Below are 144,179 nucleotides of genomic sequence, written 5' to 3'. Positions count from 1 at the left end.
TTTACTTCAACCTTGGTAAATTGATACAGTCGTTAGATTAAATAGTTTCCCATTTGTCCACTGTTGGAATAACTGTGTTTTTAGCTCCATGGAATAACATACAGTCACGTAGGCACGCCAGGAATCTGGAAAAGAATGTCAACATAAATTAGGTATTCATTTATTTTACTGAATGAAACGAAAATGAACATTAGATAAGTATACTTTATATTGTTATTTTAGTACTAAGACATTTAATCAACACTACAATAACACATACATGTTTGTGAAGGTCTTCGCCTCCGTTGTTTTTGTTTGTACGTGCATGGAGCTGAAAAAAAGGAGTTACATGGTATGTATAAGCATGGAGATATAAGCTATTGGGCCACCGGGAAGTCATATTTTTAGATGTTTAGTAATGTAGTAATGAAGCCCTGCGCGATGCGAGAATTTTTGACCCTGTCATGCTCGTGGGTTATCTGAATTCTAAGGAGAACGATAGAATAATATGACGTCATGAATGATGAAGGTTACAATGGCATTGTTTTTACAGAACAGGGTGTTTATGGTGCATTGTGGGAATGAATTTACAGCCTTCTTGTATATGTGAGCTTTAGTAAAAACATATTAGTAACTCAATAAGTGGATGTACAGACCAAAATGATAAATGGCAATGCTCACCTTTTGCAAGCTTGGTAGAAATTACCCCCTCTACAGTTCAGTTCCAGACATAGATTTTGAAATTCTACCCAAGGTTTGTTCATTTCTGTATTAGAAGCATTATATCGCCATCAATATGTCAGTATACTTAATACTTCCTCTTCATACATTCGAATCCATTGTAGCGTCCCACAATAATCGATTCTCGGATCAATTTTGCTTCTGGTACATGTATATAAATTATATTATAAACCACAATCCCTCTATAGATGTGTATAAACAAATGCTTTTGATTTACGTTTTTTTGCCGATGACACAAAAGACAGAATTATTAACGCAATATTTATGAAGAGAGAATTATAAAGAGTCTGTCAACGGTTCAGTTCTAACAAGTTTGTTATATATATACAAACAAATTATATGATCAATACAACTTCACAACGATAACGATAAAGAAAGGCAGCCTCGGTATACGTGGTTTGCCGATGGAGGGCGTTATTTCTACCAAATATTTAGGTATTACTATAGATCAATACATCAACTGGAAATCACATTCAGAAAAAATAAAGAATGTAATAACTAATCTAAAATGGGAATTATTTTCCAAAGATACTTTTAAACTGTTTAATGATAGCTTGTCCTATCAAAAGTACAAATGCCCGATATCGCGATATTAAAGCGGGGGAGTCGTCACCTACGATACGCATGCGTCAGATGGCCATAGCGTGTCATTGTTTACAAATAAGCGTCTACCCAAGAACTTTGTGTTTTTAGCACGTGTTGTGATCGTCGCTTGGAACTCGATTCCCGCGCGTGCGCAGGTGACGACCCTCCCGCTTTAATTGTTATTCGATATAAAGCAAGGGGCGATGCACCAGGTCACGTCACCTGTATTTATCGTAAAAGCATGGCACTAACTAGAAATGAGTTGTTACATACACACCAGCTGAAGTAAATATTGTGTATGTGTGTATATATTCATAAGCCTGTAAATCTTTAAATGTTTCGTTTGGCCCAGCATTGCTCAGAATAATACAACCAAAAAATGGAAATAGACGGCAGTACTTACGTAACGTGATTAATTATTCAAAAAGACGTTCAATTCAGACAAAAAAAAAAGTAAACAAATTCTAAAATAACGACAGACGTTGTGGCGTTGAAATTATTTCGATGTGGCTTTGGTAATAGTACCTTCCATGATAAGAAGAAAACAACTTAGTTTATAACAGTAATTTACCATAACAAATCACCAAAAAGCTTCAGCAAGGCAACGCACTAGTTGAAGTTGAAATTACCGTTATCATCAATGCACGTCAAGCTGACCACATTATGTCACTTTTTTTAAATTTCAGAATAAGATTTTAGATTTTAAAATAAGTCTAGGTGTTTTTACAATTAACTGCACGACTCTCTGGTAAATGAACTTGTCACGGTGGTTTATTCTCCCGCATTCCACTACCACCACAAGTGCTGCAATGATTTAGATAAATCGCAAATATATATCCGCTGGTAGTGATTCGAGGTCGAACATGCTATTTATCATCATTTCTCCTCCTATTTGTAACAGATATATATATTCTCTATTATAAAACGATATATGTTTTAAATTTAAAATGTTCTAAATATCCGTATAATATAATAATATTATTTCACAGCAATTTTCGACAGCGATATGGACGAAAACATATAATCTCCACTATTGCTGTTCGATGCTCCATACTCATGTAACAAACCGGATTTCGATTCATCATAAACTACAAATATTGCCTTTGATGGGAACACAACAGTATTTGTTACATGAAAACAATTCTACGTATATGCAATGAACGTACCTTGACCAAACCAGTGCGCATGCGTATTAGAAAATTGCATCTAATCAGATGTGTACTACAACACAGGGTGTTCAGGTCGTGATAAACCAAAGCGCATGTCACAGTCCCTCTATATAGAAGTAAGAGGAACTATGACCCAATGTATTTAAATAAACACAATACTAAACAACAATATCACAGAATACATGTTTTCGTCTATATTGTATCTTTAATTACCACAGTATTCCAGGTGATCCGCGGACTAGTGGAGACACTGCTCGCCACCACGTTGACAGAACGACGTATCTAATATCTTTTCGGCGGCCAGCTAGCTATACATCTTGACAGCACTTTACATCTTTCATTCTGAGTGGTTTTGCGCATTTGACAAGAGCGTCATTGTGACATTATAGTTCGAAGGCTGCCTCAAAGAGTAAAATCGCGTGGGTAAGCTTACGTCAAAAGAAAATCAACCCTTGTCATGTCGGCAAATAATTCACAAAAGTGCGAACGATTATCAAGAGAGAAGTAGTGTTCTGTGACGTCAAATCCCATTCGATACATGACTACGGCACGCTATTGAAAATTTAGAAGAAGCTCATCGCCGGTTAATTATTCGAAGTCGAGAGGGGCTTCATGATGAATTTTGTATTTCGCTAATATTCACATATTCCCGTTTGACGACAGTTTTTATATTTTCCAATCCTTTTACTTGGCAATTATTCCTTTCATGTTTGTTTTTCAAATCGGCAGCGGGTACTATTAGTTTATAGTTTGTGAGCTTGTCCTTTCTGTTATGTGTGTCATCGGATTTCAGTTTTTTTTTTTAATTTTGTGCCAGTATTTCGACTTATATTTAGTCTCCATATTCAATGTAATCATAGTATTTCAATGGATATTATGTTCTTTTTACATTCACCCTCCCCCGTGTTCAAATGTGATAATTTGAACACTTTACTAGATTTACCACGTGTACGCGGCGGGGTTCACTGGGCAAGTAAAATCACAGTCCTTCACAGATCGAGATACCTGGATGGAATTTTGAACTATACAATTAGCAAGTTACGAATGCTGTCTCCGACAACAACGGTTGTAAAACAATAGAGCTTGTAACAGCTGTACCTTAATTAGTATGGTTTTGTGCACTTGAATTTGAATGCGAGAAGAAAGCCCACCATCCAATACAATACAATACCCGTATGCAACACAATACCAAATCGTATAATAATACATGTATTGTATACGCAAAGTTGGAAATATACATGGGAAGAAATAAATGTGATTGTTTCCTTTAATAAAGCACCTTTACTAACGCGGGAAAGCTTTACCAACTGACGCTTTGTGAGCGATAGCGTGTTATAACAAGAAAACATTTGAACAAACACTTTTCTGTCTTTCACTTCTTTGTCGGTCTTTCTCACTATCGTGTGTTGAAATGCCTGACGAGTAGACTGAGAACTGTAATCATATACTGGGCACAAAAAAATAAGGGACATCGTTAGGAAATGGAATATGGGCGTATAGTAGTGTTATTATACTTGTTTGTACTGTTGGTGGACAACCATAGTGCCAAGTTTGCTACCAGAGGCGGTGCACAGATAGGACACAGTATACTAAAATCCGATCTTGGAGACACTATGTCCACATTAGCATGAAACATCAAATTAAAAAGCGAAAATTGTAATTTGTAATTGACATTGTATTTCACCCATGCTAAACAGAATATTACTTGCATATGCTATAGTACTCTTGTGTTTTTTTTTTTTTTTTTTTTTTTTTTTTTTTTTTTTTTTTTTTTATTAACACTTACACATTCCCCGGAGGGATTGGCAATGGTTACAAAAGTTTAAAAAGGAATAAAAGGTTACAAAACAGAAAATAGATAAGAAAAAAAAAAAAAAAAAAAAAATCTAAGCTAATACATTACAGATAATAGCTAGTATAAAATAATGATACTACGATAGATAGAAAACAAAATGCAAAACTCAAATAGTGAGAGAAGGTTGTCACTGGGGTTGCTGTCTTATTTCAAAACACTTTTTTAGGTACCTTGCTACGGGGAGTGTTAGGCCACTGTTGTTTAGCAAGGCTATGAATTGAGTCTTTAGCGGCAAATTTTTAAAGTTTTGGATTATAGTTTTTGCTATTTCGAATAGGACATTTCTTTCGGGGGTATATCTTTTACATGACATCATGAGGTGATACTCATCTTCTACTTCATTTTTATCACAAAGGTTGCATAATCTATTAGCAAGGGGTATTCCTTTGTGTCTGCCAGTCTCAATTTTCAAGTTATGGTCACTGAGGCGGAATTTAGTTAAATTTTCGCGCATATCAATGTTTTTCAGGGTAACAAGGTATGTTTCGAAAGCAAAATTGTTTTTTAATTCTCTGTATGTTCTTAATTTATTTTTTTCATTTTGTTTTGATCGATTGTCATTATGTAATTCACTTTTCCAAGTTGATATGAATGATGTTTGTATATTTTTGTTGATTTGTCCTAATTCCCTTGCAGTTAGAGTTTCATCGCTGTCGATCAGGTAAGAATGGTTGATGTTATTTAAAAGGGAATCAATATTGGTGTACCATTTACTGTTAATTTCTTTATTTTCTTGGAAAGCTAGTTTTAGTAATGGATTTGACGAGTTCTTTATACGATTAAAATATTTTATCATTTGTTTTTCGATAAAAGTCTCCAATGGGTAACGTCCAAGTTCGCCGTATAAACCCATTGTTGTAGTGTTTTTGGATGTACCCAAAAGAAAACGAAGATAATTTATATGTACATCTTCAATTGGTGATTTTAGTGAAATTTCATCTCCCCATACATCACTACCATATGTGAGAATTGGTCTGATTAGTTTATCAAACAGAGAGAGTGACAGTGGTATACTTAGATTTTTGCCTGTTTTTCCCTTTAAGGAAAATAAGGCCTTTAAAGCTTTTCTTTTTATGCTTTTTAGGCCTTCCTTGAATTTTCCATTAGCGCTTACTATTAATCCTAGGTAATTGGTTGATTTTACAGTAATTAACTCACAACCTTCAAAGAAGAAAATATCATTCTCTAGAAGTCTGTTTGATCTGTTAAAGATCATAGTTTTTGTCTTTTCCGTGTTAACAGTTAGATGCCATTTTTTAGTGTATATCGATAAATTATCAAGGCAAGTTTGTAATCCTGTTTTTGATTCAGAAAGTATTACAAGATCGTCAGCATACATTATACAGTTAATAGGTGTGTTTTGTAGTTTGGGTGGGTCACATCTAGGTTTATTAAGGACATCTGGTAAATCGTTTATGAAAATGTTGAATAGGGTTGGGCTTAAGTTACAGCCCTGTTTTACTCCCACCCTTGAAGTGAAGTGTTCAGTTAATCCTTCTTTGCTCTTAACTTTATATTTTACCTTACTATACATATTTTTTATAATTTTATAGATTTTACCCGATATTCCAAGTTTTAACAATTTAATATACAACCCCTGATGCCAGACACTGTCGAAGGCCTTTTTTAGGTCAACAAAGCACGCATATATTTTATTTGTATTTTTACTATTATTTTTTTGTATTTTAATATTTTCTTTGTTATTGGCAGTGCTGCTATTATAAAGATATTTGTTAATTATTGTCTTAAGAATGAAGATATTGTCTGTTGTGCGTCGATCTTTTCGGAATCCGAATTGCTTGTTTGAAAGTATGTTCTTTTTTTCTAAGAATGTGGTTAGTCTAATGTTTAGAATGCTTGTAAATAATTTGCCAAGGCAACTAGAAATGGCGATGCCTCTATAGTTAGATGGGTTGGATTTGGAGCCGGATTTGTGGATTGGTATCAAAAAACTGGGGTTCCAAGAATCTGGAAAGTGGTTTGAATTAAAAATTATATTAAAAAGCTTATGTATGGCTTTCAGTAAGTTGGCTTGGCTGTGTTTTAGCATTTCATTGCAAATTTTATCTTGACTCGAAGCTTTATTATTTTTCAATAGGTTAATTCCTTTTAAAATTTCATCTTTTAGAATTGGACCGTTCAAGTCAGAATTAAGAGCCATGTGTTCTTCTTTGTTCTTTAATTCAGTAGTTAAATCGTCACTGTGGGATGTGGAATTTGCATTAAATAACTTTTTAAAATATGATAGCCATTCAACTGGTTTTATATTGTTATTACACTCGTTGTGCGATTCTTCATTATTCATTTCACGCAATGTTTTCCAGAATTCAGAAGGGTTTTCTTTTGAGGTTTCAAGTTGGTTTAGTAGTAGAGCTTTTTTTTGTTTTTTCTTCTCTTTGATGGTTTTTTTGAACAGTTTTCTTGTTTGGAAGAAACGACCACGTATATTTGGGTTTTGGGGAAATTTTTCCAGCAAATTTGAAAGGCTTCTCAGCTCTTTTCTGATGGACCAACAATCTTGATCAAACCAATTTTTCTTTTTTTTCTTCTTTTTTTTCTTTATTTTGGGGGTGATTTTTTTTAGACTTCTGTCTGCAATGGAGGTGATTAAATTTTCAAAGTCAATAATTGCCTTGTCTGTATCATTGTCACTATAGGATCTGTTAAGATAATATTCGATATCACTGTTATGTAATAGCTGTGATGTTTCAAAATGATGTTTTGCTTGGTTATCCCATATATATTTAGATGGCAGGGGGTCTAATATATTTGTTTTTGGTGTTTTATTTATTTTGAAAAGACTATCTTTTATTGCGTGTATGGACAATGTTATTAAACAATGGTCTGAGATTAATGAGAGACCATGTACTTTAAAGTAATTAATTTTATCAAATAATGGTTTAGAAGTAATAGCAAAGTCAATGGTACTGCTACCTCTTGGTGTGTGGCATGTGTATTTACCCATTGAATCACCCATACTTCTACCGTTTAAAATGATTAGGTTGCAGTCAATGCATAATTGAATCAGTTTCCTGCCGAATTTGTTTACACTGTATGATGAGTGGACATCCATGTTATTTCGTTTCCGAAAATTGTCATTGATATAATGAGTTGGTAAGGGGAGATGCTGGTTTTTACTGTCATCGACTACATCATCTAAGTTGCCAATTCTACTATTAAAATCACCTAATAGGATGATGTGTTAGTAGTATATCCCGGTATGCAAATTACCCGTATATGTAGCCGGCAACATCTTGGTCTGTGCACAATGGGATCCATTTCACAGCTAACAACGCGCTCCGGTACCGTGCAATTCCGACACGTGACATTTTCAGCGACGTTTGTTTTCTACGCCAAAATAATGGTACAACACTTTCCATTTTTCCTGTTTCTGCTTCAATTTTCGTGTTATTTTATTTATATTTTTTTTGCTCCGAAGCTAAATATTTCGGCAATTTTTAAATATTTATTTATATAGAATGCGAACTAGTAGGTCGCCACGACCTGTGAAAACTATCATAAAGCGAGGGTCAACACCATGTTGCGAGGTAAAACGCAACATAATCGACTGAAAAGGGAACAGTTTTCACACCAGTGCAAAGGGAACACAATGGAATTACAGTGAAAGAGAACACACCCAACTAAAGCCCATCCCTCGATATAATTAATATCGAAATACATGGCAGCAATTACTATTTTCCTGACCCCGCAGCGAAAGCATTAATTCTGGAGGGCAATTGTTAAGTTACAATCTAATTCACACACTTCTACGACAATATGATTAGTTTTTGAACACCGAAAGGTTAAAGTTCTCCAACGAGGCTCGTCTATAATTTTCCCTAGAAATGAAACCCCGAAGTCACTTCTTCACTAAATGCAGCTTTGTTTCGACCTTTGACCCCATGCTATAAATGGCGCGAACAATGACATATTGTTGGTAGACGGATGTTTTTAGAAGCAATGATAGCTCATATCACGTACAACTAACTTCTTTTTAGCTGTGTGAGCTTGTAGTGAGACGCGACAACAAAGATGCTTACTTCAAATATGTGATTACTACAGGACGCTTTGTGCTTATATTTAAAAAAAAAGATGAGCTGAGAGCTATTCAACCCCCGTTTTTACGCGATATATACTTGCCAGCAAGTGACGAACTAAATACAGATTTTCATGTGGAAATGTTATTGGCCTAAATTGAATACGCTGGTTAGAATGGTGCTCTGTACATCTTGAAATGCACATTGTAGCAATTCCAGACAATGGGGTTCTCACCACGATCCGTTCCTAGCTGACACATCATGCTAGTTGAATTGGATTATGGTTGATTTCCTAATATCGACAAGCCAATGAGAGAAGCTGTATTAACAGCCCCCATCTAGCATTCATACACAAGCCATACGTCTATTATAATATTGCATAACACAATATACATTCGCATCGCGTGGAGTATGTACAGCGAATTAATATGCGACCCCTTCTTGAAAAGAAAACATGGCAGTATTAGTCAAAGAAACGGAAATTAAATATAAAATATTCACGGAAATCTAATCCCACCTCTGAGCTAAAATGGCGACAACAGGAAGTTAAATTCAGCAAGTATTATCATACAGAGTTCACGCAATAACATACATATTACACACAAATAATATACCAGGTTTTAGGAATCAAATAAATCAGACATTTAATATTTTCATTGCGGTATTATTTTTTTCAACAAGATTCCTACCTAAATAATTTTAAAAACTTACGAGAAGCGATATGGATAATCTTTAGTACGTTTTACTCAATGTTGATATTCACAATGGATCATAATCGCTCGTTTGTTGGTCGAACACAAACTCACAGTATCCGCATAAAGAAATACGCATGCGCATTCAATAACAGATATGTACTGCGCATGCGCATTCAATAACAGATATGTACTGCGCATGAGCATTCAATAACAGATATTTAATGCGCATGAGCATTCAATAGCAGATACGTACGTGAAACTAGCATTACTTCAACGGTACAATATTTCATCGAACGAAATGCGATATTGGACGCTATAAAAATAATGTTTACAATACAATCAAAAATACTCAATTCATCGATATTGCATATTTAATTGTTCAAACAAATCTGCATATTCATTACATTTTAAATAGGCAATGTGGATAACTTTTAGTATTTGTTAACAAGTTTAAATAATTATGTTTGAATTTATATCTTGATAAAAACATATGATTTATCGTAAAAAAATGTTATGACTGCAAACCACAGTATTCGTTCGATGAAATACTGAAAACACTAGTTTTTACCGCTAAATCCATGATGAATGCGCATTTTCAATAATTCATCGAACGCATACTGTTATATTTTTCTCACAAGATACAATATCAAACACAATTATTTAATTACAGCACAGTTGTTATCCCTGGATGTTAGAGAGAAAACACCTGTTTGGTCTTTCCAAATCGAACATCCAATTAAAACCCGTTTGAGCCAATCGTCATCTCCGTTATATTCTTCATCTATTTTCAAAATAGTTGACTTAGAATCCTTTACACAACACACTGACCCTAATCATGATTGGTTTAACAATATTTAGATTCTGTCTCGAAACCGTTTATGAAAACACAATTGCAATATAAATCCATGATAATATTAGTTTCCCCCCCCCCCCAAATAATTGCTCAAGCACTCAAAGTCTGAGTAACTTATTATACATACAATTTCAGAAGTAAAAATTGTTTTGTTTTATTATCGCCTGGCTATGCAGAAGTAATCGAATTCCATGACTCCAGGGGAAACTTTCAGTAATATATATTTGCAAAACATAATATATTATCGTTTTTTTTTAATATTAAAGAATATCTATCTAATTAGGGCATTCAAGGCACTACTATGCATAGTAAACATTAATAATTAAATATGTATTAATTTATCATAATTAATATCAAGAATAATTGCAATATTTATATTTATTTAAAAAATAACATATCAAATATTTTAAATATGACGGTTTACCACTCAGCCATTATCGTTTAACTACTGCATATAATTTCAAGGTAATATGTAAATAGGTTAGCCGGCGTACACACTGTTGCCTAGTTTATTGTATTCTGAGGCGGGTAAGCGACTCATGGCTGTAACGGTTTGTTACTTTACTGTATATATGTATGCACGTAGGCGTTAGGGCATTGATATATCACTGCGATGAGGGCAGATAGGTGCAGTTAATATGAAAAGATAGATTTATTTGTAGGTATTAAATATAAGTGGCTTATCCCAGTATGATTAAAATGCATCCGAAACCTGATATTTAAAATGATAATAAAATTCATAATAATGGAAGAATAATTTGGTAAAATTAAAGAAACATGAAACTGCCTCGTTTCCACTTCCCAATATACATAAAAAATATGAATAACAAAGGATTAATTTCATATATGATATGATTGACTTAATTTTAGTTATGAAAACATTGGCATTATGTACTGTAAAATACTTAATTTTAGCTGGAATTAATTTTCGCTAAATATACTTTTTGGGCGTTTTGTATGGAATATATTTTCACTGATTTTTGACGAGTTGATTGTAAAATATGGGAAAAACGTACTAGTATATTCACTGGATTTCATTTTCACTGAATCACCCCTTCAGCGAAAATAGCGACACTTAATTCCAAGCGAAAATAAAGTATTCCACAGTATATGAAAACATTCACTTGATTAGAATTTAAAAACTATTGAATTTAATTGAATTTGTTTACTTTTGTGTATATCGACACAAACAATGTTTTAATATATGGAAGAATTATTTTAAAATAGAAAATAGAAAATAAAATATGTTCATATGGATATTAATTAAAGCTGTGTTATACTCTTCGCAAACGTTTTATGGCTAATAAAAATATAATAGTCTAATGACCTCGTCAACAGACACCTGGATGCAGCACTGTGGAAGTATTGAATTAAGGTACTTCGCCACCATTACATAAGCATACAGCAATAGGGGCTGGGTTACTGGAATGTATTTCTGAAATAAAAAAAAACTACATCGGAAAATTGAAAATAATGCGTTTTGTGAATAGTCAGAATCATTCCATCGTGTTACACGAATTTGTTCAGTGACATATGCCTAAAAAAAATGATATGTAGTGTCATGACAACTACATTAAGGCTGTCACGAATCATTGGAGATATTTTGAATATTAGTACAGGCTTTCCATACAATAAATGTATTTACATGAAATGCAATGGAAAGTGTTCCAAAATGGCCGTTTCTTAGATTATTTTGCATCTGCTTTCTTGAAAGCACGTCCTTCTTTCTCCATAAAAACGTTAAATATGAACGACTTGTGTGTATGTTAATTAGTATCACACAAAATTGTTTACTGTGATCATTTTTTTTCATGTTTTAATGGTAGAGAACTACCTTAATCATATGCAAATGATATGCAAATATTATGGAAGTCGTCAAGTTGACAGCGTTAGTGCTCCCACTTGCGAGGTCGCCGGTAATGCATGACTGTATTTAGTTTTAGGAAGTTTTAGATACTAGTATTTAAAAAAAAAATATGCAACCCCCAAGTCAAGCTAAATTACATTTTCTTTAAAATGTCATGTGTATACATGACTCCCCCAAAATGCCAGGATGTCTGCATGATTCTGACCATTAGAGGCCATGAACGAATGTCACGGTTGAATCCAAAACGACTCAAGCAGTTCGTGGAATGTCAATAGTAGTCCAACAAAAAACAAAACAATGGAATCGTTTACGTTGAAAAAACGTTCATTTTACAGTTTACGAATTCAAAGTATAATTTAACCATGTTGAAATATTGTCGCTATCGTTTAGTATCCATGCACCTTTATTTTCCATTGCCACCATTCGCAGCCACATAGCTAATAACACCTGTATTGCACTGGTGGGTTTTGGATAGGCGGGATGCATTTTCCGTTGAAATAATGCGCGAAACTAAAACCATAACATGAAATTAGTAAACACAGTTCAAGCAAGTTCTGAATTGCGACAATCTGCAAAGTTGTACACGGTTAGTACAGCACGTGTCCTCTTGGTGCTGATTGGTTATTGGAGTTGTTAGACTCTACGTCGTCAGCAAAAGTATTATCTTCATTGCTAGCACGTGATCGGAGAGATCCCTTTTTATTGGGCGTTGCGTAAGTGACGTCTGGTACATACCCCGTGTTATCATTACCATGATCATCATCATCTTTATTATCATTATCACTATGGTCTGTATCATCTTTATTTTGAATCTTCTTCTTGCTTGAACCTCTCTTCTTTTTACTGGACCCCTTTTTCTTTTTCGAGGACTCCTTCTCGTCTTTGAAAGTTGTCTTTTTCGACGAATTCCTGCTCACTTCGGTTCTCACTGGGTCATTTCGAATCGAGTTGATTTCTGCACCGCCTTGAAACTGAGCGTAGTCTATTCCGTCATTCCTTTTATTCACATTGGCTGCGTATGCATCTTCCTCCATTTCTTCGCGAGTTGGACGTTGTCTTGTTCCGGTATCAGGCTCTGTTAAGTTGTACCCGTCCTGGCGATTTGGGTTATCCCTTTTCTTTCTTCTTTTCGGGCAACAGCAAACTATTACTACTATCACTATAGTAACGATGAAGATGATGAACATTATGACGCCGATGATGGTAACCATGGTGGATAATTCAAGTTTGAGAGGAGTAAACAAGACAACTTCCGGTCCCATGATCTTAGCAGTACGGTTACCCATACCCATATCATTATTAACTTCACAAACCACAGATTTACCAAAGTCATATTCAGTAATGCCATCAATGCTCAAGGCGGACCAACCCTCGCTGCTTATAGAGCTAAATCGTTCAAACACGTCTGTTATTTCCTCCCCGTCAAAGTACCAACGGAACGCCATGTAAGGCGGATCAGCGTCTGCGGTGCAATTAAAAGTTCCGCTGTCCCCTTCTTCGAATCGTTTCCAAGATGGCGTAATCGTTACGACGGGTCTATGCGACAACCACAATGACTGTCCAAACGAGCACACTTTATGGTCCACTACCCACGCAGGGTGACTAGCAGCACAAGTAAAATGGGCGTTCTTATCTTCGTAGGTGAGCTCCCAAGTGACGGAGGTATAAACAATTTGAGTGTGTCCTGTTTCATCATACCCAGTCGTACGATTTTGTCCAGGCATCGCCTCTCCGTTTCTTTGCAATTCCAACGTAGCCAGGGGTTCACCGCCCCTTGATTGACAGGTTAGTCCCACGGTACTACCTTCTTGGTTGGGTTCCTGGTTGTCGAGTCTAATATTAAAATACTCATCGCAGTTAACCTCAACTATAGGGGCAATGATATGACCGAATGCTAAATTCGCGTTAGCCTGGAGATGTTTCCCGGGGTCGTTGTCCGGTGCCGCTACAAGGCAGGCGTAAGATCCGGCATCGTCGGGCACGGTGGCCTGAATTCTCAGGTTGTACTCACCTTCCTCTCGGTCCCCACTGAATAAAAATCGTGGGTATGCCTTGTTGAGAGACACCCCCAGCAACACACTGTGCATATGTCGATTATTGATTTGCCAATAAACCGTGTAGTCAGATTTATTCGCTATTTGGCATATAATTTCGACCGTCGAGCCTACATCGGCGATTACATCAGCTGGTCTTTCAATAAAACTCGGCGTAGATGATACGAGACAGAGAGCCACAAGTAGAAGTGCACATACAATGGAAGTCCGCCTGTTTACCGATATCGCCGTCATTGTGAATATCCCACTTTCAGACAAACTGCAAAATCAAACAAGAATTTCGTTAAACGAATGACACGCAGTATAACTGCTTTGCGTATTCACCACGGGCACCACTAGTGCATCGCGCCAGTATTGTTGATCAGAGAAGCCGATCGACTGCAACAACGGGGAGCATCATGGCGATGTACATGTACGGTGTATATTATACTTTCAGAATCAACATCCGGGAATGTTTGACCTATGAAAGTGAGAAGTATCATGAAGCGAACGCTATATAAATAATTACGACTACAACTCACACACTAGTTCAGTTCAGAAATGCGGAATGAAACTACAATGCACTGCAATATTCTTGCATTTTTTCGCAACATATTTTTCAAAGCAGGGCGTTGTCTATAAAACTGTCAGAAATAGGCGGATTGATTAACCATGCGTACGCTACACTGTGCCCACTTTTGTTGTATGGACGATCGCCTTTATTACAGCGTTCCGTGGGTGGCGGTGGCTCGTTATTACAGCCTACGGACGCGAACATTAGCAAATCGGATCGTATTAGCAGAAAACAAATGCGGCTTAAATTAAGTTACTGTGTAGGACTGGGTATACCACAATGACAAGGCGTCCACACAATTCATGTAGGTACCTTGGCTAGCATGCCACACCTTCACATAGACAAAAAGTTGAAGCGAAATGAGACTAAGACCAAACCGCGTAGCTACCGGACTCAATCTACTCACCCGTAATCGAATCACCAGACCATTACATGTACACGTTGACAATTTCACATTTAATGTTGACAACTGAACGATGTATTACGCAAGAAAGCTGATATACGAAGCGTAACTGCAGTGTAGGTACATCAAGAGGCACCAGGGTGCATTCTTCGTGAAATGGTCCTTACATTGATATGCAAAACTTTGGGTTATTTTACACGCCCCCATTGCTCTTTCACTGAGAGACCTGCATTGTGCGTTTTGATCTGTTCAGTCGCATTGACAACACCACTTAGCATTACATTACTAATTTGCATATAACTACGTGTGACGGCCCTGAAAGTGAAAACCTATTGTCAACCGTCAATGTTTATATAATTAAATTACAGCAAATTAGATCTTCGGCAAAACAATTGCAAATAAACGAAACGAAACATGATTATGCCCATCCCCTATGCTATATTTAAATAACAGATCAGATCGGATGACAGCGTATTTTAGTTTGGACCATTGACCCTAATGGGCGAAAAAATGCTTGTAACTTTGTACAACTTTTACAACCCATATTTATACCAAAGTACAACTTTTACAACCCATATTTATACCAAAGTACAACTTTTACAACCCATATTTATACCAAAGTACAACTTTTACAACCCATATTTATAACAAAGTACAACTTTTACAACCCATATTTATACCAAAGTACAACTTTTACAACCCATATTTATACCAAAGTACAACTTTTACAACTCATTTTTATACCAAAGTACAACTTTTACAACCCATATTTATACTAAAGTACAACTTTTACAACCCATATTTATACCAAAGTACAACTTTTACAACCCATATTTATACCAAAGTACAACTTTTACAACCCATATTTATACTAAAGTACAACTTTTACAACCCATATTTATACCAAAGTACAACTTTTACAACCCATATTTATACCAAAGTACAACTTTGACAACCCATATTTTTACTAAAGTACAACTTTTACAACCCATATTTATACCAAAGTACAACTTTTACAACTCATTTTTATACCAAAGTACTACTTTTACAACCCATATTTATACTAAAGTACAACTTTTACAACCCATATTTATACCAAAGTACAACTTTTACAACTCATTTTTATACCAAAGTACAGCTTTTACAACCCATATTTATACTAAAGTACAACTTTTACAACCCATATTTATACCAAAGTACAACTTTTACAACCCATATTTATACCAAAGTACAACTTTTACAACCCATATTTATACTAAAGTACAACTTTTACAACCCATATTTATACCAAAGTACAACTTTTACAACCCATATTTATACCAAAGTACAACTTTGACAACCCATATTTTTACCAAAGTACAACTTTTACAACCCATATTTATACCAAACTACAACTTTTACAACCCATATTTATACCAAAGTACAACTTTTACAACCCATATTTATACCAAAGTACAACTTTTACAACCCATATTTATACCAAAGTACAACTTTTACAACCCATAATTATACCAAAGTAAAACTTTTACAACCCATATTTATACCAAAGTACAATTTTTACAACCCATATTTATATCAAAGTACGACTTTTACAACCCATATTTATATCAAAGTACGACTTTTACAACCCATATTGATACCAAAGTACAACTTTTACAACCCATATTTATACCAAAGTACAACTTTTACAACCCATATTTATACCAAAGTACAACTTTTACAACCCATATTTATACCAAAGTACAACTTTTACAACCCATATTTATACCAAAGTACAACTTTTACAACCCATATTTATATCAAAGTACGACTTTTACAACTCATATTTATACCAAAGTACAACTTTTACAACCCATATTTATACCAAAGTACAACCTTTACAACCCATATTTATACCAAAGTACAACTTTTACAACCCATATTTATACCAAAGTACAACTTTTACGACCCATATTTATACCAAAGTACAACTTTTACAACCCATATTTATACCAAAGTACAACTTTTACAACCCATATTTATACCAAAGTACAACTTTTACAACCCATATTTATATCAAAGTACAACTTTTACAACCCATATTTAAACCAAAGTACAACTTTTACAACCCATATTTATACCAAAGTACAACTTTTACAACCCATATTTATACCAAAGTTCAACTTTTACAACCCATATTTATACCAAAGTACAACTTTTACAACCCATATTTATACCAAAGTACAACTTTTACAACCCATATTTATACCAAAGTACAACTTTTACAACCCATATTTATACCAAAGTACAACTTTTACAACCCATATTTATATCAAAGTACAACTTTTACAACCCATATTTAAACCAAAGTACAACTTTTACAACCCATATTTATACCAAAGTACAACTTTTACAACCCATATTTATACCAAAGTTCAACTTTTACAACCCATATTTATACCAAAGTACAACTTTTACAACCCATATTTATACCAAAGTACAACTTTTACAACCCATATTTATACCAAAGTACAACTTTTACAACCCATATTTATACCAAATAAAGACGAACATTCTACAGTGGTATAATTTTATTTAATTTGTCAAATGTGGAATTTGTGGATGGTTGAACAGTTCGTACAGTCCCATGCAAAATCTGTCTGATATTTATACTCCGAATTTAAACCTATTTGGACAGTAAATAAGCACGTCACAATAGGTAATTGTTATATAGTGCCCCGGACAAGAACTAAAATGGGAAACATCCAATAAAATAAAAATGCATGTCTCCATATACAACAGGAATACGGTTTGAAATTTCACGAGACTAAGCAAGATGTCTTTAAAGCTTCTTGAAAAAAACACACACTAGAAACAGACACGGTGTTTTCGTTTACGTAATAAATATGGATTAAACGTTGTCCTGATTTTGTAATAGATATCAGTGAATATCCAATATTGGTTCGTTTGACATATATTAATTGATTCAAAATTGGAGTAAATTCAGAGATAGTGATCACAGCCTGTGACTTAATTGTTTAATGTGTTGTAATTAATTGCTCTATTATTTAATTTCCTGACATGTGATGTATAATTATATAACGCGTGATATAATTCTCTGGTCTATAATGCTAATGTGTAACTGTGTTGTAATTATCCGTAATTGAGTCACATATTATATAATTATTAGATCTAAGATGTAACTGAAAAACATGTGATGTAATTATCTGATCCGTGGTATAATTAAATAACGTGTGATGTAATATGCAACTGATGATGTAATTATCTGATCTGTGATTTAATGTGGTGTAATTGTATAACATGTGGTGTAAATATATGATTTGTGATATAACCTGTGATATAATTATCTGACCCATGTTGTAATCTTTTGATGTAGTTATTTAATATGGGGTGTAATGGCCTGATTTGTCATTATCTGACCTGTGATGTTTTATACCCTGTGGTGTCAATATTTGACCTGTGATGTTTTATACCCCGTGGTGTCAATATCTGACCTGTGATGTTCTATATCCCGTGGTGTCAATATCTAACCTGTGATGTTTTATACCCCGTGGGTTTTATACCCGTGGTGTCAATATCTGACTTGTGATGTTTTATACCCCGTGGTGTCGATATCTGACCTGTGATGTGTTATACCCCGTGATGTCAATATCTGACCTGTGATGTGTTATACCCCGTGTGTCAATATTTGACCTGTGATGGTTTATACACCGTGGTGTCAATATCTGACCTGTGATGTGTTATACCCCGTGGTGTCAATATCTGACCTGTGATTTTTTATATCCTGTGGTGTCAATATCTGACCTGTGATGATTTATACCCAGTGGTGTCAATATCTGACCTGTGATGTTTTATACACTGTGGTGTCAATATCTAACCTGTGATGTTTTATACCCCGTGGGTTTTATACCCGTGGTGTCAATATATGACTTATGATGTTTTATACCCCGTGGTGTCGATATCTGACCTGTGATGTGTTATACCCCCCCATGGTGTCAATATCTGACCTGTGATTTTTTATATCCTGTGGTGTCAATATCTGACCTGTGATGATTTATACCCAGTGGTGTCAATATCTGACCTGTGATGTTTTATACACTGTGGTGTCAATATCTAACCTGTGATGTTTTATACCCCGTGGGTTTTATACCCGTGGTGTCAATATATGACTTATGATGTTTTATACCCCGTGGTGTCGATATCTGACCTGTGATGTGTTATACCCCCCCATGGTGTCAATATCTGACCTGTGATGTGTTATACCCCGTGATGTCAATATCAGACCTGTGATGTGTTATACCCCGTGTGTCAATATTTGACCTGTGATGGTTTATACACCGTGGTGTCAATATCTGACCTGTGATGTTTTATACCCCGTGGTGTCAATATCTGACCTGTGATTTTTTTATATCCTGTGGTGTCAATATCTGACCTGTGATGATTTATACCCAGTGGTGTCAATATCTGACCTGTGATGTTCTATATCCCGTGGTGTCAATATCTAACCTGTGATGTTTTATACCCCGTGGGTTTTATACCCGTGGTGTCAATATCTGACTTGTGATGTTTTATACCCCGTGGTGTCGATATCTGACCTGTGATGTGTTATACCCCGTGATGTCAATATCTGACCTGTGATGTGTTATACTCCGTGTGTCAATATTTGACCTGTGATGGTTTATACACCGTGGTGTCAATATCTGACCTGTGATGTTTTATACCCCGTGGTGTCAATATCTGACCTGTGATTTTTTATATCCTGTGGTGTCAATATCTGACCTGTGATGATTTATACCCAGTGGTGTCAATATCTGACTTGTGATGTTTTATACACTGTGGTGTCAATATCTAACCTGTGATGTTTTATACCCCGTGGGTTTTATACCCGTGTTGTCAATATATGACTTGTGATGTTTTATACCCCGTGGTGTCGATATCTGACCTGTGATGTGTTATACCCCCCCCCATGGTGTCAATATCTGACCTGTGATGTGTTATACCCCGTGATGTCAATATCAGACCTGTGATGTGTTATACCCCGTGTGTCAATATTTGACCTGTGATGGTTTATACACCGTGGTGTCAATATCTGACCTGTGATGTTTTATACCCCGTGGTGTCAATATCTGACCTGTGATTTTTTATATCCTGTGGTGTCAATATCTGACCTGTGATGATTTATACCCAGTGGTGTCAATATCTGACCTGTGATGTTTTATACACTGTAGTGTCAATATCTGACCTGTGATTTTTTATACCCCGTGGTGTCAATATCTGACCTGTGATGATTTATACACCGTAGTGTCAATATCTGACCTGTGATTTTTTATACCCCGTGTGTCAATATTTGACCTGTGATGTGTTATACCCCGTGGTGTCAATATCTGACCTGTGATGTTTTATACCCCGTGGTGCCAATATCTTACCTGTGATGTGTTATACCCCGTGATGTCAATATCTGACCTGTGATATTTTATATCCCGTGGTGTGAATATCTGATTTGTGATGTTTTATACACCGTGGTGTCAATATCTGACCTGTGATGTGTTATACCCCGTGGTGTCAATGTCTGACCTGTGATGATTTATACCCAGTGGTGTCAATATCTGAACTGTGATGTGTTATACCCCGTGGTGTCAATATCTGAACTGTGATGTTTTATACACCGTGGTGTCAATATCTGACCTGTGATGTTTTATACCACGTGGTATCAATATCTGACCTGTGATGTTTTATACCACGTGGTGTCAATATCTAACCTGCCATGTGATTGTATGAGCTGTGGTGTATATATCTGACCCATGTTGTAATTGTGTGACCTTTCATATAATTATCGAATATGAGAAGTAATGGTCTGACTTGTGACATAATTGTCTGACCTGTGATGTAATTGTGTAACCCGTGATGTAATTATCTGGTGGTGTATTAGTTTTCTTGGTTCAGGGATTGGAGACAGTAAATATATTTACTGCATCATAGAGCAAATTTTGTATCTATTATAACATCTTGTAGTGATGATCTGACGATGGGCAAAACATAAAAATGCATACAATTCTCGTAGATCATAGTCCCTTTATGTTCTGGACACATATATTCCGATTAATGGAATACAAAACTCAAGCTAGAAAAAACATACACATTTAGATAACCGTGATCTTTTTGGGGACGACGATTTGATCTTTTGTGGGAATGCAAAACACCCGACGGCTAACAATACTGTGGGATATTATGTACTGTTTCTTTCGTTTACTTGACCGCATTCTGATGAAAGGACACAAGGTCATATCACCAGTCCATGCCATTATCGCAATTTAAGTTTTTCAGTAAAGTTTCACTTCGTTATTTGTCGTATACCGGGGTAATACTTTATCTACGCCCACGCATAATGGTCACGGTTGCCCAGGCATGTGGGAGCTCTGTGTTGTAAGTAATTGTCAGATGCATTTTTAGTGGTTTAATACGAAATAAATTGGAAATTTAGTAAAATGCTGCTCTGTGTAGATGTCTAGAAACCTAGATGTTCAACTAACACCCAGATATCCAACCCAGATGCCCAACCAACACCCAGATATCCAACCCAACATTCCATGTCTAACCAACATTCAGATATTCAACCCAACAACTCAGATGTCAGACAAACACACAGATATCGAACCCAACAACCCATATGTCCATCCAACACCCATATATCCAACCCAACAACCCAGATGTCCAACCAACACCCATATATCAAACCCAACAACCCAGATGTCCACCCAACACCCATATATCCAACCCAACAGCCAAGATGCCCAAAAAAAACAGATATCCAACCCAACAACCCAGTTTCCCGACCAACACCCATATATCCAACCCAGAGGTCCAACCAAACCCCCGGATATCCAACCCAACAACCCGGATGCCAAACGAACGCCCATATATCCAACCCAATATCCCAGAAGTTCAACAAACACCCATATATCCAACCCAACAACCCAGATGTCCACCCAACACCCATATATCCAACCCAGATGTCCAACCAAACCCCCGGATATCCAACCCAACAACCCGGATGCCAAACGAACGCCCATATATCCAACCCAACATCCCAGAAGTTCAACCAACATCCAGATATCCAACCCAACAACCCAGATGTCTAACTAACACCTAGATATTCAATCCAAAAATCCAGATGGCCAACCAACACCCAGATAACCAACCCAACAACCCAGTTGCCCAACCCTGATTTCCTCCCAGCAACTTGGGTGTGCAACCCATATTTTGAACTCAGTAAATTGAACCAAACAACAAGGAATTATAAGTACTCGTAAAAGTATGTTTTAATAATATAAAAAATATAATAATATATAGTTTTAAACAATCACACAAGCATATGTATATAATGCTGTAGTCTGTGAGGGTAGCATTGTAATGTTTTTTTCAAAAATATACATGTTTCACCGTCATGTTATATGGCATCTAACACACTCACCGGTCTAATCCCACATGAAACACACGATAGATTATACTCCCCCCACCCTCCCTTCACGAAAACGCTGCATATGGTAGGAATCGTAGTTTAAAAAAAACGTTGTTTGGCACATTTTGCCGAATGAAAAATTTGTCAATGAAAATTTGATAAAATAGGACAGATCACCTACAACAATAACTATGCAATGGCATCGCCAGACGAGTTTTGGATTACAATACTGAATGACGGAGCTCCATGATTGAGTGGGCCTGTGTATTTGCTTGATTTACACAACACAAACGAACACCTACTCTCAGAGTTACATATTGTTCACTTAAGCACGTAGGCTTTGCACCATGCCCACTTTTAGACGAGGTGAAACTAGAATTTAACGCACCCTCAACTTTTAGGCGAAGGTAAAGCTAGGCGGCGGAGCAAGAGCGGTAGCTGGAGCTTTAAATAAAACTCGTATAAGTTGCCACTCTGCCAAAAATGTGGGCGTGGTTAAATTTTAACCTGTCAATATGACTGTATGTTCATATAGGATGAAAACATAAAATGTGTTCAGCTATACGGCATTCTTATTCACATTTTTTAATCTTGGTAAACGTCGATATAAATTGCTTCTCTTTCAGTTATTCGGTGGAATTATGAAAAAAATAATATCAAATGGAAATAACATTTTTTTTCATCATACCTATAACATCATTGAATGTTTGAAAATTGTAAATTGATCCCGGGCATCAATATTTAATTAAAACCCTGTTAAAATTGAATGTGGTACTAGTAATGCAACACTGCTTTTACGATACATGAATCAATGGGACCATTGCACTTGATTGTTCCTAGAGTTACTCTCATGATTAAACTTTGTCGTTTACATTATAGTTTCAATCCGATGAGTATAAATTGTGCTGGGAAACTAGATTCATACGAATCAGGGCGTGTAATTATCATGATATGTGTGTTTTTTTGTTGTTGCATATTTGTCGCAATGTTCTGCAGTATGTGATCTATTTGCTCATATTATTTCAATTCCTTCTAAATTGTTTTTTTCGTGTATAAAACAGTAAATAAAAACTGTCCTCAGTATTTGGGCCATTCCAGTAACATCCACTGTTCACGTATTATGTGTAGCTCTCAGAGGTGCCGTTCTGGTAAATGTATAACGTTCTTCCCATACGAGTCGACCCGCTCAGAGACGTTGCATGATCACTGTTAAACATGGTCAAATCTATTCCGTCAAAACGAATACTGGAGTTGTCTGAGTCATGACTGTCACGTCTTCGACGCTGTAAATTCCCAGGCCTCTCATTGAACTTAGATTTGGTTCGCTTCTTGCATTGACACCGCCAGATGACAACGCCAAGTGCAAGGATAAGGAGTACGAGCAGACATGCCGCTGCCACACCCACAACCAGCAGCGAGGTTGGTCCCAATGGCGATGTGCCGGACTGCTTTGGCTGTTCTTGAAAAACCCGGAGAATAGCAGTTGAGTATGACAATCCAATGTCATGCCTTACCTCGCAGTGAAATATCGCTCCGTCGTCTGAAGATTCAGCCACAAATCTCAAAGTCCGGTTATCATTCTCGATTTTAAACCTATCGGGCAAAAGTTGCAATGGAACGTTGTCAACCTTCCACACCAACTGTTGTATGGAGACATCCCCAATATATATACACGTGAACATGGCTTCCTCTCCTTTGTAGACGTCATTGACCGTGGGCTGAATCTGCAGTGAAGGCTGAGACGTTATATTGTTAGAATCTGTGGTTGTTGGGTGATTAGTCGTTGTAGGGGAATCGGTATCAGGTGCCGAAAACAACAGATTAATCGGACCGCTGGTACACGTCGTCGGGGAAGGTAGCTGGGGACTCATCGCCGTGCATGTCAAATACTTTCCCTTATCTTCCCAAGATAGGGTCCATTGGTAAACATGCCGTGGGAATGGATCGACTGAATACATTCCACTTACCGATTCACCCCCTTTGTCCCAGGTTAAAATCGCAGGAGGATCACCGCCCTTTGATTCGCATGTCACAGATACTGTCTCGCCGATGTGCCTGCCTTCAACGATTTCGTCCCCGTAACATTTCGGGTAGCCGCTGTCTGGTGGGGTGAGTGTGATGACATGCAGTGTTGCCTCTCTGGAGAGAAACGTGGACGCCAGACACCTGAAGTCACCCGAATCGGAGTCCCTGCAGTCGGTGATTTCTAAATCATAATGACCCTCATCTGAATCGATTAATATGGTGTATCGTGAATCAATATCGTGGCTAGCGACGGGTAATGTCGATGGTCCGATCACAAACGTCTCAGCTTCGTTAGGATTGACGATCCACATGACACTGTCTATTTCTGCGTTATGCCCCGACACCCTGCACCGTAGCACAACCGTTTCACCTGCATGGGAAACAGTATCGCTGGGTTGTTCCGTAAATGTTATATCCCCGTAAACTGTCCCGAAAAACGACAGTGGAACGAAAACAAAAATACACCATGCCAAGAATGCCATTGTGTCAAGTCACCTTCTTAAGCGTTTGTTATACTAAGTACTAGCCAAGTACTTCTGTAATCACCGCCTGATGGGTCTACATAGTTATTTTCGGCGAAACACTGCAGTCCAAGGGAAACAAAACAACCCGTTTACTTGATGTTGACAGCTTGATGTCAGTTCATGATGGCGGTCGTCAGCCCTATACGCTCATTATCATGTTTGCATCCGGGCACTTCATGGATAATTTCCATATCAATTACCTGCGCTACAACAATGGCACTCAGTTAAGTGCGGTATTGAAATTCATATTGACAATTCATATAAAAGTGTATTCCACATAAAACAGACGTCGATAACATTGAAATTGTTGTGCGTATGGTCTACATGACATTGCCTTTTTTTTTTTATTTCAGATCAGTTAAACCATGCTTCATAAAATGTGTTCATGGACGCAATTAAACAACACAAGTCAAGTTCACTGGGAGTCATTCAGATAAGAGTAAATAATGATCTTGAGTTTTGGAGTAGAAATATACTGGTTAGATACCGGAATAACTATAGAAATGTACTGTTTTTTAAAGAAGTTTAAGTATTATACAAACAGAGAAATAAATAATTATTCGATTTAACGTTGTTTTACAGAACTGTAATTGCGTGAATAAAAACTTGATTACTGTGTACGAACGTCTTTGGTAAATCATAATTAAATGTGTCCCTCAATATACGATGTTAGACACAAATATAAGTTACGTTTTCTCGTCAATATTGCATCATTAAATCATTTACAACTATCGACGTTTTCGCCGAGCCTTTCTGACTTTCATATGGTAGAGTTCTACGAGAGCCAACAACATTGCTCCAAATACAATAGTAATCGATGTATATATTAACCTTTTCAAGCGAGAGTTGAAAGAATGAATCATATAACGAAAATATCCGAATATACCCGAGTACTCGTCCTCTGTCAAACACGTCACTCGTTCTTTGACTTCTAAATCAGTAGTACCTCTCGGTATTCTGATGACGATATCGGAGTCCTGATTTAGTTTGCGCTGTTGATAGAAGCTGCTGGCATCCTCCGCTTCCTCGACCGAGACGTCCAATTTCAGGGAATCGGTCTTTGTTGCGTGACCGCATGTCACACTGCACTTCAATTCTCCGCTGTTGTCACTGATAGATACATTCGTAATTAGCAGCAATGCATTGCGTATGCGTTGTTCTAAAATAAACCTGTCGGTGTCGCAGTTATTGTCAACGAACACACTTTTGAAACTCCAATTAAACTTGCATTTATCAAGCTGTGGTTGCATACTATGAACATCGCATACAAATACAGCCACGCCCCCTGGACGAACTTGTCCGGCCACTCGATGTTTTAAACTGACAGTGAAGTCAATTTCGTCTTCTTCTATCTCCAGCATTGCCCTAGCAGTACTGTTGCCGACGTGGTTGAAACAGTCACAAGTCAGTACGGCGACCACGTCACCAGGATGCACATTCGAGATTATAAGTGTACTGCCATCGTTTGACAGTCTCAATCTTCTGTCCTCCAGTAAGATTCTGACGACTGCAACACCGTTGTAGTTCCACGTACACGAAGTCGCTGTTGGATTGGCGTCTGCAATGCATCGGAACACAGCGTTTTCGTTTATTTTGGGTCGAGCAATATTCGGATAAATACTTATATTCGGCTTGTACAGTATGGTAAACGGCCTAACAGTGCAAGAAGGTAAAGTATCTAATGTTAAGTCTCGATAGTGGGCCGCACACGCGAGATTTAAGTCGGAATCGCGTTTCGATGGCAGCCAAGTATAGTAACTATAGATATAGTGAACATCTTCATCGTCCCGTGATTTGAGGTAATTTCCATCCGGTGTTCGAAACCACTGAAGGCGGACATTGTGCCGTGATCTGTTCAACATACACACAAACGTGACAGTTTGACCTACGACTACTTCCCGTTTAATGACTCCTGATGTGACTTCACATACGGGAACAGGTGGTTTGTGATGAAAAGTCAGTTGTACAGATCTCGTTTTAACCACTTGCTGGTGCGCCACCTGGAAATCGGTGACCATGCATTGATACTCATCGGCGTCGCTCTCCCGAAAATTGTCGATGTACAAGTCGTATTCACCATCCTTCGCAACAACATTGTAACGACGACTGCTGATCATTTCTCCGGGGTTGCGGATGTTATCGTTTTCACTAATAATCGTGTTACCTTTGACCCATGACACCGTTTCTGATAAGGTCAGCTGGGTTACTGTACATTTCAAAGTGACATTGCCACCTTCCGGGACCATCGTATTTCCCCCAACAACTTTGACAGTGACCTTCTTTGGCGTTGAAAACAAAATCTGCAAGACGCACATGCCCAGGAGAATTACCTGAAGAGCGCGATACATTGTATACGTTGTATACTCAGAGTAATTCGCACCATCGTCGAAATTCAATCCACACCAACTACGAATGGCCTGCACTGATGGTTCTTATAACAGTCATGTGACACGGCAGGGTGCGGTTAAGTTGATTTACACTTTCATGACCACTTGACCCGGTTAAACAAGTGTCGATCCAAGATGTCACCCAGTGCGGTCGCAACAGTTCATTGCCAAACGCACTGTTGGAACAAAAATTACATCAAATCACGTTCGTTCATACATTCGCAGTTACTGTATATACACACCTCGTAAACAATGGTTTAAAATCTGGACGATGGGCTATTAATAGCGTTATGCATAGTGTGTAGTAGAATGACAAATGGTTGGGAAGGGGGTTAAACAAACGCGGGAATGTTTTAAATACCTTACGAGTTTGGCACAATGATCGATGGTTATATAGTTCTTTACTATAAATTTAGTGTTTTGTTTATAGTTTAATAGTATGATTTAATCGGCTATTTTATCTAAACTTTAGTAATGCCACGATCTATGTAATCAGAATATTGGTTCTTTATTTCTAATATGACAATATTAACCATCGCAGTAATCAAAATTGATCAACGTAGCAGCTATTTTATTTTGGAGCGATTTCAATGCAGAACGTGGTGAAATTGACATCCCACAAAACACACATACTTTTGAATAAGATCTGGCATATATTCCCTAACGTAGCGCTATTGAGGGGGACACAATGGCCTCGTTAGCATCGCCCAGGGCGTATTAAAACATGACGTAACCAATATATCAGTAATCTATGAAGAAAACAAATTACCAACAAAAACTTCAATTAACCGAGAAAATACTGGACTAAGACATATACATACACCCATCACAAAACTTCTCCAACAATACCCATACATAGATTATTCACGCATTACAATATTTTATAGTATTAATAAATATTTGTATTTCATAAGGATAATATTATTAATGATAAATTTACGAAAATTAATAAAAATAAATACATACATGTAGCGATGGGTATGGAATAAATACACCCTAATTGTAGCAATTTCCGGTTTTACTCAATTTTAATAGATAGTGTAGTGATTCAACCAGTCACGTGTATGTTCGACCAGTCACATGAAGTGACTAGACCAGACACGCGTGGTGATTCGACCAGTCACGCGTAGTAATTCAACCAGCCATGTGAACGTAGTGATTAGCTCGGTCTCATGTTATTCCGTATGAAACAGTTGCTGAACAAAATGAATAAAATAAACAACGATAATTGTTTTTATTGTTAAGTTTAATCATCTCCGAATATGATATGTTAGTTCTTGATATATTATGACATATATATATTTATTTATTCACAAGCTTCCCGCCATTATCATGATAGCAGACGATCATGACTCTCATTTAGTTCTGTTATCATACTCAAGCATCGCCACTTTCTTAGCCACAGCTCCCAGCTGTTTTTCCGTGTTATTTAGTTTCTGGTAGTCGCTATTCACCCCTACCATCGACTGGTCAATGTCCATATATGGTTTTGCTCTTCCAGGCAACGTGCTGTTAGCCCCCGAGGCACTGTCTCCGATTGGCTGAATGTACCCCAACGAATCGGTGTCGTCATAGGTGAGGTTAAGATGATGCGGCATATATGGTTTTGCTCTTCCGGGCAACGTGCTGTTAGCTCCTGATGAACTGTCTCCGATTGGCTGAATGTATCCTAACGAATCGGTGTCGTCATAGGTGAGGTTAAGTGAAGACAAGTTCCGTCTGTTTAGATTATTTTCCGGTTCTGGTTGGACGAAGATGGTGCCACTTTGGTTGCCTCGCGTGTTACGATTCTTCGGAGTTTGACTCAAACGTCTTACCCTTTTCAATGTTAGAAATTCTAGAACACCGATAATTATGGCTCCCATTATAAAACCGCTGATAAATAGAGCAATTTTAATCAGTGTATCATTTCTATCTATATGTCTCCATTCTTGTGATATCTTAGTCAAGGTGTCGGCGTCAACGACTAAGACAGTTGTATCATCGGCCTCAGAAAGCGTGTTTGATGCGATACATGTGACGTTCGCGCCGATATCAACTTTAGACAGATTCGAAACCAACAATGCCGATCCCATATACAACACATTAAATTTTCCCGAATTATTGAGATTTTCGTCGTTGTAAAACCACGTGTAGTGCAGTGGTTCGACTATCGATCTTGCATGACATGTGAAGAGAACTAACGTGGCGTACTCCTGTTTCACCAAGATGTACTCCACTGTTACGTTGATCATGGCGGTAACATTCAACGTTACATTGGCCTCCGTGACGCCCTGTAGATTGTGGACACGGCATGCTATCAAGGCGCCGTCATCATCTTCTCCTACACCTGCTATCGTCAACCAACTTTTCCCGTTCGGACCTCCACGTACACTGAACCGACTACCCATCGAATTTAAAAATATCGGAATTCCACCGTACGTCCAAAAGAACTCGTAGACAGGTGGGTTAGAATCGACCTCGCAGGTAAAAGTTGCCGAACTGCCTACTTCTGTTGCGTCGTCTTCTGCAAACATGTATATAACCGGTCTGTAAACGACATTGAACGGTCCCAGAGAGCATAGCAATGGTGTGCGCAAGGAAGGATGTATGACGATACAACTGAATGACATATGCATATCCCGTCGTTGAGGGACCCATTTAAAACTACTTGTCGTCACATGGTCTACACGCTCTTCACTACCGGCGTGTATGTTGTCATATGCGTCTATCCATATAATTTCTACAGGTGGTTGTTCTGTTATTATCTGACATTGCACTTCAAACGTATCGTCCTGTACAACATCCTGAGAAGGTAAGATGGGCGGTGTGATGCTGCACATCGGGGACATCTTCGGTGCGATCAGTACCGAGACCGATGCCGCGCGAGATGTCTTCAAAACAAAGTCGTTCTCAGCCGCGGCAACAACACACCGGTAACTCCCCTCTTCAGTAACACTGGCGTCTTTTATCAGTAAATTATATTGTCCAATGGAAAAACTACCAACGATACTTAAGTGCAAGAGTTGAGTCGATGTAGTCGATTCTGCTCTAATCAAATAGTTATCGCTTATTGTGATACCGTTTTTAGTCCAGGACACTTTCATCGCAGCCTGTAATCCGGCCAGTTTACAGCTCAGTTCGCGGTTTTCACCTTCGGACATAGTCACATTCTGTGGTTCTTGAATAAAAAAGACTGCCGTAACATAATGCAGTCGCATGTAGCCCAGCAGTAAGAACGCCGCTCGATACATGACTACCATCACGGGGAAGCTGTGTTCTGTGAAGTTGTGGTATTCTGTAAGGTGAAAGTTATTTAAATACTCAGTGTATTGTTGTGACATCCGGAAAACCAAGAAAAGGTCAAGGGTTAGTTAATTCAACTGGCGCGGGGAGTGAAAATGAAAACGGAACAGTACTTATCCGTAATTTGTTCACAAAGAAATTCACAGAAACATAATTAAATATATAATATATATTCTGAACCTAGCTTGGTTGACAGTTTACAGTGTATACCAACTTTTAGTTCCAGGGTTAGCCAAATTGTTCAAGGGAAAACGTTTCCCCTATACCGTTTTGACCCCGAACGGTGTCACAATTTCGGTTACCACAATTTTATTTTTATAGAGAATTGTAGATTAGCCACGTGACAAATTTGTTTATAACCACTCTTCATCAAACCAAAATTGTGAAGTGCCAACTGGTTACAGATCACATCAGAGAGCGGTCCGGGTTCTGGTTCACCATTGCCAATACGTATGTGAAGTGAAACAGTATACTAGTACATGTATTTAGAATGTAAAACGAAGTAAGAGCTTGGTGTCAGAGTTCACTTTATCGGAGACGTCTCCACCCAATGACTCATACCGATTGGACCATTCACACACAAAGTAGTCGTGTTGAAACACGCACTGAACCATAGTAAAAGCTTTGTTGTAAAGCTTTGATGTGTACATTGTATATGTTAAGCTAGAACTGTGATATGTGTCCACATAGCGTGACCCATGCGACCTTTTTTTTGCAAATACTTATCACAAATGCTGTTTTAAATCATCACAAATTCAAGATGAATATTCATAACTTGGAGCGTATAGGTGTGTGTGATTGGGGCTTCACTGATTACGTCACGTTCTTTTGTTTGTCTTTGCAGGATTAGGGCTAATCTGCACTGGCTCGGAAGGTTGTAAATGATTAGCTAGTTTGAATTTGCATAACAATACTGACAATGAACGTGCATTCAACGCCACAAGTTTTTTTGTTCTTTTAGCCAATCAGAATTCATCTTCCGAGCCAGTGCAGATCAGCCGCAGGATTACACAAATCACCTACACGTCAGCACCGAATGTGATATAGAGACTATAAATGTACAATTCTCTGAAAGAAAAGGGATAGTGAGGATGTTGACTAATGAAATGAACTGATGTGTGTCCCGTAGTCGAGCTATTGTAATATGAGGTAGTTATCGCGTAATCGCCCACGGGCAAGGACAGGAACACGTTTCCAACGATACCACGGTCCTACTTTATATACGATTGCAGGATAATAGAATAGAATAGAATAGAATAGAATAGAATAGAATAGAATAGAATAGAATGTGTTTGCTCTATGGAAGCAGAGAGATAAAAGATAAACATGAAGTTTTTTAAGTGTGTAGTTTTTTCGCCATTCTATCATCCACTACATTCCAACACATTGCTACACCATGTTTCAAACACTCTGTGCAATTACTTTCTTTAGCCGATATTAATATACTACAAAAATTAGCCGCGTTCACACTCCATGCTTTAAATCCACGCAAAGAAGTAGACTACATACTGTTATTGTAACCATTACAATCACCTGTGGATTGACGGATAAGCAGCACCATCTAGTGGTCGTTGTGTACACTTAGACCAATTTACCGCTGGTGGCGCACTGTGTAAACGATTGGATCAACCTATTGCGATAAGGATGGATCCGGGTAACTATGGTCTATAAGATTAGCGTGACTAAATATTAATATCACTTTAGTAATATTAGGCATTCAATAATCCGGAGTGTGGTTTAAAAGTTAACGTGTCGCTCATCATCCGGGAAAGGGAGGGGATTCACCTTCATCTTCCATGCATACCAGGAAAAGCCATAAGATATATACATTGTAATTTTGAGACACTAAATAAAACCTACCTTATGAAATAATGACCTAACGTTAAACTTAAAGTTATTTACAACGATTTGTTCAATCACAATAAATAGTTTATTTATAACTTACAATAAGTTTGTATTAAACCACACAAAGTATGCTATCTTGTAAGCTATGTTGATTGTCTAACAGAATGTTTTACCTCTAGTCTTCAAGTTCACCGTGTGTACACAAATTTTAGTAAGGCCTTCAAATCCCTGAATCACAGGCTTAATGTTTGGACCATTAGATGGTTTTAGTGGAAGCATCCGACACTATTAAATCTTATTTGATTATGCGTTCTCAGAGCTGTAGACAATCAATGTTCAGACTAGTGTTCAGCGTGCTCTGAAGTGCCATTAATATTTATCATTTATGTTAATGACTCCTGACGCTGACGATGCAAACTTTTCGACAGATTGCATTGATAGACAATATTTATTTAATCTTGAAGCTTTATGAAGCTTCAAAATTAAATAAATATTGTCTTCATGGTGTCATGCATGTTATCCAGATCTAAACATCCGTAAATGACATGTAATTTCGTTTACCAAAAAAAAGTCAACTAGAAATTTGAATTATACCGTTCCTAACACCGCTTTAAAAAGCGTGTCGTAGTTTAAAAATCGGGAGTAGTTATGATTTGTACTGTGACAGTTATCTGATTCCATTTCGTTTATCGTAAATACAGCTTCATAAAATAGAACAGTCACGGTTTTCGTCATGCACATCCTTTGAAAATGCCGTATATTTCCTCAGTTCACAGAAGAGTATGAATCCACTGTGTGGAATTCATGGAAGAAGGTAAATGTGTTCAATAATAACACACCTGCTATTTCATCTAAACCACTTGTAGTGCGCCAACCGAACTTTTATCGTACAATGTGTACTGTATATGGGATTCGGTACGCCCGATTTATGTATATACTATTCAAACAAACAACCAAATAAATTAATAAATAAATACGTTATAGAATAACGCACTGTAAAATGAAGATACTATCAACAGTTGAATAACCACCACGAAAACGTTATAAGTAGTGCATGATGTGATTATTTCAAAAAATGGGAAATTCAATGCAATACGTCCGATTCGCACGGTTTCGTTGCAACCGAACATCCATGGAGCAGATAGCCGAATAAATGAACCTTGGCTGACGAAGATGTAAGGGGAGGCCTTCACATATTTACGTTAACACTGAGATGTGGTTCAAGCTAGATTTGTTAAAATTCTATGTAATATATATCAATAGAAATGTACCTAACAACTCATTATGCACTCATAAGCTCTGACAACCGATGTGATAACACGTCTGTGTGAATGAATAGTCAACAATTGATCTAGACAGTGGGGAAGAGGCTGAGGGGTTAACTCCATCACCCGCAATCTTTTCACGACACTCTAAGTCCGACAAGGTTTTACGGATCGTGTCAAACAGTAGATAGGAGGTGTTGATTGTTCAACTAAAAAAAAGGGGTGGTCGACTGGCACGTTTGATATGCGTCTGGTTGTTCATGAATTGCCTTGTTTATTGGGTCTCGCGCGGATTTCCTCGCACATTAGAGGTCAAATGCACCAGACATATATGAAGGATATGTGGGTGGCTCAGTTTTGGCACGTAAAATATATGTACATTGTAGCGATCCAGTAAATACGGGCTGTGAAAATATAAAAGTATATAAGAATATAAAAATGTAAGAAAAGTAATCATTATAAAATTTCCATTATCGATACATTTTTTAACTTTATACATCGATCTACCGATTTGGGTAATACGTATACAACATATATCAATATTTAGTTAGAACACTAAAATATAAAGTTATTCATAAATAGAGAATTGTATGTACCTACTGATACACACGTGGTCAGATTAAAACATGGGACCCACCATTAATTTGAATCATCGCTCGGGCTGAAGACTGAATTTCACGACCGAAACCGAGGAACTTGAAAGCCTCCCCACATTTTTGCTAAAATTTCCACTGATCGCGTCACCCATCTGATAACATTCAGTAATTTTTTTTTAATTTGATTTATTTTGATTGTCTTTTCGTGCATATCATGTATGGTATGGCCATTTATCATAAATTATATATTTATCAATTATTTTTGTCACGTATTTCGATATCAATTTGCACCACACTGAATGACTGTAGAATAACATTACTCAATACAAATACGTGGGATCATGGAACTATACTTCCATGGTGGGATACAGCTGAAACACGATGACGTAATGACATGTATAACGATATAATCAGCCTGTAAAAATAGAAAAAGGGTACATTCCAGTTTGCACATAGACTTAAAACTATATGTGTTTTAATTCTCGTTGGTATATACTGAAAAACGGTTGTGTCTTGACCAATTTTAGTAGTCGCGATTACAATGTTCACACCATTTATGGCAGTTATATTTTAGTCACGAATGGATGACCTCCGAGTCCATATATTTATAGTCTAGCAGCCACCGTCCTGGACACACGTACCGTCCCAAATTGGTGGTGTTAATTGGACGGCCGGCTAGCACGTTGTTACAAAAGTTGGATTTTGCGTGGATTACTGTTCCTATTCAATGGCACCAGACGTGTCTATCGACCAATTTAATAATTCAATAGGTTAAATTAGCAGACAGGAAATATCTTTATATGGATTTCCAGAACGGCTGAATTTGTAAATCTAACGGTTGGTGACCAAAAATCACGCACAATTTGAGCAATTGAACTGTTTAAACACAGGATGACGCAAATCAGCCTCTTGAAAAAAGTGAATAGGAGCGTATAAACGACATGGTAAATCAAAGTGCGTAAATCGAACAGACACTCGTGAGCAACATATTAACGCCTAGCTTCACGTCACGTCACGTCACACCACGGCTTTCCCTCGACAACCGAAAAGATGTTTTTTTTTTTCTCGGTTTCGGCTGACACTCGTCAAAAATCGTTTGTTTGTAACCCAAACACAAACTGTTACAATATCCTAGTAGATTGAATAGACTAAAAATATGAATGATGGTATATGTTCACATACATTCTACAAATTAAAGTCGCGACAAATGTAAACAATGTTTGTAAGTTTGGTGTATGTTATGTGCAGTAATTGATAAAACACGTCTAAATTATCCATGCAGTGTGGCGCCACCTAGAAATATTATTGTCAAAATCTTTTGTTTTTTAATTTTGAGTTCTTGAATAATTTAGTTGTTTGTAACGTATATTCACTCACTCTTTAGCCTTTTTAAGTCGTGAACGTCAACATCTGTAGAGCCTATATTCACTAGGTCTTTACCACTCCCTTTACATATTTGTTTGAAACACTGACAAAACTACGAGGATCCAATTTCCAGAATATCACAATTTGCAAAGAGAGGTTGCAAATGTTCTAGCAAATGTGGCACTGCTCACACAACTAATCTTTCAAAAACTCAATAATATACTATATTATAGGGAATAAATGCACGTGGTTGTTGAGAATGTTGCATGCAAATGAGGCTTAGGTAGTAGAACACTGTAGAGCGCCACCTATGATGGTGTTACTTCGTTCTATCTAACTATAAACGTGTCATTCATATTAAACATACCACACTTCACTCGCTGGAATTCTCGAAACTAAGACATAATTAAAATCACACCACCATCACCATTTCAAGTGACAAGTGGACAATAACGGTACATTGTTCAGTTAGCTACAGGATGCGGTGGCAGTATACATCAAACAAAAACACAGAGAGAATTTGGTATTCACTACAGAGCGCCATGAGAAATCTACAAAAATGTGGCTTAGACTTGCGCCTGTCTTTTGCTGCTACACTATTCTATCTCTCTGGTGCCCGTTGGTGTCCGATATTGTACTCGTGAAACATAGGCCGGGAATCGGGTCTAGATTGGACTATAATCAATCATTCAAGGTTTTTGCGTAATTAATGTATAGTATAAGCAAAAACGTCTTATTCCGTTTCATACTTACAATGAGTAGTCTCTCTAGATTCCAAACACTGCCCTCAAACACGTAATCTGGTGATACCGCGAGAAGCAATTGTTCGCGAACGTGTGCCAATTCTTTTCATTGAAGCGCCCTCAGTCGGTCTATTCTAGAAAGTCTATCGCCCGCGAGACGGTCGCGTCTCCTGTCTCACATACATTGCATATATATCTTTGCACATTTGGGCTTTAAAATAGTGTTAATTGGCTACATGACAAAGAAAGAACTTTGAAAGTGGCCGCCAGCGAATACGACAACCCGAAAGAAAAAAAGCGTACCAGGGAAACAATGGCATCAAAGTAAGGCGACTTTCTGTTTCTCTACTGATTGGGTAATGATTGTAACGATCTCCTACGCTATTTCGTTGACCGTGTATCTGTTGTGTCTATTATGATAAGTTACAAACGAATGCTGAGTTAGATAGTGTTAGAACGACTGTTTTAAAACTATCACTGAAGTGTCATTGTGATCTTTGGCTCGAACTTACAGATTTTGTATGTTTAGCTAAAAATGGTGCGAGATTTGGGGATATACGGGGGATATTTTCTAGATATATAGCCAATTTCTAACTTGTTGTTTCATGGTGCTCAGAGTCGCGATTTACACAATGAAAATGTGCATTCAAATCTCGCGAATCAATTTGCATATTATCATGTTATAATTAAGATATTTCATAGAGAATAACTGCCGGTATAGTATGTATGCTTCTGAATGTCAGCTTTTGACTGGGTGTTAGCTGATTTCATATAACAACATTTCAAGTTAATTAAAGATTAAAATAAAAATATCATTATCACATGCAGCTGCCTGTACTAGATATATACATTGGCACATGTACTGATTAATCCTTTGTATATGTGCTGCCATTCTGTGGTTAACCAATCGTTTTTTTTTTTCATGATGCGGAATACTTTTAGACATTTTCATTCAGGGAATGTAATATACAAGTGTGTTTATTTGAAACGACACAGCGTAGGCTATGCGGTTTGTTTATAAGTTTCTCGCTCGCCAACAAATGTAATCGACGAGTTTGACGATTAAAAAGTAGGCGACAAATATAAGCAGTGTTGTCGCATTTACGGTGCGCATTTCTAACGTACGCTGGTTTCGTTTGAAAAAAACAGCTCTTGTATTTGGAGGAAGATACTGCGCCTCGCGTCTCTCAGCAAACCTGTCCGCCTGCCCAGCACAGCCCACACTGAACACAACGTTGTAAACGTAAAGAGATTGTTGTGTATTCGTCTGAATTTGAGTCCTTACAAAGTCAACACAAAATATAATTCACAAACAGAAAATAAAAATCTTAGTTGATCATGCCAAAATACTAGTATGTGAAACTCTTATGTATATATTCGATAAATATATCATAAGTACATATGGATTCGGCCGTTTCTAACCTCCGCGAAAAATTATAATTATAATTCCCAATCCCTTATGTTACAATACACGTATAAACTAGGTAAACTTTTGTGACAGTGAGTTCCAAAGGTCATCTGTGATATAAATTTGCAGAATCGTCCAATTTATTGGACAATTAATCGAAGCTAGTCGTTTTTTGTCATGTACACGCGACTTTTGCGATATGTGTATTTCTCGATACTAGAACGCAAACAATAACTTTAATTGGACGTTGCTTCATAGTTTGCTCAGATTAATGAAATGATGTTGATTTTCACACGAATATCAGCTAAAAGTGCAACTACACGTCACGTTTCTATAATTCAAAATCATCTAAATGCACATTAATGACAACTTCTGAAGGTTTCTGAATTTATTTGTTATTTTCTAGTAGTCTATTTCATTTTTCTAATCAATGTCACATTCTCTGACAATGTTGAATAAAACTTAACGTCGAAGGCATGTATCTCTGTGTCAATTTCATCCCGTAAGTTCAATGCGTGGTCATAATTACATTGTTTGAATTTTGAAATTCGTGTCATCCCTTTTTTCAAAAGTTGAAACTTACACGTAAAAAAATTTGTCGATTTACAGTATAGTAGAGAGATGTAAATACAATTATCGACAGTGGCGTATAGTTACAAATTATCAAGATTATCATAGAATTATCATTTTTGGGAATATCAATTAATTAAAAAATAGTTGTGTCTATTGTGATGGATCAAAGCACACGCCATACACGAATAATAGTCTCGGAATGCTTTTGACACATGTACGAAATCCTATTGCACGAAGGTGTCTGGATCAAGAATTGAATGATTTTCGTAACCCGATAAAAAAGTACAGTAACTTAATTTACACGCATGTTACACGACATTTGCGCACTTAACGCCGTTTCTAACTTAGTGTATCGCGTTTTGCTCATAACCCTTTAAACACCGTGACCAAAATCAAGTTACTTAAGACACCGTCCACAAATAGTTCCAAGTTGTAGTCTGCTTTGTCTACAGAAAATTTTGAGGAGTATTTGTGACAAAAACTAAAAGCAATGTAATATTTTATCTGTTTAATCCAATATTACGATCGAATTCAGTGAAAATTACAGAAAATGCGGACAAATTTACCCTATGTTGAGCTCAAAATGTTAATATCGCTGTGTTCCATGACACGCGTCGCCGTGGCGACAATAGGGACAATTCTTACTTACTAATGGAAAAACTAACCGACATAAAACGTCGGTAAGATCGGACCATGTGAGATTTAATATAACCGTATATCACAACAAGGTATAAACGTAACATGAATGATAATTCACTGATCCTTTTTCCTTGTGATTGTGCTATATCGGCCATTTCCGATAGTGGGAAATAAATCCCAACCCACCTATTTCAAAACTACTAGTATGCGATGCGTGGTTGAATTATGGATTATTTAATTTCATGCTCATTCGTAGTGGTCGCGTTGATGGAGATCACGGTAACATCGTCAATCAAAGCATTTATTTGTTCAATTTAGAATTATCAGTTTTTTTGTTTTTTTTAGAAATGAAGGACCAAAGATGCACATTCATTATACAAATATACGAAATACAACCACACCCTCCTAAGACAATAAAAAACAAACTGCACTGAGACAAAAGTAACAAATTAACAACTATGTATTTAGTGAGTCGAAATACAATCCACTGTCTTTCGGAATGTGTTTTTCTTTTTTTCTCTGATTAGGTGATCGACACTTCAAATCACGGAATGTGACGGTATCCTGTGATGGCATTCATGTAATCATTTCACGACGTTTTTGTTAGGATCGAAACCTACAAAGCATCGATCTTAACATTTTCTCGGGACCACGAGAATATGTTCACTATGTCGATAACGTCAGCTTCTGCGAATTTGTCTTGAAAGCACTGATAAACGGTTTACAGAAACGTGACAATTTGGCGGCCGGTCTTCAAAGGTCGACATACACCGACGCAATGAGATCAACTGTTACCCGCACTCGGTGCAGGGACCATATCCGTAAAATCACACTTCGTCGTTGACGAGAAACACTTAACGAAAGTCTTCATAATAATAAATAATAAAATCAATTTTTGTGTTGTCGCTATTCTCCAGTCTGCATAACCGCTGATCGAATTGATTTGAAACACCTTCTATGGTTGATTCACATTCCCTCTATAACCCAGGGTCTGTGGTTGATTATATTTATAAACGGATTTGATGTGTTTTCGTGTAAATCAACAAATCTCGGTTTGTTTTCATTGTTATACTTCACCATGTGTCGATTCTGTGTAAAAGAAGTATGATACCTATTTAAAAAAAATGATGCCAAATACATAAGCGAATCATTCCAATACCCGTATTGGTTAAAGTGCGACAGTCGTCGTGCCGCGTCCTGTTCGATGTGAGACTCATAGCGACGTATACAACGCGTGTAAAATACATTGTTTATTTACATGAAATTCGTGCACACGATGCGCGACCACCACAGCCCCTATAAGGTATAAAAACAAAAATATCTGGATTTTATTCATACTCCACAACATCGATGAAGGTGATTTCCACGGAAAATCTTTTGTCTAGAAAAAAGACCATCTTGCCCATCATGAACTTGCTTCGGCAACTCGACACATTCATATTTACATTAATAGTAAACAATGACGTCACTCGCGCATAACACACAATCTTCAAGTTTATAGTGTATTTGCAAATAATAAATTTAGGATTTGTGCGGTTCTACTTAATTGGTGGTGGTTTGATAAAAAAGATAAAAGATGTCCTTTCGGGTGTAATCAGGTGCATGTATTATTTGAAATGGACAAACACAAGAAGTATGTAATATACATTACTTGGGGTTGTTTTAATGGAATTAAACAAAGACTAAAGCTATTAAGGGAAGAAAAGAATAGAGAGTCAGTGGCCACCCTAACAAATTGCAATCAATATAGGGTCGGCGGTGAAAGAAAGAGAGAGAAACAAATCGTCGTAAAACAGACAAAAGAATGGAAACACGCCCACATTTGAAAATCGGGGGGTAATTTCGGTATTTTTCAAAGCGCGATGCGGGAAGGAGGGGAGAATATGGCGAGATTCCCAGGCGCGCGACTTGTCTGCTTCGAAGGGGATTGTACCACCCAACAAGAAGTACGGACTCTCGACACGCCAGACCGCAAATTTAATTGATATATGAATGAAGTGATCGGCCTTGTTTATAATGAGTGATTCTGTAAATATTGAATAACCGAGCGTACAGCGAAGTTCCTGTCTCCCGGAAGTTGTTGAAATATACTTGTTAGCAACTTCCGGCGGGAATGACCGACGAATTGGAACAAGGAAGAGGGTATGACTACGCAATTCCAAGGCCAATTCTACGTTCAGTTTTAAACAAAATGATTATCGATTATGCTTCTGTGGTATTGATTTTCGATTATTGTACAGCAACCGTTGATCTACTTGCGACAGTTGTCTGGCTGACTCGCCAGGTCATTTTGACAAGTTTCGAAAGAGTTGACAGCCAGACGACTGACGGGAGATGACCAAGTGTAAATCTGGCCGACGTGTGGCGGCATCCCCCACAGACGGAACAAGGTGTGAAAACTGCCTGGATTAGATGGGGGATTTGGGGGACAATCAAAGTTGGCGTAAATTTTAACGTTAGCCAATGAAATCTCGTGAATGCGTCATGAATATTTAACACTCTCCTAAAGGCGGCAGAAATCAGAAGACTAATTTGAATATTCATGATCGGCGGTCTGTGATCCTATCAACGTAAACACGCACGTCTAAGTGGGCTACACTTATATAGGGTCCAAACACTCAGTCAGAAGTAGTCATTCGTATAACCTCCGTGAAGTATACTTGACCTTTGAGTTTTTACACATATATACTGATAATTCTACGTCTACAGACACGATATGACAACAGTTGACATGAAGCCACCGTCGTACAACGTGAACCACCTCTTGAGCGCCGTGCAGAGCGAGATGAACGACTGTACCAAAAAGGGAGACCCAACGGAACGACACGTTAAAATATCGCTAGAAGACGTGGAATTATGGAAACGCTTTGGGAATTTGACAAATGAAATGATTGTCACCAAGAACGGAAGGTAAATAATCAAAAAGTCGTTTTTAAAATTAAGATTTAAATGTAATTGTTAGGTGGTTGGTGAATTATGAACTGGCGTTTAGCAATCATGCTATAAGAGCAATAATTCACTGTATTAATACTGAGTTACCGATGTGTGCCGTTGTGTTTGCAAATGTTTACAGATTTACCTGCCAATCGAAAGCCGGTATTCATAAAAAATAAAAACTTTAGACAAAAACGCATCTCGTATGTCTCGTTCATCAGTCTAACCAAAAACAGAAAAATAACACTTAAATGGACAGTTTCGTGAATAAACAGTTTCGCCGATATAGTGTTCTAACTTAGTTATATTTTGAAATCTGTATACTAGTATAGCAACGTGAGTGCCTGGACAATACAATTTGAATTTTTTTGTTTTTCATAGACGAATGTTTCCAGTCCTCCGTATCTCAATCTCAGGGCTGGATCCAAACGCCATGTATTCGGTACTTCTAGACTTCGTGGCCGCCGACAATCACCGCTGGAAGTATGTGAACGGTGAATGGGTGCCCGGCGGTAAACCCGAAGCCGCTGCACCGAGTTCTGTCTATATACACCCTGATTCGCCTAACTTCGGAGCCCACTGGATGAAGCAGTCTGTTAATTTCAGTAAAGTGAAACTAACAAATAAACTCAACGGCGGCGGGCATGTAAGTTGCACAAAAGTTTTATTTAGTTCTTCGAGTGTGTGCTATCTGATAATTACGCTGTGTATTTACTTATCATTGAATTTTAATTTAATTAATTCGTGTTTTTTTTCCATTTGACTTAGATCATGCTGCATTCTCTTCATAAATACGAACCTAGAGTTCATATCATCAAAGTTGGAGGTAACGAAAAACAGCGCATGGTCAGCACCCATACTTTCAAAGACACCCGTTTCATTGCCGTTACCGCCTATCAGAACGAAGAGGTAAGGGTTTTACTTTCACTAAAACAAAACATTTGTATTATCGTATTTCCTAAGATTTTATCGCGTTGCCAGGACTACGATATATTTTTACATGATATCAGCTAATTTGTTATTTGCCATCGTCACCTTCTTATCAATATTAGAGATGATTTCTTGTAATCCGATTCACGTATGTCTTTGATTTCGCCGACGGCTTCTGTGACACCTTGCCACGGCGTTATGCCCATGGCATTATGCGCTAAAATGGTTCTACGTACATGTACAAGTAGTCAAATTTTGCTATTTTTCTCTTCCAGATTACTGCACTCAAGATAAAACACAATCCGTTTGCTAAAGCCTTCCTAGACGCCAAAGAAAGGTAAGACATCACGGACTTCACATCCCGTCTTTCGCTAAGCCCCGCATAGCTACAAAACACGTCTTTTAAATTGTTCAAGCTCCAACCCGCCGTGGACTCACCGATAACTGACCCCTCTGTCTCTTGATCAACGTGTTAATTTACGTTTTGTAATGTGTTGTCTTAGTCCAGGCATTGTTTTGAACTTTCTTTTTACTAGTCCGTCGAGCCCATTGTATTTTTTACAAAAGTCATGTTCACAGCTGTGTTTGTCTGACGTCTTTGCAACACTTTCACCCAAAAGAGGGTGGTTTTGTGTACTTCTTGTCCAGTAAATTGATTGGTAAATTACTTATCCAAACACGCATTGACAGGGCTGTGTAGCTAATCGTCCCACCCCTGTATTGTCGTCATCCTTACTTCCCTCCTATGGTCCCACAAACACCCGATACAACCTTTCCCACACCCGCATTACTGCCGCACATGCTCACATAAACTGTTACAATTTGAGATCTCCCAGCCGCGAACTAAAACTAAACGTGTTTCTATTTCCAGGTGTGATAGCAGAGACCTATTTGCCGAGGCCCATGTGCATGACATGCAGCAACAGTGCTCACAGCGTAAGTATGAGAAATGGGTGTACCAATAATAAGAATAGAGTGTCACAGGATCGTCGACCGCCAGACTGTTTACAGTTTAGTGTTATCACCTTCGTATTGTGCTGTAATACATACTGTGAAATAGCTAGACCGATTACCAAACCAATAATATATCGATTTTGTCTCCGTTAGCGAGGACATCGCATATATGCGATATTCCTACGTAATACTAGTTCGTTTTCCGTTGTATGTATATGTAATTCAGTACTTAATTTCATGTCATGTCGTTATTATTATCTATATGTAATCAAATCAAATTATTTTTTTTTGTTACAGTTGGTGGATGGTTTCTCCCTGGTACGAGTGCGTTATGTCCCGCTCCAGACCCCAGACAGTTCAGCAGTATAGGTTTACATGGAAGCGCACCTGGCTGTGAACGCTACAACAGTCTCAGATCTCACAGAAGCGCTCCGTACCCATCACCGTACCAAAAACACTCACAAACTGGTAAGTACGCTCATATAATAACTATATTATTAGCTGTTGTGAAACTAATTATCCGTTTATACCCTTTTTTGATAACTGTAAATTGAACTACCATATATTATTCTGACATGCAATTATGGACCCTCTATGATACAACATACCGATTACGCCGTGGATATACCAACTCATATTGACCCGTACCACCCAAAGTAGTAACGGACCATCGATGTATACAGACACACTTTTTCAATCGAATTGACGCCCTTGTATGATTCATAACTTGACAAACAGACGTGACTCTCAAATTGATATTTGTACCATCTCCCCCACAATTGACTTTATTATCACCTCGTCCCACGCTACTTCTTTGTCACAAAAAATAGCCGGCGTCACAAGATTACCTTTCCCCCTCTATCAACTACATATACCCAGTATGTAAACGTTTTGGGGACTCAAGTACATGGCTTATTTTCGTTTTCAAACTCCATTGTCAATCTTTTTACGACCCTGTGTAATTAGGCATCTAAATAAACGGAATACTGTTTTACGACATATCACATGCACACGGGTTCGGTTTTACGACTTCGCCCGAACGAGTGGTACTATTTCAGTTTTCAGATTATTATAATTCGACTTCGTTATGATTAAAAAATACAAGTTGCATACTACAAATGCAACTACTACTATTTCCACACACCCGTTTCCTGTTTGTTTCCTTAGTTACTGTCCAAGTTTTGACGAACAGCTGATGGCGCTGTTGGGTTTTATATCTCATTGGCCATCTTGGCCCATCCAAACACGACCATGAATAGTTTATAGCTTTGGCAATGTTTTAACTGGTACTCTTCCTTGACAATCAGGTTTATTTTTTAACCAGACACTCAACGTACTCCTGTAATTCAATTTCACGTTACGATTTGTTGTTATGTTTTATTGCCGTTCGTCAAAAAAACATTAAAAATACTGACTCACCTTGGGTCATCCACGTTCTTGTTTTTATTCTCGTCCGTTTCCACTTTCTCACCAAAAATGAAACCAATTCTAGTGACATTGCCGCATATTTGAACCAACCGTTCGAAATTTTGACAAACTTTTACCAACTTGTATTTTTTTTTAAGTTCTTTTTTTTGCCCAGTCATGTATGTCTACTTTTTGTTCAAGTTCACTCTCATTTTCCGTCATTTCGTTTTATTAGAACCCCCTTATCGCTAATCAACTAAACGCGGTGTTCAAACCTGTAATTTGGCAATCGAATAAAAGGTGGTAACATTGATAGGCGCCAAGAACCAAGGTGGTTCTTCACGGTGTCCGACTTTTATGACATCTAACCCGGTCGTTCCAGCAACCGTGGTCATTAATATTTAGAATTGACAATGACAATGTGACTACAAGAAACTTCCAAAACTCCGTCAATATGTTGATCTTTTTGGATTAATTTTAATGATTTTTACTTACATTTGTACATTTTTCCGCCATGTTAACTAATCATGTTTTATTTTATTGTTTCTCTAGCCAATAGTTACGCAGCCGAGTCAATGCTGTCAGCTCATGAAAACTGGCCGGCTCTACCCGTCTCGTCGCACACATCGCACCCCAGCAGCCAATATCCATCAATGTGGCAGATTGGAACACCGGTGACTAGTGCTAACACAGCCATACCAACGGGAATTATTCGATCGCCATACGGCTCGATCCCCGCCACCATGAGTGGAACGAACAGCTTACATTCCGGTCATTCGCCTATCTACGAGTCGTCGCACACCGACGTTCCGGACACGTACACAACCCACCAAACTTTGTCGGCGCCTAAACAGGGATGGAACCCCCTCACGCCACCTCTGGTATAAGACTTATTTGCACTGAAAAGACAATTTCTTAAAGTTTTGATAAGTTTTTTGAACAAAAATGTTTATTTTTTATATGACGTTGACCGTGACCGCCTCATGTGGATGGATGGCAAATCATTCAAGTCCGAAATTGACATCCACGACTAAGACCATACCTACCTCTTCAATCGCACCGACAATCGGTAACAAGTTTCAGGGTAAAATTGAGTCATTTTCTCTTGTACTTAAAACCTTCTATTAAAAGTTTCTATCCATTTTTTCGGGATATTTAAAGAATAGTTTGTTTTCGTATTTCACACAGAACGTAAGTGCAATTTTTATTTGTTTTGTTTTATTATTTTAATTCAAATTCAGTTTTCTTGATTTATTTCAAATAATGTAATTACGCAGCTACATTTGGTATGTAGAAGGTCAACTCCAACACAGTGATTTTAATTTCAACGGAATTCGATTTCATAAAATGCAGGTTTCAGAGTTGATGTCTCCTCAGTTCCTTAATGTTTACGTTTTTTTGTTTCAAATAATAACCTTGCCAAATATTCCTTCATATTTATATATTGTAAATGTTTATCTGCCGTATTTTTTCTGAAAGAATTAAATAGAATTTTTTCTACATGACACCTTTTACTCTGTCTGTGTTTTAATCGCTCCTAATCTCATCTTCAAGTTTTTTGACTGTATTAACCAATGGCCGCAATGATGAGGTAATGAATTATATTTGCTCTGTTACATAACTGACGTAGATTCACGCCGCGGAGTACTAGTACTCCTTCTAAGGGCAAATAAAAACGTTCCACTATTTGCCGTATGATAACTGAGCATACATGATATATTCATCTTCATTCGCGTGAAACTAAACCTCTGCTATTTTTGTTTGCATGTTCATGTACGGACGTTTAATACAAGAGGCCAGGCAAAACACAAATCGTATAACAATCGAAAATATCCGACTATTGAGTCGTGTTTACCATAACAAAAGATCTAATAGTTTCGATTCTGCATATTTTCACAGTCACGACTGACAAATGACCCAGAAAATTGCCATTCTGATGATTAAATTAATCAAGATACGCCCAATGACGTCATGATGATATAGCTCTGCTCGACCTTATACAGTATTTCAGTGATAACTTCCACGTGACATATATTGAAAAAAACGAACTTTCCCGGATGTGTATTTGTATTACTATCCAATTGAACATGACACCCGACACGTAGTAGGTTATTTGTCGGTTTCTGGTGCATGTGATATATTCTATTTCGTGACGTCATTTAACTAGTATTCTCGTTCGAAGCTGACCCCGCATACCAAAATTTGCACTCTGTGACTACTAATGTTTTAGGATTTCGGGGTAGACGCTAGTATTTGAAAGACTTTTTAGTGACTATATTGCGAACTAGGTTTGTACAATATGGCAAAGTGATGACTTAGTCGGACATAATATCACGTGACCATGGAACCCACCGCGAAGTGGTGAATTCAAAGTTGTTTCTAGGGGGTTGGGACAATACAGATATGATCCATACAAATAGTAACAACGCAAGATACAAGTAGCACAGTTGTTCGCCATGTCGTAAATGCAAGTTCTTATTATCCAAATATCTTCTGGTGTTTACAAAACGAAACAAAAGTTGGAAGCAAGATAATTATTAGATGATGTTTTGAAAATATGGATTAATAAATTACAGGCATAAATTATACCTTAATATAAACTCGAACACAATTTCGACATAAAATGACATAAAAGTAAGTAAAAACTGTAAGTTTATACAACATTTTATATGGTGTCATATGGTAACGTACTAAATGCCATTCAGTAAATATCGTGTTTGTATTTCGCGATTTAAACCTTAGTGGCAGATTAAGCTCTTTGCACCAATACACCAGGTGTGATCCGGGTACCAACCTCGTGGCATGGGCAGGTGCCATATGATAAACAGAACGTTCACAGGCTATCAAATAGCATAGGAACAAGCACCTACAAGGATACCTGAGCTACATGTAGAATACTCACTTGCCACGCTAATGAAAACTGTATGTAAACTTTCAGTGCAAAGCACACTTCCACGTATAGGTGTCAAATTATACAGAAGAATGCAAGTGGGTTTTCGTCTTCAATTATCGCTCGGTGGAGTCTATAAATTCTACCGCCCATCGTTGTCAGCGTCACACATGGCGGTTATTAACCACGTCGAGCTATGCTAGCTTATTGTGTCTTTTATTCTGAGTTTATTGACGTCTATGAAACGGTCAAGTACTAGTATAACTGCTTAATAGGCTGGGACCGAGGTGTTTGAGAGTGCCGACTGACACAAATCTGTATTACACACACTTTTTCTCGGGTATTTGAAACTTTCCGCAAACCAGCACTTTACTGTTTGTGGTAATAGCCTCATACATCGACGCGGTTATCCGTCACAAAACGAAAAACTATTCATGAAAATTCGCGGAAAATTGGTTGAAATACAAAATAACTTGTATCACATGTGATGTAGATGATGATATTCAACTTATATTTAGAAAAAAATACAAACTATACACACATCTCTAGAACTTTGAAAAAGTGAATCTCATCGCGACGTTTACCCATTACGTATTTGCTCCAAGAATTTTTCCAGAATTTAAAAAAAGTGTCAAAAAAGTGATTGTGGATGTCGAAAAAAGTTTAAAAACAACAATCATGGTCAATTAATTCTCGTCCCGTTGAACATGTACGAATGGGGAACAGCTAGACAATACGTGTGGCCTTTTATGGGCAATTGTGGTACGAAGAGAGAACATCGATGCAGTTTATGAGAATAGAGATTCTAGTAGAATCGCCAATCCAATGTCTATACGAACGGAGTTTATGACTTTGTACCATTCTTACATAGTTGACATAACAATCAGGCAAGTAATTCAAGCGACACCGTACAACGGACTGTGCAGATCCCCAATCAATTACGTAGTGTTACGGCGTTCATTAGGGAGCACACAATACGTTCGCCCTAATTGCCTTCGTTAATTGACACTCTTAACACCTCATGCGCTGCTATTCCATGAGAAGCGCATCCATAAAATCAGAGATAGATTTAAACCGATTGCAATGTTTTTGAATATCGTATACATATTCACCTAGGACGGTATTCACACCTCGCCGCTACAGATCGACACCTGGTGACCATGAACAAGTAAAACAGTGTATTCCCAACTTCAACTGCCAAATAGACATGTATATGTACGTTTTATATCGTTCAGATGACGTTGCGATGCTGACGCGACGTTTGGAGAAACCAACAAATACACAATTCTGCAGTGTGTCACAGTACTTTATTAACACAAGGAATTCATAGTTTGAGATAATTCCATGGAGTACATGCTTACGTTTTCATGTTTTAATAAGAATTATTATATTTTTTTACTTGTTAAAGCGTTGATAATCACGTAATTTGAGGCGAATTCGAGCGCTTTTATCACACACAGCTTATAATCTAATTGACCGTCTTCAAGGTGTGAACTTTATTTCTCGACACCGTACTGTTAGCTCACTTTAGTTTATGTCAACAGATTACGTCACGTGGCCAAACACTCCATAAGTAGCATGATGGGTAACCGTCTCTCGCGATTGCCCAGAGCGTCGCGGACAATCTGTTTCGTCGAGGGGTACGACTGCGTGTCGCATCCATAATACCAAATACGTCCACACTGGCGGACAATATTTTACATTTCTAGAACAAACAGTTTAGGTCGAAAACATATATTGGTTATTGGGAAGGGACGATTTATGAGTTACCTCGACACCCGCGTGGTTCATGGTTAACTCTGACAATCACATGTAATTTGCACAATACGCATTTGTTTGACGTCCATGCATACGCCAATCAGCTCATTTACGTAAAAATCAAAAGTCTCATTTCTATTCGTAGTTTTTCTAACAAATACTGTGTAAAAATGAGCGGAACTGCGCTGATCAGCCAGCTGTGCCTCGCATCATATCCGACCCGTTCAAGTTCGCAATTAACCGCAAAACGGCGACTAAACTACAGTCTGCCAACTTTCACTCATGTGTCGAAACTTTTCTGTACAACTTTCATTACTTTTTGCCCCAAGTGAAAAACGATCAAATGAATTAAAACGCTAGTTAGTAAAGACATTAACTTAAGTTTTCCTCGCCCAATAAACCAGCTATGCCAAGAAGCCAAGCGTGCTGTCGATATGGCTCCCAAGGGACCTGTGTACACTGACCAAGACGCCAAGTTAAAAAGCCAGAATTCCCGTTTCTTACTTCGTCGCTCGGTAACGGAAATGTACTCCTACCCTCTCGTAAATCCAGTTTTTCGGTCTTTTGGCGCATTTTAGACAATTTATTGTCTTTTTGGGAGCGTGTAGTTATCTCGCAAATCAAACATTTGTTTTTATTGGAACACCTGGACGATGTTTTTTTTTCACTTTATTTTGTTGACCATCATGATTGAAGTTGGAACTATCATTGGTATCTTTGATTGTCAGTGTTCATTTCTGGTTAATAACATGATACTGCATACTAGTCTAAATTTAGCTTACAGCAATTAATAAATCATGACTATATATGGTTACGTACTAGTATGGAAATATGAATCGGAGTCTGATGACGTCACGGTTTTTATCACTGTAATCTTTATGGCATACTGACTGATAAATAAGTTTTTTTTTATAGCTGAACAAATGCAATGAAATAGTTTGTTCTTGGGTTGAAGAAATAATTGGAAATTATCATAGCTACTTTCTCTTCCATTTCTACATGGTGTGGTATGCGACACGCCGGTCGTCTCGAGAAACACACCACGCATATAGCTGCAGGGCAAAGCGTTTGAACTTACCGCACCGTTGATCACCCCCAAAAAAGTCATGGGTCTCGAGACTGGACATTTATAGTGGCTTCTTTGATCTCAGTTTACGACTTTGAGTTTCGGGGTTCATTATACAAAAAAAGCTGGATACTCAGGTGATAAAACAGTAACGTAAAAGGGTACAATGAATCGTAAAAGTGAGAGCAATTACAACTTATACTCTCTAAGGCTAGGCCCACTAAACATACTTGGATATTTAAACATGGGGGGCATCGAAACTTGGTTCCCATAATGCAACGTGCATGTACTTGAGTAGCAATCTCGTGATAACAAACAACTTTAAAATAACTTACGACTGACAATGACCCACAGTACGACAAACGACAGAATGAGTATCCCAAAATTATTGAATAATAGATTCGAACATAATACGCGACAAAACATCGTACATATAGTACTGCGACACAGAAATGTGATAAAAAATATGGCATTCAAAGAAGAAATATTTTCAACCCGTTTCAGTTTAAACTTATTTAAAATCTATTAACAAACAGAAGTTAGTATATATACGATGAGTATACGTGCGATAGGAACCACCTGTTGATTTAACCACACTGACAACTCAACTAGCATAGACAAAACATACATACCAATTTGTAAATATTTTTATTATTTATTTGTAATTCAAATGATACCAGTTTACTGAAAAAATAATCAACAATACGATATATGACTGTGGCGTTCTTTCATTGATTTAAGTGCAATTTCGAATTTATTCCGAGAAACAACAGCGAATGAAAACAAGAATATACATGCGTAATAACATTCACAACTATGTAACCCTCAAAATAAAGTGAATTTGGTTGATAACAGCTATCAGTGCAAAGGCCGCGGCCTCAATACAAACGTGCAAACGTCATATAAATCGAGCAGAGTGACAGACGCGCCTGGATACCAAGCACGCTGGTGTTTGTGTACCTGAGTCATAACAACAGAGGTCAATGCCCGCCAAGTCAATGACCTCTTGTTGCTTGTATTAACTGAGCTTGCGTCAGAAGACGATTAAAAAGTCGTAAATAATCACAAATCGGTTGCGGAATATAAACACCACGCAGAGTCAGTGGTTAAAACTGGTTCCTGTTAGAAGTCACGATTACGCCAAGCCACATGAAACGAGCCGCGTACTATTGCTCACTCTGACATGGTCTGCAGAAATGAGTGTCAATGTCCTGTTAATCGCGTATATACAGTATTGTGATGCTATACGGACGGCTATTTATTTCAAAGTAAATCACTGAAATAAATAACGTGTTGTTAGAGATTGCATAGTCGTAAATATTCTGCATGTAACAGTGGCCGAGTCGGTACGAAACTAAATACACCCTCGATCCCGAGTGACCTTATTAAGCGGAATACGTCTCCGAGACCTAACATATTAGGTGCAACGAGTTCGCATATTTCAAAGTGTTTAACATATACTACACAATTCATAACTTGGACGATGTATATAAGTGTTCTTCTGTTATTAATAGTTGTGTCCATGTATGTCATGTGACGTTTCTTAGTTTCATGACAAGAAATACTTGCCCACACTCATGACATAGGATATGACTGCACAAAATATGCATTTCATAAAACTTGTATATAGAATTTATTACACTGCGATCGTAACTTAATTTACAAATAAATGTTCACATTTATTAATTTTAATATTCATTTCAATACTATATTGCGTTGTACAAGGCTTGGCGCAATATGAAAGCAGAATTAAGAAAAGTATAATGGGAGAGATAGAGATAGTTAGGCGAAACTTCGGGCACCTGTAAATATCAGATATGTAATATCACTGTAAAGGAATTATGTGCAGTGATGTTGTCTAAATAGTATCTACACATCGCAGAGTGTTACTATGACAACCCTTTCAATATTGGTAGAATTTTGGAGTTGTGAGTCTGGTGACTCAAATATGAATGACCGCTGAACATGTCTAAAATAAAGCCAAGTTCATTTCCATTTTGTGAGAATTTTTCAATTTTTTTGTTCTACTTACATGTACAACTTTTTTTTTAATTTTCAATTTTAATTGACAGCGGAGTATCCCCAAAGACTCAATAGCTATATGACTTAATGATGTAACGTCATTGGTGTTTGAACTGTTCCTGAATTGTTAATAAATACAGTGAATATCACGGTAACATGAATAACGTACTTTTTTTAATGGCGACAGTCCCGGATGCACTAAAGTCCCCGGATGTACTTAAAGTTGTACGTGAAAGGAAGTTCATGGCGGCGACACTACGCCTTAGCACAGGTAAACACATAGGCGATGAGCAATCAAATAACCTTCTATAACTCCATAAAACGAACCCAGTCATAAAATTGTGATTTCCGCGATTCGTCGAAATTCGTTTTTTTTATTCGAGTAATTTCTAATCAAAGTTATGAGTGAGTTCGAATAACTTCGAATCAAAAGTATTCATGGGCTACTGAGATTTGACGCAAACATTAACGGTTTTGACCCCTTAAGAAAAACTTGTAAAAAAACCCACAACAACAGCGGAGTCGTAACTGACATATACGGGATGGGAAGTCAGCCAGAAAACGTCAATTTCATGGCAGGATATACTTCGAACATTATCATCAATTGATGAAACCAACAAAATGTATAGAAACCGAACAATGGTGAGGACAGGTATTGAAAAAAACATACTCTTTCGCGACGTCGAAGCGAAATAAAATAAAAATGAAAGACCACCGGAAACTATTAAGAACGCAGTGTTAGTTGATGCGATACCCCACAACACAGCAACCCGTCCGACACTAAAAAGTCGGTGTTCTTTTGAAGTTATTGATAAGCGGAATATTATGTACTCGCAAAATGAACTCTGAAGGTGGATTTTCTAGACTCAGCGTCTCGCAGTGGTCAGTGTTAACGCGCGTGACAGGGTAGGTCATCGCCAAGTACGGGCCGAGAGTTTTATGAGTATCTCAACATTTGATGGCACTTGGAGAACCCAATCCAAGTAACATACGAGCGTCATGTTCGATTTAGTGACGTCGACAGAAATGAAAAAAAAAATATTTAATTTGTTAAAAACAAAAAACAAAAAAAAACTAAATGTAATACTTCGTATAATCTGAACAATCGGGTGTTCATGGTCACATCCATCCATGATTCTACGATTGGTATCTTAGCCCGGTGAAAACCACATTATTTAGGTCACGTAAGCAGTTTTCATTCCTGTAATCACTAAATTAACATTCATAACTTCACCGGACAAACAGAAAAAAAAAACTATTGCATAACCATCAAAACAAAACATACCCTGAAATATTAATTATTATTGAAATCTATTTAATCCTAATAATTGATCTCAGATTATTCATTAATGTTTATTGGGGTCTAAGGTCGGACGAGTTTCGTGTTTGATGATATGAATCACACTGATTCCGAAACAAACACGAATTTTAATTGGTAATCATTCACACTCCCGTTTTTGCAACAGATAAAACCAAACAATCCTGAACTCATGACCATCATCAGTGATTTGGAGAAAAAAAACATTCATATTAATCGTATTAGATGTGCCTGGGCTTCAAAATCAACACCAAGAACTTAAGTTTCTACTGCATGCTGGTATATGAGTCGATACATGTATATATGCAACACCATTGTCTCGAAACGTGCGATTAACTTCTCCATAATACACACGTCAACACTCACATAGCTCAGAGATTAGGATAGGAAATGTTTTAGCCCATCATTCAATCACCTCTGATACATCCGCTGTTTACATTGTGCGAGATTAGACCGTGGCTCGGCACGCGTTGCGTGTAACTGTGGTGGTACTGTAACGCATTCGCATTACACGTTTTAAAACGGGGTGGTGCAAGTAATCTCGAGTGTTGACTATCGTGACTAACGATTGATGCCCACTGTCAGTTGGTCATCATATACTGTAACAGAGCATTGCACACGCTACATTGCCACTGTTGTACATTTAGGTGTACACGGCTTAGAACTAAACTATATTTAATAGGATAACTATACATAAATACAATTTTTTTTTCAAGTTCATTCAAATAAGACAAATAAGCGATTATCAAAATAACTTTTCATAATGCTATACACGAGGATATGTATACATGTATATACAAGAATTTTCTAACTTTGCTTGATTGTCAAGTAACTGTATAACTCGTTGCATTTTAAACTATGTAAAATATTAACATATTAAACAATTGACTTGAGTGCCTTGCTAAAATAAGATATAAATAAAATAAATAAGGACCTTACATTGCGAAAATGCTTTTAATAGATTATGCACGTTGCTACAATTTCGGCGTTCATGTATGATCGGTGTAGATTGTATGTAACTGAGAGTAGTACACTTCCACACTTGTGTAAATAGCTAGGAATAGAACCACAACTTCTGTTCAGGAAACGCGTTACTCCCACAGACCGTAGAAAAGTGGCATTTTCACTTTTAATAAAATAGCCGGAATGGAACAAATCTTGGCGCAACGAGATTGATATCGCACACCTGGCGATCGACCAGTTTAATTATACTTTTATGGTCATGAGCATTTAAAAAAGTGTGGCGGTAAATATTATACTGTAATTACATGCTGTTTTACTGTACCTTCCGATAAGAGAGGTTTAATACCAGAAGAAAGAGAAGACGACTTAACGATTAAAACCGGCATTGATCGGCGACATCTTGAAAATTGACACCGTTCAAGCACACAATTGAAAGCGCTGCGTGTCAAAAGATGAGTGTTGTTTTCGAGTATCAAGTGGGATCAATTTAACGATGGCGTTTGTGTAACACCATATATAGCGTTAAAAATACAGGGGTATTCGACAATGTGAAAAGAAACAAGACAATTTAATGCGAAACAAATGAAACGAAATGCACAATGAAATAGCGCTCGGCAAAATTAATTTCGGTGTCTCGCTGACGAATGACGCATCAATCGTAAACCCGGGGTAATGTCGGTTATAATAAGCACGTTCGATAGCATTACTAGACTTTCGGTGAATACATGTTCATTGTAGGGTACTGAAGTTGATGGTTGCAGCATCAATTGACTGTCCCTTTAACGTTTGATAGCACCTTCCCGCCGTACACCAATTTCCCGACGCACGACCTTCTGCAGTAGAGAAATATGCTGAGTTCTAACTTGACAGATAGAATTCACAATTTCGTGAGCGAAATAACAAGCGCTTAAAGATGGGTGTGTCGACTACATGGTTTGTTTTCCTAGCGTTTCTGGCGCATGCTGAAATCAGTAAACATATCAAATAGCAATTCACACCTTATTACAAAGAGATGTACAAACGCCCCAGGGACTCACGTCACCTGATTTGTCTTGAACAAGTCCCTCAATTAGTCTCGTTTCAATCACGGCGTGCAGATCTCGTCATTGTAATTGAAGGTGTACATCGAGAACAAAACAACGAACCGTATTCCCTCGGGGGCGTCGCTGCGTCATACACAAACACCTTGATTTTTGTAAATTATGTGATTAGATCTGCCCGGTTTTCAGGTGGGCGTATAAGTCTGCAATTAAGAAGCACACAACAAAATAAAACAATCTATCAACAAAATGAAAACACTCAAGACAAATATCAATTACACCGGTACATGTTGTGTATTGTGGATCGTTTAAGAGTGATTATACAGGTGGTGGGCACGCCTTACAAACAGAGCCATGTTCATCTCAATCAACGTCGAGTCTGAAAGTGGTTTTCTTCATCGTGACGGCACAGAAGCCAATGTGTCAACTAATGTACCGTTATGTGTTCGATAGCATGTACATACAGACACAACACGGGTATATTGAGATAATTGAAAGCATACACACTCAAGAGATAATCAAACAGGTGGTTAGTCACTGCAGACAATAGGCCATTGAGTTCATTAGGTAGCCCAACCCACGTAAGTCTTCTATCGAAATTATAACCTCCATTGATTGGACCAATTCGCACACTATCATGGATGGCAAGATTGGGTTATCCGATATAAAGTGCATCGACGAACGCCAGAATGACACACGGCTATTTCTGAATACATATCAGAGGCGGCGGCACGAATTTTGAATTAGGGGCGATATATGAAATCGAGACCTACTGAAACGCTATTCCCTGCATTTTGAGGGTTAAATTTTCCTGACACAACGAGTTTCAGCTTGATTTTTATTGGGGCGACGCCCTCGACATTTTTTCGGGTGGTCGACCGCCCCCCTCTGTCCCAGTGCTGCCGCCACTGCATATCATATAAAAGTTTCAAAAAATCAAACAACTCACAGATTCAAGTTTCTCTATCTACAACATTTATGATATTAATACAATAGAATAAATAAAACAGAACCTGCAACTATAACTGCGAATAAATATATATATACACATATATATACATACAAAACGTGTTTTACGAATTCATAGTCGCAGCGTGTTCATGTTAACTTTCCAACTTCTTTATTTTGCTACTTTTTGTAAGCAGTCATCTATTTTTTTTTACCAAACAGAAATAGTCTTTTTTGCTTATGTTTAAACTACAAACAAAAATATGGTTCGACGTTACGTCGATACGTCACTCAGTAGACCACCAACACCGAACTGACACTGAACACGTAATTATCGAACACATGATGTTAACTGTCAACAGCCATAGAAGGCACAATACCGTGCGTAAAACTGGACGAGATAGATGATCATATTAAAACAAGGACAACACGAACATACACGTGACTGGCCGATTCAAACACGAACATTGAATCAAAGCCTTACCACTACGAGACAAAGCCAACTTATATTGTTTATTTCCACCAGGAAAAACGTGGCCAACTAAATCACAAAGTAGCCCTTTTATATAAGGGATCGATCATTTGAAATCATGGGGGTGGTCCAAAAACACTCTTCCACCCCTTAATGAATTTTTAATCCATTTTTGATGATAGAAAACAGATATAATTGACACACTTCGAATGTTTTTTTTTTTCTGGTGGCGTATGAGCATAGTGAATCGTGATAATAAATTTCCGCCAAGTAACGGCGACAGTAATAGCGCCCCTTGCGGCGCAATTTGGTACATTATGCCAACGCATACAAAACACTAGTAGTTAGAATATTACAAATATGAATTGAAAGAATTTAGTTAAAATATATCTCCTGGCGAATGAACTTGGCCAACACAATCTGAATGGAGGTGCGGGGTGACCAACAAACTTGACAATAAAACTTTTGATTGGTACGGAATAAACCAACCAGAACGGAATATCGTTAAACTTTAATTGACATCAAAACACACAAGATTGACCTCCTTGCTCGCGGGAAAATACTTAGTACATCGATGAACCAACGCAAAACTGCTATGGTGATAGGAGTGTCGCGTAGGAAGGGCAAAAGTTCAACTTGAAAAAACGCTAATGATGGAATCATGATCAGAATAAGAAAGCTGTCCACTAAAGAAAAAAAAGTTACATTTCTTTTACTCCAACATTCAGCAAAATTTTTGCAAACTATCCAATACTTCGTCATTAAAAACTTGGACTTGATGTTAACGGACTTGGCGTTAGCAATAGAAAACGAGCATTTGAAAGTCAACAGGTGCCAGTGCGCCACAACCCAATTGCAGACGTTTTCGTCTCCGTTTACATAGCGTCAGTGGGGTAGATCGTCAACTTGGAGAAAAGCTTCCAAGCCTTGCCTGGGCTCATCAAAGTCACACGTGACTTGGGAAAACAAAATTTGAGCACCGCACACGCAGAAAAGCATTTCCCACATTTTTTTAGCATCAGTTTATGACCCTCTTTTTATGGAGTAAACAAGCAATATAATTATCATGTTCGAGCAAATATACTAATTTTACTCATTTAGTAAATTTAATGACGACTTATACCTTCGGAATTCATCGGTAATGACTCTACACCGGTAATCATCAAACGGTACCGAGAGAGGCGGTGATTTTTAAACGGTTGGGTTACGATGTTTGCCGAATTGTTATAATGCTTTCATACAAGGATAGATGTAGAAATTAAAATGAAAAGAACCGACACATGTATACGGTTTAAGAAAACAAAACAGGAAAGGGATGGACCAGTATAAAGCAAAACGATGTGGAAATGATGATCAAAACAGTTGTTTTTTGAAGTCAGTTCTCACAGTATCCTCGGGGGCGGAGCTACGTCACAAGACGTTCCACGTTGCTACGACGCGCACCACTGTACATGCATTTCTATGGGCTCTCTGCGCGCTACTGAGGAACGCCGGTCGAGCCGGTGAAAATTCGAGAAAACAACACAAACTCAACTTTGAAGTAATCCCGAACAACCAAATTTATATATGTTACACACGTAGGGCTAATCTTGTTACACTGTTCAGAGGAGTCTCAACAATCACCCCAAAGTACCGTTTTCTGTGCGTTTTGGGCCTTTGTTTTCACCGCCGCAGGTTGCCAGGCGGTGAAAATGCCCGGATGTCCGCCCCGTGGATTACTGTTAAACGCGGACGTTATTTGTGCGAGAAAAAAAACTTTCAGAAAAAAGTGCTTAGAAATCATTTTTTCATTTGAATGGGAAATGGATTAATACTTCAAGTCACGAATAGCATACACAAAGTCGCACAACAATACATTTTTTAGTTTTTGAACGCCCGGAATATGAATCGTAGCAATATGCGAGCACATTATTATTGCTTGTTTGGTAGTTGTTAAACTGTCGACGTTTCTCGGTACTTAGTAACATCTGACGCTTTTTTTTTTCGGCAAATGAAGTATTCTACTACTAGTTCATGATTACCCTCCCCTCGTGACGGTAATCAAATGGCTCATTTGGTGTCGAAGACTGCCTTAGTGGCGACTAGAGAGGAGGGAAGATGATACTTCTATCAAGGAATAACACATTCATGCGTCTTGCGGGCTGGATAACTTAAAAATAGGACAGGGTGATTCGAAATTAATATTAGAGAAATGAACACATATTCGTTAAAACAAAGTGATTCGACACGACTTCGTGACGTAACTCGTTCATTGCCACTCATTTCGAAGTGTTATGCACTCGAAAGAGTGTCGCCCTGACCTTAAAAGTTTGTTTACAGTCGGGGCGTCAAAGGCATGAAGTAAAATGAAATATCTTTGCATTAGAGAAAGGTTTACGGATAGAAATGAAAATTTATAGGACTTGAAAATGAATAGAACGCTGTTCTGTGAAGCAACACTCCACACCGAAAACAAAAAACATAACACGGTGACAACATTCATTTATTTTCCCGGAGGCGGAACAATTTTCTGAATTTAATCGCACAATTCGGGATGAAGTTCGCAGTGGAATTAGTTTGCAAAGCAGCCATATGTATTCCCATCTCGCGTAAGTAATTTAAACGTTTCCTTTTTTATTTAACCTTTAAAAAGTAGTAAACGAGATAAACCATTTGGTTGAACGTAATACAAAAAAAACATGGTCATAACATTGGAAGAGATTGAGAGTTTTATTTCGATATACACATTCCTTTGCTATGTAGTCATTGAGAACATAAACACCAAGTTTCATCGTAACAAAGAACCCAACTCGTCACTGATTGGGTATGTATCGAGGCTTATATCTCATTTGCCTGACATATACTAGGTGTTCAAACCGATGGGATCAGAATTCCACTAAGATTGCGTTGCTATAATGGTTTATAACGATTATTAGAAATTAAAAACAAAAAAACCTGCGAATAAAAACATATGACGTTGTTCTACTAATCAGGCAAACAGAATGGCCGTAGTTCTTTAATTTGTTACAGACTAGTTTCGACAATCTGCCGATAGAGGGCGTTATGTCAGCCACCTGTTGCAGTCTCGCCCATTGATGCAATGAACATGCCCCCCCCCCCCGCAATTTGTTTTGTTAATGAGAATGAAGTTGAGATATCTTTGCAATTATTGCTTTCATCATAACGTCTTTGTACACTAATTATGTTCAGTGGGTGGGTGTACTTTCCTGGATCTGCGGTTAGCAATTCCAGACCCCAATTGTAAAGACAATGCTAAAAAGGAGACTCATTTTCAGACAATATTGTAGAAAATATCTTTTACAATATGGGTTCTGAATTACATTGGCCATTTCAACATTCTGTATGGCTTGAACAATGCTTAACTATATAATAATAATTAGTTTAAGCAAGGTTATCTATCTATACTTATGGCAGATAGTAAATTAAAGTATCTTCAGTTTACACTTTGTAGTAATGCACTGTCCTACCACTACCCTATGAGAGTGTCATGGGAATGCAATCATGAAAAAAGATGTAAAAAGTGGATGATTTCATGCAGATGTTGATGACCTCAGAAAAGAAAGATGCGATATGCCATACTCCCCACACACACAGTCTATCTGAAATCAAGTTCAGGAGGTGGTGTTCATACGTGTTGTAGTTGCAGACTTACCTGATCAGCAATAGCCGATAAATTTCACTATGAGCATTCATAGAGCCTTGCTTTTTGACTATTGTGAAAAAATTAATATTCTGAATTTGTATGCATTGGGAGAAAAATGGATCCGCCAAGATCACACCTAGTTTGAAATCTCTCATTAATGTTGGTTTGACCCAATTAATTCCAATCATGCGATTTTAAAACTTTTAACACACTGTCATTCCCCGAGTGATGGTACAATGGTTTGCATGTTCAGACAGCATATTGTCATTGGTCTGATCATTATCCATGATTTCTCATATTCACTAAATTCTGCATTTTGTAGCAATCACACGTGATATAAAAATAATCCTCGGGCGGAGCTACGCCACAAGACATCCCCACTGTACTGACGCGAACCACTGTACCATGCATTTCTATGGGCTCTGTGGGCGCTGCTGTGGAACGCCGGTGAAAATAGCTAAATTTGAGAAAACAACACAAACTCAACTTTGAAGTAATCCTGAACAATCAAATTTATACATGTTACACACGCAGGGGTAATCTTGTTACACTGTTCAGGGAAGTCTCAACAACCATTTCAAAGTACCGTTTTCTGAGAGTTTTCGGCCTTTGTTTTCACCATGATGGTTGCCAGGCGGTGAAAATGCCCGGATGTCCGCCATGAGAATACCCAGTAGCATTCTGTCAATATATTACAATATGGCAGATCGTAAAAAAATACTGATTGCATATAATATTGACCTTTATTTGACATAATATATTTATGATATGATATATTCTTGAGTGACTTCAAACTTGTCATTTTAAAATATTGCCTTTTCACATCCCACCACTAGGTGGCGCTATTCAGTCATCTTTATTTGGGACATGTTTCTTCGACAATGCTATCTCTCTTATCACAGTTACAAAGCTACTCATTTCGGCGACTACTTCAGTATCACTGTTAATTTCAACATCACTTTTTTCGCTACAGTCATCTAGTTTTTCTGCCCGATCTGTGCCAAGTCGTTTTTGCACCAGTCCTTGAAACTTGAGTAGTTTTTCGTGATGCTCCGACGGGATCTCATCTGCTAAGAAAGCGATGAGTTGAGGCACGCATCGTCCCGGCACGTGGATCATACAGTTGGTATATGTTTGGAATAACATAACACTACATAAGTGCAGCAGCATGGCAGGCTCTTCCTCGTTACGAATCTGCTCTGCTAAGGCCTGTCTGTGGTTGAATATAAGTTGCCTGCAAAGAACACACAGGAAGCAGAATTACAATAACCACATTGAACAATGACATAATTTACATTAATACAAGGATATTTTGAATGATACAAGAGTAGGCAAACTTCTCAGCCAAGTACATGAATCTTCACCACGTTGCTTTACTTGGGGTTAATGCCATGTTACCTTACAGGTGTAGGAATGTAGAATAATATAATATTCCTCCACTATTTCTGTCTGAACACCAGGGATTATTTGCTCAACTTTAAATCAATGTTTTTCTTGTGTATGGGCACACAATTCAATATTTAAGTTGTATTAGTTCTTGCATTTGCTCTATTTTTTGGATTATAGGAATATTTTGACCATGGATACATCTCATCTATCTAACGCATGCATTATTAAAAGATAACTTTTAAATAAATAACTTACTAATATGTATAGAAAATTGTAGTAAAATATATTATACATCTATCACCGAAACGTCAAAAATTACAGCGTGCCGTAATTTTGCGGTATTTTCATCCTACCATATTAGGAAATGTGAAATGTGAGTTTGACCGGATTTAACACAAAGAAGTTCGCTGATTCTGTTCTAAACATTTTGGATTTCGGCATTCCTATGGTGTATCCGTGGAAGGAAAAGATGTATAATAATAAGGTTATTATGAGAATACCTCAAAGTATGCACTCAGAAAGTACACCGTCGCATCGACCTCTGCTGCGTGTCGGTCGATACTCCAGCTGTACTTTCTTCGTGCAGACTTTGAGGTATTCTGGTAATAATCTCATAATATAATCACAGTGGCATGCAATGACATATAACAAACCCTGATATTTCCTATTAAATTTAAATCTGCAAAAAAGTGAAATCTAAGATATACATTTTTACAATCTCACAGCAAGCATGTCCACATCTACAGTGAGGAACAAAATTACGAAGAAAACTACAATATGTCACTATTTTCTCTTACTGATGAAAGAGCGTCTCCAGTAAAATTAAAACTATTTACTAATGACTCTGTGTTACTTTATTACCTGTCTTTCTTCTTATCAGACTTTTTTAACATCACATCACAGAGAGAACATGCATCATCAAAATGACTATTAAAATCATCCAAATTCTGAAAAAAAGAACAGATAAAAATCATTATACTGTAAATCGTTAGAGATACCCATTCTTATTTACTTGTATCACACACCATGAAAGCACATGTCAGAGTCGAAGCTTAATACTTCCAAATGGCAGAACAGTTCTTGTGCTGCAAGTATTAAAACTGGAAATTATTTGCAGTGATTCTCAAGGGGTTTATTTTCTCTATTTTTGCTGAAGGGATGATTCAGTGAGAAATACCTTTTTCTTACATTAAACTCATTATTTAAAAAAAAAAAAAAATCAGTGATAATAAACTGCATATAAAACACCCAAAAATTCTTTTCAGTGAAAATGAACTTCAGAACTTGGCAAAACCACTGGATACTTGATGAGAAACCAGATAGTATTCAAATAGTCAACAGATTTACTTTGATAAATCTATGCTATTAATGTACACTACATTGTTGTACACAAGTCAGGAATTATAGAGTTTCAATTAGGGAATTTTGATTTTCAATACTCTGATCATCAGAACAAACAATCTGTCATTCTGGTCAAGTTAAAGGGGTATAATATCCAGGTTCATATCACAAAATAAGAATTCAGATAGAACAATGGTAAATATTTCTCCTAATAAAACCTGATTCTTCATATTTTATATAACTATATGAATTTCAGTGGTTAGAGAGGCAATGAGACAAACTACTCACCTTTTCTGTCAATGAATTGTGTAATTTTGTCATCTTGCTCTGAATATTAGCTGGAAACTTATTAAGTAGCTTGGCTCTCAGCTGTAAAAAATGTAGGAAGTAGAAAGTATTCAATTGGTACATGTGGACAGAATGAAAGCTAATAGTGCTGTAGAACACTTTATTTTGACTTAATTGGTAAATCAGTGAACATATAATCCCAGGAAGTGTTTTTTTTTTTAGTTATCTATGAATTTAAATGACATTTCTCAACCCAATTTATGTTTATTTATAGCACAACTAAATTGGAAATACTAAAAATAAACTACAGTAGTAAGATTATTCTCACCTCTGGTGTAAGAGTGCTAGAGTCTTCTACTCTCAACATGTTATCATTAGCTAAAGCTTCAAAGAGCAGATTAGAAATATCAGAACAGAGAGTCTTCAAGATATACCTGTATAACTGACCTTGGAGATCCTCTGCAAGAGAAAATAGATAATGAAATCGATAACCAGTGGCATGTAAGGGACAACATCAAAAGTTCAATGTAGGATAAAAAACTTAATTCCTTTAGTTTTTTCCCAATCCCCCCACCCCCACTGAAACTTAATTGATAAATATTGATCATGGCATCAGACTACATTCACCATTAAATACAAATTGATAATCGGACAGTAGTATGGCATAGCAGTTGGTTGTCGGCCAAAAAACCCAGCCACCAAACCTTCGGCCGTTCAAGAGGAAATAATGAAGGGGAATATACGCATGCGCAAAATACTTTTTTGGGTTCTGCGCATGCTCTATGTCCTGAAATTGACCTCATTTACACTCGGACCAAAACATTTTCTCGTCTTGGATGTGTTTTTTTATTTTCTGTTATTTTTGTCCATGATTGGATAGGAAAAAAACGAACTACAAATACTCCAAGATTTTTTTGACTTCATTAAAAAATAAAATCGTTTTTGTAGGATGGAAACTGTTTGAGGTCAAAACCCCTCACCCCCAAACTAAAGCAAATAAGTTTTTTATCCGACATCGATCTTTTGACATCGTCCCTAATTCAGCTCAGGATCATGTATGTGGATGTTACTTATTACCATGATCACAAAACAGTCAATTGACAGAAATGTGCTCCTACATTACGCATTTCTTTCAAATTGTTATGCATGGCAAATGATGGTTCACTATCTTCAATTTTTACACAGAACATTTCAAACAATTTTAATTTGTTTGTACACTGTATGTTCATTATGTTTCTGATGAATCCAAATGTCGCTTTCAAATTCTGATAATAATACCATGTTTTTCTCCAACAGAAGCACATGTAAATCCCAAGTCTCATTTGTAGTATACTAAATCATTAATTTAGAATATTACTATTTTTTAAATACAGTAAATTGTAAAATGCATATCTGATGTTCAGATCCATCATGATAGTATGTTTTAATGTGATATAGTCAAAAATAAACAAATATAGCATGAAACATTACTGCAATATGTTGAACTATAAATAAATAAATCAAAATTAATTATATAATCAAAAGAAAACTTCTCACCCTTACCGCTGACAATTTTAATTCCTTTCTCAAATAATTTAATATTAGTCCAGAGTCCATTGATTCTATCTTGCAATTCAGAGTGTGTTTTCCGTCTGTCAACACTATCTGATGTACCAGTAGTCTGCATAAATATAGATCTAGCCACTTCTTGGTAAGACTTGGTGAGAGGCCTGCGAAAAAAACAAAATTATCATCAAATACAAAAGTAGGCCACCAGAGGGCAGTAGAGTAATTTTTTTGTGTATTTTAATTAGCAAGATCATCATCACAATTTCTATTTTCAATAATTATGCAAATAAAATGCACCTTAGTATGTACATTTTCCCCCCACAATAGTGGTTTAAATTTCTGGATATTACGAAAGTTTTACTATGTACAGTAAACATTACCTAACCAGTTCAGAAGCGATTTCTGAGATGAAATTGTCAGAACAGTCAGTAAGGTTTTCACTCAGTACGTCTTCTATTTCTTCTTGTGACATAAATTTCAGTTCTTGTGGTCGATCCCGGGATCCTGGAATACAGAACATGAGAAGAAACTAGGTGTTATACTAGTGTCTAATGACATGGTGAGAGATGTAATCCCCAAAACAAAAAAACACAAAGCAAAGAGCAGGGATTCTGTTATCCATTTGCCAAATGGTAAATGTATTGACAGGTGGCTAAATTAATTTGACCAGATTAGCTCAAAGTTTATTTTCAATCTAGAGCGGTTTCTTAAAAAGCAAGGTGTCAATCACTGAGATTGTACTTTGCACATTTTTATGAAAGGAGACAGGACAGCAAGATGCTACTTTAACAAAAATAATATTGACATTCTATTCACAAAATTTCATGTTGTAGGAGCATACTTTTCAGTATACTGTAAAAGGATTAATTATTCACTGGGTTTTAATTTTGCTTATTTCGCTGATTGGAAAATGCGCTAAATTAAAACCCAGTGAATATGTAAAATTTAGCATAGAACACATTATGTAAATAATAAAACCGTGAATTTAAAACCCAGTGAATATGCCTGAAATCGTAAAGCAGTGAAACTTAAACCCAGTGAAAATTAGTCATTTTGCAGTATTTAGAAATCTTTTTTTAAAACAATATTTTTCATGTTGCATTCACTGGTTGTGAAGCTATGAGTGATGATTAAATATTAGCAATCATATTAAAATGTTTGCATGTGAAAAAAAGAAGGATGCAAATGAGATTATAATGTCTTTATATCAATGCAACACAAAATTCAAACATGGAATAAATGATGAACTTTAGAATACGTACCTTGTGTGAAATCATCCATATCATCTTCATCCTCAGCATCTACAAATCTCCCTCCTCTTCCTTTTTTAGCTTTCTTAATCTTGACTTCTCTAGCATTCCCTCCACCTCCGGAATGAGTGCTTCCAGCGCCACCAGTGGCACGTTTCCGTCTCTCATCTCTTTTGTCTTTTTTACCGGACCCAGAAGCGACTGCTTTCTCTTCTTTAAGCATTGCAGGTGCATTTTTAGCATCCTAAAGAGGTAATTAGTACTTGTCGATGTATATATCTATTTGATGTTATGAACAATTACTTATACGTTTGAAAATTAATATTATAATAATAATAATAATAACTGTATTACACAACCAAAACCATCAAAAGTAACAAATAACAAAAGACTAAAATGATAAAACTAACTAAATAAAAGTAAAACATTAATAGGACAAAATAGAAAAAAATAAAGTATAAAATACTAAAACTGACATTGCATAGAAAAGACATTGGTTCTCTCATGGATGCGTAATATATTCAATCAATGTTCATAGATGTACTGGTGCTTAATGTTGCCAGAGCAACAAATACTGCAAAGGTGACTGTATATGCTTTTTTAGGGCCTATCAATAACCAGAACTGAAGTTGTTTAAATTGTTAGAGGCGGGAAGAAATTACACACATATGGACTAGAAACACACATAAATGAATGTAAAACATTGTACGCCTTCTACACAGACTACAATATGGGGGTTTGTCAAAATCGCACTCTCGTACATCAGTTTAATTTAGGAAGCATAGTAGAAAACTGAAGCTTTTGAACTTAACGATGAACACACAAACACAGTTGGACCAACAGCTTTGGGCAGAGAGTTTATTTATTTTTGGAAATAAAAAACTTTTGTCAGTCAAGTTAAAGAAGCATAATTTAGTAGCAGTGAAAATAACTCCAGAAGACCTGTCAGTGACTTTCAAAACATTTTCACAAATTTTGCCATAATCAGCAGCGAAAATTAATCAGTTTACAGTTTATCCAGACATAAGCTGTACTCTGTTTACTATATGTTGTGTTGACTAACATAATAGTTGGATATTGTTTTTAAAAGTTAAAAATTCAGAAGAGTTCACTCAGATGCAAGGATAGCCAACCTGCTATCTGGCAGATCCCTGGTCAATGTTTATTACGATTGGTTCAAGCAGTTTATGTTGATGGGAACGAGGTGTGAAAAATGGGTTAAATCGGTTCACATAGTGTAATTCAAAATTGGGAATAGGTAAATGATCAAAAAACTTGTGGCGTGACAATAATATTGAACCAAGTTATGTACCAGGGAATGAAAGAAACTTGCAGCATATGACCCTTTAGTAATTAAGTCATTACTTCGCTGTGTGACATGCAAGCACATCAAAGACATTAAATATCCTTACCTTCTCAGCTTTTTTCTTCATTAGATTTTCAAACGGGGATTTACACTTTGTTAGAAATGACTGACTTGCTACAATACTGTCACAGAATACCCTGGCATTTGGTTTATCTTTCATAATCTTATTTAATAACTGATTGGCATCGGTGTCTGTAAATGGTGATGGAAGCAGAGGCTGAAAAAAAATATGGTCAAGATTCAGTTCTAATCCATTAATCTGATTAAAATCTGAGGTTAACCAATTGGAGCAGATCTTACTAAACCATGCCATGTCATTCTAAAAAGTGGCCTGTAACACTAATTCTGATTGGTTGATCCATCATTTGCATACCACATGTAGTTGGTCAGATGTAGTTAGAAGTGTGTACACTGAAAGTACTGTAATAAAGCTACATCAGATTTAATCAGACAGATAATCTCCCAGACTCATTCCACAGAGAAAATTCTTGAATTTACAATCAAATAATTAGATAGAAATAATGAACTAATGTTATGAATGTGAAGTTGTCATTGAATATTGACTACTTATCTAATGCCCTATTTTGGTTTACCATTTTTATGTTTTTTTTTTATAATTCCTTTGTTAGCATATCATCTGCTGAAAACCTCCATAAATAACCAACTGACTTGGAAACAAAGGCAATCAGTAATAAACAATACTGTGAAATGTTTATTAATTATATTCATAAAAAACAATAATGTTCTGATGCATAATGCAAGTCAAGTGTAAGTGTATATGACTGCCATGTTACATACTATCCTTGATACAAACAGCATCTAGAAACCAAATATCAAACTTGTCTGTCAACTTGTTTCAGAGAAGTCACATACTCACCGATATATCAACCCATGTATTAGTATTTAAGGCTTCATCTATACTTGCATCCATCTGATCTTGGATAGATCTACCAACACATACAGTGTGTAAATACAGCACATCTTGTGACTTGTATCTTCTCTTCAAATAGGATTTACCATCCTGTATGCCAAGTCTGGCTAACGTGTCATATTCTGAATTAAGGGTCAAAGGTCATACTTTAGATCATAAGATAGAAAGAATGTAATTTTGACTGTTACTCATGATGTAAAGGAATTAAAATAGTTTTTTGTTGTTGCCAAGAATGAAAAAGATTTTTGTTTAAATATGAATTCTGCTGCTTAGCAATGACAACAAAAACTGAAATTTGACTGATGTTGGTAATGCCGGAGTACTAATTTAACCATTTAAAAAGCCATAGAACACATATTACTGATGTAAAATGACTGTCTTTTGCATATGGCCGCCAGTCAGACACGAGTGGTACAATAACTGTGGTGCTGTAAAGACTAAGAACTGGTCCTAGCAAAATCATTAATCAAAGTTAAAAATCTGCAAAGCTCCCGTGTGATTACTAAATATGCAATCATTATTGATTTATAAAAACATATTTAGAAAATGAAAATTTGATAAAATATGTTGTGATTTTGCTTAAACAAATCGAAATGAGACAATATGCAAATTACCTAATTATTATGCATAGACATGGCCCCAAAGCAAATAATGTCTGAACATTACATAATGATGGTCTTTAATTAAATCAGCAATATGATAGTAATTAGATACTATGTTTCAAAACATTTTTATGTTGGCTTTAATTACAAAATATAATTAAAACTATGTCAATAATTAATATATTTATAGTATACCTAAGTAACCATTTTGTTGATAAAATGAATCAACCCAATTATTCTGTGTTTTGGCATATATATCTGGTACATATGAAGACTTATCTTGCTTTCCACCAACCACACTGCCTTTCAGTCTGCCTTGCTCGACCAGCTTCTCTATTACATCTGTAATTTAAACATGGAGCAAAATTATTCCTAAAATTCTTAGTAATCCCAATTACAGTGGTAGATTCAGTGTGTACAGGATAGACATATCTAATGACACCATCAAGCTATTAGGCATACCAATAGATTTTGCACCAGTTTAAAAAAAATCGTATCGTTTTTTTTCTTCAATATCAATTCCAAAAGATTATATTCAGCATGGGTAATTTACGTCACATTGCATTAAAAACATTTTTTGGTCAAAGAAAGTTCAATGAAGAATGCGTATAACTTGAAAATATTCAACTGTTTTTTCACAGACACTAATAAATTTCACATCATACATTATAGGGTACAAAAATAATATTGTAATAATAAAATGTACATATTTTTTGTTAACATGTGTGTTCATTGTACATGTACAAGAGAGTTGTGGAAATCAATTACAACACAACTGATTTTATGAAAAAATGTTTTCATTTCCACAAACATGTAATATAACCCACACTAACTTAAATGGCGAGAGAAAATTGTCATTTGAATAATTTTTTGAGGGGTGCTTGACTAAGCGTTCACCTCTTAAAAACTTCATTTCAAAATTTAGATTCTATACTTACTGTAGAATAATTTTTCATGAAATTTGTACTGGTTGAGAAGACTTATAACTGGTGTTGGTCTGAAATATAGCATAATTGTTTAGTAATGTTATTATTCAAACAATGCTAAATAAAGGACACAAACTTAGAACAATCTTTATCCCCGTGACGTTACTGCACTATCAGTATTGAATAATTTAGATTATAAATTATCTTGTTTTCAGACTTCAATATAAAACATCAGTAACTGGATTAAATCAGGCCGATTTATGTGATACAAAACATATAGTCATGTGTAGAGCTCATCTTCACTGGCGGGAGACAGTATAACGCTATATTTATGATGTACTGATAGTCAACAATTCAACAAACAAAACATAAAAACAGGAAACATATGTGGCATCACTATTGACTACAAAAGCATTTTGCATTTAAATATATACACTTGTAACATTCAAATTAAGATACATTTTCATAAATACCTACCGTTAAAAATCCTAATTAAGGCCGCTGCTTTAACTAAAACTCAATTTTTTAATGGGTGACTTCAGATGCGCAAAGTCTGGGTGCGGCTTTAATTAGGGCATTCATTTCAATAACAGCGGGAAAATGTTTCAGAAAACAAAAGCATGCAGGGATAATGATATGCTAATGAGATGAGACATAAAAGAAACTTTGTTGCAATCCTAAGAGCTCTTTTGAAGTTTCGCACACAGACAAACTTGTACACACAATAAATACACACTGTACAAAATACTGCATAATAAATTGGTATATCTCTTTCTAAAATATGTGGTGGCCCTGAAAAGGACCGTTTGGTTTGTGTGTGCAAGATAGCACACGATTAAAATCACAGAAAATCTCCATCGTCTTCATCATCACTGGCAAATATGTCAGCTATCTGCTCCCCAAGCACCTCATTGTCTTCCTTGTCAGTTTCGCAATCTCCATAAATGAGATGATCCTCCTACCAATCCAGTGCATTTGAAATACCAGGCTTCTTGAAAGAGTTGATGCCGGGACAGCATTCCAAGACGCCACTACCCATTCCAGCATGATTTTCTTTTCCAGTGCCTTTCGTTTTCCTGCTGCAGTCAATATAACATCACCAGTCTTCATCCAGTTGTCCCACTCGTTGTGCATATATGATTTTAATGGCTTATTAACACCAACATCTAAGGGCTGGAGAATAGATGTCAGACCACCAGGAATGACAATTATCAACGGGTGTAATTTTGTACCGTCAACACATACAGTCAACACAGCTGTGAAGCCTTTCTTTTCAGAGTTTGTGGTTCTTATGTGGACAGTTTTGTCACAACTGTACTTGAGGGTTCAGTTGCCAGCATGTCAAAACGTAGTGGCGTTTCGTCCATGTTATAAATGTCTGACAGTGGATACTTATGCTGTTGATATTTATACTGTGGATATTTTTTCTTCGTAATCGGGTGGCAGTTTCTGACCTATCAATGTCCTGGTGCAAGTTGATAACGTATGGCATTGCTTGAAGGCACAAAGCCGACCATTTGATGCTTTGAAGTCTGGATATTCACTGATATGATAAGCTTGCATCTGGAGTTGACGACCAGAAACTGCATTACCATTCTTACGATGTTCGTTGAACCATATTGCATCAGTTTGTTGTCAAGGTTTTTACTTACCAGCACCCGATAACCTCTTCTTGGTACGTTTGCTGTTAAATATTTCTTTTTTAGAATGAAACCAGTTACGGACTTGTTTTTCATTTATACCGAAATGAACAGCAGTTTTGCGGTTATTCTTCCACTCAATACAATACAATACAATTTTATTTCACCAGATAAATTACATTACAAAGTACAAAACGAAGATAGAGATATACATAACTATCTGGCGAGGACAAGAGAGAGGTAGTTCTAGAGGTAGTTCAAGCGCCTTACTGACAACTTTCAGTTTAAAATCGGCATTGTATGATGCTTGTCTAACGGACATCTTGAAGAATGCGTGGTAGGTGATAATATTTGTACGTAAGCGATAGCGATATATAGTGCGAACAGATGTACTGAACTCAGAATGAAAGATTCTTGCTTTTACTCCAGTATTTATGGAAACTTTTTGAATAAAGTTTTTGTTTTCTGTCAAGCTAGTGCTAAGAATGCTCTCACTTGTACGGAATCTGAGTAACAGCTAGGAAATGAAACATTTATTTGTTGCATTTTAGTAAAGGATTAGACTGTCTTGTATTTACCGTTGTCTCCTAAAAGTTATTGTTTTCATTTGTGTTACTGCCAAGATCATTCTCACTCAATTGCAGTCTGGGTGAATGTATGAAATGAAACACATTAGACCATCACATATGTGAATGTTCCGGAGCGGCTTATATTGCAGGGTTTCTCTGGGACCAAAACTTGTCAATTTCAACAAGAAACAATGTCTCAAGTTAGGGGTGCAGCGTCTATTACAGCTGCAGCCTCAATTATGATTTTTACGGTAGTACCATATAATAATAGAAGTACAATACCTTGTGATAGCACTGAACACACCTCTTATAATGGCAGTCTGTCTGGCTACGTAGGATTCTGTGAATATGATATCTCTATCATACTGATCCATCTGTCCTTTAATTATTGTCCCTAATCTTTGTTCTATCACCTGAAACAAATTTGTTGTGATACACAATGAGATGACTGTCATTAACAATTGACCATGAAGACACATCATACATGGAAATCTATTTTCCATAAAGTACTTTGAGACACTCCCTAAACAAAAATCTTTTCCTAGAGACCCAATGTTACACATTTTACCTTAGTGTAAACAGCATAATATTGCACAACCCAAAGAGAGCACAGACTAGTAAATCATATAATAGAATTCACTTTTATTGTTTTCAGCTATAAAGTACTGTAAACCATATATTTTCACTGACATTTAACTATTTTTAATGTTTTTAGCATATTCAGTTTTAATTTCACAATTTGTCAAGTAAATTTCATTGTTATTTCATATTTTCACATAGATTTAACGTATTTATTTATCAGTGAAAATAGAAAAATTAAAACTCAGCGAATAATTAATGCATTTACAGTACTAGATCTTGTGACCTATGTTCAATAATTGATGTACATATAGATTGGCACAATATAAATTAGAGAGAGCCACCTAGAGGAAATGTACATGCTAATTTCTGTCTTATCAGTCTCAGGAAGTAAATGTAGAAATCTTACCTCTATAATGAAATCACCAGGTAAATCATAATGTTTTGTTAACTCTGCGATTGACACCTGACCTGATTCCTGTAACTTGTCATTGATTTCATCAGCTATCAAATCTAAATACTCACTGTAATGTAAAGGTTATGTAATTAAATTTATTACTAGAAATAACATGATAGGCAGATGAGTACACCTCAGTGATTTCTTAATGCAGAAGAGAGCTTGAAATTCTGAGCTGAGAGAACTCCCAATTTCAAAGCCATATATGATAAAATATGGAGAATATCAGTAGTTTTCTTTGGGGTATCATGGCAACTGCCTTTGAAGCGTGCATGAATGTGGGGTTATGATTTGTGACTGGGTTATATGCAAAATAAGTAAGAAATACCAGGCTATGCAAACAAATCAATCACAGGAAACGAATACGTAAGTAATAAACGCGTAAGAGTAGTTTATTACGTCAATACAGTATATCCACTGATATACCGGAGAATTTACCATAGAGTAACAAGTAAACAAACGGTAACCATAGCAACGCGGTAAAGACTGGCGCTAAAATAGTTGCGCATCCTATTTATAGGCTCGGTAGGATACTGAACCCTAGGCGGGAATGTCCCTAATTGGTCGAAAGTTAACATTATAGAAATGCATAACAAAGTGCTGTTTTCTATCACGTTTCACGGTACAAGGTTTTACCCAGAATTCAACACGTTCTGTACCAACACATATTGCTATGCGCAGAACTGAAATTCTGGCATCGTTCTGCGCAAAAACCGTTTTTAGCGCTTGAGTTGTTTCCGGGTTAGCCTTCCATGTGCTTATCGTGCGATTTATTGTACCAATATCACATTTTCTGGACGTATTCCTACACAATCATGCTAAGAGTATCCAAAAGAGTCAAGCAGGCAAGTTTAGCCGCAAAATTACGTGGGAAATTGGCTTCAACTGCTCACTCGATCGCCGATGTTGTCCGTCGGCACACAAGGTCGTTCGCTTTCTGATCTTTCTTCCGAGATTTTGACTCGAATATTCGGGTTTTGTTGCTTTTTTAATGACAGTGATGACTATAGTTCACAGTTCGAGAAAGTTAAAACGATGTGCTCACTTCGAATGGTTTGTAGGCGATTTTATGCTATCGCGTCGAATGATTTGTTCGTTATGGGAATGACGGCAAGCTCTATTGCCAGCCGTGCTTTTCACAGATTTAAGCTGATGAAGGCGAGATCGCTCGTTGCTAATGAAATAGGGTAACTTTCCGATTTGATCATTCAAAAAGGGCCATCTCAAGTAAGACAAGTGGTGAGAAATTTGCTGGAAAATTTAAAGGGTCACGAATGGGATGATTCAAAGAAATATTTGGAAGTCTCTCTTGCAGTTCTATTTAGCACGAAAAGATCAGCAATTTCTAAGAAAGCCACTGGGAGTCGAGCCTACATCAGTAAAATCTTAAATCAGCACCAGGCAGTAGGTGAAAAGTTGTCTGGATTTGATGAGAGTGCCCTTTGGCAATTACGATTAAATAAAGATAAAACATTTGCCAAATCAGTATTATCTGTATCATTTTTCAAGGAAGCCATTACATCAGATATTCTGCCTCCTTCTGTTAAATTGGCTTTAATAGCAGCACCATCTTCCCAGAAATTAGATCCAACTACAAATGACACTAAATTATGGAATGATTCTGAAGCAGAACACATATTTATCCATCTAGGGGGCGGTCTATCTGAATCTGACAATGATGGTTTAGAGAAATCTCTGAGAACACAAGAAAATGTTTCAAGAATTCTCAAATTAACCACTTTATGAAATAATTTGAAACGGTTCCACACTATGGTGTCAGAAACTGCCTCTCAAAATAAAAAGGGCTGGTTTGTTCATGATATTGAAGGCCTGGTTTGGAGAAGTGTCCTCAACATATTGACTGAAAAGAAATTGGATTATGACCTTGATGAAAATGAGAGACAGAAGTTAGAAATATTTGTAGGTGAGGGTGGCCACACTTTCCAAGATTTCAAGGGAGTGTCCCAAAATTTCAAAGTATTTGCCATCAGTGGTGCTATACGTCTGATAAAATATAATGGTAATGAAGTATGGAGAAATCCAAATCCAGTCTTCTGATGCAAGCCACATTCCATTTGCCATTATAAATGCCCCAGAGAGTGATGCACTGATAGAAGTTGATATTCTTCCTGTTCTGGCATGCACTGAAAAATTTGCCCAACATGATATAAAGGGGATGAAATACTGTAGAAAACTGGAACGAGATGAAAAGTATAAAAGTTTGGTCTTGCAGAGAAAGAATACCAGTTTTTTCTGCAATTTATGTTTGGCTACAGTTCATAAATGTCACAATCCAAATCATGAATGGGATATGTCTATCACTCTTGCGGATATGAATTCATGGGCAGAAGAAAAAAGTAATGGTCAGAGTAATCATCCTCTTATAAAGTATGACCCCATAAATGAATACACTATGGATCACCTTCATGCTAAATTGAGAAACATGGGTAAACTAATTGACAAGCTCTTCAACAAGGCTCAAAAGATCAACCAACAACTGGAATTTATACAAAAGTTTGCAAAGTTATCTGAAGATCAAAAACATAATGTGAAGCAATATGAAACAAAACTGGTCGACCAATTTGATACCAAGGTTGACATTAATGAAGCAAATCATTCAGCAAAGTTACTTCAAGTTACTAAAAAGGATGATCTTAACAAACTTGATAAGAAACTTGAAGCAGCTTCACTAGCATTTGAAATTAAATACACTGAACACACTGAAGTGAATTTGTTGGATTCTGCTGAATCACATTTTGAAATTTTATTTGGCACACACAAGGAATACAAATGCACACTATGTGCATCACATCTCCATGTTGTATATAAAATCAAGCCAGGTATCACTCGTCACATGCAAACTGTCCATGGTAAGTTCAGCACAAAAGATCTGAAACAAAACACAAGATGCATTACTAATCTCAATATTTAATATCAAAAATCTGTCATAATAATAAATTATTATTTACACTTGGTAAAACTATTCCAAAGTCAGCCTAAATTGCCAAATTTGTAATGACACTATTTTCTATGAAGTCTTTGACTGTAAAAAATGGGGCATGTGGAGGGGGCCTGGCACATTTTCTTTGAAAATCATTTGTTATTAAACTAATCTCAATATTTAATATAAAAAATCTGTCATAATAATAAATTATTATTTACACTTGGTAAAACTATTCTAAAGTCAGCCTAAATTGTCAAATTTGTAATGACACTATTTTCTAGGTATTAATTCTTCAACTTCAAACACATCAATGTGTGTCACGTTTACTGGAGAAATGGGGCAAGTGGAGGGGGCGTGGCACATTTTTTTTGAAAATCATTTGTTATTAACTATATTTAGTATATTCTCACTTTAATATTACATAATTTATTATGAATAATATGTCAGAAAATAATATTGAGAGAAACGAATGAAATGCATTGGTATCAAAAACAGATACATGGAAAATGTTCATTTTATCCCTATACTCATAGTATCTCAATAGTGTATATATTATCTCAATAGTGAATATATGGTATGCAAATTAATGACAAAATACATTATGACACTTTATTCACTACTCCTATGAGGGACATAACGTGTATATGGTCGATCTACATATCGTTGTAAAGCTCTCGAAATCCCCAACAAAATTACGTTTTTCATTTTCACGACCAGCATTTTTGCAACAAAAAAGGCGCCAATAATTGAAGAAATCGAACGTTATTTTCTAAAAATTGCTTTTTTTGTGTGTAAAACGTAAAAAAAAGGAACTTACCGAACGTAACTTTGTGAGCCGCCATGTTGACAATCCATAGGAGGCACTCTCGCGGTAATTCTAACATAACAGTGAGAGGAGTAGGCCAAAAACCACCAAAAATGCAGTAATTTCGCATAATCAATTATAGTCTATAACTATTTATTGAAATGGTCAAAACGATCCGGGTAAAAAACTTTAAATACATCAAAAAAATGAGAATTCCAGTATCAAGTTGGGAATGAGGCTGGTGGGTCAATTGAGGTCATAGAATGGTAATAGCGTGTATGCTAGTTTTTCTTTCAATTTGAAATTGCGCCCTCGTGCGGAGATAAAGTGTATATTGGATGGTACAAAACGCATTGAACTCTGGGATATCACATTTGCCGTGCGTTTGCACTTGTCTCAACAACATGTCTATTTATAGACGTGGTTTAAAGCAAAAAATTGTACATGTATCAAATATACAAAGTAATCAAAACAATATTTAAAAAAACTTTGATAATACAATAATGATAACGATCAAATTGCTTAACACTACAATGAAATTTAATATAAACAGTGTATAAACATAATTAACATCAAGACTGTAAAGTGGTAATTTTCACTGGGCGATAGTCTCAGTACTTTGCTTTATTTAGAGCATATTCACTTGTTCCAGATTCACAAATATACCATCGCCACAATAAATTTCACTTTAATTTAGCAGGATTCAACAAAATTAAAACCCAGAGAAAAATTACTCTATTTACAGTATTTAGATAAAGCACTAAATTAGATTTAGTATAGTTTTAGTATGGTGCCATACCTAAACTGAGAAGAAACTAATTTTCTCAGTATTGTCTATAGAGGGCGCTAGTCAAAAAGAAATGAAGTTCCATTATTTTACTTCATCTGCACAATAAACATATCTGAATGACATCTGCCAAAATTTCTTTATCTCAGAGCAGTTTGAAAAACCTGAAATATTTGATAATATTGCAAATTTTAATATTTATAATTAGATATTTTAAAAAGGTATTAATGATATTTTTGAAGTATAATTTTGTAATATACAATAAGTTCATATTTTTGTAATTGAATTTTGAAATAGACCCAAAATTATGATTATCAATAATTATAACATATCAATGTCCATATGTAGACAAGGCGTTACATTATTGCTATACATTATATCAGACAATATATCATTCTACAGCTCTCCTGCGACCCTGATTCTGCTGAATGTTTTGATGTTAAATTTGGTAACGAAAAATCACAAAACAAAATAGTTTGTTATAAAGTATCAAACAAAGCACTTCACATGAAGCAAATCAACTTAAACATAAGTTTATGGCAGTGAGAGATTTCTAATAGAGCAAATACAATACAGTGAATGGGAGATCAAGTTCAACTTAAGAAAAAATGGTGTTCATATAAAATTCAGAATTCTCTTACCTGTCTATTAACTTTCCTAGAATAAGATTCAAATTCTTGTCACTTTTCACGATGTCATTAGCTTTAGCTTCAATATGACTGAAGTCTACATTGATTATCTAAAACAGAATAAAAGCATCTGTAAATAACTAATCCAAAAACTAGCACACATTTACATGTGTCAGTTGACTTACACTACGCTGTTGCAGTTGATAGTGAAACTGTTGATGTAGTTTCAAATCTAAATATGATTGGAGAGGTTTGAAAAGTTGTGTAATATTCTTAACTTTAGGCTTGACAAGAAGAGGTAATTCTGAGTGCTTAATGAGTACTTGTGTAATACAGTGATTACATTCTGCCTCTTAGAAGTAAAGATGCCTGCACTAGTAGAATTAAACATAGATAAAACTGATTTTGGATTTATTAGCAACACATCTTACCTGCTGCAATTCAACAAGATTAATTCTACCTGTGGGTTGATAGAAATATGTGTCAAAATACAAAGTCGTTGGGTATAATTTTATTCAGTTAATGATTACAACATATATATGTGAATTACTGAGAATAATATCAAAAAAATAGACACACATTAGAATGACTAGATAGCATGTTTAGAAAGTGATTATAACTTAAAGCCATTAAAATTAAGTTTAGGAACTTGTCCAATCTTAATATGAAATATAAGGTAACAGTAGCTCTACACGAGATGACCAGAATAACAACACATAACAATATGATAGAGATGTATACTGTAAACCAATTTAACTTCACATGAGACAAATCATTCTAAAGTTCATTAGTGAGTGAAAATTGTAAAACCTTGTAGCAATGAAAATATCTGTGGAGTACCGGTATCAGTAACTTGTCTTCATAAATCCCATAAAATAATATAATCACAGAAATTCATAGCAGTGCAGTGTCCAGGTACATACAGAGCTTGAACCGAGGTATTGAAGACAGCCTTGATGCCCAATGTCCTTTGAGATTCTCAATGTTATTGTATGTGCTAAGATTATTTTATGAATTTTGGCCTCGAAAATAGTAGATATACTCTGTAGTAGTGTGTGGTGGAGATGTTTACCACAGTGTACAATAACTTCATCTCTAAATTCTCTCATTAACTGGACTTCACAGAGCCATATCAAATGTTATTACCTTGATACCCAATGTGTTTACCTTAGTGCCTCAATATTCTCAATGTTATTTCTATGTGCTAAGGCTCTTTTATATAACTTTGGCCTGGAAATTTTGGCCTGTACAGGTAACTCTGTACTAGTGTGTGATGGAGGTACTTACCACAGTGCACAATAAGTTCATCTCTAATTTCTCTCATTAACTGGGCATGTGTCAGGTACTCTTTGCCATCATTTGTGTGTATCACTTCCAGTGACTTGTCTTCTATGAGTTTATTAACAATCTCAATACAGTTGCGTTCTGATAATCTGTATAATTATAATTGAGACAATCATATTGGAAATTGGAGTAGTTTTTGACTGAGGGAATACCTAATTATACATTGAATCATACACAGCGCCCTCTACAGAGTGTAAATAAAATCGTCGATACGCCAAAAAATAATAAATGGTCAGCATACAAAGCGCACACCTTCAGTTCATTCTCCTTCAATTATTATGCTTGCATGACACTAATATTAATTAATATTCAAAAATGTTGACCAAGAGTAAATTAAAATACTACTAATTCTCAATATAATTGTTACATGTAATTATTATGACCAATATTTTGGTTCATTGCCAATGACTAACGACAAAGAATTGGTATCTATGTTAGGAGAACAACCAGTTTTATTACCCTGTTCAAGTAACTCACCTCTGGGCAGCACTGCTCAGCTGCGCACGCTGAAAGTCTGCTGCCAGACGTTTCACTTCGTTCCAATCTTCAGTCGACATGTTGAAATCACAAGTCAAAATCTCGTACAATCTCACAGATCGTGTGACGTCGTTCTTTCTGCACAGTTCGTTTAGTCAGGTTTGAATTTTAACTGGAATTGTCACACAAGAACTAACAATGCAATACATTTACTAGTTTTCAACTATTCGTTCTTTTTTTAAGATAAAATTTATCTAAACCAAAGAAATTCAATATCGCATCTAGGATCCTCACCAAATTTAATTGACGAGGGCGCTAAACCGAAGGTAAAAGGTCAAGGGGCCTGTTGCCAAAACAACAACGATGGCTGACGAAAAGACTGATCAGCTCCTGGAAGTCAAAGAAAGGGAGCAAAAAGAGGTCTCATTTATTGACGAGAAAGGTCGAAAAAATGGTTCAGCTGAGGTAGGTTGTCATTTTCGTAAATGCGGTGATATCAAGGTTCCTAACCGGGTAGATTTCCTGTAATTGATTGTAGACGACGGCCTCAGACGAATGCTGATTGCCTTAGCACCCATGTAGCGTTGTACAGTTTTAGTTGATTGGAGTTGATATATCCACAGTGGATATATCGTTAATTCCGTGCCGTGCAGAAACAATCACATTGCGATCTGCTGAGAATCTCGGCTTAGTGTCGTACACATTTTTATACACGGGCTTCAGTTATAGTATCAGTAACATTTTATCGCATATTTTGAAAAAGAACATTTCTATCAGTTGTCAGCAATAAATATATGGACAATTGAAACTAAAAAGTGATACATATACAAATAACATCAAAAGAAAACTTATGCAATTGTATTTCGTGTTGTGAATCGTCTTTTGATCATTTCATAATCTTTATTTTCTAATAGATATTCAAGTTTCTGAATTGAATTGTTATTTTAGAAAGGAACTTTTGTAAGGATTTTTTGTTGGTCTAAATGATATTTAGGGCAAAGTAGTAAAAAAATGTAATTCATCTTCAATCTCATTTAGTGAACATTGTTTACAAATTTACTATTTTCTAAGGTTGTCTTTGCCTTCCTTGCTAAATTGTGGTTACTTGTTCTAAATTTAAACATAATAATTCTTTGTTTGGAATTTAATGTCGCAAGGTATGGTTCAAAACTAGTTGTTTTTAAACTCTGCATATATTCTCAACTTTGATTTTTTTTTTATATTTTGTATAGTTTTGTGTCATTGTTTTATAAACTGCTTCAGAATTTCATGGTGATAAAATATATATACATTTTTGTAGATTCTCTCATTTTCAATATATTTTGCACTTTTGATAGTTTTACCAAGTTTACCAAGCTGATTTTTAATTTAATTTGTGAAAAATATTTAAAACGAATTAGTTTTGATTTCAATTAATAATGGTAATACTCCTACCTGAGCTGTACATACTTTCTATAATGCATGGGTAGCTTTAATTGCCTGTTTTTTATTGTATCAGTAAAATAGTCATTCACATGAATCATTACACCCAGGTAACAATATGAGTCAACACTACTGTTGTTGATAATAGAATCTTTCTGTTGTTTTCAGTGTTCTTTTTAAAATATGTATGTTAGGTCACAGGAAAAAAGCAACAACAAAAAAAAACAAAAAAACAACAAATTAGTGATTGGGAAAATCATAATTTTTGACAAATAAAAGTCTAAGTATCCCCTTTCTTTCCTGGGAATGATTATTAATTCAGCACAATTGAAATTATTGTATTACACTTTATTACACATTCATTTTTATTTTTTAAGTTTATTTATCATACTTTTCACATCACCAGGCAAGATCCAGACCGTCCACAAGACAATCACAGAAATCATCTGCTAGTCTTCCTGTATCGGACATGTCATATGACACACTGAGAACTAAGTTTTTAACGAGTCGTCATATGCCCCTAAATCAATCACCAATTCCTGATAGGGTGAGTATAGCAAGTGTTTTTTTATAACTATCACAGTCAGAACTCAGATTAAACTGATTGTTGTTGACCTGCTTACTTTGAAAATAACTAAAGCGCGTCAGTCTTTTGAAGGACTTATATATTTTCTATTATTATTCAAATTAAAATAAATGAAGAAACGAGTAATAAATGCTTAGAATAGAATAGAATAAAATAGAATAGAATATAATAGAATAGTAAAGGGGTTAAATATTCACTGGGTTTTAATGTTGCTTATTTCGCTGACTGGAAAATGCGCTAAATGAAACCCAGTGAATATGTAAAATTTAGCATAGAACACATTATCTAAATGATAAAACCGTGAATTAGTCATTTTACAGTAGAATAGAATAGAATAGTACTTTATTGACACCGTAAAGAAAAAAATACAATTTTTGAAATATTAAAAACATCAGTAATGTATTTAGTAAAAATATACAAGAAAATAGCAACATTAGAATATGCTACTAAAGATCAATAGATCATTGATTCTTTTGTATTTTACAAGTACATGTATACCCCTATACCCAGTCTTGTTAAAATCATGATGTATTGTACAAGCGTTTTGTATCATCTTTTTTTTTTTTTTTAAATATTTTTGTGCCAGGCGACAGTTCTGGACATTGAATGTCACCATTGTCTCTCCTGACTATTTTTTTTGTATGTGCAAATTGCAAGTGCTAGTGCTGACACATAGTGCATTTTGCCACAGAAGTCATATTCATGTTTGGGACTACATGTGTGGCCATCTCTCTGTCAAATGGCAATTTTAATGCGCTATCCTGGCGTCAACCAGGTTCGAACACAAGCACCTGCGGACCTTAACTAAGGTTCCCCCAAGTCGCATTCGTCAGTGAATGAATCTCGGCCAGTGGAATTGGCCTTCCCATTGAGTCTGTGGCATACTCACCCAGGGTAGGGGTTGACCCTTTGATGTTCAGCCTAAGGTAGGATTTGAACTTGGGTCTACCGATCATGAGTCTGGAGCGACAACCACTATGCTACCAGTGACTGGTCTCTTTTGTATCATCTTTAATTTTGCTGCTTACGTGCTCACATACATCTGACCAACTCAAAAAAGAAATCTTATTCACAACGATCCCTTCAGAGAAAATTGCTCAACCAATCAAACAGTGTTTTACTTCCACAACCGCTATCATATTACGCTTTGTTGTTTGTAACATGCATTCTGAGTGGACATTCAAAATTGTGAGAAAGCGTTGATCAGATCTGTGTGTGACTTTCACAATAAAACAAAATAACAATAACAGTACAAAAAGTATTTAGTGAAAAGGGAAAAAAGTATACTCAAAAACCAAACCATTAAATATTATTTATACCTACAGCGACTTGTGAACTTATATAACTTCTTTTACCAAAATCCGGCTTTTGGGCAACAATTTGACAACTTTTGAACCTGTTTTCTGAAAAGTCTACTTAGTAGCTCACTGAACAGTGTATTGTGTCTTTTATCTTCAAAGAATACTTATTGTGTTGAGTAGTCCATTCATTTCATGAGTTGATGTTCAATGCCCATTGAATTGCATTGACTGCTTTAATGCCTTGCATGGTAGTTTCTTTATTGCATTTATTTATAACAACATCAACTTTTAAACAAAAATTATTGAGTATCAGTATTATATATGACCATCATAAAATTGTTGTTTGCTTGATAACAGAACAGTCTGCCGAAAACACATTAGTGTAAAAAACTGCTTTTTCCTACCATTGAAATATGCCAATGTGATACACCTACACCCTACTAGTCTTTTTAATCCATATGCATGAATCACTTCCACCTCATCCTTTACATTACTGTGCTCATACCTCTGACCTAATTCTCAGTTTCGAACATATCGCAATATGTTCAATCGGTGTCAATCACATGACTTTAGAACATTCAGGGTTGACATATGTTGCAATCAACAAGTACAACATTTTTCTTGTTTTCTTGGACAGAGATTTCAAAAATACAGGAGAGATAATTATCACCTATAATAGAAATGCTTTTCTGTGTATCACAAATGTTTCAAAGTTGCATGCATTCTTATTTCAGATATTGAGAATTGTGTTGATCATCTACTTCAAGTTTATTTTTTTTTTTTTTTTTTTTTATTGATGTTTTATATAATTGTCAATTAGAGCCATGAAGAGATGTCATTAATTAGCATGTTGATTAATGATGAGAGGTTTATAATTATGGAAATGGCTTTTGTACTTAAATTCTACTGTGGAAAGAGAAATCACATCGTGACCATGAATTTAACCTGAATTTCAAAAATGTTTGTTGTTGTTGACAGAAACGAAAAAAGCGTAAAAAGAAAGGACGAAAGACGCCTGTGTACGATGAAGAGGAGGAAAGGGAAGCCAAACGATTACAAGAACTACAAGAGGTAAAGAGAAACTTACATAACTGTAGATATTTTTTGATGAACTGTGTGTTTTCATGAAGATGTCTTTATAGACATTTGTTAGCAAATTAACTGCCATAACACAACAAAATACAATCTTGTTTACTTTATTAAATTTTGTTGTTTTTATGTTGGGCATTCTTCACTCATATTTGTTTAAGATAATAAATGTTCTCAGTATTATATTATACCTTGACTTGTGGATGTATTAATTTCAACTTTCTTAATGGCTAGATCGCAAATGAAATATGAATAATATGAAATACTAATTAAAATTATAATATCAACATACCATATTGGTTCAAATTTTCTGAACAATGTTCTCAACTTCATGAACTCACACAGATTTCTAAGTATAACAATATATATATATATATGTAGTACAACTTGTTCCAAGTTTTAGTCTTGGTGATCTAAGTTTATGTATATTCATAAAAGAAATCAAATAATATATCCTGTTATTTTTACACTGCATTTGTGCAATGAATAGTAGAATTATCTAATATGAAATTTACATTGTGATTTTGTTTCTGTAAGCGCAGATGGAAAATTTGGAAGTGTTTGTACTAATATATTATATCTTTGAAAAAAAGCAAAATGAAATATTGTTTTTACTACTCTATCAGTGGTTGTGCTTAACTGATTTTTTTTTGCAGTTTATCTTCAGCAGTTCTACCTGTTTTTTGATGGTCATAATTACCTTATTCAGACCTTTCCCTAAATTTGCATGTTTCTATCTATCTACTCTTGCCTGTGGTGTGTGTATGTGTAGAAAATACTGACTGTAGCCCTTGCATGCCTAGCTGCCATATAGTGCAAATACAGATACCAGTAACTGCTCATTGCATGACATTGAATAAGCTTCCTGGCTCGTCATATGCATGATTAATAAACATAACTGAAAGTTGAATATTAAATCAAGCATGGTTGCATAATTTCATTTTTATCTTCCTGCATGGTTTAATGTTCATAAATGATTTATCATCTTCCGGAATGCATTAACCGTCCACCCTGCTTTCTCCAGTCTTTAACCACTATTGCAGATAATAAAGAAAGTAGAACGTTCCTGAGAGGTAAAATATTGGTAAGAAATCAATGGATACATGTGTCATGTCATTGGACTGACTGCATCACATGTCGTTCAAGCTGTTTGCACATTGGTTATTTGTTTTGTTTTTGTATATTTGCATAATAAATAGCTCTTTTACATAATTACATATTCTCTCATTGTAATGCATTGTTGGTTATTTGTATGCCTTTCCAAATGTCACAAAAAACAATTGTGCAATCATTCAAAATTTTAAGTTTTCCATTTCCTAGTATATACATAGGATGTACATATTACATATCCAGTGCAAAACCACAAAATTACGGCACAAAGATACAGGAACAGAATATGTATGATAATATGCATTTATTGTAGTTCTAAATTTATTTGTATTCTAAAAGGCTGTATCATGTACTAGAACTTTACTATTCCCAATTGTCAGTGCATTTGAAGTGATTAAAAAGAGGTAATCGGTAGTGAGTCCATCAGGGTTATGAAATGTGCATGTTCAAAGCACTATTAAAATGAAAGAAGTCTGTAGCCACTGTTTATATTTTATCGATTTGGTGCTATTTGGTGGATTTTCAATCAAAAGTAGATGCATTATGTCAAATTTGTGTTTCAGTCCATGTTACTGCATTATTAATAATCACCTCACCCCCAACGTACCAAGATGAGTGATATTTAAGGTTATACAAATGGCCATGATGTATGCCATGCATTTTGGTTTGTGTATGTGTTTTGTGCATGGCAATAATGTTTCATTCTCACATTCTATGTTAAATCTAACACTGTATATCTACTGTTACATCCATCAATGTGTGCTCTCAAGTGATAGCAATATTTGCATAAAAATACAAGTCTGCTGTTGTCTTTAATCGTGATAGCAACAGTGTTTCCCAAGCGTAATTATAGCAAACATGGGCCAATGATCTGTTATAGAGAACACATGATATAATGCATTTATCCAGGTTTTACTTACCCATGAAACGTAATGACATAATTCTTTGTTTTCAAAAATATAACGACTATCATAAAATCTGTATTAGAAGCCGCATCCCTAATAGAAGTCGCACCCATTATTTTTGAACAATTGAGAACCAAAAAATCACAATTTCTCTTATGTGTAGATGCTGTTGTATTGTCTAATTTTAATAGAAGCTGCGGTTTCTAAGACAGATTTTACAGTACATGTACTATTTTAATACATATTTTGGAAATTTTAAAATGTAATCTTTTCAGTAATCTCAAATATTAAGGTAATTGCATGCTAAACAGTTTTATTCTGTTTTGATGCTTTAATGAAATTTGTAAGGACAAAATAGCAAGCATCTTTTCTGTATCTTGAGAAACTTTCATGTTTCACTGGTTATTTATACCTGGATATTTGCAGTATATATTCCATCACCTGCACTCTAATACAGACCTCTTAGTGGGGTCATCATCCGCATGACAGCTTTTGAAACCATTTGGTAAGCTTGGCTCCAAGGAAATGGTAATCGGAATCCGTTTCCAATGCTGTTTTCATTATTTTACTGCAAAACTGCTGTGATTGTTGTGTGTCAGCAGCAAATTACTGTCAGAAAGTCAATATAGAGTTTAAAACCTGATTTCAGGCTGCAAACTGTGTTTGTGTGTTACTTGCTGTGTGCAGGGGAGGGTAACATATTGAGATATTGTTGCCTTTACTTTGTGTGTCTGCTAGGTGGGATGCTGATTGGGGGGAAATTATTAAAAAAAATGTCTTTTTGACTTTCAAATTATTATATTCATGATGAATTACTTAGTGTTTTGCAGTTAAAATCTAATTAATAGTTTTAGTGTTTCTTCTACTTCTACATTATTAATTAACGTTGCAATCGACAAAGAGAATATCCTGTCCATGATAGTTTCTATTTTTAGATCACGGCAGATGTTTTTCTTACTCTATTATTCATTAGCCATGATTTGTTTACTGTGAACCTGTTTAACACTTTTCTAGACTAAACATTGTAGACAGAGCTGTCCAAAAGTCATTCAGCGACTTAATTTAAAATATGTTGTGTTAACATTGTGTATAACCATTCGTTCTCTAAGACGTTAACTGTGATAAATTTCTAGGTTGTTAATCTTTCCCTGTGAAAATATAAAAATGTGTCGCTTTTGTTTTTAACCAAAAATGATTTTTTAGCATGCAGTTGACAGTTAAAAATGGGTCGCTCACGACTTGTTTTTTTTTTTATTAATGCCAAAATATCTTGAAAATGAAGGAAAACTGTCAAAAAAGGAAAAGGAAAAATAGCGGACACTATGACAACAGAAACTGATTGTTTTTAAAAAGTCTTACATGACTAACATTTTTCTGTACAGTGATACACTTCACATTCATTCTCGCACACACTAGGCTGATTTTTTTTTACTCTCCTCGTCATTTTAGGTTTTTATGTATAGAGTATAGATTTAAAAAAAAAATGTTCATTATTTCAGAAACATATGCAAGTGATGGAGGACCTGAATAAGTTAAAGGACCACTATTATTCTGAATACATGTCTGCATTAAATGATAAAGTGGTGACGCAGCGGAAAGAGATACAGCAAAGAACTGACGACTTGAACAAGAAAATATTAGAAAAACAAGAGAAAGAGGTAAGATGGCCTGAGATGGCAGTATTTCACATTCTTTCTTAGGAAAGGATCTTAATGCCCGTTGTCAATCAGGTTCAGTAAACAGCTGTGTACTTTAGGGCAGATCATAGTTACTTGTAAGGTACCTAAATAGCAGAAACTTTAGAAATGTGATGATAAAATAAATAGAACCTATGTCAAAAATAGGTTGCAACATTTCACTTTGAGCTTGCATGCATCAATTTTGTGCTCTGTGAAAAAGAAAATATAATAAGTGCAGCTATGATTGTTGATCATATTTATGTTTGTAGTAAAACATGAAATACTAATAATAAAACAGTTTTCAGACAATTTAAGCTACCAGAAAGAAACAAATAACTATAATCATTTCCTTGAAAATATTCGTTCAATGTTTTGCACCTTTTAATGTAGGTTTCTATAAAATCTTAGTTTATTTTGAAATGGAAAAATGACTTATGACTTATTAAACTGACACTTTTGTCAGTACTGCCCAGCTGGGAATGTTTGCTTGTTGATAATGAGACGTTGTGCATTCACAGACAAGCTAGTGAATTCAAAGAATTGTTACTTATGTGCCGTGCTTGGGCATAGTTAAATTTGTGCGTAACTACAGTAAACTGTATAGTTATGACCATGAGCAATGATTATGTTTTGAACTGTGTATGGCATATAGTGCACACAATGTTGATGATAACAATACAGAAAACAAAAGAACATTAACTAAGAAGTAAATTATGTACATATGTTGTTCCAATGACAATATTATTTTTAACATTATTGACGAAATTATGACAAATTTATGTTTTTAGTGTGAAAGGTGATTTAACTTGATTTTGACATTAAAGGAGTCAATAAGAAATAACTATAGTGATGACTTGTGTTCTATTATTGACAATCAGTTTATTCAATTTTATTTCTCATTAGAGAGCTGAGAAGCGTGCTATTATAAAAAAGAAGTTTGAGAGGTCTAGCTTAATAAATGATAGTTCCTTTGCAAAGAGTATACCTAAAACACAGTGGTATAGAGTAAGTATCACATCCCTTGGTGTTTATCGGCTGTATAAACTGACATCAATGAAAATGAATGCAATATAAAGTCTTGTGACTTAAATGGGCGAAGTACACATATTTTTTACTTTCAGGGATCTCAGAGATCTAAAATGCCATTGTCAGAGTGGGCGACATTTACATTCAAGTTTTACGCTATTTGATTAACATTTTGTGTATGGAAAATCAAAACTATTGAGTTGTACACATGAATTATTCATGCATTTTGTGTGACGTAAATGCGGTGGATCCAGAGCCTGTTTAGCTGCAGGGCAGCAAAATAAGTGAATATAAAACCCAGGCAGCCCTGCAGTTGTTGTTAACATTGTTGTCATGGATAATACTAGTCCATGAGGCCACTCATATCAACCAGCAAAACAAACAAGTGATATTAGGTAATACGCACATGAAATTCATTTATATTTGCAGAATTCATGTATATTTGTTAGCGTAGTAACAACTCTTTACAATTTCATTTAATCAACTATTTAGATAATCGCACTTCAAGATAAAATGATCAAAGAAGGAGTATTAAAAAGTCAAGGTGACATCGACGAGTTTTGGCACGAAATGAGTGTTCCAGAAAAATACAATGAAAAGTTTGGATTTAATGTGAAATCTAATGATGCCAGTCTACATGGAAGTTCTTCAAGTAAGTGTTTGTGGTTTCTTTCCTCCAGACTTCAAGCATTTGAATACTGAAGAATACTTTTTTTTCATGATGACATGCATATGTTGATTCGCTTCATGATCTGATGGTCGAAAGGCGGCCATTTTTATGCTTAAAATTATTCAAAATCAAGCATTTATACCATTCCATGCAGTATCTCGGTGTATTGATGGATTGTATTCGAACTTAGTACATTAATTTGACATAATGAGACTTTGATGCACATCATTTTGTTTTGTTCATCTGATTCATATCTCTGACATGCTTTGATCAATCACGTTCAAACTTTATAGATACATCATGTTGCACATATGCACATGTATTTGTTCGATGAAAAGATTCAAGATAGCTGAATGGTGGCTATATTTTAATGTTAAAGTTCATCAAAACCAAGCATTTCTGCTATTCCAAATTCAGATCTATTGTGTATGGAAAGATTTATGTGCCCAAAACAAAAATACACTGTCACCACACACTTAAAATGTCTTCTGAAACTGATTAAAAATCAACCCACACATTTTTTCCCACTGTGATATGGAAAATAATAAAACATAACTTGAACTGATTGGAAATCAAATATACTTACCTATCTCTAAGGTTTCTACAGATACACAGCTTTTTAAAAAAAAAAAATTTAAAACAATCTTTCCAATGAAATTACTTGACAATATAACCACACAATAAAAAAAAACTATTGTAATACGTTGCTCTAGAACAGGAGAGGGTGGGGGTGTGGTGGTCGTAACAATATGAGTGCCTTCTATGATTCAATTTTCAACCCATAATATGGTGGAAACACATTTCTGTCCTACAAAAACCACATTTATAATAGAAACACATGCAAACTAACAGCTGCATTTATTGTATGCTTGATTATGATTATCACTACATTTAGTATGCAGTGTCCAAAAAACAATGCAACATGTTAGCAGCCAAATTTGCTTGTCAGTTAGCAATGCTGCTTTCAAAAGTTGTTACCCTTCTTGACTATAAAACCAAAATGTGTTACTTACATGTACGTGCACTGTATGTATTGGGGAAACTAAAATTGGAAAATAAAATAGTAATGACAAAAGTAGTGACAGGGAACATGCTTATACATGTTGAACAACAAATGCACAAATATGACATATAAATGATTTCCCACCTCAATAATGGTATCTGCTATGATGCATCCAACCCTGCTGATGAAAAAAAATCACGTGGTGGTGTTCCAATTTTAAATGCAGCGACTGGACGCTTCTCTGAATGCAACTTTGCTAACTGATCATGCCTAGCCAATTTTCCCACTAACACATTGCATTGATGTTTGAACCTACATGTGTACATGTAAAATACAACTTATTTTGACCATAGACACGCCTCTGCCATTCATATAAGTGAATTCGCTACTACATTACTAGTACTAGGGTAGATAATTTACAAGCAATTCATGGATCAGACTGTTCTAGTGTAAGTATAACCGGTACATGGATGACACATATGGGACTAACTGTATTTATGTGATACTGTCAACTTACATAGAGTTGTTATCTGATTTGGAAAATAACATGATACATGTATGGTACTTTCAGTATGGACATTAAATGCAAGACTACAGAGACATCATTCTTTGCAAATTAAAAAGAAATTGAAGGGTGACATTTTGATCATTGTTGAACTGTGTGCTTGTTATTATTTCAATGTCTGTGGTCTGTGTGTCTTATATTTTTGTGAACTGCAAACTCCAGACTGTTTTTTTGCTTCTTAATGATAGTATGATAGCTGACTAAGGAGAAATTGAATTACACAAAATTCCCACCCCACTATTTCATGTAAATACCCTCAGTTCTTTAGGTCACTTATTTGTCATCTTAATTAAAAACATGACTTTTACTCAATGATTCATTTGCTCAATTTAGTCAGCAGAATCACTTCCACCTGAAATATGCTAATTGAGGTCAACTTATGACTGAGTGGTGCACTTTGTTAAAATTGGTAATCGGTAATAATTTCATACAAACACTGCATGAGGAGATTACAGTTAAAACAAATATAGGATGGTGTGCAAGCAGTCACAATTTTGAAGGCATGTGTATTTTATTGTTGGATGTCACTATGTTTGATGTCTTTATACGTTGAAATGTTTGTAAATGTGTCACCGATGTAAAACTTACTAACCTTGCCCTCTGAATATTACCACTCAACCGTTCATTCCTCCATTTATTCCTTCATTCCTTCCTTCCTTCCTTCCTTCCTTCCTTCCTTCCTTCCTTCCTTCCTTCCTTCCTTCCTTCCTTCCTTCCTTCCTTCCTTCCTTCCTTCCTTCCTTCCTTCCTTCCCTTCCTTCCTTCCTTCCTTCCTTCCTTCCTTCCTTCCTTCCTTCCTTCCTTCCTTCCTTCCTTCCTTCCTTCATTCATTCATTCATTCCTCCCTCCATTCCTCCATTCATTCATTTATTCATTCATTCATTCATCCTCTTATTCATTCATCCACTTATTCATTCATCACTGCATTCATTCATTCATCCACTCATTCATCCATCCATTCATTCATTCATTCATTCATTCATTCATTCATTCATTCATTCATTCATTCATTCATTCATTCATTCATATATTCATTCATTCATCTATTCATTCATCTATTCATTGCTTATCAACACACACACCCACCCATCCACCACTATTTTCTTATTGAGATTATAAAACCAATAACATATGATCTGACCTACACTACACTAAACTGATTGGGTTTTGATGACACTAACACATTCCTTAACAATGCAGTTAATAACAGAAACAAGGATTGGTCACCCACTAACATGGATTATGTGCCCTGTCTTATTGTAAAGCACTCCCTTTGAATTTTATTCACAGCGTGTTTACCACAGCTTTTATTTCCACCATAATGATTTCTTGTTATTTAATATCATTGATCCATTTATTACATGTCTCAAATATATATTGTCATTTCTTACAGCGATCTCAGTATCAAGTCACCACTCATCTGACAAAGCTAACCTCCCAGCTGATAGCTTTATTCCTATGGTGCAAATAGAAGAAGATAGAGAACCTTCCCGACCAAGTACAAAAGGAGCCCAATCATGGGCAGTTACACAGCAGTTTAAAAAGGTAATTTGTAACTTTGTTATAATATTATATAATTACCATATAATATTTCAATTGGAAGAAGTCGGGTCTGAGAAATCAAATGATTTGTTTTAATCAAAGCTAATTATATATGTGTGTTAACTTTCACATTATTTGCAATGAAGTATATTTGTGTTATTCATAAGACTACAATGCACTGTATAGTACAATCTGTGGTAAATGTATACATGTTTTTTTAAATTTATCACATGGCTAGACCCATTGACCAATCAGAATCCAGGATTTGCAGTGGATTATAATTCACTCATAGCAAAAAACAAATTACAGGAAGCTTTGCAACATTTTAGCAAAGTTATTCCCACATTGCTAATATGTGTGTGTGTTAATTTTCATATTTGTTGTAATGAAGTATATTTGTGTTATTCATAAGACTACAATGCACTGTATAGTACAATCTGTGGTAAATGTATACATGTTTTTTAAATTTATCACATGGCTAGACCCATTGACCAATCAGAATCCAGGATTTGCAGTGGATTATAATTCACTTTTAGCAAAAAACATATTACAGGAAGCTTTGCAACATTTTAGCAAAGTTATTCCCACATTGCTAATATGTGTGTGTGTTAATTTTCATATTTGTTGTAATGAAGTATATTTGTGTCATTCATAGAATTATGGTTATTTATCCACACCCGTAAAAGGCAGAAGAACATCCATTCATCCTAAGGCATTAGCTGTAGATCAAAGATTTCCCAAGGTAAGAGCAACCATTATCACACATGTATTACAAAATTATTTGGCTAAAGTTTACAAGCAATATTACACACAAATATTAAATTGGTAATATGGCTAGTATCATTGCCATTTTTGTTCTATAGTGATTGTGACACGAGTTTATCAAAATGGTATTTATTAGAAAAAAATGTTCACCTTGTCAAAAGTATAACTGAAATGCAAATATGAAGATGAGTGCACATAAAGTGGGTTAGCTCTGTGGCTGATTTTATAATATTGGGAAAACGGATATCATTAATTCTACCAGTTCTAAAATGCACTTATTTTAATGCCTGCTGGCTTAGTATTTACATGATTGTTTTTCAGGTTGAGCTTCCACCATTGGCAACATTTACTTTAGATTTGTCACCTAAAAAAGATGATCCAGAGATACTTAAAATGACAGAAGAGTTCAGAATCCGAGCCAAAATACGAGAAAGAGAAAGGCGTCGCCTCAGAATGATGTATGAATATGCATTAGCACATCAAGCAGCAACCCATCGGTAAAAATATAATTATATAATATAAATCATTCCTAGAAATGAGATATTTCTGTTGTTTTTAGCTATTGAGTGGGTTTTTAAGAGTATATTGTAATTTGACTATTCAAAGTCTGTCTATTCCCATGAAGAATTTTTAGTCCCTGTTCGGACTAAGTCCAAAAACGGGGACTTATGTATTGACCTCTGTGCATGTATCCATGTATCAGTGCCTGTGTTAAAAATGTTATATATTCATTATATATCATGTCATAGATATACAGATGTATTGGTTTGACGAGCTGATTCAAAATTACAAACCGGTGACCATTTTGTTTTAATTATTAAATGCTGTTCAAAACAATATCTCTCAATTTGGACAAGTACTCGTTTGACGATCAGATACAAAATAACTTAATGTCAATCATTTCAATGTTAAAAAATCATCATAATTAATCGTCAGCTTTTGAGAGGTTATTGTTCAAACTATATTACTATAAACAAAACTATATGTCTTAAATTTGATAACTAATGGGGACTGTGCTATGCATGGCTTGTGGTGTATGTTATTGTCTTCAAGGCCAATCACTGTGTTTTACATCTCACCACATCTAGATTATTATTCCCATTAAACAGAACATTACATTTTGTTCAATGTTCAATACAATTCAATTCATAATAAGAGTTTAATTATTAGTTTTGGTTGATCATGAATTTTGAAGCTGATAGAAACACAGACAATTTGGTTGAAGACTTATATGATCGACATCTTCTACAGGAGTACCAGTGATGTAGTACTTTTGCAATATGGTTAAATTTTATTTGATAATGTGAGATACTAACTCAGATCAGGGCGATTTTTTCATCTGTTTTGCATTTGTAAGCAAAGATTTAAGCATGTACACAATGTGATGAACAGTCAGCTGAATTGGAAATATGGGAGATAACATAATACTGGGGCCATGACACAACATCTGGATATGGTGTGTTGTAATACTGGCTAGGACATTATGTAAAGGCTTACACAACTGATAGTGGTTGGTTACATTAAGCTAAAACTATCATGCACTAAATGTGCTTCTCAGTAGCAAATAATTACTGACCTAGATTAGTCAGCATTTGAATTAAGTATAGTACTACAGTCTGTAATGAATGTACACATGATTTATCACATGGTTATACCTGTTGACCAATCAGAATCCGAGATTCGCAGTGGATTATAAGCCATAATTCACTCTTGGCGAGACAAAAAAAAAATCATATAATTTGCATAAAGCAAAGTACACAAAACTCTGCAACCTTTTAGCAACAGACATGGCAGTGATAAACTTCATGCATTTAGAAATTGGTTAAAATTGTCTTTTTTTCAGATAACTCACTGATCCTGTGGAATTACAACAAGCTTGGATTTTGTTGTCGTTGAAAAAAATGACTTTTAGTTTTTATGATTTTGAAAGCAAGAGAGTGTTCTCGGTGATCACCAAGTGGAGAATGTTCTCACACATACACTGCGACCTGTCATCCAAACCATTCTTATAAAGTCCCATATAACTCAGGGCTCATCAGCTTCAAAGTTATGTCATAATGTTTGTTTAGCAAACAAAACTCAAAAAGGACACCACAAAATGGACACCACAAATCCAACAGTGGCACCTGGCAGTGGTGTTGTAAATTGATCACTAGATTTGTTCCTGAAAATGGTGCAAAGATCGTCCTTGATATGGTTAAATATCATGGTCACCCTGTTGCCCAGCCATGTTAATGATCACATGGGAACTACTTGAATGAAAAAAAATAAATGAACACAAGTATGCTGCAAAATCAGTTGCAACTGATGATTATTTTTGCAATATGTTGCTAATATTTCTTTCACAACCAATCACACTGTGTGATAAATCAGATAATGAACTTGAATGATTATATGCATCAATCACTTGAGGGCTTTGCACTCTTCATTTCATGACACATAACCTACTAAACTGTGTGTGTCTGTGTGTAATTGTCTAATCAACTATTTTATGTATTACACTGTAGAATCCTGAACAAGAAAGAAGAGTTTGGATGGATTATTGAAGGTCCTAGTATAGGGGAACTGGTAGGTCATCAATGCTGTCATATGTAACGGGTATACTGTGGCAGTCAGTCAAAATAACAGCCTACTTTAAATAAGATACCAGCTATTTTTTAAGCTGTAAAAATTAAATATATATATGTATATAATAATAATGATCTATAAATGGAAACAGACAGTGGATTTCCAGTTTTGGGAGTTCTATTCAAATTCCACTTGTTTGTATTACTTGGAAAACAAACTGCCTGCTAGTAGAAAACAAAGCAACAATCCATCTATACCCTTATCTTTCCAGATAAGTGGAATTAATCAAGAACCAGAGATGCAAGACTACCCAGTTTTGCCTTCACCACCTCCGCCACATTCTGATGATCTCAGCCTGCCTAACTTAGATGAGGATGATGGTACTTCAGGGTACTTGGCCCTGCCAAGCACATCCAGTAAGCCAGGACCATTATCTGCCATAGAAGAGATGTCTGAAGAACATCGATCAGTGCACAGTGGTTTCAGTAGAGACAGCAGTAGGAAAAGTGCCAGTTCTGGTAAAAGTAGGCAGTCTTCCGGAAAGAGGTTAGTGAATCAAATTATTATTATCATGAATGAGCCATTCAAGTTTTTACATGTCCTCAGTGTTAATTAAATAGAGTTTTTAGCGTACTAGAGTTAATTAAATAGAGTTTTTAGAGTGACGTACTCCATGATTAATACCGATAGACCGTTATCCAACCTGAGGTTTGAACACAAAAAAGGGGTTGACTCACACCCTGGCTGAGTGTGCCACAGGGACCACAACGGTAATCAATTTAGGCCACTGATCAATATTCGTTCATTGACTGTCGTGGGAAGTGTTAACACTAGGATAATGCATTATATTGCCATAATGCAATTATGATGGGAAGAGTTTATTCACAACATCACCTCTCCTATCCTTTCCCAAATCTAACCAGGTTTTCAAGGAAATTTTGACCAATGTTCAATTACTGATTATAAACTTACATAAAATCAATACTATAATATTCATAGTTGTAAATTGTTGAAAAACGAAGTTTTCGATCTGTGAAATATGCAGGTTTATGGGATATCTCATTGGAGGTGCTGTTTATACTCTGATTAGTGTATAGTCAAAATGTTTAACTGAACAAACAATAATAATCATAGTTGTTTTAAAACATTGAACTTATATGTATGTAAGTAATCAAGTTAGCAAATAATATATTTTCTGAATTATTGACTCATATACATTGTAACTACACACATCTTAGTGTACGAATGTGTGGTACACTTTGTGTAGTGTGTTTCAACATTTTAAAGTTCACTAGTCCACTATCTTGTACACTGTTTGCATTTTCAAATACAGGGCCTCCCTGTCTAGAACACCAACCACAACTTTCATCATATTTTACAGCACTTGATTTGGATACACGCTAAATTGTGTCTAATCCATGCCTGGTGGTAGTGTATTCACTGTGTCTGATACATGTTGTTATTAATTTGATTCTTGTTTAATTGTAGGAGATTAAAGTCAGCAAGTAGCATATCTAGTGATGTAGCTCCTAGACCGCCACCCAAACCATTACCACTCACTATGAACGAAATTTTAGATGACTGTGTTATAAAAGTAAGTCACAAAACAATTATTTTGCACATGTAGTAAATTAATAAAAGTTATGATAAATAACGTTTTTGGAATTGTTGTCTTGATTAACTACATGTATATTCAAAATAATATAAAGCATGAAGCTATTTTGAATAGTTACTGAGGACAATTAATACCAACTTTATATTAATACCATTTATTATATATTTTTTTCGAGCATTTATCAATTCGAGTTAGTCGTGCATGCACTTGAAGGACCTCTAACAATGTTGTACACAGCTCACACATGTATCTATACTATTTTAGAAGCATCGTACACCATTTCTATATTATTTCCATAAGTTGTTGTATATTGGTTTGTGTTCTTGAACTAGATATTGCGCTTCACATGTTATAACATCATAATGAAGTTGGATATGGTGTCATTTCGTCATTATTGTTTAATATGTTTCATACTATTATCATTTCATTTATCAGCATCAATATGCAGTTCACGTTTTCAGCTTGATTTAGGACGCATTCATTTTGATATTCAGTGATATTAAATGTTATATTTCATTCAACCACAGGAAGCCAAGTGCCTTAGTACATTATGGACGAATTACTCAAAAGATGCAACGAAAATTGCTACTTAATTTATTCATCAAGCTGCCATGGATTTGGGAGTTTGTTTGCTATGTACTCTCTTCCATGGAGATAATGTCATAGTGATTATTGGTAATGTGCAGTGTTTGTGTGCCACCCTGGAATTGGTTAAATTAACAAACAAACAAATCATGATGTCGATCTTAATCTTCCAATGAGAGAAGCTGTAAGTTATGTGTCTGGTTGATATTCTGTTTGATGACTGATCTATAGTTTGTATAACTTCCATACATATGGACCTCTGAATGGAACTGCTAATGTATAAAGTTATGATATTATGGAAAATGTCTGCTATTCGAGACGAGAATTAAAATGAGTTTTAATTAATCTGCAAGGATGACATCGACTTTGATACGAAATGTACAGTGTCTGAATCATTGTTATCTGAGACAAAATGTGTATTATTTGTATGGAAAGTATGGAAGCATGGAGCAAGTTTATGTTGATAGATATAATTGTTATTATTTATTATGTTACTTGCACAATCATAGTTACCTTAGACGTAGCTAAAACTCACGGTAATCGGATACAAACACCAGGTGTGTAAATGTCACTTTAACCGACTTGAAAATGTATGATATAACCCACATAAATATATAAAATCTAAGTATATGCACATTACACTGTTTTCAAAACATTTACTAGATTGTGTTGCTATTTAACATGAAAACTCTGATATTTAAACGTTGAGAACAATTTCACTCGTAATTATGTCAGTCAGCTGGTGTGATTTTCTGTATTAATAATTAAATCGATATTTTTAAACTGCGTTTCCAGGTAATATTTCTACTGTATAGTACTAATGTGTTTTTTAATAAAACAAATTATATTTTTCTAACCTGTCTTTTATAGTATTTCTATGTTCAATTTTCGTGAAAACATCGACTACGCACATAGTATTATGCATGACGAAATAGTATCTGCCATATGGCAATTGTCAAATAAAAACAATTATGCTAACATGGTTACTCAGCAACACAGAGAATATATGAATTTGTTATACAAAGTAGGAATGAGACATGTCAGATAATGGCATGACATGATGTACAATGACGCGATTTCCTGTTTTCCTTCACTTTATTTATCTTGACAGCTTTGAATGTGTCAATTAAAAATAGATGCCTTGTGATTTTGTGCATTTATAGGACATTAGTTAAACATACAAACATGCTCAAGCCACAATGGAAAGTAAACAATGTCTCAAGTCTATGTGTGGTATACTAAAACGCTTCTTGACAAAAATGTTATCCAATGATACATGTTATCAGGCTATTTCAAATAATTCTCATTATACATCATTTCCAAGAACTCAGATAATATTCAAAGCCTAACGTTTATGCATTTAATAAAGTTATATACATCACCGATTACAAATACATATTTCATTTTAACAGTTCATGCGCTTAGATAAATGACAAATGTAAGTATAAGCAAGCTAGGTAATATTACAATAACCCAGTACACAGTATTAAAATGATCTGTTCAGGTTTAGAGCACAAACCCTTAAAAGTCGTAGTAATAGTTAGTATTATTTCGCAAATGCCTGCAAAGGGTCAAACTTGCTTTCCAAAGTATACATCAGTCCCTGTTTAAAACGAAATAATTTCCTCTATCTGTTTACATCTGCACTAATAGTAACCCGGACATGCCTGAACTGATCACATTAAAACCTCACACATACATCACAAATCCTAGGATCCCTTTGCACATCCGTACATTTCAAGATACAAATGGCGGCCATTTCAGTCATTAAAATTTACAGATTTTGCTCAAACTTTGCAAATGTAATCTTGTTTACTTTGCATTGTTTTAAACAACACTTAACCTTACAGAAGCAATGTTTTGTGACAATGTGTCTGGACGAACATATTTGAAAAGAACATTCATTATTTATTTATTTATTTGAAGTTTAATATAGTCCTCCAACACCGTTATAACGTTGTTCAATCCATATTAATCGTAGATTCTAGGGTGACAGGAACTCTGGGCATCCATAACCCACCCATAAAAGATTCATAGTAAAATGGGTGTACAGTGATTTGGAAAAAAATAGTATCCACTTTCGGTTGGCATGGGACTGTCAGAAAGTGGTTGGTATGAGGAAATACTGGCGGCATACCCATCTAATGTTTCCAGTGTAGTTATGAAAGTACAAAAATACAAACAAATGATACTGACTTTTAACGGACCTTTCAGTACAGTTTAATAAAACAATTACACAGCTTTCCGACAGTTTCAAGAAAGATTTATCATCAAACCATAAGCACAATACAGAAAATTTAAGATACTTGCATGAATCGCATTCTAATTTAGTAAAGTATATGTATTAGCTCGCACTACTCCAACGTTTCACCGTTCTTAAATTTAAGTTTTAAGTCATTATTGTACACACAGCACAAACAAGTGCAAATCAATATAAATTTGCGCCAAAAGAAATTCTCACTGCCTCTAGGTTCAGTGACATTGTGACATGTATCTTGCACACATTATGTGTTCAAGCAGGGTTTTCAATTCCACTACGTGTAATGATATATGAATCGAACCGGCGTTGTTTTCATCTCCAGGCGTTTACACAATGACCATAGGTCAAGAGATCAATGCTGTTATGAACTACCATAAAACCTACAACAGCTAATCTATACTATGGTGCTTCCCATTCACAACATGAATCGACCTCAACGCATGATAGACAGGCTGAGTTTTTCACATTGCTTTAAATTAACCAATCATCTGATTTTCATTACGAGTTAAAGGGTGGTGGTCGTCTCGTCGTGTTGATAAACATTGATTTTCCCCGAATTCAATGCGTTCTTCTAATGATCCAGAGTACGAGTTTCGACCTGGGCGCGGCTTGCACCAATTACCGCCGGTGACGTATTCGATACCTTCCAATCACTAACAAAAAATAGTTAAAGCTTCTTGGTCTGCACAACAGTTTGTTTATATAAGAACCTTACCTCAATCGCACATGCGTGCCGCGACGATCAACACACCGCAAAAATGAGACACTAATTGACTAAGCCAGACACGCACATAATAAAAACAAAATAAATACAAAACAAAAACACGACACTATTCGCCTTCGTCAGTCCGTCCGTCCGGAGTGGTTTCTCGGAAATGGCTAGACCGATTTTTATTTGAAACTTCGTACAAAGACATATAAGTCAACAATACATGTGCACGTCAATTTATTTTCCGATTCGATCAAATATGGCCGACTGGCGGCCATTTTAATGCGAAAATTCAGTCCTTGTGTGTCCATCGTCTTTTCTCGGAGATGGCTTGACCGATTTTGTTGAGACTTGTTACAAAGACAAGGGGATCACCCATACAGAAGCACATTGTTTTACATTTTTGAAATGATCAAATATGGCCGATTGGCAGCCATTTAGATTGTTAATCATGGCTTTTTTGTCTGTTCATTGATATTTCTCAGAGATGCCTTGGCTGATTTCAATGATACTAGGTACAAAGACACAGTGAGGAGGTATACATATTCACATGTATTATGACCTTATTTCCTGATTTGATCAAATATGGCTGCCTGGCGACCATTTTGAATGTCAAAATCCTGTAAAATCCAGTTTTTAGGGTGTGTCCATCATCATTTCTCGGATATGCCTGGACCGATTTTGCTGAGACTTGGTACAAACAGAGTGACCAGATGCACATTGATTTTTTCAAGGAATCAATTAATGAGCTCATTTGCATATTTAATTAATAATTTGTTCTTGTTAATATCTTGTGAACTAATAGTCCAAATCAGACCAAACTTGGTAGAGAGTTGATTTGTCAATATAAGATATATGCTATGCAATATTGAGTTTCAATTTAATTAACGAGCTCATTTGCATATTTAATTAATTTTGAATTTTTCTCAATAGCGTGTGAACTAATTGTCCGAATGAGACCAAACTTGGTATAGACTTACTGAATCTGTCAATATAAGATATGTGCTGTGCAATATTGACTTTCAACTTAATTAATGAGCTAATTTGAATATTTAATTAATTTAAATTTTTGTTGATATCTTGTGAATAGTTCATGTATTTGCTATTTAATAATGACTCAATTGAATTTCCATATTCAATTAATTGTGAATTTTTGTTAAAATTAATGCAAATTATACCAAATTTAATAGAGATGTCATAGCTTTTATCTTTGAGTAACATACTTTTGATTTTCAACTTAATCTTCCTACCCGATTTTATACATATACATTCAAACTTTATAATTCATAGCCAACTATAAACACACCTGACAAGTGGGGGCTGTGTCATCTTCAGATGACTTGTTTTTATACCAATTTAACATACTGGCAACATCTGTAATACATGTTCCACCGCTTTCTGACTGTAATTTATCGAATATAATTATGTTGTATTTGTATGGTATTAATGATCTAACTTTTCTGATGCAACTTTCGATTATCGATATATGAATGGGACATTCTTTTTACTTTTCAGTTCCCACCATCAATGAATGAACTATTTTATTTGAAGTTGTGTGTAAGTAGGAGCTATTACCTCAGTTAAACTTTCATAATGATTGGGCAAAGGTCGAATAACATTACCATCACCATTCGTAATGTAATCGTAACTGTGCATGTTATCATTGTCTTCATTGTCTGTCGTATCACTTCTCGTATTATTTCCGAATTCACTTATCGGATCAACAACTTCTAATTGAAAGTCAGTACCTCTATTTAGACCACAACGTGCGTCACGCCTTGCCTTCAATCGCCGATAGTATAACACAGCAACAACAGCAATCGGGGGAATAAGTACGATTAATACGACCAACGAGCAGATAATTGGAATAATCATCAAAGTATCAATGGTTACAGTGCTTTTAGCTTTAGTGAAATAGTCAGACTGCAATTTTAGCTCAGTTGACGTTCTGTAAGTGTGTTTCTCTGTCGTGGGGATGGAATGGTATTTGCTCAAGTAAGACGGATTGGCTGAAATGGCTGCCGAAGCTGTACGAATCGAAGGAAAATGCTCGCGTGTTATGTCAATCGTATTCATTACATACACTGATCTCGGCGACACAGTAAAAACGCCTGATTGGTTCGTAATAGTCTCTGTAGTACTGTGTGTTGGTGTGGGGCTCATGCGGTTGTCAGTGGTGTCATCGTCTTGAGTAGAAGAGTGCGATGCAGGTGATATTTCAGTAGTGGATCGCCCTCTCGTTGTTATGAAAGGCGAGATTGTATCAGTCAAGTTCGAAGAAACGATAAGCCGCGTTGAGTATGAGGGCGTTGGTCTGATAATAAGATTCACAATTAAATCAACGCCCGCTGACCCATTGCCAAGAATATTTTCTGCAACGCATTTGACCATATGTAGATGATCACTGTGTTGAAAACCATTGATAGTAAGTTTAGATCCCCCTATGTTATTTTCAATCATGAATCTTTCACCAGATGAAATAGGAACACTCTTTTTATGGTCTGAAATGTACCATGTGATTTTGGTCACCGGGGGATTTGCGTCAGCAAAACATACGATTGATTTAATGTCATCCGCATTCGTGACATACACTGAACTCGGTGACACAGTTACTGATGGTTGATACTCAAAGTCAAATGGTCCTAAAGTGCATGTTTTGTTCATATTGATATCAGGTGAATAAATCACACATGTCAGAGTCGTGTTTACATCGCCCATCTCAGCTTGCCATGTAAGGGTATTGTTGAGAATATATTTGCTGGATGACACTATGGTATTAGTGTATCCATTTACATGTTGTGTATTCCAAGTCACTGTCACGTTTGGTCGATTCCTTGCTATGCAGCTCAGTCGTGCAATGTCTTTAGGTCTGTCAGGTGGTCGTGATACAATCTCACAACGAGGCTCACTATAGACAGTCAGCAGTGCAATCCTTGACCAATAGTACACATCATTTCCTGTATTCACACCACATCTATACATACCAGTGTCGTCTTCAGTGGTTTTTACAAATTCTAAATTATATTTCCCGTTATCATGATGCCCAGATATAATCATATTAGTTACTGTACCAAGAATGTATTCATTATATGTGAAGATTATGTCATCTCTTTGCCATACAGTATAATAACTTGATAGCATGTTCTTTACAGTACACATTAATTGTGCAGGTTGGCCTTGGAATACGTTTGTGTCAGTAGGCTCAGAGATGAATTCTGGAGCTTCAATAATAATCACCTGAGTTCCATTAGATGTGTAGTTCATACCACTATTTGAAAGTACTCCACAACTGTACGTGCAGCTGTCATTTATATAAGTATATGTAAAATATAGCTTGTAATAACCATCAGTGATGTTTACGCTTATACGATTTTCTTCATTAGGGACTTGGATATTATCATCAAATGCAATCATGTTATTATAATATTTCATCCAAAACAGTTCGTAATCTGGTGGTATATTCCGTAGACTACAAGAAAGCATCAACTCATTTTCTTCAATAACAGATATATGATCAATGTTATTGGATAATTGTAGAACGGTCATCTCAGCAGATTGGCTCCAAACCGTAGTGCCGTTCAGGAGGTTTGCCCCACATCTATACATTCCCGTGTCGTCGAATATGACGTAATTAAACATCAGGTTGTACACACCGAGACTGGAATTTCCGGATACCCCGATACGATCACTACCATGAAACTCGCGATTGATAAAATGATTGAAAGTTATTTGTTTCTGAAAATCCATCTGCCATAGTAGGTAATTCACAGATTCCATGTTAGCAACACTGCAATGAAGCGTTACACTGTCCCGATCCAACGTTATCACGTCAGCAGGATGGCTAGTGAATGTATTCGCAGCAATAATGGTTGAGGTCGCCATCCAAATAAACATTATGTGAAACTTTAAACTCACGCGGCACATGATTATTCTATAAGAAAAAATAGTAGACATTCTTCAATCAGGAAAACGTAAGTACAACAAATGTATATACCTATGATAAGGTGAAACAATAAAAAAATTCTTATTTCAAAAGCAGGGTCTAGTCTCAAATGGTAAAGTGTTGTCGACAGACAGTAGTACTAAATATTTGCAAACCTCTGGGTCATGGAAGCTATTGTACAATCAAGGAAGTAGGATATATTTCCTACAAGCCCTCCTCACTCTACAGAAATAAATAACATAGATATATATTATTGATTATGCTACATATAGCCGAATGGAAAGCTTGTAATATTGTCCTTACTCATGTTAATTTACGGTTTTAAAAGCTGTCATAGATTAATATTGCAAATGCTCCACCCAATGGTAAGAGACTGTTTGTGCAATTATGATTTATATACATGCCATGGTATCGACGATGACGATGACGATGACATGTCTCTAAAATATAATACACATAAGAAGCCTATTTCACTCACCCACAGGTATTTTAACAATGCTGAAACGCTTTTACTGGCAGTCCTCTACGAAAACGGGGTACCATAGTGTATGCAAACAATCAATCACTTGCATTGAGTGTGTACGTCTGGCTAGCGTTTATTGGACAATGAAGTCACATAAAAAGTCAGAGGTTACGTCGACTGTATCGTGGATCCTATTTGTTCTAATGTGAATTCTAAGTGGCAAGTAAACAAGACGTTTAAGGTTGTTTTCTGGTGTAAATTATACAAGGACATGGTTGTGCAATATTCAAATTCTAATGTTATCAGCAGAAATGTCTAGAATTCAGAATCTAGTCTGCATTTATTGTTGTTACACTTCGTCAATTTAGACTAATATAATTATACAGGTTATTAGTGACACTGACTGCCGGACATTTTCTAGAATGGTGCTAGTAACACGTGTGCGTGGAATAGAGAGATTTAACGTCAGTTATCGTCAGTGTTGTTCGACAAGCGTGTGCACTGTAAGTCACTGTCACGTTTGGTCGATTCCTTGCTATGCAGCTCAGTCGTGCAATGTCTTTAGGGCTGTCAGGTGGTCGTGATACAATCTCACAACGATACTCACTATAAACAGTCAGCAATGCAATCCTTGACCGATGGTAGACATCATTCCCTGTATTCACACCACATCTATACATAAATACCAGTATCTTCAGTTATTTTAGTGAAATATAGCTTGTAATAACCATCAGTTATGTTCACACTTATAAGAGGACTGTACCTTATCACTAAATGCAAACCCATCATTCGTGTCTCTTACCCAAAAACAGTTCTACAAGAAAGCATCAATTCATGCGTCAGAACAGACGTATGATCAATGTTATTCCATAATTCTAGAACGGTTATCTCAGCACCTTGGCTCCAAACCATATGTAGCTTTCACATCTTTATATTCAGGTGATTGAATCCCTAAACTTGTCTGGCACTCCTCCACCATAATTATTTTTTCCGTTTAATTATTTTCATAGTGGTCACCACTGATGTAGATAATACGAGATATATTGCATATTTACGACGAAGAATTACGATTACAAAAATACCCAAGATGAATTGTACTGACAATGTTATGTAAGTGGGCCGCCAATTGACACTTTCCGAGTTCCGCCAATGGATTAAATAGTCTTACGATTACTGATTTGCTACCGCATCATTTAAAAGCAATTTATTTATTTTGTATTGCTTCTCGAAAATATAGTTTGGCATGAACATTGAGACGAATATAATTTACGTCTATCAAGAAAATATCTCTATATCGTGCCCACGCTCTGATAAACCGGAAGTGTGGTTCTTCATCGTGCGTTCTAGCTTATGGTGCAATTTTAATAAACTTTATTTAAAAAATAAAACTGAAATCGTCACAGCCAAATTAAATGATACCTTTGTTACCAAGCCCATTTCCCCCATCGAGACATATATGATATGCCATTTATTGATACTTGAATGAAGCTTTTCGGTGATTATTACTCCCAGCTGCAATGCTGAATATGGAATCATCTTCATCACTCTTCGAGGCAACTGTATTGTTTTCTCAGTGATTGGTATTATAGTGCTGTACAATGTGCGATGTCGTGTAACAATTCTCTATAATAGTAAATATACAATGATTGTATATTCTAAAGCAAATCGTTTATATAATGTTGAAAATGGATGTTCAAACTGTTCAGGCAAAAAGAATAACACTTTTTGGAATCCGTAAAATGTAAAATTCACACAAAGTCCTGCATTGTCCAATTAAGCAAGAGAAATAATTATGACAAACAACGCTCAAGATAAAATCGTCATCTGTGTCAGACGTTAATACCAAATACATTGTCGTGAATATGAAATAATGTTGTTTAATACCATAATGAAAACAATACAATTTAACACCACATGTACCTTAGATTTGTTCAATATTGCATTTGACAAATACAGCTAGGTTATGCAAAAGTACTCAAAATTATCTACAATATTCCTTTATTAATTTGTTTTGTCATACTATATATAATGCTAGTATGTTAATGTGCAGTAATAAACGCGGCACAAAACTCTTATATATTAACTTAGTTCATAGAGTTATTTTAATTATTGTTATTGTATATATTGGATAAGTATTGTTATTTTCAAACTTCTTTTTCTTTCCTATACATGCAGTGTAACTTTTCAACTTTATAAATCTGTCTGGAATAAATAAATAATGTATGTAGCATTCGTCAGATTTACATAGTAACTATATGCTTATCATATATATACAAATATACACGTGTTAGGAATAAGGTACTTGTTTAGTCCCCGTTTCTAAAGTGTAACGCTGTGTACACGTTAGTAGACATTTCTCCAAGGGCTTGATAATCCCTTTCATCACGCAACACTTCATGTTCAAGACCGTCGCGTATATGAATGTTCTGATATTTGTGTTCGGCTGTTGTGTCCGTTTGTTCTTGCGTGGTTGCTACATTGACATCTTCTTGTTGACTTACATCTATACTGATTTCCTGTTGATGGTTGGCTCGATTTAATTCCATTCCCGCGTTGGCATACGCGATATATGCAGTTTTGTGCCGTGTGAGTGTGTCATACTCTGCCACTGATGAAGACGGGCTACCCTGGCCTTGCAGACATTCTTCCACAGGTTGTCTTTCTGGTAAACGGTTAGAATATAAACGGTTAGCTTGTATGTCTCTGCCCTGGCTGTCAGAAGAGTGGATGTCAAGGTAACCACCATCTCGGTACTCTTCCATGTAAACACTCTCATCTAGTTTATCTTCCTTATTGCATTTCGATATACACACTTTCCTCCGAATTAGAACAATAACGAGTGTTGATACGACTGACGTAGCTAATGAAGCCCCTAACACCCCAATTATAATTGCATATTTAGGAATGTTGTGATTTGAAGTCGGACTATATTGTAATGTGCTCGATGGTTGGTTGGATTGTACGAAACTCGACGAAGTATGGAAACTGACCGAAGTTGAGATAGAGTTATCATGACTGGTTGTTGTAGATAAAATATTCACCGTGATGTTGACCTCAGCAGTGTTGTACCCGACACCATTCAACACTGAACATTTAACAATCGCCCCATCGTCACTGTCAGTAAACGAAGATACTTCTAAAACGTGACCATTAACACTAAATCGCCCTGGTTTGCTCGTACCATCTACGAGTAATTCGTCATCGTACAACCACAGTAGAGTGTTAACCGGTGGATTTGCATTTACATTACAATGAAACGTAATTGTATCTTGAAATGCAGTCACCGTAGGTTTCCTCGGTATAATTTCAACAGTTGGTGGATATTTAATATCGAATGGTCCCAAAGTACACTTGTCCTCAACAATTCCGTCGTGTGACATCGTACAATCAAACTCAATACTTGTGTCGTTTCTTGTCGGTGTCCAAAACAACCTCCGATAGGCATATTGACTGTCAGTCCAGAAAATAGATTCGACTGTCCCGAATTTCTGAACGCGCCATGACAGTGTTTTCAATGGGTCGCCATTTTTAGATTGACAAAGCATACTTGTGTTTTGTCCTTCGATAACATTGTCTGACTCTAAAACACACTTGGGTCCGATTGCGAGAACTGTGAAGTTTGCTGGCGGCGATGTATCACCACATTGACCACCAGACGTCGCCACACAACATTGATAAAGTCCTCTGTCAAAAGTTACATTCACATTTTCGATCCACAGTGTGTAGACCAGCCCTACTGGGACCACAATTGTTCTTGTAGAGTCAATCACGCCTGGGATACCAATAACTTGAACTCCCGTGGAAAAAGGAATTCCATTTTTTGTCCACCTAACACTATGTCCAGGTTCGAGTCCGTCCACACTACAGGTCATCGTGACATTTTCACCTTCTATAGCAACCAAGTCTTCAGGTGTCATTACTAAGTTGTTTACCGCTGCCGATAATGGACGCTGAACAAATATCACAATAAAGGTTAATGTAATAGCGTAGCGTTGTATTGCCACCATTGTGTTGACCCCGTCTAGTCGTATATGAAGAAAACAAGGAAAAAGCAACAGTATTAGTTGATATAACCGGAGTTGATAATCTCATCACAACCATTCTTAGGATTGTGGAAGATTATTATGTACTTCCGGGTTTAAATGGTCAAGTGTTTGGACAACATTTTTGACTAAGGAAACGCAATCAATGTTAGAAATATTAAAATTCTTTGTTTCTTGGGATGTTGAAAACTAAAGTGTATTTAATGCTATTTTTTATATTAAAAACAAAATATCCTCACTGTGCTGAATAAATACAGAGTTGCAGTTTCAACAGATCCTGTGTTGCATTCATCAACTTTTAGATACAAGACAATGTATATACATATATCAGTTTAATCAGGTCATATGTCACATGCACCTACTTGTAGGTACTATCCAATTAGTGGCCTCCACTAGGTATGTCGCCCAATACAAGCATTACTAAGTTTAATACAAATATCCAAGTGAGTGATCACCAATACAGTTTCCTTATACATACTTCTTATTATTACTTTGTTCAAGTTTTCCAGCGTCAGTTAGGTGTAATACTAGGATAAACAATTTCCAGTTGCAAGGTTTTGTTTCGATTAATATAAATACTCACCCCCCCAAAAAGCGCCCCAATAATGTACATTGTAAACCTGTGTCAGGCATACTAAAACACTTCTTGAGAAATCGTTATACAATAATACATGTTATCATCTCATTATACATAATTTCCAGGAACCCTTTTTACAGAAGATTTTCATATGCATAGCGTATTTCATTTTAATAGTACATGCGCTTATATAAATGGCAAATGTATGTATAAGCAAGCTAAGGAATATTACAATGGTCCAGCCCACAGTATTAAAATGATCTGTTCAGTTTTAGAGCACAAACCTTTCAAAGTCATAGTCATAGTAATATTAAGTATTATGTCGCAAATGCCCTTGTGAATAGGGTCAAAATTGCTTTCCAAAGTATACACCAGTCCCTGTTTAAAACGAGATAATTTCCTCTGTATGTGAGCATACTTACATATGCACTTGTATCCCGGATATGCCTGAATTGATCACATTCAAACTTCACACATGCATCACATATCGTAGGATGCATTTGCACATCCACACTTTTCATTATCCAATGTGGCCAAATGGCTGCCATCTCAGTCCTAAACATTTACATATTTTACACATCGCTTTTAACAACACATAACCTTACATGAGCTAGGTTTCTTTGATTTTGTGGCAAGATGTGAGCCATTTGTTTGGAACAAACATATCTGGAATCGAACTATGATATAGTACTCCAACGCCGTTATAAACGTTGCTCAATCCATAGTAAATGATTATCCAGTTTCATGTACCCTGAGATGGTCTGGAAAGTGATAGGTGTGTGGAAATGCTGGTGGTACATCCCTATAATGCTTCCAGTGTAGTTATGAAAGCACAACAATACAAACAAATGACTTTTAACAGAGCTTTCAGTAAAGTTCAATAAAACAAGTACACATATTTACCATAAATACGACAGTTTCAGGAATGATTTATCTTCAAACTATCTAAAATTAAAGATATTTGCATGAATCGCATTCTAATTTAGTGACGTAAATGTATTACCTCACACTGCTCCCAGACGTTCAACGCTTCTTGAATTTAAAAATCTAATTCGGGTAATTCGCAATTTTACACACAGCACAAGCAAGTCAATATAAATTTGCTAATCAATATAAATTTGCGCCGAAACAATTTTTCACTGCCTCTGGGTTCAGTGACATTGTGACAATGCTGATGCTGATTTATAAAAGGTCGATGCGTAAGGTATACATGTATCTCACATACATTATGTGTGTCTTTGTCAAGCAAGTTTTTCAATTCTACTACGCCTAATGTTATGCTTGAATGAATCGAACCAACATTTTTTTCATCCCAAGGAGTTTACTCAATGACCATAGGTCAAGATATCAATGTTGGTATGAACTACTATATAACCTATATCAACTATACTTTTCAGTTCCCACCATCAATAAATGTACTTGTAATTAAGTTAATAATGCTATTCCATTTGAAGTTGTGTGTAAACAGAAGCTATTACCTCAGTTAAACTTTCATAATGATTGGGCAAAGGTCGAATAACATTACCATCACCATTCGTAATGTAATCGTAACTATGCATGTTGTCATTGTCTTCATTGTCTGTCGTATCACCTCTCGTATTGTTCTCGAATTCACTGATCGGATCAACAACATCTAATTGAAAGTCAGTACCTCTATTTAGACCACCACGTGCGTCACGTCTTGCCTTCAATCGCCGATAGTATAACACAGCAACAACAGAAATCGGGGGAATAAGTACGATTAATACGACCAACGAGCAGATAATTGGAATAATCATCAAAGTATCAATGGTTACAGTGCTTTTAGCTTTAGTGAAATAGTCAGACGGCAATTTTAGCTCAGTCGACGTTCTGTTAGTGTGTTTCTCTGTCGTGGGGATGGAATGGTATTTGCTCAAGTAAGACGGATTGGCTGAAATGGCTGCCGAAGCTGTACTAATCGAAGGAAAATGCTCGCGTGTTATGTCATTCGTATTCATTACATACACTGATCTCGGCGACACAGTAAAAACGCCTGATTGGTTCGTAATAGTCTCTGTAGTACTGTGTGTTAGAATGGGGCTCATGCGGTTCTCAGTGGTGTCATCGTCTTGAGTAGAAGAGTGCGATGCAGGTGATATTTCAGTAGTGGATCGCCCTCTCGTTGTTATGAAAGGCGAGACTGTATCAGTCAAGTTCGAAGAAATGATAAGCCGCGTTGAGTATGAGGGCGTTGGTCTGATAATAAGATTCACAATTAAATCAACGCCCGCTGACCCATTGTCAAGAATATTTTCTGCAATGCATTTGACCATGTGTAGACGATCACTGTGTTGAAAACCATTGATAGTAAGTTTAGATCCCCCTATGTTATTTTCAATCATGAATCTCTCACCAGATGAAATAGGAACACTCTTTTTATGGTCAGAAATGTACCATGTGATTTTGGTCACCAGGGGATTTGCGTCTGCAAAACATACGATTGATTTAATGTCATTCGTATTCATTACATACACTGACCTCGGTGACACAGTTACTGTTGGTTGATACTGAATTTCAAATGGTCCTAAAGTGCATGTTTTATTCATATTGGTATCAGGTGAATACATCACACATGTCAGAGTCATGCTTTCATCGCCCATCTCAGCTTGCCATGTAAGGGTATTGTTGAGAATGTCTTTATTGGACAACACTCTGGTACTAGTGTATCCATTTACACGTTGTGTATTCCAAGTCACTGTCACGTGTGGTCGATTCCTTGCTATGCAGCCCAGTCGTGCAATGTCTCTACGTCTGTCAGGTGGTCGTGATATGATCTCACAACGAGGCTCACTATACACAGTCAGCAGTGCAATCCTTGACCAATAGTACACATCATTTCCTGTATTCACACCACATCTATACATACCAGTGTCGTCTTCAGTGGTGTTTAAGAATTCTAAATTATATTCCCCGTCATCATGATGTCCAGATATAATCACATTAGTTACTGTACCAAGAATGTATTCATTATATGTGAAGATTATGTCATCTCTTTGCCATACAGTATAATAACTTGACAGAATGTTCTTTACAGTACATATTAACTTTGCAGGTTGGTGTTTGAATACGTTTGTGTCAGTAGGCTCAGTGATGAATTCTGGAGCTTCGATAATAACCACCTGAGTTCCATTAGATGTGTAGTTCATACCACTATTTGAAAGTACTCCACAACTGTACGTGCCACTGTCATTTATATAAGTGTATGTAAAGTATAGCTTGTAATAACCATCAGTGATGTTTACGCTTATACGATTTTCTTCATTAGGGACTTGGATATTATCATCAAATGCAATCATGTTACTATAATATTTCATCCAAAACAGATCGTAATCTGGTGGTATATTCCGTAGACTACAAGAAAGCATCAACTCATTTTCTTCAATAACAGATACATGATCAATGTTATTGGATAATTGTAGAACGGTCATCTCAGCAGATTGGCTCCAAATCGTAGTACCGTTCAGGAGATGTGCCCCACATCTATACATTCCCGTGTCGCTGAATATGACGTAATCGAACATCAGGTTGTACACACCGAGACCGGAATTTCCGGATATCCCGATACGATTATTATCATGCAAGTCGGAATTGACAAAATGATTGAAAGTTATTTGTTTCTGAAAATCCATCTGCCAATGTAGGTAATTCACAGATTCCATGTCAGCAATACTGCAATGAAGCGTTACACTGTCCCGATCCAAAGTTATCACGTCAGCAGGCTGGCTAGTGAATGTATTCGCAGCAACAATGGTTGAGGTCACCATCCAAATAAACATTATGTGAAACTTTAAATTGACGCGGCACATGATTATTCTGTAAGAAAAAAATAGTTGATATTCTTCAATCAGGACAAACGTAAGTCTATACCAATAAATAATAATAATATTTCAAAAGCAGGGTCTACTCTCAAATGGTAAAGTGTTGTCGACAGACAGTAGTACTTGTGCTAAATATTTGCAAACCACTGGATCATGGAAGCTATTGTACAATCAAGGAAGTAGGATATATATCCTACAAGCCCTCCTCACTCATGTACCGCCAGAATTAAATAACATAGATATATATTATTGATTATGCTACATACAGCCGAATTGAAAGCTTGTAATATTGTCCTTACTCATGTGAATTTACGGTTTCAAATGCTGTCATAGGTTAATATTGCAAATACCCCACCCAATGGTAAGAGCCAATTATTGTGCAATTACGTTTTATATACATGCAATGGTGTTGATGACAGGTCTCTAGAGTATAATGAATAAAAAAAGACTCACCCACAGTTACTTTAACAATGCTGAAACGCTTATACTTGTAGTACTCTGCAAAAATAGGGTGCCATAGTGTATGCAAACAATCAATCATTTGCATTGAGTGTGTACGTCTGGCTAGCGTTTATTGGACAATGAAGTCACATAAAAAGTCAGAGGTTAGCTCAACTGTATTCTGTGTCCTATTCTAGTGTGATTCGAAACGGCGGGTAAACAAGACATGTTTTCAAGTGTAAATTATACAAGGACATGGTTGTGCAATATTCAAATTCTCATGTTATCAGCAGAAATGACTAGATTTTAGAATATAAGCTGCATTGATTTATTATTGGTACACTCCGTCAATTTAGACTAATATAATACAGCTTATTAGTGACACGGACTGCCGAACATTTTCTAAATTGGTGCTAGTAACACGTGTACGTGGATTAGAGAGATTTAACGTCAGTTATCCTAATTGTTCGCAAACATGTGTATATTCCAAGTCACTGTCACGTTTGGCCGATTCCAGCTATGCAGCTCAGTCGTGCAACGTCTTTAGGTCTGTCAGGTGGCCGTGATACAATCTCACAACGAGGCTCACTATAGACAGTCAGCAATGCAATCCTTGACCAATAGCACACCTCATTGCCTCTATTCACACCTCATCTATACATACCAGTGTCGTCCTCAGTTATTTCAGTGAAATATAGATTGTAATAACCATCAGTGATGTTCACACTTATACGATTTTCTCCATAAGAGGAATGTACCTTATCACTAAATGCAACCCCGTCATTCGGGTCTCGTACCCGAAAACAGTTCTACAAGAAAGCATCAATTCATGCATCAAAACAGACGTATGGTCAATGTTTTTCGATATTACTAGAACGGTTATTTCAGCACCTTGGCTCCAAACTATAGGAAACCTCATAGAGGTATGCTCCACATCTATATATCTAGGTGATTGAATTCCTAAACTTGTTTTGCACTCCATCTTCACTCCCATTGATTAATTTATATCACCAAACTGCGATAATCTTCATATATTTGATCAGTTATAAAGATAATTTTTCCGTTTAATTATTTTCATACTGGTCACCACTGATGCAGATAATACGAGATATATTGCATATTTACGACGAAGAAGCAAATAACGATTACAAAAATATTCAAGATGAATTGCACTGACAATGTGATGTAGGTGGGCCGCCAACTGACATTTTCCGAGTTCCGCCAATGGGTCAAATGGTCTTACGATTACTTGTTACCGCATCATTTAAAAGCTCGCTTATTTAACACAAATGGATACCGTGCCAGAACCTACAATTAGATTCTGCTAAAACTGAAATATATCATAACATTTGATGTAAATATGACATAATTTGCCACGCTTTCACATCTGAAGAAACAGTGAGGTGTTGGCACAAACATTCAAGTAGGGGTAGTTGAACTTCCAAATGTTGCTGTTCATCAATCATTGTGTTTGATTTTACAGATATGACGGAGTCGCTGTGTTTTGATTAAATGATGTGTCGAAACAAATTTGTAATAATATAATAAAATAATATACATGTGAATACAAATAAAAAAGCTGTTTTATTATGAAACATTCAGTAATGCCTATTTCTAGGAGAAATACAAAAACAAGTTCATGACCACTCTCAGGACTTTCCAGATCAAGTATAATAAAAAAATACCTGAATAAATAAGAAAAGGTAATTTATTTTGTATTGCTTCCCGAAAATATAGTTTGGCATGAACATTGAGACCAATATAATGTACGTCTTTCAAGAAAATATTCCCATATCGTGGCCCACATTCTGATAAACCGGAAGTGTGGTTCTCCATCGTGCGTGCTCGCTAATTTCAATAAACTTTCTTTTAAAAAAAATTAACGGAAATCGTCACAGCCAAAATAAATGATACCTTTGTTACCAAGCTCATTTCCCCCATCGAGACATATATGATATGCCATTTATTGATACTTGAATAAAGCTTTTCGGTGATTATTACACCCAGCTGCAATTCTGAATGTGGAATCATCTTCACCACTCTTCGAGGCAACTGTATTGTTTTCTCAGTGATTGGTATTCTAGTGCTGTACAATGTGTGATGTTGTGTAATAGTTCTCTATAATAGAGAATATACAATGATTGTATATTGTATATTTTAAGGCAAATCGTTTATATAATGTTGAAAATGGATGTTCACACTGTTCAGGCAAAAAGAAAAAAAAATGTTCGGAATTCCTAAAATGCAAAATTCACACAAAGTCCTGCATGGTCCAATTAAGCAAAATAATTAATTATGACAAATATCGCTCAAGATATGTGTCAGACGTTAATATGAAATACAGTGTCGTGAATATGAAATAATGTTGTTGATACCATAATGAAAACATTACAATTGAAACTCACATGTACCTTAGATTTTTCTAATATTTCTTTTGACAAATACAGCTATGTTATGCAAAATCATCTACAATATTCCTTTATTAATTTGTTTTGTCATAGTATATATAATGTTAGTATGTTAATGTGGAGTAATAAACACAGCACAAAACTCTTATATATTAATTTAGTTCATAGAGTTATTGTAATTATTGTTATTGTATATATTGGATAAGTATTGTTATTTTCAAACTTCTTTTTCTTTCCTATACATGCAGTGTAACTTTTCAACTTTATAAATCTGTCTGGAATAAATAACGTATGTAGAATTCGTCAGATTTACATAGTAACTATATGCTAATCATATATATACAAACATACACGTGTTTTGAATAAGGTATTTGTTTAGTCCTCGTTTCTGAAGCGTAACGCTGTGTACACGTTAGTGGACATTTCTCCAAGGGCTTGATAATCTCCTTCAGCAGGCAACACCTCATGTTCAAGACCGTCGCGTATATGAATGTTTTGATATTTGTGTTCGTCTGCTGTGTCCGTTTGTTCCTGCGTGGTTGCTACATCGACATCTTCTTGTTGACTTACATCTATACTGATTTCTTGTCGAGGGGTGGCTGGGGTTAATTCCATTCCTGCGTTGGCATACGCGATATGTGCAGTTTTGTGTCGTGTAATTGTGTTATACTCTGCTACTGATAAAGTCGGGCTACCGCGGCCCTGCAGGCATTCTTCCACAGGTTGTCTTTCTTGTAAACGCTTAGAATATACAGCTTGTATGTCACTTCCCTGATCGTCAGAAGAGTGAATGTCAAGACAACCACCATCCGGGTACTCATCCATGCAAACACTCGCATCTAGTTTATCTTCTTTATTGCATTTTGATATACACACTTTCCTCCGAATTAGAACAATTACGAGTATTGATACGACTGATGTAGCTAATGAGACCCATATCACCACATTTATAAATGTATATTTAGGGATGTTGTGATTTGAAGTCGGACTATATTGTATTGTGCTCGATGGTTGGTAGGATTGTACAAAACTCGACGAAGTATGGAAACTAACCGAAGTGGAGATAGAGTTATCATGACCGGCTGTTGTAGATAAAATATTCACCGTGATGTTGACCTCAGCAGTGTTGTACCCGACACCATTGAACACTGTGCATTTCACAATAGCCTCATCGTCACTGTCAGTAAACGAAGATACTTGGAAAATGTGGCCTTTAACACTAAATCGCCCTGGTTCGCTCATACCTTTTATGAGTAATTCGTCATCGTACAACCACAGTAGAGTGTTAACCGGTGGATTCGCATTTACATTACAATAGAACGTAATTGTATCTTGAAATGCAGTGACCATAGGTTTCCTCGGTATGATTTCAACAGTTGGTGGATATTGAATATCAAATGGTCCCAAAGTACACTTGTCCTCAACAATTCCGTCTTGTGACATCGTACAATCAAACTCCACACCTGTGTCATTTTTTGTCGGTGTCCAAAACATCCTCCGATAGGCATATTGACTGTCAGTCCAGAAAACAGATTCGACTGTCCCGAATTCCTGAACGTGCCATGACAGTGTTTTCAATGGGTCGCCATTTTTAGATTGACAAAGCATACTTATGTTTTGTCCTTCGATAACATTGTCTGACTCTAAAACACACTTGGGTCCGATTGCGAGAACTGTGAAGTTTGCTGGCGGCGATGTATCACCACATGGACCACCAGACGTCGCCACACAACATTGATAAAGTCCTCTGTCAAAAATTGCATTCACATTTTCGATCCACAGTGTGTAGACCAGCCCCACTGGGACCACATTGGTTCTTGTAGAGTCAATCACGCCTGGGATACCAATAACATGAACTCCCATGGAAAAAGGAATTCCATTTTTTATCCACCTCACACTATGTCCAGGTTCATGTCCGTTAACAATGCAGGTCATCGTGACATTTTCACCTTCTATGGAAACCAAGTCTTCAGGTGTCGTTACTAAGTTATTCACTGCTGCCGATAATGAACACTGAATAAATATCACAATAAAGGTTAATGTAATAACGTGGCGTTGTGTTGCCAACATTGTGTTGACCCCGTCTAGTCGTATACAAAGAAAACAAGAAAAAAGCAACAGTATTATCTGATATAACCGGAGTTGATAATCTCATCACAACTATTCGTAGGATTGTGGAAGATTATAATGTACCTTCCGGGTTCAAATGGTCAAGTGTTTAGACAACATTTTTGACTAAGGAAACGCAATCAATGTTAGAAATATTAAAATACTTTTTTGGGGGGATGTTGAAAACTAAGGTGTATTTAATGCTAATTTTTCTAAATTAAAAACAAAATATGCCCACTACGCTGAATCAATACAGAGTTGAAGTTTCAACAGATCCTGTGTTGCATTCATCAACTTTTAGGTACAAGCCAATTTATATACATATATCAGTTTAATCAGGTCATATGCCACATGGACCTACTTGTAGGTACTATCCAATTAGTGGCCTCCACTAGGTATGTCGCCCAATAAAAGCATTACTAAGTTTAATACAAATATCCAAGTGAGTGATCGCCCCTATACTGTACATTGTAAACCTGTGTTAGGCATACTAAAAAACTTCTTGATAAATCGTTAACCAATAATACATGTTATCATCTCATTATACATCTTTTCCAAGAACTCTTTTTTTACAGAAGATTTTCAAATGCATAGCGTATTTCATTTTAATAGTGCATGCGCTTACATAAATGGTCCAGCACACAGTATTAAAATGATCTGTTCAGTTTTAGAGCCCAAACCTTTCAAAGTCATAGTAATATTAAGTATTATGTCGCACGCAAATGCTGTTGTGGATAGCGTCAAAATTGCTTTCCAAAGTATACATCAGTCCCTGTTTAAAACGAGATAATTTTCTCTGTCTGTTCATACTCACATGTATCCCGGATATGCCTGAACTGATCACACACATATCACACATCGTGGGATGCCTTTGCTCATCTACACTTTTCATTATCCAATGTGGCCAAATCTCAGTCCTAAACGTTTACAGATTTTGCACATGTAATCCTGTTTCCATTGTATCGCTTTTAACAACACATAACCTTACATGAACAAGGTTTCTTTGATTTTGTGACAAAATGTGAGGTATTTGTTTGGAACAAACATAATTGGAATCGAGCATTCATTATTGAAATTTAATATAGTCCTCCAACACCGTTATAACGTTGCTCAATCGACATTAATCGTAAATTCTGGGTTGAAAGGAGCCCTGGGCATTCATAACCTACCCATAAAAGATCCATAATAGGTGTACAGAGATTTGGAAAAATGAGTATCCAGTTTCATGTAGCACGAGGTGGACTGGAAAGTGGTAGGTGTGTGGAAATGCTGGTGGTACATCCCTATAATGCTTCCGGTGTAGTTATGAAAGTACAAAAATACAAACAAATGATACTGAGTTTTAACAGAGCTTTCAGTACAGTTCAATAAAACAAGTATGCACATTTATCATAAATACGACAGTTTCAGGAATGATTTATCTTCAAACTATCTAAAATTAAAGATATTTGCATGAATCGCATTCTAATTTAGTGACGTAAATGTATTACCTCACACTGCTCCCAGACGTTCAACGCTTCTTGACTTTAAAAATCTAATTCGGGTAATTTGCAATTTTACACAAAGTACAAGCAAGTCAATATAAATTTGCTAATCAATATAAATTTGCGCCAAAACAGTTTCTCACTGCCTCTGGGTTCAGTGACTTATAAAAGGTCGATGCGTACGGTATACATGTATCTCACATACATTATGTGTGTCTTTGTCAAGCAAGGTTTTCAATTCCACTACGCCTAATGTTATGCTTGAATGAATCGAACCGACTTTTTTTCATCCCCAGGCGTTTACTAAATGACCATAGATCAAGAGATCAATGCTGTTATGAACTACTATATAACATATATCAACTATCTATACCATGGTGCTTCTCATGCTGATGCCATTCACAACATGAAACGACATAAACGTATGATTGGCAGGCGGGGTCTTTCACATTGCTTTAAATTAACCAATCTTCTGATTTTCATTACGAGTTAAAGGATGTTGGTCGTCGTCGCGCTGTGTTGATAAACATTGATTTTCCCACAACTCAATGCTTACTTCTACTGAAATCCCGAGTACGAGTTTTGGCCTGGGTGCGCCTTGCACTAATTACCGCCGGTGACACCTTCCATACCTTCCAATCACCAAAAAACTATCTTGGTTGCCTCTCACATTGTATTCGTTAATCTACACAACAGTTTGATTATATGAGACCCTATCTCGCGCATGCGTGCCGCGACAACCACCGCACTTTAAGCAAAAATTAAACACTAACACTGACTAAGGTAGACATGCCCATAATAAAACAATAAAAACAAAACAGATAAACGAAACTACATTTTCATACCAATTTAACATACTAGACACAGCTGTAATACATGTTCCACCGCTTTCTGACTGTAATTCATTGAATGTACTATTGTGTTCATGATCTAATTTGTCTGATGAAACTTTCGATTATTGGCATATGAATGGGACATTCAGTTCCCGCCATCAATAAATGGACTTGTAATTAAGTTAATAATGCTATTATATTTGAAGTTGTGTGTAAATAGGAGCTATTACCTCAGTTAAACTTTCATAATGATTGGGCGAAGGTTGAATAATATTACCATCACCATTCATAATGTAATCGTAACTATGCATGTTGTTACTGTCTCCATTGTCTGTCGTATCACCTCTCGTATTATTCCCGAATTCACTTATCGGATCAACAACTTCTAATTGAAAGTCAGTACCTCTATTTAGACCACCACGCGCGTCACGCCTTGCATTCAATCGCCGATAGTATAGCACAGCAACAACAGAAATCGGTGCAATAATTACGATTAATACGACCAACGAACAGATAATTGGAATAATCATCATAGTATCAATGGTTACAGTGTTTTCAGCTTTGGTGTAATAGTCAGACTGCAATTTTAGCTCAGTCGAAATTGGTTGATGCGTTGACGTTCTGTTAGTGTGTTTCTCTGTCGTGGGGATGGAATGGTATTTGCTCAAGTAAGACAGATTGGCTGCCGAACTTATACTAATCGAAGCATAATGCTGGTGTGTTATGTCATTCGTATTCACTACATACACTGACCTCGGTGACACAGTTACTGATGATTGATACTGAATGTCAAATGGTCCTAAAGTGCATGTTTTGTTCATATTGGTATCAGGTGAATACATCACACATGTCAGAGTCGTGTTTACATCGCCCATCTCAGCTTGCCATGTAAGGGTGTTGTTGAGAATATCTTTGATGGATGACACTATGGTATTAGTGTATCCATTTACATGTTGTGTATTCCAAGTCACTGTTACGTTTGGTCGATTCCTTGCTATGCAGCTCAGTCGTGCAATGTCTTTAGGTCTGTCAGGTGGTCGTGATACAATCTCACAACGAGGCTCACTATAGACAGTCAGCAGTGCAATCCTTGACCAATAGTACACATCATTTCCTGTATTCACACCAAATCTATACATACCAGTGTCGTCCTCAGTGGTTTTTGCAAATTCTAAATTATATTCCCCGTCATCATGATGTCCAGATATAAACACATCAGTTACTGTATCAACAATCAATTCATTATATGTGAGGAATATGTCATCTCTTTGCCATACAGTATTATAAATTGATTGTATGTTCTTTACAGTACATATTAACTTTGCAGGTTGGTTTTCAATTACGTTTGTGTCAGTAGGCTCAGTGATGAATTCTGGAGCTTCGACAATAACCACCTGAGTTCCATTAGATGTGTAGTTCATACCACTATTTGAAAGTACTCCACAACTGTACGTGCCACTGTCATTTATATAAGTATATGTAAAATATAGCTTGTTATAACCATCAGTGATGTTTACGCTTATACGATTTTCTTCATTAGGGACTTGGATATTATCACCAAATGCAATCATGTTATTATAATATTTCATCCAAAACAGTTCGTAATCTGGTGGTATATTCCGTAGACTACAAGAAAGAATCAACTCATTTTCTTCAATAACAGATATATAATCAATGTTATTGGATAATTGTAGAACGGTCATCTCAGCAGATTGGCTCCAAATCGTAGTACCGTCCAAGAGGTGTGCCCCACATCTATACATTCCCGTGTCGCTGAATATGACGTAATCGAACATCAGGCTGTACACACCGAGACTGGAATTTCCGGATATCCCGATCCGATTACTCTCAGGCAAGTCGGAATTGACAAAATGATTGTAAGTTATTTGTTTCTGAAAATCCATCTGCCATTGTAGGTAATTCACAGATTCCATGTCAACAACACTGCAATGAAGCGTTACACTGTCCCGATCCAAAGTTATGACGTCAGCAGGCTGGCTAGTGAATGTATTCGCAGCAACAATGGTTGAGGTCGCCATCCAAATAAACATTATGTGAAACTTTATATTGACGCGGCACATGATTATTCTATAAGAAAAAAAATAGTTGATATTCTTCAATCAGGAAAACGTAAGTATATACCAATAAATAATAATAATATTTCAAAAGCAGGGTCTAGTCTCAAATGGTAAAGTGTTGTCGACAGACAGTAGTACTTGTGCTAAATATTTACAAACCACTGGATCATGGAAGCTATTGTACAATCAAGGAAGTAGGATATATATCCTACAAGCCCTCCTCACTCATGTACCGCCAGAATTAAATAATATAGATATATATTATTGATTATGCTACATACAGCCGAATTGAAAGCTTGTAATATTGTCCTTACTCATGTGAATTTACGGTTTCAAAAGCTGTCATAGGTTAATATTGCAAATGCTCCACCCAATGGTAAGAGCCAATTATTGTGCAATTACGTTTTATATACATGCAATGGTGTTGATGACATGTCTCTAGAGTATAATGAATAAAAGAAGTATCTTTCACTCACCCACAGTCACTTTAACAATGCTGTAACACTTATACTTGTAGTCCTCTGCAAAAATAGGGTGCCATAGTGTATGCAAACAATCAATCACTTGTATTGAGAGTCTACGTCTGGCTAGCGTTTATTGGACAATGAAGTCACATAAAAAGTTAGAGGTTACCTCGACTGTATTCTGTATCCTATTTGTTCTAATGTGGTTCGAAGCGGCGAGTAAACAAAACTGGTTTTCAAGTGTAAATTATACAAGAACATGGTTGTGCAATATTCAAATTCTCATGTTATCAGCAGAAATGTCTAGATTTTAGAATATAACTGCATTGATTTATTATTGGCACACTCCGTCAATTTAGACTAATATAATTATAGAGGTTATTAGTGACACGGACTGCCGAACATTTTCTAAATTGGTGCTAGTAACACGTGTACGTTGAATAGAGAGTTTTAACGTCAGTTATCCTAATTGTTCGCAAACATGTGTATATTCCAAGTCACTGTCACGTTTGGCCGATTCCAGCTATGCAGCTCAGTCGTGCAACGTCTTTAGGTCTGTCAGGTGGTCGTGATACAATCTCACAACGAGGCTCACTATAGACAGTCAGCAATGCAATCCTTGACCAATAGCACACCTCATTGCCTCTATTCACACCTCATCTATACATACCAGTGTCGTCCTCAGTTATTTCAGTGAAATATAGATTGTAATAACCATCAGTGATGTTCACACTTATACGATTTTCTCCATAAGAGGAATGTACCTTATCACTAAATGCAACCCCGTCATTCGGGTCTCGTACCCGAAAACAGTTCTACAAGAAAGCATCAATTCATGCGTCAAAACAGACGTATGGTCAATGTTTTTCGATATTACTAGAACGGTTATTTCAGCACCTTGGCTCCAAACTATAGGAAACCTCATAGAGGTATGCTCCACATCTATATATCAGGTGATTGAATCCCAAAACTTGTTTTGCACTCCATCTTCACTCCCATTGATTAATTTATATCACCAAACTGCGATAATCTTCATATATTTGATCAGTTATAAAGATAATTTTTCCGTTTAATTATTTTCATACTGGTCACCACTGATGCAGATAATACGAGATATATTGCATATTTACGACGAAGAAGCAAATAACGATTACAAAAATATTCAAGATGAATTGCACTGACAATGTGATGTAGGTGGGCCGCCAACTGACATTTTCCGAGTTCCGCCAATGGGTCAAATGGTCTTACGATTACTTGTTACCGCATCATTTAAAAGCTCGCTTATTTAACACAAATGGATACCGTGCCAGAACCTACAATTAGATTCTGCTAAAACTGAAATATATCATAACATTTGATGTAAATATGACATAATTTGCCACGCTTTCACATCTGAAGAAACAGTGAGGTGTTGGCATAAACATTCAAGTAGGAGTAGTTGAAATTCCAAATGTTGCTGTTCATCAATCATTGTGTTTGATTTTACAGATACGACGGAGTCGCTGTGTTTTGATTAAATGATGTGTCGAAACAAATTTGTAATAATATAATAAAATAATATACATGTGAATACAAATAAAAAAGCTGTTTTATTATGAAACATTCAGTAATGCCTATTTCTAGGAGAAATACAAAAACAAGTTCATGACCACTCTCAGGACTTTCCAGATCAAGTATAATAAAAAAATACCTGAATAAATAAGAAAAGGTAATTTATTTTGTATTGCTTCCCGAAAATATAGTTTGGCATGAACATTGAGACCAATATAATGTACGTCTTTCAAGAAAATATTCCCATATCGTGGCTCACATTCTGATAAACCGGAAGTGTGGTTCTCCATCGTGCGTGCTCGCTAATTTAAATAAACTTTCTTTTAAAAAAAAATTAACGGAAATCGTCACAGCCAAAATAAATGATACCTTTGTTACCAAGCTCATTTCCATCATCGAGACATATATGATATGCCATTTATTGATACTTGAATGAAGCTTTTCGGTGATTATTACTCCCAGCTGCAATTCTGAATGTGGAATCATCTTCATCACTCTTCGAGGCAACTGTATTGTTTTCTCAGTGATTGGTATTCTAGTGCTGTACAATGTGTGATGTTGTGTAATAGTTCTCTATAATAGAGAATATACAATGATTGTATATTGTATATTTTAAGGCAAATCGTTTATATAATGTTGAAAATGGATGTTCACACTGTTCAGGCAAAAAGAAAAAAAAATGTTCGGAATTCCTAAAATGCAAAATTCACACAAAGTCCTGCATGGTCCAATTAAGCAAAATAATTAATTATGACAAATATCGCTCAAGATAAAATCGTCTGTGTCAGACGTTAATATGAAATACAGTGTCGTGAATATGAAATAATGTTGTTGATACCATAATGAAAACATTACAATTGAAACTCACATGTACCTTAGATTTTTCTAATATTTCTTTTGACAAATACAGCTATGTTATGCAAAATCATCTACAATATTCCTTTATTAATTTGTTTTGTCATAGTATATATAATGTTAGTATGTTAATGTGGAGTAATAAACACAGCACAAAACTCTTATATATTAATTTAGTTCATAGAGTTATTGTAATTATTGTTATTGTATATATTGGATAAGTATTGTTATTTTCAAACTTCTTTTTCTTTCCTATACATGCAGTGTAACTTTTCAACTTTATAAATCTGTCTGGAATAAATAATGTATGTAGAATTCGTCAGATTTACATAGTAACTATATGCTAATCATATATATATACAAACATACACGTGTTTTGAATAAGGTATTTGTTTAGTCCTCGTTTCTGAAGCGTAACGCTGTGTACACGTTAGTGGACATTTCTCCAAAGGCTTGATAATCTCCTTCAGCAGGCAACACCTCATGTTCAAGACCGTCGCGTATATGAATGTTTTGATATTTGTGTTCGTCTGCTGTGTCCGTTCCTGCGTGGTTGCTACATCGACATCTTCTTGTTGACTTACATCTATACTGATTTCTTGTCGAGGGGTGGCTGGGGTTAATTCCATTCCTGCGTTGGCATACGCGATATGTGCAGTTTTGTGTCGTGTAATTGTGTTATACTCTGCTACTGATAAAGTAGGGCTACCGCGGCCCTGCAGGCATTCTTCCACAGGTTGTCTTTCTTGTAAACGCTTAGAATATACAGCTTGTATGTCACTTCCCTGATCGTCAGAAGAGTGAATGTCAAGACAACCACCATCCGGGTACTCATCCATGCAAACACTCGCATCTAGTTTATCTTCTTTATTGCATTTTGATATACACACTTTCCTCCGAATTAGAACAATTACGAGTATTGATACGACTGATGTAGCTTATGAGACCCATATTACCACATTTATAATTGTATATTTAGGGATGTTGTGATTTGAAGTCGGACTATATTGTATTGTGCTCGATGGTTGGTAGGATTGTACAAAACTCGACGAAGTATGGAAACTGACCGAAATGGAGACAGAGTTATCATGACCGGCTGTTGTAGATAAAATATTCACCGTGATGTTGACCTCAGCAGTGTTGGACCCGACACCATTGAACACTGTGCATTTCACAATAGCCTCATCGTCACTGTCAGTAAACGAAGATACTTGGAAAATGTGGCCATCAACACTAAATCGCCCTGGTTCGCTCGTACCTTTTATGAGTAATTCGTCATCGTACCACCACAGTAGAGTGTTGATCGGTGGATTCACATTTACATTACAATAGAACGTAATTGTATCTTGAAATGCAGTCACCATAGGTTTCCTCGGTATGATTTCAACAGTTGGTAGATATTGAATATCGAATGGTCCCAAAGTACACTTGTCCTCAACAATTCCGTCTTGTGCCATCGTACAATCAAACTCCACACCTGTGTCATTTTTTGTCGGTGTCCAAAACATCCTCCGATAGGCATATTGACTGTCAGTCCAGAAAACAGATTCGACTGTTCCGAATTCCTGAACGTGCCATGACAGTGTTTTCAATGGGTCGTCATTTTTAGATTGACAAAGCATACTTGTGTTTTGTCCTTCGATAACATTGTCTGACTCTAAAACACACTTGGGTCCGATTGCGAGAACTGTGAAGTTTGCTTGCGGCGATGTATCACCACATGGACCACCATACGTCGCCACACAACATTGATAAAGTCCTCTGTCAAAAGTTACATTCACATTTTCGATCCACAGTGTGTAGACCAGCCCCACTGGGACCACATTGGTTCTTGTAGAGTCAATCACGCCTGGGATACCAATAACTTGAACTCCCATGGAAAAAGGAATTCCATTTTTTATCCACCTCACACTATGTCCAGGTTCGTGTCCGTCAACACTGCAGGTCATCGTGACATTTTCACCTTCTATGGAAACCAAGTCTTCAGGTGTCGTTACTAAGTTATTCACTGCTGCCGATAATGAACACTGAATAAATATCACAATAAAGGTTAATGTGATAACGTGGCGTTGTGATGCCACCATTGTGTTGACCCCGTCTAGTCGTATACGAAGAAAACAAGAAAAAAGCAACAGTATTATCTGATATAACCGGAGTTGATAATCTCATCACAACTATTCGTAGGATTGTGGAAGATTATAATGTACCTTCCGGGTTCAAATGGTCAAGTGTTTAGACAACATTTTTCACTAAGGAAACGCAATCAATGTTAGAAATATTAAAATACTTTTTTGGGGGGATGTTGAAAACTAAGGTGTATTTAATGCTAATTTTTCTAAATTAAAAACAAAATATGCTCACTACGCTGAATCAATACAGAGTTGCAGTTTCAACAGATCCTGTGTTGCATTCATCAACTTTTAGGTACAAGCCAATTTATATACATATATCAGTTTAATCAGGTCATATGCCACATGGACCTACTTGTAGGTACTATCCAATTAGTGGCCTCCACTAGGTATGTCGCCCAATAAAAGCATTACTAAGTTTAATACAAATATCCAAGTGAGTGATCGCCCCAATACTGTACATTGTAAACCTGTGTTAGGCATACTAAAAGACTTCTTGATAAATCGTTAACCAATAATACATGTTATCATCTCATTATACATCTTTTCCAAGAACTCTTTTTTACAGAAGATTTTCAAATGCATAGCGTATTTCATTTTAATAGTGCATGCGCTTACATAAATGGTCCAGCACACAGTATTAAAATGATCTGTTCAGTTTTAGAGCCCAAACCTTTCAAAGTCATAGTAATATTAAGTATTATGTCGCACGCAAATGCTGTTGTGGATGGCGTCAAAATTGCTTTCCAAAGTATACATCAGTCCTTGTTTAAAACGAGATAATTTTCTCTGTCTGTTCATACTCACATGTATCCCGGATATGCCTGAACTGATCACACACATATCACACATCGTGGGATGCCTTTGCTCATCTACACTTTTCATTATCCAATGCGGCCAAATCTCAGTCCTAAACGTTTACAGATTTTGCACATGTAATCCTGTTTCCATTGTATCGCTTTTAACAACACATAACCTTACATAAACAAGGTTTCTTTGATTTTGTGACAAAATGTGAGGTATTTGTTTGGAACAAACATAATTGGAATCGAGCATTCATTATTGAAATTTAATATAGTCCTCCGACACCGTTATAACGTTGCTCAATCGACATTAATCGTAAATTCTGGGTTGAAAGGAGCCCTGGGCATTCATAACCTACCCATAAAAGATCCATAATAGGTGTACAGAGATTTGGAAAAATGAGTATCCAGTTTCATGTAGCACGAGATGGTCTGGAAAGTGGTAGGTGTGTGGAAATGCTGGTGGTACATCCCTATAATGCTTCCGGTGTAGTTATGAAAGAACAAAAATACAAACAAATGATACTGACTTTCAACAGAGCTTTCAGTACAGTTCAATAAAACACATTTGTCATAAATACGACAGTTTCAGGAATGATTTTTCTTCAAACTATTTAAATTAAAGATATTTGCATGAATCGCATTCTAATTTAGTGACGTAACTTTATTACCTCACACTGCTCCCAGACGTTCAACGCTTCTTGAATTTAAAAAATAAATTCGGGTAATTTGCAATTTTACACACAGCACAAGCAAGTCAATATAAATTTGCTAATCAATATAAATTTGCGCCGAAACAGTTTCTCACTGCTTCTGGGTTTAGTGACTTATAAAAGGTCGATGCGTACGGTATACATGTATCTCATATACATTATGTGTGTTTTTGTCAAGCAAGGTTTTCAATTCCACTACGCCTAATGTTGTGCTTGAATGAATCGAACCGACATTTTATTCATCCCAAGGCTTTTACACAATGACCATAGATCAAGAGATCAATGCTGGTATGAACTACTATATAACCTATATCAACTATACAATGGTGCTACCCATGCTGATGCCATTCACAACATGAATCGACCTCAACGTATGATTGACAGACCGAGTTATTCACATTGCTTTAAATTAAGCATCTGATTTTTTTCCTTACGAGTTAAATGGTGGTGGTCGTGGCACTGTGTTGATAAACATAGTTTTTCCCAGAGATCATTGTGTTCTTCAACTGAAATCCCGAGTACGAGTTTTGACCTGGGCGTGTTTTACACTAATTGCCGCCGGTGACACCTTTTATACCTTCCAATCACCAAACAATTATCTTGGTTGCCTCTACACAACAGTTTGATTATATGAGACCCTATTTCGCGCATACGTGCCGCGACAACCACCGCACTTTAAGCAGAAATGAAACACTAACACTGACTAAGGTAGACATGCGCTTAATAAAACAATAAAAACAAAACAGATAAACAAAACTACTTTTTTATACCAATGTAACATATTAGACACAGCTGTAATACATGTTCCACCGCTTTCTGACTGTAATTCATTGAATGCACTATTGTAGTTGTATTGTGTTCATGATCTAATTTGTCTGATGAAACTTGATGATGGACTTGTAATTAAGGTAATAACGCTATTTTATTTGAAGTTGTGTGTAAATAGGAGCTATTACCTCAGTTAAACTTTCATAATGATTGGGCAAAGGTTGAATAACATTACCATCACCATTCGTAATGTAATCGTAACTGTGCATGTTGTCATTGTCTCCATTGTCTGTCGTATCACCTCTCGTATTATTCCCGAATTCACTTATCGGATCAACAACTTCTAATTGAAAGTCAGTTACTCTATTTAGACCACCACGTGCGTCACGCCTTGCCTTCAATCGCCGGTAGTATAACACAGCAACAACAGAAATCGGTGTAATAATTACGATTAATACGACCAACGAGCAGATAATTGGAATAATCATCAAAGTATCAATGGTTATAGTGTTTCCAGTTTTGGTAAAATAGTCAGATTTCAATTTTAATTCAGTCGAAATTGGTTGATGCGTTGACATTCTGTAGGTGTGTTTCTCTGTCTTAGGAGTGGAATGATATTCGCTCAAGTAAGACGGATTGGTTGAAATGGCTACCGAAGTTGTTGTTTTAATTATATTGTTAGTGTTTTTAGTGGTCTCAGGGATGGAATGGTATTCGCTCAAGTAAGACGGATTGTTTGAAATGGCTGCCGAAGTTGTACTAATCAAAGGAAAATGCCCGCGTGTTGTGTATGAGGACTTTGATTTATCAGTTAAAAGTACGATTAAATCAACGCCCGCTGACCCATTGCCAAGAATATTTTCTGCAACGCATTTGACCATATGTAGACGATCACTGTGTTGAAAACTATTGATAGTAAGGTTAGATCCACTTATGATATTTTCAATCTTGTACCTCTTACCAGATGAAATAGAAACACTCCTTTCCTGGTCTAAAAGGTACCACGTGATTTTGGTCACCGGGGGATTTGCGTCAGCAATACATACGATTGATTTAGTGTCATTCATATTCATTAATATAATATAGACTGACCTCGGTGACACAGTTACTGATGGTTGATACTGAATGTCAAATGGTCCTAAAGTGCATGTTTTGTTCATATTGGTATCAGGTGAATACATCACACATGTCAGAGTCGTGTTTTCATCGCCCATCTCAGCTTGCCATGTAAGGGTATTGTTGAAAATATCTTTGCTGGATGACACTATGGTACTAATGTATCCATTTACATGTTGTGTATTCCAAGTCACTGTCACGTTTGGTCGATTCCTTGCTATGCAGCTCAGTCGTGCAATGTCTTTAGGTCTGTCAGGTGGTCGTGATACAATCTCACAACGAGGCTCGCTATAGACAGTTAGTAGTGCAGTCCTTGACCAATAGGACACGTCATTTCCAGTATTCACACCGCATCTATACATACCAGTGTCGTCTTCAGTGGTTTTTGCAAATTCTAAATTATATTCCCCGTCATCACGATGTCCAGATATAATCATATTAGTTACTGTTACAGTAATGAATTCATTATATGTGAAGATTATGTCATCTCTTTGCCATACAGTATTATAACTTGATCGCATGTTCTTTACAGTACACATTAATTTTGCAGGTTGGTTTTCGAATACGTTTGTGTCAGTAGGCTCGGTGATAAATTTTGGAGCTTCGATAATAATCACCTGAGTGCCATTAGATGTGTAGTTCATACCACTATTTGAAAGTACTCCACAACTGTACGTGCCACTGTCATTCATATAAGTATATGTAAAGTATAGCTTGTAATAACCATCAGTGATGTTTACGCTTATACGATTTTCTTCATTAGGGACTTGAATGTTATCACCAAATGCAATCATGTTATTATAATATTTCATCCAAAACAGTTCGTAATCTGGTGGTATATTCCGTAGACTACAAGAAAGCATCAACTCATTTTCTTCAATAACAGATATATGATCAATGTTATTGGATAATTGTAGAACGGTCATCTCAGCAGATTGGCTCCAAATCGTAGTACCGTTCAAGAGGTGTGCCCCACATCTATACATTCCCGTGTCGCTGAATATGACGTAATTAAACATCAGGTTGTACACACCAAGACTGGAATTTCCGGATATACCGATACGATCACTATCAGGCAAGTCGGAATTGACAACATGACTGAAAGTTATTTGTTTCTGAAAATCCATCTGCCATTGTAGGTAATTCACAGATTCCATGTCAGCAACACTGCAATGAAGCGTTACACTGCGCTGATCCAACGTTATGACAACAGCAGGCTGGCTAGTGAACGTATGCGTCCCGACAGCGGCTGAGGTCGCCATCCAAATAAACATTATGTGGAACTTTAAACTCACGCGGCACATAATTATTCTATAAGAAAAATTAGTAGATATTCTTCAATCAGGAAAACGTAAGTACAACAAATGTATATACCTATGATAAGGTGAAACTATAAAAAAAATCTTATTTCATAAGCAGGGTCTATTCTCAAATGATAAAGTGTTGTCGACAGACAGTAGTACTTGTGCTAAATATTTGCAAACCACTGGATCATGGAAGCTATTGTACAATCAAGAAAACAGGATATATTTCCTACAAGCCCTTCTCACTCATATACTGCCAGAATTAATTAACATAGATATATATTATGTATTATGCTACATACAGCCGAATCGAATCATGTGAATTTACGGTTTTAAAAGCTGTCATAGGTTAATATTGCAAATGCTCCACCCAATGGTAAGAAACAATTATTGTGCAATTACGTTTTATATACATGCAATGGTGTTGATGACATGTCTCTAGAGTATAATGAATAAAAGAAGTATCTTTCACTCACCCACAGTTACTTTAACAATGCTGAAACGCTTATACTTGTAGTACTCTGCAAAAATAGGGTGCCATAGTGTATGCAAACATTCAATCATTTGCATTGAGTGTGTACGTCTGGCTAGCGTTTATTGGACAATGAAGTCACATAAAAAGTCAGAGGTTAGCTCAACTGTATTCTGTGTCCTATTTGTTCTAATGTGATTCGAAGCGGCCGGTAAACAAGACATGTTTTCAAGTGTAAATTATACGAGGACATGGTTGTGCAATATTCAAATTCTCATGTTATCAGCAGAAATGTCTAGATTTTAGAATATAACTGCATTGATTTATTATTGGTACACTCCGTCAATTTAGACTAATATAATACAGCTTATTAGTGACACGGACTGCCGAACATTTTCTAAATTGGTGCTAGTAACACGTGTACGTGGATTAGAGAGATTTAACGTCAGTTATCCTAATTGTTCGCAAACATGTGTATATTCCAAGTCACTGTCACGTTTGGCCGATTCCAGCTATGCAGCTCAGTCGTGCAACGTCTTTAGGTCTGTCAGGTGGTCGTGATACAATCTCACAACGAGGCTCACTATAGACAGTCAGCAATGCAATACTTGACCAATAGCACACCTCACTGCCTCTATTCACACCACATCTATACATACCAGTGTCGTCCTCAGTTATTTCAGTAAAATATAGATTGTAATAACCATCAGTGATGTTCACACTTATACGATTTTCCCCATAAGAGGAATGTACCTTATCACTAAATGCAACCACGTCATTCGGGTCTCGTACCCAAAAACAGTTCTACAAAAAAAGCATCAATTCATGCGTCAGAACAGACGTATGATCAATATTTTTTGAAATTCTATAACGGTTATCTCAGCACCTTGGCTCCAAACCATAGGACACCTTCAAGGAGGCAGCGAGGAGGTATGCTTCAAATCTACATATCCAGGTGATTGAATTCCTAAACTTGTCTTGCACTCCACCTCCACTCTCATTGATTAATTTATATCACCGAATTTTGATAATCTTTATATATTTGATCAGTTATAAAGTTAATTTTTCCGTTTAATTATTTTCATACTGGTCACCGCTGATGCAGATAATACGAGATATATTGCATATTTACGACGAAGAAGCAAATAACGATTACAAAAATACCCAAGATGAATTGCACTGACAATGTGATGTAGGTGGGCCGACAATTGACATTTTCCGAGTTCCGCCAATGGGTCAAATGGTCTTATGATTACTGATTTGTTACCGCATCATTTAAAAGCTCGCTTATTTAACAAAAAATGCATACCGTGCCAAAACCTACAATGAGATTCTGCTAAAACTGAAATATATCATAACATTAGATGTAAATATGACATGATTTGCCACGCTTTCACATCTGAAGAAACAGCGAGGTGTTGGCATAAACATTCAAGTAGGGGTAGTTGAAATTCCAAATGTTGCTGTTCATCAATCATTGTGTTTGATTTTACAGATACGACGGAGTCGTCGTGTTTTGATTAAATGATGTGTCAAAACAAATATTTATTCCCTGAATGTAAAATAATATACACGTGAATACAAATAAAAAAGCTGTTTTATTATGAAACAATCAGTTATTGCCTATTTCTTAGAGAAATACAAAAACAAGTTCATGACCATTTTTTGACTTTCTAGATGAGACTTTCCCTTGGTAAGCGAAAAAATAAGTATAATAACAAAATAACTGAATAAATAAGAAAATGAAAATGTAATTTATTTTGTATTGCTTTTTGAAAATATAGTTTGGCATGAACATTGAGACCAATATAATGTACGTCTATCAAGAAGGTTTCTCCGGAAGTGTGGTTCCCCATCGTGCGTGCCCACTTATGGTGTAATTTCAATAAACTTTCTTTTTTTAAAAAGAATACGGAAATCGCCACAGCAAAAATAAATGACACCTTTGTTACCAAGCCCATTTCCATCATCAAGACATATATGATATGCCATTTATTGATGCTTGAATGAAGCTTTTCGGTGATTATTACACCCAGCTGCAATTCTGAATGTGGAATCATCTTCATCACTCTTCGAGGCAACTGTATTGTTTTCTCAGTGATTGGTATTATAGTGCTGTACAATTTGCGATGTCGTGTAATAATTCTCTACAATAGAGATCATACAATGATTGTATATTTTAAAGCAAATCGTTTATATAATGTTGAATATGGATGTTCAAACTGTTCAGGCAAAAAGAAAAAAAAAATGTTCGGAATTCCTAAAATGCAAAATTCACACAAAGTACTGCATTGTCCAATTAAGCAAGAGAAATAATTATGCCAAACAACGCTCAAGATAAAATCGTCATCTATGTCAGACGTTAATACCAAATACAATGTCGTGAATATAAAATAATGTAGTTTGACACCATAATGAAAACAATACAACTGAAACTCATATGTACCTTAGATTTTTTAATCTTTTTAATCTTTAATCTCTTTTGACAAATACAGCTATGTTATGCAAAACTACTCAAAATTATCTACAATATTCCTTTATTAATTTGTTTTGTCATACTATATATAATGTTAGTATGTTAATGTGCAGTAATAAACACAGCACGAAACTCTTATATATTAATTTAGTTCATAGATTTATTGTAATTATTGTTATTGTATATATTCGATAGGTATTGTTATTTTCAAAGTTCGTTTTCTTTCCTTATACATGCAGTGTAACTTTCAACATTATAAATCTGTCTGGAATAAATAATGTATGTAGCATTCGTCAGATATACACAGTAACTATATGCTAATCATATATATATATATATACACGCGTTTTGAATAAGGTATTTGTTTAGTCCTCGTTTCTAAAGTGTAACGCTGTGTACACGTTAGTAGACATTTCTCCAAGGGCTTGATAATCTCCTTCAGCAGGCAACACCTCATGTTCAAGACCGTCGCGTATATGAATGTTTTGATATTTGTGTTCGTCTGCTGTGTCCGTTTGTTCCTGCGTGGTTGCTACATCGACATCTTCTTGTTGACTTACATCTATGCTGATTTCTTGTTGAGGGTTTGGTGGGGATAATTCCATTCCTGCATTGGCATACGCGATATGTGCAGTTTTGTGCCGTGTAATTGTGTCATACTCTGCTACTGATAAAGACGGGCTACCGTGGCCCTGCAGGCATTCTCCCACAGGTTGTCTTTCTGGTAAACGGTTAGAATATACAGCTTGTATGTCACTGCCCTGGCCGTCGGAAGAGTGGATGTCAAGGCAACCACCATCCTGGTACTCATCCATGTAAACACTCTCATCTAGTTTATCTTCCTTATTGCATTTTGTTATACACACTTTCCTCCGAATTAGAACAATTACGAGTGTTGATGCGACTGACGTAGCCAATGAAGCCCCTAACACCCTAATTATAAATGCATATTTAGGGATGTTGTGATTTGAAGTCGGACTATATTGTATTGTGCTCGATGGTTGGTTGGTGGATTGTACGAAACTCGACGAAGTATGGAAACTGACTGAAGTGGAGATAGAGTTATCATGACTGGTTGTTGCAGATAAAATATTCGCCGTGATGTTGACCTCAGCAGTGTTGTACCCCACACCATTGTATACTGTACATTTAACAATAGCTCCATCGTCACTGTCAGTAAACGAAGATACTTGGAAAATGTGGCCATTAACACTAAATCGCCCTGGTTCGCTCGTACCATCTATGAGTAATTCGGCGCCGTACCACCACAATAGAGTGTTGATCGGTGGATTCGCATTTACATTACAATGGAACGTAATTGTATCTTGAAATGCAGTCACCGTAGGTTTCCTCGGTATAATTTCAGCAGTTGGTGGATATTGAATATCGAATGGTCCCAAAGTACACTTGTCCTCAACAATTCCGTCTTGTGACATCGTACAATCAAACTCCATACCTGTGTCATTTCTTGTCGGTGTCCAAAACAACCTCAGATAGACATATTGATTGTCAGTCCAGAAAACAGATTCGACTGTCCCGAATTCCTGAACGTGCCATGAGAGTGTTTTCAATGGGTCGCCATTTCTAGATTGACAAAGCATACTTATGTTTTGTCCTTCGATAACATTGTCTGACTCTAAAACACACTTGGGTCCGATTGCGAGAACTGTGAAATTTGCTGGCAGTGATGTATCACCACATTGACCACCAGACGTCGCCACACAACATTGATAAAGTCCTTTGTCAAAAGTTACATCCACATTTTCGATCCTCAGTGTGTAGACCAGCCCTACTGGGACCACAGTGGTTCTTGTAGAGTCAATCACGCCTAGGATACTAATAACTTGAACTCCCATGGAAAAGGGGATTCCATTTTTTACCCACTTCACACTATGTCCAAGTTCGAGCCCGTCCACACTGCAGGTCATCGTGACATTTTCACCTTCTATGGAAACCAAGTCTTCAGGTGTCGTTACTAAGTTATTTACTGCTGCCGATAACGGGCACTGAATAAATATCACAATAAAGGTTAATGTAATAACGTAGCGTTGTGTTGTCACCATTGTGTTGACCCCGTCTAGTCGTATACGAAGAAAACAAGGAAAAAGCAAAAGTATTAGATGATATAACCGGAGTTGATAATCTCATCACAACTATTTGTAGGATTGTGGAAGATTATTATGTACCTTCCGGGTTCAACTGGTCAAGTGTTTAGACAACATTTTTGACTAAGGAAACGCAATCAATGTTAGAAATATTAAAATTCTTTGTTTTTTGGGATGTTGAAAACTAAGGTGTATTTAATGCTATTTTTTTTAAATTAAAAACAAAATATGCTCACTACGCTGAATCAATACAGATTTGCAGTTTCTACAGATCCTGTGTTGCATGTCAACTTTTAGGTACAAGACAATTTCTATACATATATCAGTTTAATCAGGTCATATGCCACATGCACCTACTTGTAGGTACTATCCAATTATTGGCCTCCACTAGGTATGTCGCCCAATAAAAGCATTACTAAGTTTAATACACATATCCAAGTGAGTGATCGCCCCAATACTGTACATTGTAAACCTGTGTCAGGCATACTGAAAAACTTCTTGAGAAATCGTTAACCAATAATACATGTTATCATCTCATTATACATCATTTCCAAGAACTCTTTTTTACAGAAGATTTTCAAATGCATAGCATTTCATTTTAATAGTATACGCGCTTACATAAATGGTCCAGCACACAGTATTAAAATGATCTGTTCAGTTTTAGAGCACAAACCCGTAATAGTAATATTAAGTATCATGTCGCAAATGCTCTTGTGGATAGGGTCAAAATTGCTTTCCAAAGTATACATCAGTCCCTGTTTAAAACGAGATAATTTCCTCTGTCTGTTCATACTCACATCTGCACTTGTATCCCGGATATGCCTGAACTGATCACACACATAGCACACATCATGGGATGCATTTGCTCATCCACACTTTTCATTATCCAATGCGGCCAAACCCCAGTCCTAAACATTTACAGATTTTGCACATGTTTTCTAGTTTCTAGTTTCATGTAGCATGAGATGGTATGGAAAGTGGTAATTGTGTGGAAATGCTGGCGGCACAACCCTATAATGCTTCCAGTGTAGTTATGAAAGTACAAAAATACAAACAAATGATACTGAGTTTTAACAGAGCTTTCAGTACAGTTCAATAAAGCAAGTATGCACATTTATCATAAATACGACAGTTTCAGAAATGATTTATCTTCAAACTATCTAAAATTAAAGATATTTGCATGAATCGCATTCTAATTTAGTGACGTAAATGTATTACCTCACACTGCTCCCAGACGTTCAACGCTTCTTGAATTTAAAAATCTAATTCGGGTAATTCCCAATTTTACACAAAGTACAAACAAGTCAATATAAATTTGCTAATCAATATAAATTTGCGCCAAAACAGTTTCTCACTGCCTCTGGGTTCAGTGACTTATACAAGGTCGATGCGTACGGTATACATGTATCTCACATACATTATGTGTGTCTTTGTCAAGCAAGGTTTTCAATTCCACTACGCCTAATGTTATGCTTGAATGAATCGAACCGACTTTTTTTTCATCCCCAGGCGTTTACTAAATGACCATAGATCAAGAGATCAATGCTGTTATGAACTACTATATAACATATATCAACTATCTATACCATGGTGCTTCTCATGCTGATGCCATTCACAACATGAAACGACATAAACGTATGATTGGCAGGCGGGGTCTTTCACATTGCTTTAAATTAACCAATCTTCTGATTTTCATTACGAGTTAAAGGGTGGTGGTCGTCGCGCTGTGTTGATAAACATTGATTTTCCCACAACTCAATGCTTACTTCTACTGAAATCCCGAGTACGAGTTTTGGCCTGGGTGCGCCTTGCACTAATTACCGCCGGTGACACCTTCCATACCTTCCAATCACCAAAAAACTATCTTGGTTGCCTCTCACATTGTATTCGTTAATCTACACAACAGTTTGATTATAAGAGACCCTATCTCGCGCATGCGTGCCGCGACAACCACCGCACTTTAAGCAAAAATTAAACACTAACACTGACTAAGGTAGACATGCCCATAATAAAACAATAAAAACAAAACAGATAAACGAAACTACATTTTCATACCAATTTAACATACTAGACACAGCTGTAATACATGTTCCACCGCTTTCTGACTGTAATTCATTGAATGTACTATTGTGTTCATGATCTAATTTGTCTGATGAAACTTTCGATTAGTGGCATATGAATGGGACATTCAGTTCCCGCCATCAATAAATGGACTTGTAATTAATATAATAATGCTATTATATTTGAAGTTGTGTGTAAATAGGAGCTATTACCTCAGTTAAACTTTCATAATGATTGGGCGAAGGTTGAATAACATTACCATCACCATTCGTAATGTAATCGTAACTATGCATGTTGTTACTGTCTCCATTGTCTGTCGTATCACCTCTCGTATTATTCCCGAATTCACTTATCGGATCAACAACTTCTAATTGAAAGTCAGTACCTCTATTTAGACCACCACGCGCGTCACGCCTTGCCTTCAATCGCCGATAGTATAGCACAGCAACAACAGAAATCGGTGCAATAATTACGATTAATACGACCAACGAACAGATAATTGGAATAATCATCAAAGTATCAATGGTTACAGTGTTTTCAGCTTTGCTGAAATAGTCAGACTGCAATTTTAGTTCAGTCGAAATTGGTTGATGCGTTGACGTTCTGTTAGTGTGTTTCTCTGTCGTGGGGATGGAATGGTATTTGCTCAAGTAAGACGGATTGGCTGCCGAACTTATACTAATCGAAGGATAATGCTGGTGTGTTATGTCATTCGTATTCACTACATACACTGACCGCGGTGACACAGTTACTGATGATTGATACTGAATGTCAAATGGTCCTAAAGTGCATGTTTTGTTCATATTGGTATCAGGTGAATACATCACACATGTCAGAGTCGTGTTTACATCGCCCATCTCAGCTTGCCATGTGAGGGTGTTGTTGAGAATATCTTTGATGGATGACACTATGGTACTAGTGTATCCATTTACATGTTGTGTGTTCCAAGTCACTGTCACGTTTGGTCGATTCCTTGCTATGCAGCTCAGTCGTGCATTGTCTTTAGGTCTGTCAGGTGGTCGTGATACGATCTCACAACGAGGCTCACTATAGACAGTAAGTAGTGCAGTCCTCGACCAATAGTACACATCATTTCCTGTATTCATTCCACATCTATACATACCAGTGTCGTCTTCAGTTGTTTTTACAAATTCTAAATTATATTCCCCGTCATCACGATGTCCAGATATAATCATATTAGTTACTGTTACAGTAATGAATTCATTATATGTGAAGATTATGTCATCTCTTTGCCATACAGTATTATAACTTGATAGCATGTTCTTTACAGTACATATTAACTTTGCAGGTTGGTTTTCGAATACGTTTGTGTCAGTAGGCTCGGTGATGAATTTTGGAGCTTCGATAATAATCACCTGAGTGCCATTAGATGTGTAGTTCATACCACTATTTGAAAGTACTCCACAACTGTACGTGCCACTGTCATTCATATAAGTATATGTAAAGTATAGCTTGTAATAACCATCAGTGATGTTTACGCTTATACGATTTTCTTCATTAGGGACTTGGATATTATCATCAAATGCAATCATGTTACTATAATATTTCATCCAAAACAGTTCGTAATCTGGTGGTATATTCCGTAGACTACAAGAAAGCATCAACTCATTTTCTTCAATAACAGATATATGATCAATGTTATTGGATAATTGTAGAACGGTCATCTCAGCAGATTGGCTCCAAATCGTAGTACCGTTCAGGAGGTGTGCCCCACATCTATACATTCCCGTGTCGCTGAATATGACGTAATTAAACATCAGGTTGTACACACCAAGACTGGAATTTCCGGATATACCGATACGATCACTATCAGGCAAGTCGGAATTGACAAAATTATTGTGAGATATTTGTTTCTGAAAATCCATCTGCCATAGTAGGTAATCCACAGACCCCATGTCAGCAACACTGCAATGAAGCGTTACACTGTCCCGATCCAGCGTTATCATGTCAGCAGGCTGGCTTGTGAATGTATTCGCAGCAACAATGGTTGAGGTCGCCATCCAAATAAACATTATGTGAAACTTTAAACTGACGTGGCACATGATTATTCTATAAGAAATAATAGTAGACATTCTTCAATCAGGAAAACGTAAGTACAACAAATGTATATACCTATGATAAGGTGAAACAATAAAAAAATTTTATTTCAAAAGCAGGGTCTAGACTCAAATGGTAAATTGTTGTCGACAGACAGTAGTACTAAATATATGCACACCTCTGGATTATGGAAGCTATTGTACAATCAAGGAAGTAGCATATATTTCCTACAAGCCCTCCTCACTCTACAGAAATAAATAACATAGATATATATTATTGATTATGCTACATATAGCCGAATGGAAAGCTTGTAATATTGTCCTTACTCATGTTAATTTACGGTTTTAAAAGCTGTCATAGGTTAATATTGCAAATGCTCCACCCAATGGTAAGAGACTGTTTGTGCAATTATGATTTATATACATGGCATGGTATCGACGATGACATGTCTCTAAAGTATAATACACATAAAAGCCTATTTCACTCACCCACAGGTATTTTAACAATGCTGAAACGCTTTTACTGGTAGTCCTCTACGAAAACGGCATACCATAGTGTATGCAA

At 36.2% G+C, this 144,179-nt stretch overlaps 9 protein-coding genes and 1 long non-coding RNA gene across 13 annotated transcripts in view; 2 read left to right on the top strand and 8 right to left on the bottom strand.

Moving 5' to 3' along the window:
* Window positions 1-8,984: 8,984 nt before the first annotated feature.
* LOC102807832 (kin of IRRE-like protein 2) lies at window positions 8,985-14,942 on the bottom strand. The gene is made up of 2 exons (XM_085505726.1): window positions 14,795-14,942; window positions 8,985-14,094 (listed from the first exon to the last, which is right to left on the bottom strand). Exon 2 carries the CDS (start codon window positions 14,067-14,069, stop codon window positions 12,369-12,371), a length of 1,701 nt encoding a protein of 566 aa, XP_085361852.1. The 5' UTR covers window positions 14,070-14,094; window positions 14,795-14,942; the 3' UTR covers window positions 8,985-12,368.
* A 7,143-nt stretch (window positions 14,943-22,085) lies between these two features.
* Window positions 22,086-24,954, bottom strand: LOC146736167 (cell adhesion molecule 3-like). The gene has a single exon (XM_085505725.1). It carries the CDS (start codon window positions 24,755-24,757, stop codon window positions 23,369-23,371), a length of 1,389 nt encoding a protein of 462 aa, XP_085361851.1. The 5' UTR covers window positions 24,758-24,954; the 3' UTR covers window positions 22,086-23,368.
* A 3,111-nt stretch (window positions 24,955-28,065) lies between these two features.
* On the bottom strand, window positions 28,066-30,414 carry LOC146736166 (kin of IRRE-like protein 1). The gene has a single exon (XM_085505394.1). The coding sequence runs from the start codon at window positions 30,384-30,386 to the stop codon at window positions 28,542-28,544; it is 1,845 nt and encodes a 614-aa protein (XP_085361520.1). The 5' UTR covers window positions 30,387-30,414; the 3' UTR covers window positions 28,066-28,541.
* An 11,135-nt stretch (window positions 30,415-41,549) lies between these two features.
* Window positions 41,550-46,635, top strand: bra (T, brachyury homolog). Its single transcript, NM_001164895.1, is given in 7 exon segments — window positions 41,550-41,815; window positions 42,221-42,485; window positions 42,608-42,748; window positions 43,045-43,106; window positions 43,641-43,705; window positions 44,021-44,191; window positions 45,683-46,635. Coding segments are annotated over 7 exon segments (1,233 nt in total). The 5' UTR covers window positions 41,550-41,621; the 3' UTR covers window positions 46,018-46,635.
* Window positions 46,636-61,979: 15,344 nt separating this feature from the next.
* On the bottom strand, window positions 61,980-81,203 carry LOC100372017 (E3 UFM1-protein ligase 1-like). 2 transcript variants are annotated; one of them, XM_006815420.3, is made up of 17 exons: window positions 81,123-81,203; window positions 80,589-80,734; window positions 79,733-79,761; window positions 79,314-79,411; window positions 74,089-74,203; window positions 73,383-73,513; window positions 70,904-70,962; window positions 70,161-70,307; window positions 69,310-69,485; window positions 68,479-68,649; window positions 67,079-67,310; window positions 66,197-66,320; window positions 65,805-65,977; window positions 64,597-64,727; window positions 64,269-64,349; window positions 63,501-63,586; window positions 61,980-62,484 (listed from the first exon to the last, which is right to left on the bottom strand). In XM_006815420.3, exons 1-17 carry the CDS (start codon window positions 81,200-81,202, stop codon window positions 62,097-62,099), a joined length of 2,367 nt encoding a protein of 788 aa, XP_006815483.2. In that variant the 5' UTR covers window position 81,203; the 3' UTR covers window positions 61,980-62,096. The 2 variants fall into 2 exon arrangements, with proteins under 2 accessions (XP_006815483.2, XP_077864650.2); XM_078008524.2 differs by having other exon boundaries at window positions 65,811-65,977.
* Window positions 76,863-78,030, bottom strand: LOC146736165 (uncharacterized). Its single transcript, XR_014930897.1, has 2 exons — window positions 77,898-78,030; window positions 76,863-77,026 (listed from the first exon to the last, which is right to left on the bottom strand). It is a non-coding gene; the product is annotated as an uncharacterized LOC146736165 (long non-coding RNA).
* Window positions 81,204-81,435: 232 nt separating the features above from the next.
* On the top strand, window positions 81,436-100,409 carry LOC100371866 (uncharacterized). 3 transcript variants are annotated; one of them, XM_085505723.1, is made up of 15 exons: window positions 81,436-81,587; window positions 82,951-83,091; window positions 85,410-85,502; window positions 86,545-86,604; window positions 89,035-89,193; window positions 90,118-90,219; window positions 90,733-90,892; window positions 92,485-92,547; window positions 93,872-94,023; window positions 94,676-94,762; window positions 95,107-95,282; window positions 97,293-97,353; window positions 97,625-97,899; window positions 98,842-98,947; window positions 99,496-100,409. In XM_085505723.1, the coding sequence occupies exons 1-15, from the start codon at window positions 81,486-81,488 to the stop codon at window positions 99,559-99,561; spliced, it is 1,803 nt and encodes a 600-aa protein (XP_085361849.1). In that variant the 5' UTR covers window positions 81,436-81,485; the 3' UTR covers window positions 99,562-100,409. The 3 variants fall into 3 exon arrangements, with proteins under 3 accessions (XP_085361849.1, XP_085361850.1, XP_006815482.2); XM_085505724.1 differs by lacking the exon at window positions 86,545-86,604; XM_006815419.3 differs by lacking the exon at window positions 92,485-92,547.
* An 8,380-nt stretch (window positions 100,410-108,789) lies between these two features.
* LOC146736164 (cell adhesion molecule 2-like) lies at window positions 108,790-110,803 on the bottom strand. The gene has a single exon (XM_085505393.1). The coding sequence runs from the start codon at window positions 110,798-110,800 to the stop codon at window positions 109,235-109,237; it is 1,566 nt and encodes a 521-aa protein (XP_085361519.1). The 5' UTR covers window positions 110,801-110,803; the 3' UTR covers window positions 108,790-109,234.
* A 6,590-nt stretch (window positions 110,804-117,393) lies between these two features.
* LOC146736163 (uncharacterized) lies at window positions 117,394-120,262 on the bottom strand. Its single transcript, XM_085505392.1, has one exon. It carries the CDS (start codon window positions 120,169-120,171, stop codon window positions 118,612-118,614), a length of 1,560 nt encoding a protein of 519 aa, XP_085361518.1. The 5' UTR covers window positions 120,172-120,262; the 3' UTR covers window positions 117,394-118,611.
* Window positions 120,263-139,804: 19,542 nt separating this feature from the next.
* Window positions 139,805-144,179, bottom strand: part of LOC146736162 (uncharacterized) — a 4,572-nt gene continuing 197 nt past the window's right edge. The window contains exons 1-2 of the mRNA XM_085505722.1: window positions 144,104-144,179; window positions 139,805-143,627 (exon numbers count right to left, since the gene is read on the bottom strand). The exon at window positions 144,104-144,179 is cut by the window's right edge and continues 197 nt beyond it. Coding sequence (XP_085361848.1) covers window positions 141,734-143,620 — 1,887 coding nt within the window. The 5' untranslated portion in view covers window positions 143,621-143,627; window positions 144,104-144,179 and the 3' untranslated portion in view covers window positions 139,805-141,733. The remainder of the gene's footprint in view (window positions 143,628-144,103) is intronic.

Source organism: Saccoglossus kowalevskii, chromosome 11 (genome assembly GCF_978046115.1).
Source record: "Saccoglossus kowalevskii chromosome 11, keSacKowa6.1, whole genome shotgun sequence".
Taxonomy (NCBI): Eukaryota; Metazoa; Hemichordata; class Enteropneusta; family Harrimaniidae; genus Saccoglossus; species Saccoglossus kowalevskii.
This window is presented reverse-complemented; position numbering and strand designations above follow the sequence as displayed.

Bases quoted from the DNA above. Each gene is read 5' to 3' on its own strand.
- LOC102807832 (XM_085505726.1), bottom strand. From the start codon at position 14,069: ATGACGGCGATATCGGTAAACAGGCGGACTTCCATTGTATGTGCACTT.
- LOC146736167 (XM_085505725.1), bottom strand. From the start codon at position 24,757: ATGGCATTCTTGGCATGGTGTATTTTTGTTTTCGTTCCACTGTCGTTT.
- LOC146736166 (XM_085505394.1), bottom strand. From the start codon at position 30,386: ATGCGACTGCATTATGTTACGGCAGTCTTTTTTATTCAAGAACCACAG.
- LOC100372017 (XM_006815420.3), bottom strand. From the start codon at position 81,202: ATGTCGACTGAAGATTGGAACGAAGTGAAACGTCTGGCAGCAGACTTT. The intron at 79,762-80,588 runs GTAAGTACCTCC...ATCAACCCACAG, and splicing joins TGAACTTATTGTGCACTGTG to GTAGAATTAATCTTGTTGAA. The intron at 68,650-69,309 runs GTGAGTATGTGA...ATTTTTTTTCAG, and splicing joins ATACATGGGTTGATATATCG to CCTCTGCTTCCATCACCATT.
- LOC100371866 (XM_085505723.1), top strand. From the start codon at position 81,486: ATGGCTGACGAAAAGACTGATCAGCTCCTGGAAGTCAAAGAAAGGGAG. The intron at 86,605-89,034 runs GTAAGAAATCAA...TCATTATTTCAG, and splicing joins TCCTGAGAGGTAAAATATTG to AAACATATGCAAGTGATGGA. The intron at 95,283-97,292 runs GTAAAAATATAA...ATTACACTGTAG, and splicing joins CATCAAGCAGCAACCCATCG to AATCCTGAACAAGAAAGAAG.
- LOC146736164 (XM_085505393.1), bottom strand. From the start codon at position 110,800: ATGACCTGTAGTGTGGACGGACTCGAACCTGGACATAGTGTTAGGTGG.
- LOC146736163 (XM_085505392.1), bottom strand. From the start codon at position 120,171: ATGACCTGCATTGTTAACGGACATGAACCTGGACATAGTGTGAGGTGG.